The sequence below is a fragment of the Chelmon rostratus genome, chromosome 2 (genome assembly GCF_017976325.1).
Source record: "Chelmon rostratus isolate fCheRos1 chromosome 2, fCheRos1.pri, whole genome shotgun sequence".
NCBI lineage: Eukaryota > Metazoa > Chordata > Actinopteri > Chaetodontiformes > Chaetodontidae > Chelmon > Chelmon rostratus.
The window spans coordinates 16,166,158-16,277,728 of NC_055659.1; the positions used below are offsets into that span (position 1 = coordinate 16,166,158).

Sequence of the window (111,571 nt, forward strand, 5' to 3'; positions counted from 1 at the left end):
CAGTGTGATTAGCATTGCTAGCAACCTGCAGTACTGACCCACAGTCACAATTTATGCACAATTTATACTGGCTTGTCCACAAAATTTTTTACCCAGACCTTTATTACTCTCTATTTTATTATCAGAATTGAATAAATAAATTCCTCTCCTTCAACTTCGGTGAAAACATGTTTAGATTTTTGTCCTTGAGAGGTGAGGACTGTTAAAGTTTTATTTGGGCTCATCTTTGTTGTGTGTTTGTGGTGGCGTGGCGGGTTCTGAATGAGAGCAGTGAGAGTGGAGTAGGGGGGGTGGAGGTGGAGGGGTGTGCATCTTAAAACCCTGCTAATCCTGCTGTCCTCAATCTCTGCCTGTCTGTACCGGAGGAGGAGGCGACGGGAAGGACGCGCTCTGCTCCTCTGCGGTCAAACTTTGTCGGCTGCAGCAGCAGCCTCAGCAGCAGCCACCTCCACGCTGCGAGCTTTCTTTTCTCTATCCACGGCAAAAAGCAAAATACCGTCAGATCAGTTTGCGAAGACGTAGCGTTTAGTCGGAGTTAATCCTATTCGCAGGAGGACTTTAAGTATCTGCTGCCAACGCAATGAGCGCTGCGGAAAACTCCGACACCGACTCCAACAAGCTGGAGTGTGTGATACAGGTGAGCTCCACCGGGCCGTCCTCCATCCCTCCATCGCCTGTTAAACGTACGGTGCTGGTGTGTGATGTGACAAATACAGCTGCTGGCTTATGTGAGCGCTTGTTTTGTGCTGGAGGACAGTATTGTGTTGGACTGGTCTAGCTGCTGTGGCACCTGGTCTTGTGGCACTTTGCAAACACATCATTGTCATCTTTGGCCTTGTTATGCGTTGTTGTCATTGCCTGCCTGTCGAGATTTTCTCTATATTTGTCATTTCTCTCTCAAAAGTGTCTCAGAAGTAAAGCACCAAATCTTTTGTGTTTTGTTCATCAGAGGCTGGAGGAGAGTGTTTTGTCTGAGGAGAAGAGGCTGACCGTCCGGGGTCCTTCACCAGATGACCCCCCTACATGTCTGCCAGCACGAGTACGAGAGATTGTCACAAAGAACCTCAGCGACAGCTGTGAGTTGCCACAATTTGCTCTCTGCTCATATCAAAATTATATTTTGACCCTTTTCTTTGCCTAAGTTTTGTTTGTGTCTCTTAGCAGCCGGAGCCATGTCCTCGGTCATGTCCCTCCAGGAGGAGAACCGAGTGCTGCAGGGAGAGCTGGCGAGGCTGGAGGACCTGCTGGCACACAGCCGAGCGGATCGAGATGAGCTCGCCATCAAGTACGGTGCAATTAGTGAGAGGGTAAGGCAAGACACCGAGACAGCACCAAGCAACAGCTGATGACAAGGTGGAATTGGTGGAGTGGGAAGAGTGAGATGAAGATAAAACTGAGAGAGATATAGATGTGACTGTGCATAAAGTCCCAGTCAAGCATTGTGGTGTCTATACATGAGTGAAAGATGTCCATCGTCTTCACTCTGTGTATAAAAACTTACATACACCTAAAGGGAATGCTGTTGCACCTTCCCCTTTTCCCATTTCGGTATTTTCTTGCTCTTTCTTTGTCTGAGATTTGTTGGTCTCCCAGGTGATGGGGGTTGGAATGAACTGAAGTGGAATGTTGCCATGGCGTCTGTCACCCTGGGTGACTGTAAACAGGGGCTTCAGTGGAGGCCAGAGGAGGTGTAGTGGGTGGGCGCCACATCTCGTTTTGTGTTGAACATAACGAAAGGAAACATGCAGGTCTGCATTCAAAAACAATAGACAACTCAGATGAAATTCTGTTTGCCTTCAAAGAAAAAAGGCCTGTAATAAATCTCTATTAATGACAATAAACCAATATTTTACGGTTCTGGAGCCTGTTGAGACGGCTGCTCTTCATCTTTGTACTACCTATGATGAAGCAATGTTTGTCCCACATTCAGTAACCTGTAAAAGGTTCTCTGACAGGTTTTTCATTAGAAACCTTTTACAGGGTTCCTTCAAAGTCTTGAAAGCTTGGAAAATGCTCAATTTTAACTGTTCAGTTGTCAAGATTAGATTTTCAGGGAATTCATTCATGAATTTGAATATACTCCCTGAAAATTGCTCTTTTTTCAACATAGCCTGGTGTTTCATCTACACAATCACTCCAAACTAAAAATATTATAATATTTAAAATGAAACAACAATTTGTTTGTCATCTCCTAGCAACAAAATTAGCAAGCATTGGTGATGATCAAAACATAAAGTTCTATCAAAGTGAGTAAGAACAGCTGACAGTTTAGATATGATGATAAAGACTTTGAGAGTCTGGAAATTTGTGGTTTAGGTACCTTGAAAGTGGGTGAAAAGTGCTTGAGTTTTACTCTTGAAAAACTGTCTAAACCCTGATTTCAAGAAGAGAGTGGGATTGATTTTCTTGTCAAATCAACTAATTTAATGTAATTAAAGTGAATACTTGATCTCCACACTGCGATGCTGAAACAAGACATTGGCAGGAATCAGAAGTACTTGTTTGCTTAGATGCCGGGCAACTGACGACCACTCACCCGTAGTCACTATTAGTAGTTCAATTTGCATGAAAATCCCAAAAATGTGGGATACAGAGTACCAGAAAGAACAGTTAACTCAACAATACTTCACTCGAGTGTTAAACATTTACAACATTCACAGCATCTCACAGCAGTTTCCAAATGCTTTAGATGCATTAAAAATAAAAGAACTGTGTCAGGGGCTTCTATGTCCTATAGTTAACATGATACTACTGGAAAGTCACAGACAGGTTTGGGAATATGTAAACTCTCCGGGAGGTGGTGTAGAGGATTTTTTTTAAAGAGAGGTTGTACACAATACATTTCTGCATGAAGAACCATGCATTGTCCTCAATATCTATACCACTAAGTTTGATCCTTAAGACCCAGAAAAGCTACTAAATGGACCTTGCGATGAGATGGTTTTCCTAACTGCTCTTTCCGAGGTCAAGACTGAACTTTCATGCTCAAATAATAAGTATGTTGGGATTTACAGTACGTGTAGGTGTTCGGCCAAATTGGCAGCATGTCAGCGCAGAGTCGATGTGTGACCATCTGTGAAATATGTTTGTGTAAAATTAAAAGCCCCCCCGCCTCTTACTTTTAATCAAACCCGCAGCTGGAGCAGGCGCTACGTTTTGAGACGGGAGACGGGGACAACGATTCACCGGAGTCACGCAGCCTGGCGCAGCAGAACGTGGATTTACGGCGGCGGCTGGATGAGGAGCAGGCGGCCTACAAGCGTAAACTCACTGCGTACCAGGAGGGTCAGCAGAGGCAGGCACAACTTGTGCAGAAGTTGCAGGCCAAGGTATGTTTGTTTTATTGTAGCTTTAGCTGAGACTTAGTCATCAGGGTGATTCAAGTCAGCGATTGTTTTCCTGCTACTTCAGGTACTTCAGTACAAAAAGCGGTGTGGGGATCTTGAGCAGATGCTGCAGGAGAGGTCCTCAGAGCTGGAGAAACACCGGTTGAGCGTGAGTGCCTTTTATTGGTTTTGACTTTAGGAAAGCTCATTTTTAGCCACACCTTTTAACACCTTTACTATCAAATCTTCTCATTTAGAGCCACAGTGAAACATCAAATGGTCGCCATCAGGACGAATCAAGCAGCAACCTGGAGGATGCTTTAATCCGTCTGGAGGAAGAACAACAGAGGTGATTACGTGCTTGTGTGCATCAGACACCTCGGAATATCTCAGTGTTATTGCCCGACTCGCTCTGTCAGCGTCATTTGTTTTTCCCTTGTGTGTTTTCAGGAGCAGCAGTTTGTCCGCGGTGAATGCCATGCTGAGAGAGCAGCTGGAGCAGGCCGGTTTGGCCAATGAGGCGCTCAGCCAGGACATCCGCAGGCTCACTGCTGATTGGACAAAAGCCAGGGAGGAACTGGAACAAAAGGAGTCAGACTGGAGGAGAGAAGAAGAGGTGGGGCAGGGATGCTTACAGAGCAGGAAACATTTTAAATGTAGACTGTGAACATTACTTACTTGTTATTTCTGTCTTTGGCTTCCCTCTCAGTCTTTCCACAGTTACTTCAGCAGCGAGCACGGTCGGCTGCTGATGCTGTGGCGGCAAGTGGTCGGGTTTCGGAGACATGTCTGTGAAATGAAGAGCGCCACTGAAAGGTTGGCATCAGCAGTATGAAAACTGAACGATGCTGTTTCCTGTGTTCTGATTTAAATCTTACGTAAACTGGCACACATCTTGCTCTCTCCTCTCTCTCCGTCCACCTCCTTCCAATCTCAGGGACTTGTCGGATATGCGTAACGAGCTGGCTCGGGCGTCCCACTCCGCTCAGGTGTCCTGCTCAGGTCTGTCCGCGACGCTGCATAGCCGGGAGGGAGGAGCAGCGCTGGCCCTGGAGCGGGAGAAGGCCCTGCGGGTTCAGCTGGAGCAGCAGCTGAGAGACCGAGTGGCAGAGATGATGAGTTTTCAGACCAGGACAGACGCAGAGAGAAGTGAGCTCAACGTCAGGTCAGCGACTGTGCTCAGCTCTCTTATTGGAATAGTTGTTACTGATTAAACAACATTTTTATGATGTTGATGGTTCCTATCGCGTCCACTTTCAGGTTGTCAGACTCTGTGCGAGAAGGTGAGAGACTAAAAGGCCAAATTGAAGAGAAAGAGAGAGAAATTGTCGTTCTGATGAGGAGGCTTGAGGTGAGATGCATTTTTTCTTATTATCAAAAATTAAAAACACATCAATGAGCCACACTGTTGGACTGGCTGGCATGTTCCTTCATTATTATGAACACACACACTGTTGTTCATTTTGAGTTCATTCCCCAACACTGTCCTGCTGTTGTAAAATACTCACTATTTCTCCAAATATGTATCAATCCACAGCTGAAAATAGTTCCCAACAAATACACTATTTACTCCAGTTTAGTAACATTTAATGTAAACTACAGTGCCCAACTGTTTAAGGATTATTTAGCCTTATTTAAAAAATAAACTATATAATCTTAACCTATGGATTTATGCATGTTTTCATTAGGTGCCAGAGAGCCATAGACAGTTTAGGGATGTTAGAAAGTGCTGAGAGAAGGACGAATGCATTGTTGTTGTTTTTTGTTGGCATTGAGAAAAATAAAGAAAAATACCAGACTTATCCTTTCAGGCTGTAGTGGGTTTTTTTGTGGTCATTAATCGTCCTTCTCCAGGTGTCTGTGCTTCATTTTACTTGTTTTCTTTCAGGAGCAGAGTGGTAATGATGAGACTGACATGCAGGTGTTGAGAAGTCACACTGAGACTCTGTTAGACACCCTGCGAGACATCGCTCAGGTAAACAATGACACACGCACTCAGTTTGATGGCCTTAAGGTGCCAGTGTCTCATTTTTATTTTCTTTTACTAGACGGTTGTGTCAGATGGAGAGTCGTCATCAGAGGCAGACCAGGACAACTCTGGGGCTCCACTGCTGGCGTTGATCCGTGGCTCCTCCCCTCGCCGCTCTTCCTCTCCTCGCAGGTCGACCTCCCCTTCTCGGCCCTTGGCGCTGGCTCCTCTCACTGACTCGGCGCTGTCTGCGCTGCGCTCTGCGGTCACAAACAAGACGCTGCAGCTGCAGGTGACATGTCAATTTTTAAACCCTCTACGTGATGAAGAATCACACACTGCTCATGTGGCGCGCTGTTCCAACTGTTTGCATTTAATTACAGTAATTGTTTCAGGAAGATAGCAGATTGGTGATGTTGTGCAAAACACATGGACAACAAAAAATGAAGCAGATTTTCTAAGAACTGTGTGTTTTCATACTAATACTGATGCATTTAGACAATAATAACAAAGAGATAGTACTGTGGGGTTTTTTTTGCTTCTGCAGCCAAAGTGAGAGCAGCTGTCTACTCATTAGTGGAGTTTAAAGGGTAACCAAAAAAATGTATTTCCTCACCTAGTGGTATCATGCTGTCAGGCTAATAGTTTCAGTGTGTTTTTCCCAGGTGTTAGTCTGTTTAGCTCCATCTAAAAACAGAGGCTGTTCATAGAATTGACTTTTCCCGAGATATATTTTTTGGCCATTTTCACCTTTGTTGGACCACATGACACTGAAGAGGCAGACAGGAAGTGTTGGAAGGAGAGAGAGACTTTTATCAAAGACATAATCCCAAACACTCTGCACGGATAGATACCAGTAGCAAGTGACTCCGCTTGTGTTTGCAGGATGTCCGAGGGCGTCTGCTCTCTGCACAGTCCTCGATACAACAGTTGCGCAAGCAGCTTTCCGAAACTGATTTGGCTAAAAAAGATGCAGAACAGCGAAACCAAGCTCTGCAAAGAGAGAGGGATGCTGCTCAGAGAGAGCGGGAGACCACACAGAGAGAAAAGGACCGTCTGAAGCAGGAGAGAGACACGCTGGCCAGGTTTACACACAGTTTTATCATCTTTTACAATCTGCATCTAATCCTCGAATCTTGTAGTGTATGTGGCTATAACTCTACAAATACACTGTTCAGCTTCACGTGTGATTATGAACATTGCAGTGAGAAGATGAGCTTGGAAAAGACTGCGCAGGCAGCGCAGAGCAGCAGCCAGATCCTGCAGATGGACTGTGAGAAGCTTCAGCTGGCTGTGGCGTCCACTCAGCGGGAGCGAGATCACGAGAGGGAGGAGAAGGAGGCCGCCATTCAGGAGAGAGACCGGGCGAGGGCAGAGACTCAGAGGATGTAAGTAGGCTAATTGATAGTGATTAAGTGAATGTGATGTGGACACTAATCCACAGGGTGAATATGCTTACAGGAAGCCATTCAAAAGATCTGTATTAGCTTCCCATACAGTGACTTACTCCTTCTACCACTTAAGTCCTCTTACCTCTTAACCAACACAACCCCAAACATCGGTAAATAGATCTAATATAAAACTTTGGGTAAAAGTTTGGCTCCCAAAGCACCATAGCAGGGCTGCTCAGTTGCCTTTACACCATGAAATTCATTCCCTACATATCAAGCAAAATCCTGCTGACTGTCTTTACCAGACTTTAGGACACCTGTGAAGGGAAAATCTAAATGAAATACTGGAAAAATAGAATGTAACAGTAGAAAATCAGTGTGCCACAGTGTTTCTGTGTATGTATATGCCCAACAGTAGGACTTAGTGCCTACCATGACACCCCTGCACATGACAATAAGCCTAATAAGCCTGACTATCTCGTTAGTAGCCTTTAAAACAGATGTTATAGCACCATATGCGTATTGTTTTTTGATGCAGACAAAAGCAGTGGGATCAGAGTGAGAATCGGGCCTCCGCTCAGCGTGGAGCGTTGTCTGCAGCAAGGGAGACTCACCAGCAGGGGGAGGTTGAGAGGCAGCTGCTGGAGGGAGAGCGAGCCCAACTCTCTGAAGCGCTGGCTCGGGTAATTTAAAGACAACTTGTGCTCCTCTAGCTTTAGCACATTTAATATTCTGTGTTTTCATGTTTTGCATGGCCCTTGTGTAACGGTCATGTTCCTGCCAGGTTGAGAGCAGTAAAGCAGAGCTCTCTCTGCTGCTGAACAAGCTGCAGATTGAGGATGCAGCTCTCAGGGACTCTCTTGCCAAGATGGGAAGCATGAATGAGAGTCTGGCCCAGGACAAAGCTGACCTTAACACGTATATTCTCCAGGTGAGGTCATTTCAGGAAGGTATTTGAACTCTAAGAGTTGTCAATGCTTGAAGCGAGCTAGTTCATAAGACGTATCTCTCCATCTATGTCTCTTTCGCATGTCTTATAGTCTCGATGCAACAAACTGTACAAATGGTGATAAGGGTGCACGCTTGGACAGGCCCTTGCTTACACACACAAAAGTGACTAAAGCAATTTTGTGAAGAATGAAAAAAGATTGCACAATGATTGCACAATGAAATGCAGTTGTAGCCCCCTCCACACTACTAGTAATAACAAACATTCAAACATTTCAAATTAGAAGACAACAAAAAAATGTGTAAATATATGCAAGTGCAAAGGTAACGGTATGCAACGGTGCAAAAGGACCAGATCAACAGAGCAGTTGAACGTAATTTGTTCTAATTAAATTTGTCCTTGTTAAAGTTAACTCTTCACTATGTCTCTCAGCTGGAGGAAGAGAAGGCCGTCCTGCAGGCTCAGAAACGGGAGGCAGAGCAGGAGAAGTTGACCATCAGAGATGAGCTGGTCCGGCTGGAGCAGGACCGGCTGGAGCTGGACTCAGCCCGTATGGCACTGCACCATTCACTGCAGGACGTGGAGCTAAGCCGGGTGGGGATGGAGGCAGAGCTCCAGAGTCTCAGGGCTGACAGACTTAAGCTGCAGGAGAAAGTCACCCAGGTACATAGCAGATTATATTACATCATCATTTAAAGGTTAAATCCAACCTAAAAACTAAGTGGGTGATTGACCGCATTTTGAGTCACTTCTTTTGCAGCTTCAATTGTGTTTGTGTGTTTATTTGGCTAAAACAGCAATGGAAACTGTCAGCAAAATAAGCATCATACCAACTTCTCAATACCATGACAAAAAGGTGAATTACGCAAACATTTTTCCTGGAAACATGACATGAGAAGGAGTTTTCCAGTTTACATGTGGTTTGTCATTCCTCTATTTAAGTTTGTTTTCACTCACGTTGTTTTCTTCTTTGGCTTTTGTTGACAGCTTTGTGGCGAGGTGACCTCTCTGGGATCAGAGTTGAGTCTTGCCAGAGGAGAGGGCCAGAGGAACGAGGTGGCCTTAGAGGAAGCCGGCCGCAGTCGGTCAGAACTGGCTCGTGACAAAGCAGCGCTGGTGGTCCAGCTGACGGCGTCTGAGAGAGAGAACACCGTGCTGTCGGAGGAACTAACTGCCTTCAGGTGTTTACCTGTTTGTCAATGACACATGTTTCTCATGTGAACCTGTGTGCATAAATTGTGTTTGTGGCCCTGCAGGTCAGAGCGGGAGTCCCTGGAAACCAGTCTGTTTGAGGTGCAGCAGCAGCTCGTTCAGGTGGAGTCTCGTAGAGAGCAGCTAGAGGCAGAGAACCAAAACCTTCGAGTCCGCAGTGAGACCGTGGCAGGTGAGTGACAAAGAGGCGGTTTGTAGAAGAAAACATAGAAATCAAAAAGCAAATAGGATTTTGCAGAGAGAATTAGATGAAAGAAGCAGAAGAGAAGAACAGATGAAAGCTATGATACAGATGTGCCTCTTTACGAGTCAAACTTAAGATGTATGGTATCGTGGGAATGACTATGATATGACAAAAGAAGAACCTAATAGTTGATTTCTGTGTTTCCGTCTCCTGGATGTTTCTGGATGGGATTTCCAGCTGAACTCAGGCGTGTTCGATCAGATGGGGAGAATGTGTTGGCCCAGGCTGAGAGGGAGAAACAGGCTCTGACTCAGACTCTAAATTCTGCACAGCTGGAGGCTCAGCAGGCTTTACGCAAGGCCATCTCTGAACATCAGGAGGAGGTGGAGAGACTGGTCTCAGAAAAGGTCAGAAGGTTCAGCGGTTCAGTGTTACTTATAGCGCTGCCTGTAGAACTATTTTTATTTGTCAGATAATGTGCTGATGACTGCTGTAATCCACTTGTGCTTTGTTTCACAGGAAGTTGTGCGGCACAGCCTTCTGATGGAGCATGAGGGCGCTCTGAGGAAGCTCAGGCAGGAGGCGGAGGATCAACTCCTCAGAGCAGAGAGAGAGAGAGAGGAGCTGCAGGATGAACTGAGGAGTCTCCAGCATGACAGAGATCATAGTCTGCTGCAGGCTGAGACTGAGAAACAACAGGTCTGGTCTGGGAAAGGTTGATCTTGTTTCAACCTCTGGGAAACTGGTGCTGTAGAGTGAGGGTCATTAAGCATCAGATGAAAACATGCTAATTTTATTTTAAAAGATGATACAGTAATTATTCAACATGATTTTGCAAGCACTGCTTCATCAGACCCCATAAAGGGTAAAAAAAAAACAAACACGTACGACAATGTTGTCCAGCCTTTCTTGGTATTTCATTAGATACAGAACAGAGACAGTGTGACTCAACTTTGGTAGATCTTTAGTGAGCTCCTTCTTTTTGTTAATGAGACCTTTTCTCTCTTCCCAGGCCCTTTCTCTGAAGGAGGCAGAGAAAACAGTGCTGTCTGACAGGGTGTCCTGCCTGCAGGCTGAGCTGTCAGCTGCAGCTCTGGAGGCTGAGCGGATGTCAAGAGAAGCAGCCCTTTATAAAGAACAGGAGCAGGTGAAGTGACTTCCTGTTTGAGTTCTTTTCTGCTGTTGTAAATTATCTTCTAGTCTTACCTAACACAAATTCATAAGAAAGATTTACTGAACGGACTTTCTGTTTTGCTTTTCCACAGATCAGAGTTGGGGCTCTGACCAGCGAGCTGCTGGAGCTTCGCTCTCAGCTCGAGGATGCAGCTTCTGTTCATGAAAGGGAACTCCAGAGTCTACGAGAGACTTGTACTGATCTTCAATCACGCACTGACGTTGCTCTCAAAGAGGTAGATGATGCTGTCCAAGTGAGAATATGACGCAGTACAAATCAGAGAGCACACACCTCCACCTAGGTTGCACGCTCCTCTTAGTTTGAAAACTCAGTTTTTGCATGCCTTTCTATCCAGATCTGCTTCAACATGCATGTAGTGACAATCATGGGATCCGTGTGCAGTGAGTTATTTTCATCAAAGTAGGTGCAGTAGATCGTGACAAAACTAGAAAAGGTTAAAGTTTCTGAAGAAACTGTACGTTTTCTCTCTGCTGAAAATTTTCCATTGAAACATTTGAGATCGAAATACAAATACTGAAAGAAGCTGAAATAGTGTTAAAATGGAAGTGCTAAAGGAAGTGCTAAAGGAAGTTGAAGTGTCAGTCAAAATGGTATTAGCACAGATTCAGACCAAAAACAGCCTGACAACAAAGCAGGGGGCTTTGTTGGTGAAGTCCTGTTGTTTGAGATACAAGTGAGATATGAAATTTGATCCAGAAAGTCCAGTTTGAGTAATGAATTGACGCATTTAAAGGATTAATAGATGGCAAAACACTGCACAATGACGTCATTTTAATCATGACGATCACGAGTTAAACAGTAGAAATGATGGCATTCACATTACAAAGTAATCTAACATCAAGCATGTGTTTGATTGGCCAACGCAGCACCTGCTAGATGGTGTCAGGTTTGCAGTAAAAGTTGAGTCTGATTAAACTTTTTAGCCGGAGAGCTCTGCATCGACTAACTCCACTCAGGTGAATAAGAGCGCAGTGTTTTTTTCTTGCAGGGCTCAGGTCGGTCTGGTCACAGACATAGTTGAAGTTCAAACACTTAAAGCAGTTGAAATGTCAGACAAAGTGTATGCAACAGTTTGACGTGGAACGGTCTGTGTTGAAAGAAAAAAACAGTTCCTGTGTATAAACTTCTAGATGATGTGAGCTGAAGTGTTGGCTGAGTTGTTAGCGCAGAAAGCAGTTGAAATAAATTGTGTCTGAACAGTGGAAGTTGTGAGAGTTCGAGAGAGTTTATCTAGTTATTCCAAAGTGAGACCTGAGACCTGAACGGACTTGGATGTAGCTGAGTTGAGGTTCCTACAAACAAGGAATTTGCCCTGACATTTCATTGCACAGTTGTCTCAATAAACAAAGAGAGAGAAAAGAAAAGAGTACTGTAAAAGCTGACTGAAAAACCTTTCCTAAAGTGTGTTTTTTCAGTAAAAAACAAAAATTCAATCTGCATCTGTATGTGGCTCTACATCAACAAACATGTAGAGAAAGACAATCATGAAAGACCTGTGTCCTATTAATAGTACATTAGAAAATGTTTTTTTTTTAAGTCAAATTACTTAGACTTTCTTGTCTTTGCACATAATTCAAGTGGTGAGAGCATGAAATGCACTTAAGCATCCAACCAGAAGTGCAGTAAAGTTCAGAGTAATGTACATATCTATTGTGGTCAAATATAGAAGTAGAAGGGCACTCAGAGAGCGCAGACCCCCACCAAGGCCAATAGTCCACTCTTCTATGAAATCCAAATTTATGTTTCCATAGACACACCTTAATTTGAGAATAAAAAATGGTTACAACTGTGGCAATGTTATAGTTGTACCAGTTCTTCCATGAAACCACTGTCCCCGAGTGCTCCATATTGACTGCTCTCTGCATGACGATTGAACAGCCACGTGTGTCAGCTGCCCCAGAGGAATACTGTTGTATGGAGTCATCGTATTTCTATAGTTGGCTATGTTTTGTCACTATTGAACTAAACAACCATCTAAAGGAATTTAAGATGTATGACATCGAGTTTCATGAAAATCAGGCCAATAGTTTTTCCATATTCCTGCTGACAAGCAAAAAAAACCAAACAAACTGAACCAAAGACATAACCTCCTTGGCGGATGTAAGAAGCAGTAAGGGGCGGATATGAATATGCCAAGATATATATAGCATGAACAGAATGAACATGTGCAGCAGTTACAAGCATGCCCTATCTTGCATGGTTGATAAAATTTGGATAATAAAGTTCCTGGATGTTCATCAAAACTTGGTCCACTGGCAAGAACGCAGAACCTGCCACCACATTTCAGTGGAAAATGATGAGGTATCCTGTAAACGAGCAAATGGGAAACAGACTTTCGTGCTGGGAGTTATGAGATAATCCACCACGTTTTGATTCTGCTCGTTGACATCACCTTGTACCACACATGACTTTTCCCCTCCAGCTGGACCAGTGCAGAGCTTCTCTCTCAGCTAACGAGGAGAGCCGAGACCAGCTGAGGCGGGACTTGTTGGACGTTGAGCGACGTCACAGCCAAACTCAGGAAGCAGCAGAAAGCTGCAGAAGAGAGGTGACAGAGCTGCGACGCAGCCTCGGTGACGTGACCAAGGAGAGGGACACCTTCAGCCTGTCAAATAGTCAGCTGAGAGAAACTCTACGAAGTGCAGAAACAGAGAGAATCAGGTAAAAACCTCATTGCAGTGTGTAAATGTCTGTTGACAGATTTGAGAGAAATGTAATGTTCAGAGTAAGATGTTTTCATAGTCTCTGAGTGTGTGTGTATGTTTGTGTATATGTGTGTGTGTTGGGTTTTTCAGTGTGAAACGACAGTGTGAGGAGAAGGAGCAGAGGCTGGCTGTGCTGGAGGAGAACTTTTCATCTACTCAAAAGGAGGTGACGGAGCTGCGCAGCTGCCTCAGGGAAGTTGAAAGGTCACGACTCGAAGCCAGACGAGAACTCCAGGAGCTCCGCAGACAGGTGAGACATGCTCCTCCACACCTCCTTGACGCTCAGAAAGACGCCTCGTTTGCAGTCTGGACTCAGGTCTCTCCACGTAGAGCGACTGTGTTCTGATGCTGTGCTTTTCTTGGCTCCAGCTGAAGGTTCTGGATGGAGAGAAGGAGCAGAAAGGGAGGGAGGTGGCAGAGCTGCAGACTCGTCTGTCGCTGGAGGAGCAAAGAGAGGAGGAGAGAGGGAAGGAGGTTTTCACCCTCAAACAGAAGTTAACTGAAGCTGAAACAGCTCGAAACTCCCTCAAGAAAGAGGTGAGAATGGAGGAGAGTGAGAACACATTTCCAAACGTGTGATTTTGCTTTCTTGTTTTCCGCTGTCACAACGTTTAATTCTTTTTATGTTTCAATACAGCTTTCTATGACTCAGAAGCGCCTGGTGGAGTCTGAGTCGGGCTGGCGGGGATGCGAGAGAGAGCTGACCGCTCAGCTGCAGGAGGCACGTGGCTGCGAGAAGAAGCTGCAGGATGAAGCCAAGAACCTGTCCCTGCGCGCTCAGGCCGCTCAGGACGCTGCCGCTCAGTCCAGCCTGCAGCTGAGCGAGGCCCAGGGCCGCCTGGCCGCCACAGAGGCCGAGCTGACCCGGGCCGAAGCCGGGAGGAGGGACCTGGAGTTTCGCCTGAGCAGCATTCAGTCTGCGCTGACGCGAACGCTGGGTATCGGAGCAGGAGGCAGAGGAGGCCGAGGGAGGAGCCCGGGGGGGAACTCCACATCACCAGGCAGTATGTCACGCCACCACAGCATCTCACCCCTGCGATCCTCGCTGTCGCCTCCTAAAGGTAAGAATGGAACATGCAGCTTTCTCTGTGCAGGTTTTACACATTTGTTCACACAAAACTCAGGATCCAGAAAAAAACAACCACAAGTGTTTGTGGTGGACACCACACACTCAACCTTTTGCTAAGTGTTTATGTGGCTGGTGAAAATTTGTAGTGGCCCAGAAAGAAAAACTGGCATTAATATTAAACAAAATGAGAAAAAGGCAATGGAAAATGAAGGTGTGAAATTAAATCAAATTATAGAAAGAAATAAATTAGAAAAATGAATAATTAATTATAAATATATCTATACCAACTATATCAACAACCCAAAAATATATATAATAATGAAAAAAGGACAAAAGAAAAACAAAAAATTTAACATTTAGAATACAAGAATTAATTGGGGAAAGTACAAATTAATAAATTGAATCCTGCATAGAAAAAACACAGGGCCAATCAAAATGCTGGTTATTAATATAAGTGCAAGAGCATCAGTAGCATTAGTATCAGCATTAGGACTCTCTTCTTCATTGCATTATTCTTTGGTTTGATAGTATAACGTGATCCCACCTCCCCTCCTTTACATGCCCCAGCATAAAAAAGTATTTATTTGTACAAGGGGCTTGCAACAATTTCTATTTCATTTTAACAGAATTTCGAGTAAGCACCCCTGACAATACTTTAGGCTCAGGGGCTGTGTCTCCTGAGAGAGGGGATACGCCGCTGCCTCTCCCTCAGCCAGAGCTGGACCCCGACACACTGCGAAGTGATCTGAGAGACTTCCTCCAGGAGCTCCGTGAGGCGCAGAGAGAGCGGGTAAAAGAAAAAAAAAATCACAACGCAAATATTCGTAATAATTCAAGGATATTTTTGTGTTTGCATGGTTCAAGTCTTTGTTTATTGCTGCTTTTGAAGGATGATGCCAGATGCCGGCTGGGGGCCCTGCAGCGGGAGCTGGAGGAGCTGAAGGGGGAACGAGACTCTGCTCAGAGTCGTCTCACTCAGCAACAACACACCTTACAGGAATACCAAGAAGGCAATTCTCGTTTTTTGTCCATCTAGTTTTAGAAGAAGAAACACAACCAAAGCACAAAATGACCTCAGTCTTTTAATGTGTGTGATCGTAGGGAAGCGTGGACTGGACGAGCGTCTGACCACCACTCAGATTTTGCTCCAGCAACAGGAGGAGGCGGTGAGGAGAGGAGACAGAGAGAGGAGGGCTCTCACCGACAGGGTGAAGGATTTAGAGCGGGCACTGCAGGCCTCTGAGATGGATAAAAAACACACACAGGTACACACACAGTGTACTATACACACACCATGTATTTGTATTGTCACTTGCACAGCAGTGAGCACTGAGTTGCCAGGGTCACCATATGGCAGCAGTCAACAGTAGAGCCGTGCAGAACCTTAGGCTGTCAGGGAATGTAATAACAACAGATGCCACACACACACACACTGTTACAGCTCTTGTGGTGTCCCATGTCAGCTCTCCATATGTCTGTTTTTAATGCCAGCACCTTTCCAAGTAATTCACTTTGGGTCTTTGTGGACAACAGGAGGAGCAGGGGCACAATGTGAAAGGGTGGAAAAAACATTTGAGATGAATTTATTTTTAATATATTTTTAGAACATTTTTTGAAAAGTCTCAGGAGGATATGTAAAGAGATGAGTAAAGTTGGAGTTTACATGCATCTTTCTGTCATCTGTTTTTGGACTGTCTGTGTTCGCATCTCTGATCTGTGTCAAAAACCCAGGTCTTCATTATGCAACGAAGAATTCTGCTCTGTGGCAGTGTTCACCAAGTGGTCTTGAAAATGATCTCTATCCTCCCTCCTTTGCTGCAGGACCAGTTAAATAAGCAGCGTGCTGCTGAGATGCGTCTGGAGGCGGAGAGGAGGCGTCTGCGAGAGGCGCTGGAGGCAGCTGAAGCCCGGGCCACCAGGGTGGAGCTGGGGAGGCGCAGTCTGGAGGGGGAGCTGCAGAGACTCAAACTGAGTCTGGGAGACCGGGACACTGAGAGCCAGACCTCCCAGGAGCGCCATGACTCTCTGCTGAAGCAGGTACAGCAGGCTGATGCAGAGTCGTTTTATATTCATATCACTGAACACTTACATGTGATTGTTCACTTTGCTTTAAATGCACAGTTTCCATTTGTGACTTCAAATATTTGTGACAGGCCATTAGTTGCATTGATTAATTTGATAATACTTTATTTTAGGTCTGTAATTGCCATAATTTCCCCAACATTGGCGACATTGTTCAGTTGGTACTCTTCCATTTAATTAATTCCAATGAATTGCTAGTGTAATGAGTCATCCAATACCTGTTGAGACATTTCACTAAAATCCACAAATGTCAACCTCAATGTGGCGCGAGATGAAAAGTCAGAGGATCATCAAAACCAGTAGACTTCATCCTCTCTGGAACAAGAATATACTTTTCATGACATTGAAAAGTTGTTGAGATATTTCAGTCTGGACTAAAGTGTTAGATCGACTGATTGACCAGCTGATATCGCTGACTAATCACACTCTGTACAGTCAAGAAACGTCTTTCTTTTTGTTAGTTTGCTGACTGAGTTACACATAAATCTGATCTCTACAAACTGCAGGTGGCAGAAGGAGAGGCCCGTGTGTCTCTGCTCCAGAGAGAGGTGGAGAGGCTGAGCCAGGCTCTGCTCAAAGCGCAGGAAGGTGAATCTGTACTCAAAGAGAAGACGTCTTCCCTCAAAAAGAGCCTCCAGGAGGCAACAGCTTCTCATGGCAGCACACAGAGTCGTCTGGCTGCGCTGCAGAAGACGCTGAGTGTGGCCGAACAGGACAAAAGGCTTCTGCAGGTGAGTGAGGCCGAAGGAAAAAAAAAACAGTGGACAATGTGGACGAAAACTGGGCAATGATGTAATGATTCCTCTGTACCAATAAGGAACGAATGGATGAGGCCCGGGCATCGTTAGTGGAGGGGAAGAGGAACATGGCCACCCTCACTGAGCGTGTGCAAAGGTTGCAGGGCGAGCTGAGCGAGAGTGAGCTGGGACGAGAGCAACTGGAGGCTGAGCTCAACAACACTCAAGAGGTGAGGGTGATAGATAATCTGTGTGTGGACAAACATCTGCCCCAGTGAAGCCTTCAGCTGAAGACAGTACACCTTCTGCAGAGCTGCTGATCTGCAGCTGTACTTGTGTTGTGACTCACCAGAAGAAAAAGTATTCGAATACATAACATTTTATACATTAACATCCTCAGCGTGGCTGCTTTTAAAGTGAAGCCAGTCTCTAGAGTCATATCTCTGCATGTGATATTTGTCTTCAGGCTCTGCGTCAGCGCTTGGCCAGTCTTGTAGAGGCTCAGCACAGCGCCCAGTCAGCTCAGACAGACCGGGCCGCCGCAGAGGAGCGACTGCGTGGGCTGCAACGAGCGGTCGCCATGCTGGAGACTGAGAAAAAAGATGCTGAGAGGCAGGCTGTGAGGCTGGAGAAGGACAAGAATGCACTGAGGAATACACTGGACAAGGTCAGCACTGTATGCCGAGCACAACAAACATGAACTTGTTTCATTCAGTCATTCCTTTACAAAGAGCCATTTGTGAATTCAAAAGATCAGAGTTCATGGGCTTCATGGACACATGTTTGGCTTTGCCAAAGTTGTTTAAAACTTCTTTATGGGTCGGTACAAAAAACTTAGAACAAACCTAAAATATGACTGACTGAGATTAAAACTGTTTCCAAAAAACACGTGTTGCTCAGAGCTTAACACACTGCAAATACATAGATGACAATAGAGGCTGTTTCCAGGGGACAATAAACAACGCTTGGACACGCTTGTTGTCCCAGCAAAAACACAAATACTTTCACTCAATTTCAACACCACTTGCAGATAGCTGACAAACCAAGGCAACAACAAGCGTGCCCCAGCCGCGTTCGTCAGTTTCTGTGGTCGTCTGTTGTTGTGCTACTTGCAGCGAGTTTCTGTATTTGTTCGTGTTTTCTCACTTTTCAGCATTTTTCTACATGCTGTATGTATTGTCAAATTGGTGAAGATGTTTTTTGAAGTTGCAGTGCTTTGAGCTCTCAGGATTAAAATCTCAGTCAAGTTTTGTTATTAGACTTTTTTTTGCATGCTTTCTATTGGTTACATATCTATAAATGCACCTTTCATTAGGTTGAACGTCAGAAGTTGAAGACGGAGGAAGGCAGCATGCGACTGTCTGCAGAGAAAGGCCGCTTGGATCGCTCTCTAAACACTGCTGAGCAGGAGCTGCAGGAAGCACAGCAACAGATACTGATGCTGCAGGTGAGCAGCAGCCACTGATCACACCTACACTAATGCATCACAAATCAACCTGCCTTCATTAAGGCATACTGTGTGTAACAAAGGCAAAAACCTCTGAGAAGATACAGCTAACTGCTGTTAACAGGGTGAATGCTGGCGACCCGACATGCCACAGGGTTTGTTTTCTTAGCTGCTTCACACCTCCATCATGTTTCACTGAAGGAAAAAGCTAAACACAAGCTTTAACAGGCCGTTCACACCTTTTACATGAGACACAATATTCTTTAACATGACAAAGAGATTATGTAGTTTGGGCTTTGTATGTTTTTGTGATCTATGAATTATTCTTCTTTCACTTATTATTAAATAAGACAACCTCCAGTGTTTGAAGTTTGTAAAACTCTGTCTTGTCACTGACTTGAGTAACAAGGGATTGTATTTGCACTTGAAAGTGGTTTCATGAGAAAAATGTGACATTTTCTTTGGTGAATGTTGCAGTCATGAGCAGTTAATAATTCACAGGACAGTCAGGCTAGACTCTGTCACTGCACGAGCCAACCACCACCTCTGCATCACTCATTCTACTGTAGAAAAAAGGTGGAACCAAACACTTTCGATTGTTCTTGGGAAGCTTCAATTTGCTGTTATGATACTAAACAGCAACCTAAACTATGTTTCTTTATTTACCACAAACATGCTTTAAAGAAACATATAAAAACAAAGCTGTGTGGGTTTCATAAGAATCCTTAAAGAGTAATTAAAGTTGTTTATTTCAGCCTGGTTTTACATCTCAGACCACTGTTCATTTCTCCCAGTTTAGTCAAACTGTTCCCAGGCTGCAGAGGTGCTCATCAACTAAAGCAGCAACTCCCAACTGCTCCAGCATTTGCTACAGAGTCTTTAGGCTGCATAATTATATATACATAGAGGACTTTTATTATCACCTTGAAAATTGTGCTACATCTCTCTTCATTGCTCCCTGCCACACAAAGGGAAACAGATGCATCATGAGTATACAATAAAGTGTTGAAACCTCTGACCTAGGGCTGAAGGTGAGTAGAAAGACTGTGCACGTTGCGAACCTATGAGCATGTTGGAGGTTTCTCTACAAGGGACCATCAACCATTTGTCAGAGGACCTCCTCCAGACCAATAAAAATCACAGATGTTTGTTGGCTCAGACATGTGAACAACAACAGATTTATGATGTTTACTCATCTGTAAATGCTGTGACTAACTATCTGATCATTAAATGTTTATTAGTGTGGACATAATGTAGACCTTCGTTGTATTAGTTTGTTCTCTCTTTGCTTTTTCTGTTCTTATTTCCAGTTAGTCCACATTTAACCAGTTATTTGTTCAGCATCTCGTTTCATGTCGACAATCCTCGTTTCCCAATATTAGTAAAGCTCTGTATAAATGTGTTCCATTTACCATTATGTATTTTATGGTTGCATTTACATTGTTTTCAGAAAGGTTTTAGGTAACTGTAACTCCAGAAAACTTGAGTGTGATTTACCTTCAGGTCACCACAGAGCCTCCAATTTGGTTACTGGGTGGTTAGATCTCTGCTTTTGACCTGAGGTGTTATGTTTCTTTTGGTTAACATTTTGGAGTCTACGCCTTCTGTGTGTGTGTTTTGAGTAGACTCAGCTGGCTGAGATGGAGCCGTCACACAGTCTGTGTGAGAGTCTGGCGAGGCAGCGTGACGAGGCCCAGCGGGAGTCGGAGCGACTGAGGACCAGCTTCAGGGATGTGGAGCGAACGCTGGGAACCAGAGAGCGAGCTCACCGACACAGAGTCAAAGGCCTGGAGGAGCAGGTACACACTGCTACAGTATGCTGAATATGATCTCCAAATGAACAGTATTTAACATAGGCTGCTTAAACTGTAAAGATGGATAGCCCTCATACACTGACAACACCTTGAAATCATGAAGATATCAACACTGTTTTGAATAAAAATCAGGGAATGGAAGAATTACACTTTGTTTTTAAAGCTTCACTCAGCCTGAATCAGTTAGCTGTACTGTTTTATTTATTTTGCTACAGCCCATATCAATTGCAATAAAAGGCTACACCATGTTTCAAATTATACCAAACAATATAAATCACCAGAAAATACCTTTGCCAACAAAGCAACAATGAGACCACTGAGATGTTAACGCGTCACAGTCACCTGTTTAGAGTAAGAGAGACGTCAGGGTGTTTAAATGTGTACCATGTGTCCTTGTCTTCCTTTCAAACCTGCTCCCTGTGCACATGCACATCTGTAAATTCTGCAAAAAAAGACAGTATTTCAAGCACAAAGCCTGGCCCTCATCCGTCTGGTATCTGCACCTGCAGAACAATCTTATACACAGCCTAATGGCTTCAATCTGTAATCATGTGATCTGAATAAGATTACTTTTAAACATTTGTTTTGCCACCCACTGTATTCCGGCAGGTGTCCACCCTGAAGGAGCAGCTGCAACAGGAGATGAAACGGCGGCAGCCTTCTCTTCCATCCTCCTTATTGTCAGCGGGAAACTGAGCAGCGTCTTAATACCAGAAGCACCAGCACACCACACATTTTAGTCCAGGGAAAATCCACTCAAAGCAATACTCACAGGAGCATCACTAAAAGTCTTCACAGTCAAATTCTGCTGTTTAAAATACGATGTGTTTTACTTTGTGACACTGAAAAGAACACTGGCTTCATGTTGATGGTGTTTTATTGATGTTCTGTACTGTGAGGACCGCTTCACTCGACCCGCAGCACAGTGACAGGCGATGTGATTCAGCAGCTGCTCTGAAAACGCCAGCAGCCTGCTGATTACTGGCAGCCATCTGTACTCGATCCTTGCTCAACATCTCCCCAAACTTCCTGCTCTTATTTAAGAAGAAACCCAAATCACCGCAGGATTCCCCTCCAGACAGAATCTGGATGCAGTGCAGGAACCAAAATCTGCCAGTTGTTTGGCGTCGATTCCTCCACATTCACATTAACAGTCGAAGACACTAAGAGAAGGAAATGAAGGTCGAATTGAGCATAATGAAGGAGCTGCACTGTATTGTCTCTCAGAAACAGCCGCAGATTTTACTGATTATGTGACTCAGAGACAGTTTTACAACAGTGAAGTACTGCAGTATGATGGTTGGTATACTTACAATATGTGTTTTTTAATAGCTAATATGAGTTTTAGTAGGTGTACATACTTTTTACTTACTGTATAAATGCTGACAGACTGATGATTAATAGCAGCAATATGACTTGTATAGACAAAACACATGGAAGCCACATGTTTGCAGGAGAATAAACTCACTGTGTGCACCATATTTCATGTCTTTCATAAATACCTTTCAGCACGCTGGGCTGCAGCCTTAGATTACATTACAGCGATGACTCATGTTGACTCAATCACACACTGAACAGCTGTAGTAAAAAAAAAGTTTATTTTTTTTTCTCAGTCTTTATAGTGACAGTTTAACAAAGCAGTAGTACAGAGGTCGTTTGTAAGATGCCTTTTTAAAGCACTTGTTGCCACTGGAATATATTTATATAAGCTCGCTGCTTGGTTGCTAAGCACAGATCCAGGTGGCAGTAGTACAAAATCTGAGGTCACTCACCACCTGTTTCTTCACACATCTCATGATCTTCAACAATGAGACTGCTGGCGGCTGGATAGCGATTAGTTTTGTCTGATGTCAGTGCACAGTGGCCACAATCGATGAGCTGATCATCGTGACAATGACTGCTTTTCAACACAAGTACAGTAACATATCAACAAACACAAAGCATGAGATTAATACGGTACAATATGCAAAAAAAAAAGAAAAAAAGATGTTCCGCAGTTTTATGTGCATCTCTAATACTTTTTATAGCACCAGTGTGATGATTTTATAGCACCAGTGATTTATACAATCATCAACATTCTTTGGAGTATATTTTTCCATACACACAGCATCTACTGGGCAGACATACATGTGAAAAGACAAAGATAGACAGAACAAAGAACTTCAAATGCAGAAGTGCTTTTGGCACAGGAGCAATGAGTTGTACAGGAAGAGAAGAAACTGGGAGGGAGGAGGGAGACAAAGTAAGAAGATGTGGATGAGTGGTGGAAAAAGCGGCAGTATCTGGGCAGGTAGCGTCCCTGATCTCTGTACTCAATCAGCAGCTACCACAGCTCTTCCCACAGCTTCCTCCTAGTGATGAACACTGGCCGCTCAGTGCTGCCACGCCGCAGCGAGAGAACTGATCGCGACACAGGTCCGCTGAACACACAGACACAGAGGAGTTCAGATATCAAGTCTCAATGTACCAACACACCCACACACACACACACACACACACAAACAAACACACAACAGAGTACAGTGAACCCACCTCTGAGCAGCTCTTCATGTGCACACACAGTCCTCACGCAAACCTCCTTGTTGATGACGTACACCCGTCGCAAACTTAATGAAAAGCACATGTAGAAGTCACAAGTGAGGCTGAAATGCTAAGGTGCCAGTTAAAGGGGTAGTTCACCAAAAAAACAGAAAAAAATGCAGACAGTCATCTTCTATCAGTCCAAAATCTACTTAAAGAATACATCTGGCAATATTCTGTATTTGTCTTGCTGTCAACAAATCCAATGAAAAGATCAACAATTGTGTAGCCAAAGCCTGGTGCAGCTTATTCCACTGCGCCATAGAGCTCACTGTTGTCCAAAAACTATTAAAAACATAAATAATCCACACAGCTGGGCTGACTGACATGCTCCTTTATTACCATAAACACGTGCACCCTCAGTCAGTCCCACATACACAGTGTATACTGCTGTAAAAACTCACCAGTGTGTATTACTCCGCTGCAGAAAATAGTCCCCAACAAATGCAATGTTTGTTCTTGTTTGAGTAACGTTTTCCAAAGACTACAGTGCCCAGCTGTTTGAGGGAATAGCTGGGCCTTTTTTCAAAAAAATATAACTGTATGTTGATGACCTGTTTTTAAAGATTTGCATCCTCAGTATGAACCATCAGACTCGGGGCTCAGAGCCACAAACAGGATAGAGAAGTTGAAAGTACTGATAAGCAGAGCATAACATTAGTTTGAATATTTTGGGGGATTTGTTGACAGTAAGAAATATGCTTATTCATACTTACTCTTTTGCAGGACAACCAAGCATTCTTACATCTACACTGTGGACTTTCCACCCAGCTGTAGCTAAACTGACTTCAGTAGTAACATAAATACTTCTATGTTTAACTCAGTGACATTTGCACTAGAAGAGACCTCAAGTCATGCAATGTCCATGAAGAAATTCATAAACCAAAACAATTTAGGAAATACAGATAGCAAGGAGCTCGCCATTTGTCTGTCCTTTAAACGTCAGAGAGGTTTTGACTTTGAGATAATAGCTGGATTTTCATTGCGGGGTCCTCATTTGAAATTCTTTCGAGGTGTCAGGTACACACCTGTAGAAGCAGAGGCTGTTCAGGCACTGCTTGCATGGCTTGTGAACAGAGTAGAGTCTGGTGCAGGGATACTGCTCTTCTCTGCAATCTGGAAATCAAACACACAGCAAAATAATTTCTCCGTTCAAACTAAACAACTGATTATCTGTCCTACTCTCTCCAAAGATTTCTTACCAAGAGGGCCGGGCTCTGTGGGCTCCGTCTCCAAATCAGACTCTGACATCCACATGGAATACAGATTTACAAATCAGTCGTAGACACAATGCAAACTACTCGTAAACATCCTGACTCAGACAGGAGGAGAATTCAGCAGATATACCTGATTTTTCTGGACGGACCACCGGCTCGAGCCGAACCTGCTGCTGGTAGGTTCCAGGAAGAGACTCAGGATTTTCAGATTCTGGATTCTCTAAAGAAGAAAGAGAGGAGTCGCTTTAATAAAAGACACTGATGTTTACATATGAAGCATCAAGGAATATTCCTACAAAGCTGAAAATGCTTTACCTGGGAAATAATCCGGCCCATAGTCCTCTGTGAAGCCATAAAAGAAGCAGGAGAGAAAAACGTTACGTCATGACATCAACATTGTGAAACCAATTACAGTCAGTTTCTCCCCAAACACACACACACACACACACACATAGCACTGCAACATATAAAATGAACCACCTGCACGCCAAAACCGAACAAAATGAGCAGTTTGAGTGGGTGTAATGCATGACTTCATATGCAAGATGTTTACAAATAATAACATGCAGAGTGGTCAGAGTGCTATTTACACTGTGACACAGTTGCTTTGCGGGTGGTGAAAAACAATCGGAGGAGGAGAGAGATCTCCTCGAGGCTAGGTGACACATCAGAGGACAAGGAGAAATCGGGAACAGATGTGCGGAGCTCTGATATAAACCGATGCTGAGCTGGAACAATCAAGGCCAATATTCTCTTAATGAACTCACCCAAAAAGGGAAACGGTTCCTGGTACTGGGCCTGGGCAAGCAGCAGAACTGTTGACATTTCAGAAGAATACAGTAATCACAAAGATGGAGTGATGAGTGAAAAGCAAGGAGGGGAAAAGTACTCTGAATACTCTAAAAGAGTACCTTTATCGTGCACTGGAGCTTTTTTCAGGTGTTTTCTGCAGTCTGTAACTCTACTCTCTTCCATTCTTCAAGGCTTGCTTGGTCTAGTATGACTAGTCATGGTGGCTACTGTTAGCTCAAGTTAGCATTACGGAGTCAGTTCACTGACGTTAGGTGCTATTGTTGAACTACTCTTTAGCATTTAACATTGTCGTGTAACTGCTACCTGTGGCCACAGTCAGCAAAAGCTACGTGAAGGCACATTAATGCAAAACCATCAAAATTAAAACATGTCACACTTCAGTGCTATTGTCTGTCTCGCCTTCGTCCTGAGGTTGTTTCCTTACATACAGTTCATCAATCAGTCATGTGACGAATAGATCCCCATATATACTAAATATAAAAAATTCTCCATTAGCATCATCTGCTTTAGAATACAGTGATTTTTTAATATGATATTTTACAAGAGAAATAACTACAAATCAATAAATAGGCTACATTATATTTTAGCCAGCAGTTGTTAAAGGCAGACTTTTGCTGAACCACTGTGGCCACCAGTAACAATTAGCATAATTATGGTAAAGTGCAAGCAGAGGAAACTCAGGAAACTGAACAGAAAATTAATTATATAATTTCATCTTTGAAAGCCTACATACAGTAGCCTTGCTTTCAGCAGCTTTTGCTGAATGGAGACAACTGTTCAGCAGCTCCTGGCACTGGGCCTGGTACTGGATAATGGAAAAATGCTAAAATGTGCTGCTACAGTAGCCTAGCACATGTGTAGCCATAATGCCAGTGAACTGCCTCAGTAATGTCACTATCACAACAATATTAAGCTTAAACTTGCTAACACATAACAAAATCTTCCTGGAGTCTCCACCGGTTGCCTGGCAACCTCACTGTGGCGACAAGACACATGGAAGGTGGTGCGCCTAACCAAGAAACAGTCCCCCATAAAACTACAATGTGTCGTTTTTGACACTTTGATTATTGTACAGCTGAAATAAATTAAGTACAACATGTTAATTAGTGAGCTTTACATGTGCTGGTCGGCAGATGTTGTTTCCTTTAGGCAGAGCCAGGCTAGCTGTTTCCTACTGTTTCCAGTCTTTATGCTAAGCTAAGCTAACTGGCTGTAGCTTCATATTTACCGTACAGGCACGAGAGCAGCATCAATCTTCTAAACTAAAAAACATCTCCCAAAACATCTCCTTTAACCTCGACTGTTGCAGTGAATATGTGATATTGTGGAGAAATGTAAGATTTGAAACCACTGTTCCAGGGGCTTCGCCGGACTCTCTGTGCTCATCGAGGGATGTGGTGCAGTTACCTGGCATGCAGATTAGTAGGAGGACTCTCATGGTCACTCTGGGAGGTAGACTGACTTGAACACTGGAGGGGAGATGAGGATCAGCAATCAAAACACAACGACATGAGGGGGGATAAAGTGCTTAGTGGTGGATATTCCTTTAGTCTCCTGAACTCTCTTCTCCTCTCCTTACCCCTGCCCTCTGTCACCTTTCCAACCCCCCACTGCTCTCCCCTCTCTCACTGCCCCCCACCCCCTCCACTGGCCCCAAACAGCAAGAATGTGGCGGGTCTGTCTTCCTAAGAACAATCTCTCTGTTTTCCTACTTTTCCGCGCTGCAGCAGACAGTCTCGGGGCTGCATTCCAGGAAAAGAAACAGAGGACCCCTCGACCCCACCCCTCTCTCTGAGTTTTTTTCATCCCTCCCTCCCTCTCGCCGTCTGTCTCCACATCCTTCATTTCCCTTCTGTCGCCCTCGCTGGTCATTTCCTCGAACCCCCCCCCCCCCTTTTTTCTTCTCCACTCCACCAAGCAAAAGAGCCTCTCAGGCTGAGTGATAGTGACATGTGGACAGAAAAACATGAACAGTGACAGCATCACCGGGCAGCCAAGCGGACGACTGCTTTTTGTTAAGCTGTCAATGAAATTCTGCACGTCACGGTGTGAAAGTGTTACATACAGTAAAATCCATTACCATTACATTAGCTTCCTGTAACACTGACTAGACTGCTTTTCCACTTAGTGGAAAGTATGAATGCTCCTCCTTCGCTGCTGCACTGCAGGCCACTTCATGCACACGACATGAAGCGGTTCATTTGGCCTTTTTACACATGCCACACTGTGACTGCTGACATGTCCTCGACACTGCTAAGCTCTGTGTGTGTGACTGCATGCAGATTTTAGTGAGGCAACACTGGATGCTGAAAAACCTGATAGAAACAGTGTTTGTACAAGTTCTGCATGTGTATCAATAAATCTCTGAGTGTGTGTGTGTCTGTGTGTAAATGTGTACCAGCATAACACACACACACACACACACACACACACACACACATTCTTCTTGTGCATCACAGTGGCTTGTGGCATCGGAAACCATATGTTTTCACAGTACACATCTGGGAGCGATTAGCCCCCCTCTCCCCAATTGAGTCCTTCTCTTCCCAGCTAGAGACCCCATCCCCCCCACCCCCCCACCTACACACACACACACACACACACTGATTGGTAAGAGTTTCTGAGGACAGCAACAGAAGATGCACTATGTCATCTATTTTACGCCTTTTGTTTTTATGCAGCTATGACAAAGGAATAAAAAAAGGGCTCAGAATCATCTTTCCATGTGCCCTCATCGACCCCCATCCTTTTTTTCTGCCTGTGTGTGTGTTTCGTTTTCCCTCTTGGCACCCTCTCTCCATTGTAGTGCCATTACTGCAGGCTGTGCTGTTGAGTCCCACCTCCTTCTTCTCTCCAGTGAAAACACAGGACCACATGTCAGCTCTCAGCAGCCATTAACATACACGCAAATTATCCGCAATTATTCGGTCTACGTTAAGCAGACTGATAAACGCTCGGGGTGCGTCGGAGCCCTGAAAACACGGGCCGGGCTGCATGCAGTCTGCGCACAATCCCCACATATCTCCTCTGTTGTCAGTACAAATGCAATTCAAGTTAAGTCTTCTGAAAAGTCTGAGGCGACACGTGTGTAAAATCAAAACAAACATAAAAAAGGAGACACCAGAAACTAAACAATGCAAAGAAAGCATGTTTCCAGAGCTTCTTACCCAGCTTTGATTCAGTTTGCTCCGGCTGTCCTCAGCTCTCATGCGTCCTCTGAGTGCAGGAGGACCTCGCAGCGCCACATTGTACCACCCCGCATCTGTAGTCTCCTCCCCGTCCAGTCCCAGCCTCCAGCCCCCGGCCCCAGCACCGAGACCCCTCCAGGGTGATCCCGGCCTTGCTCCCCCGACAGACCCCGTGACGCCGCGCGAGGAAAAGTATCGATGAGCTGATCAAACATCGCTGCCGAATCACTGCTGTCACCGTTGCCTTCACCAAGTGAAAGTAGTGAAAAGTATCTCAGTACATTTACTCAAGTACTTTGTGCTTTACTCTGTACTACTTCTCTACATGTATTGAACAGCTATATAGTTGCTTTTCAAATGAAGATTTTACATACACACATAATCATATGATCATCATTGTTAAAGATTTGACCACAAAAGTATATGAAGTAGTATATGAGTATTGATCCAATAATTTTACATACACTGACTGTAGCAGCTCTGCATTGTGAGAACTTTGTTGTTAATACTTCTTTACTTTTACATGAGTGAAATCTTAAATGCTGCACTTTTACTTTCGATGCGGTGTTATTACACTGTGGTGCTGCTACTTTCAGTCAAGTAATGATGTGAGTACTTCTTATACAAATGACTATTGTCTTGAGAGCTGAAATGTGCTCCAAATACTATGGAGTCAGTTTAGTACTTATAACAGTTAACAGATTTTCTTCTGATAAATTCAGTAATTCATATAATGCAACACATGAAAATCATTTGTGTCCTTTAAAATTTCCACCACAATTTTCTAGCAGATCAGTATCATCATATTGCAACACAGTCCTGCTCTTTCAAAAACTTTGATTGCAGGACTAAAGTTTATTTGATGAGCCAGACTGCTTGAATTGTTCATACTGTGGCCTCCCCTCCATGCCATGCCTGTCAGCCACAAACTATGGCTGCACACTATCTTACGTTCATTTCATTGTCATTACATATAATTACAGGGTATTTTTTCTCTGTTATGTGAATGTGTTTTATAATTATTATCATTACGTCTTGTGTCTTCTTGATGACATATAATTTTGTTATATTTTAGTCATTTTTTTGGGTGACATGTCTTTATAAGTCAGTTAGCTTTTTTCTCAATCTCACCAGGAATAACCTTTTAAAACTCCATCAGTGTGTTATGTTTATAATATTTTGTTAGTTTTGCAGTTCTGTAAACATTAATGAAGCAGAGATACATAGAGGCACTAGACAGAGGAAGATGAGTATAAGGGTCCTGAATTTTCTCAGTTATAGTTCCATAAAGTCCGACAGATCCTGTTAAAATAGACTTTAACCTGTTTTTTAAAGTTTCTGACAGTGTGAATATTGTTATATGTTATTTAGACTGAAGCAATACCATGGCCTTTTGAGGCTCACCTTAACTGCTATTTTTTTTTTATTATTTATCATTTGTATGATTTTAACTTTTGCAAATAAAAAAACCTCAAACAAGTCACAGAGTACAGCAGCACAAGAACATCAAATCAGACTGTGAACTGTCTGAACTGGACTCCAGTTAAACAACATTTATACAGGATACACGTCACTGATAATCTACAAATGACATACACCGTCTGCTGTTTACCCATGATTGCAGCTTGTTGTATTGGAACGGAGTCAAAAAACAACCTGCCACACTTTATATGTTGCATGATTGAACACCTCTTTGAGACTAATACTACATATATGGTATTGTATAGATTGTTTAGGTGTTACAGCAACATCTATCTGCCTTGTGATCTTTACATTAACCCAGCAACACTATGATGAAGCTGCTGAAAGTTTAATTCATTCACAGCTCAGACTCTGTAGAACAGTGACATCTACAGGACACTCGCTGCTAATCACTGGATGTGCACTAAAGGAGAAGGTGTGTGAGCAAAAGAGCAATAGTGACAGCAAATAATCAATGAAATCAGCTGCAGGCATTTCAACTATTTATTCTTCATCAAAACAAAGACTGCTGTTGGTGTGTTGGAAGATCTGAGGGGACATATAGACTGTATGTGAAGCTGCTAAACTAAAAAGCAACATGCTATAAAAATGTTTACACAGAAGAAAACGCCTCCTTTCTTAGTTTACACAGAAGAAAACGCCTCCTTTCTTACTTTAATATGCAGCATCGTGTTTCAAAAGTGCACAAACATAAACACAGATGAGCTGGAGTTAAACATCTCTGTTATGTTACATGTAAGACACAGACATATATTCTCTCTCCTGCATTCATACTGTACATGTGCGTTTCTGTAACACCAAGTCCTCCAACCACACACACACACACACACACACCCATTTCCATTACAGTTGACTATACAGTCTGCAGCGAGTGGAGGTGTGAGTGGAGCTGACAGGTGTATCGGCCCTTCAGACCTAAATAAGCAAGTTTTAATCAATATATAATTTAATCATGGAGGGAAAAGTTGTACAAGAGGACAACTGAGGTTTCAGACAGCAGCGGCCTTCTTCTCCTTGTACGTGGCCATCATCTTCTTGATCTCTGCTATCGCTTTTCCTGGGTTCAGTCCCTAAGAGGAGGACGAGACAGATGGGGAGAGAGCAGTGAGTTTTTAAATATTTAAAAGGATGGAGAGAAGATGCCCTCCTGCAACGAATGAGCTTTGGTGTGCATGTGGCTGCAGGTGTGTGCCGACAGGTCACCTTGGGGCAGGTCTTGGTGCAGTTCATGATAGTGTGGCAGCGGTAGAGGGAGAAAGGATCCTGCAGCTTGGACAGACGCTCCTCTGTGAACTCGTCTCGCGAGTCAATCATCCAACGATATGCCTGAGAGACAACAGGATGCAAACCCATAAACTCTTCACCTGTATTGTTATTTTTTCTGCAAATTCAGGATTTAATCAGTCATCCCTAAATGTTTACATGCTCAGACACACACCTGCATCAGCACGGCAGGCCCGAGGTATTTGTCTCCATTCCACCAGTAGCTGGGACAGCTCGTACTGCAGCAGGCGCACAGGATACACTCATACAGCCCGTCCTGCAGGAGAAAAGCAAGAGATGATATTTATTTTCATGTGACTCTGAGCACTGGAAAACTTCACTGTTGAACCAAAATAAAAACAGTGCTGTACCAGTTTCTGTCTGTCCTGCACAGACTGCAGGTACTGCTCCTTCCCTTCCTTTGACTCATCCTTCTTCTTCAGGTACGGTTCAATAGACTTGTACTGTGCGTAGAAGTTGCTCATGTCCTGCAAACATAATTGCACATTCAAGGATCCAGTAAACATACAAAAGTCAGAATAAAACCTCATTAAAAAGAAAAACTGGACTTTGGTGTCATCAGAACTTCATCTGTGTGTTTGGACTAACTTAACTTGTGAACTTTGTTCACAAAAGACAAGGAATAAATCAATAGAGAAGAAGTGGAAAGTCGTGTGTGTTAATCTGTCTGAGACATTTTACCTATGAGTCCATCAAAACAGGCTGAAATTACTATTTTAAATTTTAGCAGCTACATTAACACTTAAATCTGTTGCTTCATTGATTAATGTTAGACTGAAGAACAGTTGAGAGTGTGGTGGATATTTACTCACAGGCACAAGGTCCTTCACCACGTACATATGTGGCAGAGGGTAAATCTTAGTTGGTTTGCTAACATTAGTGTCAATCTTGTTGAGACAGGCAAGAGTGTTTCCTCCGTTAATGTTCATTGCACAGGATCCACAAATACCTGTATTTAAACACACACAATAAAAGCTTTGATATCATTTCTGAGACAAGACGATCTGAAAACATTTCCTACCACAATAGTGGATCCAGTGATTATTGTAGTGTAATTAATCTGGTAACACACTCCAACCTCCATGTTACTGACCTTCTCTGCAGGAGCGGCGGAAGGTCAGGGTGGAGTCAATCTCATTTTTGATCTTGATCAGGGCATCTAGAACCATCGGACCACAACTACATGAAGAGGAACAAAACCAGATGGTGAATCCAGAATGTCAAGACGTGAAAGCATAAAAAGGAACATTTCTGATGTGTTTGATTTCCCCCAAAAAATCCTGACAGGTTTTATGGCTAAAGGGCATTTTTAAGTTGTGACTCTTTTAGCTGCAGTGTCCTGTTTTTGTTTTTTTTAAAAACATCATTATTATTTATATTACTTTTTTTTTTTATTGGTGGAGATTTTGTCCACCTGGTACTCTGTCTTGCTACTTTTATTTTTGTCTTTTTGGAATATAAATATGTGCAGTGTCATGTTCACAGAAGTGAGTTGAGATTGTCCCAAAGCTGATTAGAGGATCAGATGAAGGACGAGGACTGGCAATATGCCAGGCTGTCAGATCCCCTGAGTTAAATCTACCTGCAGGCTGTTCTCAGTTCATTAATAATGCCTTCTGTTTACATGTGCTTGGGTACTGCTTTGAACTTCACTAAGCAATAAGCCTCCACCAGTGCAAGAGAGCATGACCAAGTAACTACAGTGCTATTAAAAAAGGGCAAGACATAGACATCCTCACTGAACCTCTTCCAATTATAAGCTAAAATCTATATAGAATGACCACAGATGATGGTTGTTTCTGCCTGGATGCCACACATCAATTTTAAATTCAACCTCCCTCCTTGTAGAATAAGTGAAATAAAAACGATAATACACTCCAAAGTGCCTTGATATAGAAAATAATGGATTCAGCTTCACCTCACCCATCACTTTTGTTCATTGTCACTTATGTCTTGAATAGACATGGATATAATTGATAAGCATCTTACCAAAGCTATTATCAACATCCTGATCAGTTTTTGCCATGCAGGCTGTAGCCAGCTGTCTGTAGTAACTTTTTGGGCCGTTACTTTCTCTCCACTGTGACTCCTTTTTGTTGCAAGTTTGCAGCAACACAGACACATGGGTTTGGCATGTTTTTCAATGCACAACTGTCAGAAAAACATGCCGGCATGATTCCGATAGACTAGACTATTCCCATCGTTAGTACTTCAGTATTTCTCATGAGAACAGAGAGCGACCCATTGCAGCACACACTGGGCTTTCTCATGGCAGAGGAAAAAGCTGGAACACTTACGTGTTGAGGTCGATGTCGTAGGTCTGCATGCGGGGCTTGTCCCCTGGAGTGTCCGGGTCCCATCTGTAAACCTGGAACTTCTTTATTCTGGGTTGTGCTGCTGGAGCTGCTGCTGTCTGGGCATACCGTACTGCCTGACAGCAGGGGCAAAAGGAGTAAAGACATGATTATTTTGGCACTCTGCTGCTTTTATTACACATTGGTAGTGACACTAAGAAAAGTACTGTATGTCTGTTAAATGTTGACCTGACATTAAGAATAATAACATTTCTTTCAATCTTTGTTTGCTTTTTGCCACATTTTGTTTTGCTGACTGGTACAGCTTTTATTATTCTTCTAATATTACTTGATGTGCTCACACTCATAAAAATCCCTAACAAGGCACATTGAAGAGTAGAGTTTGAGCATTTTAGTGAGTTAAAGTACAAAGATTATTATAATTATTATTATTATTATAATTATCGAGAGCCATCAATCACACTCTTATGCAACCCTGCAGTCACATGATTTGGTAAGTTAAATATGGCTTTACCATTACACAGAATTAAGTTATAAATTCATCACTGTTATCTGGTTGTTTGTTTTGACTGAAGTTCGTTATATTACATAAAGTTGGCAGACAGCTTCAATAAGCTACAATGAACATTAGCACAACGATGTTTACAGGTTTCTCTAACTTGTTCCCTGCCACATTGGGTGTTTAGATGGGTTTATTTTTTAATCGTCTGAACATGAAGCTTAACACAACAGATAAACGAGAAACTAACCTGCCAAAAAGATCATTGTTGAGTCAGTCTAACTACAGTGGACAGTGACGGCTAACTCAGCTAGTAAGTCGCTAGTAGCTGGACGTCAACTAGACAGGGCAGAGTATAGACGGAGCCCTGCGCTGTCAACAGGGACTGTTCTGACCGGAGACGTTACTCTGAGAAAACCGATAGACAGAAACTGTAGCTAACAACAACACCTGTTGTAACTCCTTATTCTAATGGCTTTCAACATACCACCAGTCCTGCAGGTGAGCGGAATGCCAAAACACCACAGCGGCTCAAGGACGTCAGACCAGCCACCGACATTTTGGAGTTTCTCTGACCTCCACCGCCTGCTATCCCAGCATCCACCGTGGCTGCGTCATAGTTGTGGTGGGAGCGCGCGGTCGATTAGCCGACGTCTCCCGAACTACAATCTGTAGAAAAGCGTGATTTTCATGCTTTGTTTCACCAGATTCTGACACTTTTGTTTCGTATTTTGTCATTTTTTGCCAACAGCCCTTCATGATAATAAGTGTATTAATTTCTTTCAGAAAGGCGCGGGCTCTTGCTTGGCTTTTTCACGTCAGCAAACCCGGGCGGAGCAGAGGGTACACGTGCACCAGATGTCCGCGTTTCTAAATCGAACAAACCCAGCGCGCCTCTGTCAGTCGTGGTCCAGCGTGTGGAACTGAGCTTTGGTAACATCGAGTCTTCACAGGTGGAGCTGAGTTGAGGTCATTTTATCCAGTATTGTCGTCTTCACTCTGTTATAAAGGAGACTGCGGTGCAGTACTTAAGAAAACAGACATGGTGTTCCTGACGTTATCTTGTTGGATCAGAAACCGTGGACCCGACAGATACTGGAAAGTGCAAGAAGTTCTTAAACATGCACGGGTAAGGCCGCGACTATTTCCTGGGGGGGAAGTGGGAACATGATGTGATATTTTTCATGTTGTAGTCAGTGTGACAATTAAAAGTGAGCTCTTTTAACTAGAAGTCAGTGAGTCATTTGCTAATTTTTCCTGCTGTATGGAGGTGAGCCGTGCTGCTTGACACAGTTAGAAAGATGCCTCATCTTGCTAATCTAATATTAACAGCAATAATGATGGTCGTTTTGTCTAAGTCGTCCTTCTTGTCGCTTCCTCCGACAGCACTTCAGAGGCAGAAAGAACCGCTGCTACAGTCTGGCTGTGCGGGCCGTCAGGAGAGCTTTCGTTTACGCCACTAAAGCTCGGAGGCTCAAGAAACGTAACATGAGAACGGTAAGACACAAATACTCGTCAAATACACATGTCCTCCACAACAACAAGCAAATGGCTGGTGCGGGACTACAGTCTGAGATTTGATGTGTAATGTCAGATAAATAGCTTCTAACTGCTGTGAAATCCAGACCATGTTTCTCAGCAACACGAGAACAAGTGTGCCACTCTTGAAAGGTCAGGGACTTTGGGAATGATAGGGGGGTCGTATTTACCAGACCTATTCAGTTTCCTGTATTTCAGCAGGATAATCCACTCAGGAGCAATACTAAGTCCTGGGTACATCTACATGAAAAGTGCATGCTAATACATGAGAGAGTAATGAAGGAGCAGTGACAGTCTGTTGATCAGGTGTACCAATGTCTTTGAAGGGGCACGAGATTATTAAAGGGGAGCTAAAGGAAACCATATATACTGGATATTTCCACCTCTTCTGGGCCCTAAAAATGCTGCAAACCGAATGGTAAAAGACAAAAAAGGACTCTTTGGTTGAACTGCTCACCAATCATGCCCACACTAAATGATTAGCTATCAGGAGAGGTCATTGGCTCATTTCAGGGCGTGATAAGTCCAAAAGGTAGGCCCAAAAGGTGTGTAGCTAAAGTTGAGCTGTCCTTGAAAATGCCAGTTTCAGATGGGTGTACTAATCATTTATATTGTGGGAATGTCGACTTCTTGCAAAAATTGTTTGGCGTATCAGTGTAATATTTAATTGCGAATCAGTGCTCGAGTAAGGTAATCAATGTAATTTATCATATTTCTGGTGCTCTTATTTCATCAGCTCTGGATCACGCGCATTGCAGCAGCATCACGAGAGCACAACATGAAGTATCCCGCCCTTGTACACAACCTCACCAAGGTCAGTTGTGTTGAATGTGACAGTGTTATGCCACTGCTCTCTACATTCTTTATGCTGTTGGATCAGTCTACCTGTATGTGACACATTTCCTCTCTCTATCCACACAGACCAGCGTTCAGCTCAACCGACGTGTTATTAGTGACCTGGCCATCACAGAACCTCGGTCATTCCTCTCACTTGCAAAGCTGGCACAGGCTCGGCAACAGGAAGGCTTCCGGGCAGCGCTCGGTGACGGCAAAGAGCCCACTGGTGTCTTCTCCCGTGTTGTTTTGCTACAGTGAAGGACTTATTACAGATTTCCAGTTGTTATGTGGTTTAAAGAACAGTGGTCTTGGATTGTGGAGATGTTCACGAAACACACGCACCTCCTTGCTTTACAGTTGTTGCTCCATCCGAGTATTTTTCATATATTCATACAAGATTAATTAAATAATATAGTTAATATTTGTGATACTTTATTGATCACTATACCAGGGTTGCCTAATGTTTAACGACCCACATACATTATCCATCTTGTTGCCAGGGTCTGGTCACAACATATAATGTGGGTCAAATAGTGAAAATGTGTCGACTCATTGCGAGAAATTCACTGGACTGCTGGACGTGCACTTCTTGCCTTCACCATGTATACACAAATGGACATGAGTACAAATTGGAGTCTCACGTGGTTTAGTCACACACTGGTGTTTGGTGTAAAAGTGGTATTTTCCTTTTTAGGCACTTTTTAAACTGAGCAATGTCCCTGATGAAGAAAGGGGTGTAATATCCTGCTCAAGGAAACTCCAGCAGGACAGATGATTTCTGTTGCAGCGCCTTGATTACTGAACTGAAAGGACTGTATTTCCACTCAATATGCTGCCCTTCAACCATGCTGTGATCTTGTTATCCAAAAGCAGCGCAACTATGAAAAGAGTTCGTGAATTTCTATGACTTTTCCCACTATTAAGGCCCTTGCATACAATACTGGCGATAGGCAGCTCTAAAATGCTGTTATAAATTCTATGAGGTGACCAATGTGAAGGCAAGAATATTTGTCATCACAGGGACATAATCACGATCCAAGCTGTAGTAGCTGACATCAAACACTGTAGCAATAGTTAATCCACACACCTGCTTCTGCTCCATTCACTGATTTCATTCTGACGTCTCTTGTTGTGTGTGCCAGAGATTTCTGGCTGCAGTGTTGCCTGCAGAGTCCTCCACAGCAGCCCTCCTGATTACCTCCAGTGTCGTGATAGAGGATGTGATCATCAATTTCCAGAAACCTCCCTGTGTATAATGTATGCAACCGTTTGTTAAGTTATGATTTCATGCTGTTGGGTGTGAGGTTTTTGGAGTTTGTGAAGAAGAGTGCCCTCAAGCTTTATCAAGTAATTACTTTTGTCACTGTAAATGTACATTTTACCATTTGTTGTGAGGTTGTCCTCTGAATGTTTAGTTCAATAAACATTTTGATAAATATTCTGTCGCCCTGTTGTGATTCTCTTTATTGAAAAAAAATTGCATTGTAGGGGATATGATTTCATTCTAGACTTGTCATGTATAACTTTCATGATGGCTGCTGTGTTTCTAAATGTTTACTTCTTTTATAGCTATGATAGCACACACTATGCACAACATCACAATACAAGTGAACGCGAGGACAAAATTATCTTAATATAATAGATCAGTGGTAGTTGACACAGGCCAACATTTATTTCTGAAGAATGCTCCTTGGTAGAAACTGAGATACAAAGGACATATCCCAGCAATGTCACTGACCTGTGACTTACAAAACCAGAAACAGCCTGACGCAACCAACAGAAAACCATGTCCTTTCATGTATGTTGTATGCATTATGACCCTCTGCGGCTACCTTATCGATTTTGGGTGGGACTACATGAAATGACCTCTGCTGAAAACGTCTGTCGCGCAGCCAATGAAAAGAAGAAGTGCTCGTCAACAGCCAATTGTCGTTTCTGTTATTCAGACTCTCTGTTGCGCATGCGCAGACGGTAGCGGCGTGACACGCGTGTGGAGGAAGTGCAGTGACAGGTCTGGAGCAGCTGCTGTCTCTCGGTCCACACAGAACCGACTAAACTCTACTTTATTTCTTCTTTTTAAAAATGTCGTGGCTGTTCGGCCTGAACAAGGGGCAGCCTGAAGTGCCTCCCGGTCTCCCGGTTCAGCCTCCACCACCACCACCGCCGCCGGCTGGAGGCAGCGGCGGTGGAGATAAACCCAAGGACAAATGGAGCAACTTCGATCCCACCGGGCTAGAGCGGGCTGCTCAGGCAGCCAAGGAGCTCGACAAGTCCCGTAAGTGTTTGAGAGGGTTTGTCAGCTCAGTGGCTGAAGCAGGGTAGTTTTCTCCAGATTATAACAACACTACTGCACACCGAGAGTCATGCTGCACCAGCACACAGCTCCCTTCTGGTTCATGGTGGTGGTCGCTACAGTGATGCAGCAGCTGAGATAATGAGGTTCACCCTCACAGCCAGCACGTGAACATACATGTTTAGTATCATTTTTGTCTAATTGTTGGTCGCTTTAGGAGAACAACGCCGTACTGCTCTCACCTCCATTCAAACTAGTAGACAGGGTTCAAAGGTCACCGCCAAGCAACCTGGCTTGCAAAACCCAAATTCCGCTGGCTCCACATACATGTAATGGTTCACCAATTGCTTTTGTCTTTTTTTTTTGTAAATAGATTTCTCTTCCACAACGGTTTAAATAAGTGGAGGTAGAAAGAGTGTTGGTGACCTATCTGACAGAGGCAGACCTTCATGCTACACTGATGACTAAATCTGAAGGCATCGCACCTTTCAGTTTCTGTGGTTTTACCTCTCTCCTCCATCCAGGACATGCCAAAGAAGCTCTGGATTTGGCTCGGATGCAGGAGCAGACCACTCAGATGGAGCATCAGAGCAAAATGAAGGTGGAGTGGAAACACGCATCCTAAGCTGCTGCTTCTCTCTTGATCGGCTGCAGGACCCCAGTAGTTTTTCAGAGAAATTTGTTTATTTTGCTGGTGCTAATTTACTCAATTTTAAGAATATGCTTATAATCTTGTGAGTTACTGGATGGGTAATGACACTGAGAGATGTAGTGTGGATAAGTGTTGTGTTTTGGGCTTTTTCGCTACAGTTTACAATATAACAGCTAAACACTGGAGTAACTACAGAATAAAGTAAATATTGGACATTATTTACTGGATCAAATTAGCATCTGGTAAAGCTTTCTTTGTTTTGCATCTGGATTGAATGCACAAGTTAAAAATTACTGTAATGGAATTGTTGAAGTTTTTTTTCTCCATGTATATGAAGTATTTCTATGTTTGAGCAGGGGCAGAGTTGCATATTTGTAGTTTGTCAAAAATAGAAGTCATTTATAAATTCTGTTTATTTCCTGATATTCTAAATGTATCCCTTGTGTGTTTCTACTTCTGTGTCTCTTTGAGGACTTTCATGGTACAACCCAGTTGATCATGCAGTTGCAATGGCTGTAAATACTCATCAATGTGTTGCTTGGGTTTGATAGATCTTTTTTTGTTTTGTGTCTAAACAGGAGTACGAAGCAGCAGTTGAGCAGCTGAAAGGCGACCAGATGCGAATCCAGGCAGAGGAGAGGAGGAAAACTCTGAATGAGGAGACTAAGCAGCATCAAGCGGTGAGAACAGAAATGATTTGTCCGTTTTTTTTTTACTATTTTAAAGTAAAGATAAGTGTATTGCAGCAGTGAACGAGACCAATTTGAGTCACATGGTTACAATTAGTTGTTTTTTGTCCCACTACAGAGAGCTCAGTATCAAGATAAACTGGCCAGACAGCGATATGAGGATCAACTACGGCAACAGGTAAGGTCATCTACTACATATTTAGTTTAGAAGATTTTCAAAATGATCATAGAACCAAAATGATGACTGTTTTTTTAAAAAATTATTTTTAAAACAGCAAGCCCTGAATGAGGAGAACCTTCGCAAACAGGAGGAGTCTGTACAGAAACAGGAGGCCATGAGGAAAGGTATACACGTCACCACGGTAACACTAATGACAGGATCTTGTGGAAGCTTTTGTCAGGGTTGAATGGTAGTTTATGTACTTGTCATGCGTTTCTATAGCGACGATAGAGCACGAGATGGAACTGAGGCACAAGAATGAACTTCTGCGCATTGAGGCCGAGTCTAAAGCACGAGCCCGCGTGGAGAGAGAGAACGCTGATATCATCCGTGAGCAGATCCGTCTGAAGGCTGCAGAACACAGACAGACCGTCCTGGAGTCCATAAAGTAAGAGATTACACCATAGTCTTTGTGATGGTGGAGGATTAGATGCAGTGTATTGATGGTTCTTGGTGTCCTGAATTATGTAAATTGAAATTGAACATGTTAAGGAAGTATTTAAAAAGAATGCAGTGTAAACAGGAATGGTCAGTTTTGTATGTTAAGTAACTGGTTAAGCAACAGTTGCATCTTGTAAACACCCAAAGGGCATGCTTGACAGTGAACTGGTATTTGCTTTTAGGACTGCAGGTGCTGTGTTTGGAGAAGGATTCAGGGCCTTTGTGTCAGACTGGGACAAAGTCACAGCCACGGTGAGACATGGGTTCCTTTCCACAATCTGTTGAGTGAATGATTATACTAAAAATACACAAAAGATAAAATCTCTAAAATACAATCTCTCCTACACAATGAAGGTTAGTTGGGTGTAAAAGTATCAACAAATAAATGCATTTACAGATAATTTTGGCTTCTATGAAGAGATACCTGCATATGGATGCAGATAGATTAAAAACAAGCCAACATAAAGCTAAATCATTAGGTGATAGCTGATGGGTTCCGAGATTGCATTTTGGCCAATGTGTTCCACCTATTTTGCATGCAACCAAAGTCAACTCAAACATGATTGGTCAATACTTCTCAAACTACAACAGACTACAAATGGAAACCAGAGTGCTCCCTTGTCTACAGATTCTGTATTCACATGCAGATATCTGTTCATAGAGATTAGACTATTGATGGCATCTAATAGACAACAGTAACCATAAATGTCCATGTAAATGTTTAGACTGTCAGTGTGGGGAAACCTGAACTGGGTCTGAATTGAGTGGTTTTCCCGATCCTTGCAGTGGACAGTGTTTGAATGTTGTAACTGTTCCATCACCAGGTGGCAGGTCTGACCCTTTTAGCTGTGGGAGTTTATTCGGCCCGAAACGCAACAGCGGTGGCGGGACGTTACATCGAGGCCAGGCTCGGGAAGCCGTCACTGGTGCGGGAAACGTCCCGATTCACCGTGGGAGAGGCAATCAAGCATCCAATCAAGGTCGCTAATTGGCAACTGGCCGTTTGCTCATTTTGCTAACTGCAGATTATAATACACTAACTATCCTTTTTCTGTCCCTCCGTCTTCACTATTCAGACTGCCAAACGGCTGAAGAGCAAACCGCAGGATGCTCTCGAGGGAGTTGTGCTCAGTGTAAGTAGACACAGAGATATTTATAAAAGATCTAACCAACATTTTTTAAGTTTTGTAATCACTTGACATAATTGCATTTTTCTATCTCTCAGCCTTCCCTGGAAGAGCGTGTGCGTGACGTTGCCATAGCAACAAGAAACACAAGGCAGAACAACGGCCTGTACAGGAACATCCTCATGTACGGCCCTCCAGGCACGGGCAAAACTCTCTTTGCAAAGGTATAGCTGAGGAGTGAATGGTGACTGTTGTAAACATTTATATACATGGAAGGCCATGCTGTGTCCAACTGTGAGGAATTCCTCTCTGTATTGAGTAGAAGCTGGCAGTGCATTCTGGGATGGACTATGCGATCATGACTGGTGGTGACGTGGCACCCATGGGCCGTGACGGTGTGACAGCCATGCACAAAGTGTTTGACTGGGCTAACACGAGTCGACGCGGGTAGGTTACTTGATAATATATTAAATGAAGCTAATATACAAACAGCAAGCAAATTCAACATACCCAGGATATGCTGATTAGTCAGTAGGTGGTGCTTTTATACGCGTTAATCTGTTATCTGCAGCATAAGTTACAATGGTGATGTACCCCAGTAAGAAGTGAACCACCGTAACCCTGAAAACTCAGGAATAAACCTGATGTTAGTTCTGCTCCGTAGAACAAGCCTCAGCTGTAAGAGGTGATGAAGATTATCATGTGTTTTTATCCCGTTACAGACTTCTGCTTTTTGTTGATGAGGCTGATGCATTCCTCCGCAAGAGATCCACTGTAAGTCTGCATGCATTTCATCCCCAGAAACCTTGGATGTTTGTGTAACAACAGCCATTTTCTGACCATTACAATTCTCCTTATCTTTAACTATATAACGTGAAATCTTGTTCTCTTGTTCTTTGCAGGAGAAGATCAGTGAAGACCTCAGAGCCACTTTGAATGCATTTCTGTATCGGACTGGAGAACAGAGCAACAAGTAAACATTCATTTATGTTCTGTGCAAAATTTGTGCTCTAACCGAAACGTTAAATGTGTTGTACTCTTGACTTCTTTTTGTCTATGCTAACAGCGTCTCTAAGCTGCTTGATTCGTGAGTTTTGTTGTTTTTCTTCCCTGCAGGTTCATGCTGGTGTTGGCCAGTAACCAACCAGAGCAGTTTGACTGGGCCATTAATGACCGTATAGATGAAATAGTGAATTTTGCTCTGCCGGGTCCTGAGGAGAGGGAGAGGCTGGTGCGGTTGTACTTTGACAGATATGTGCTGGAGCCCGCCACTGGAGGGAGGCAGTGAGTACAATCCCCACACAGCAACACAGCTGTGAAACCAGGGCAGGAACCCAAACCACTGCACACCAGGGATGCTAACTGAAACAGCAATTAGGCTCTGTCCATCATGTCTACTCACTCACATCTGCATGCGCTAATAGAGTGGTTTTAAGGAGTCATATAATATTTGACAGAGTGATCCTTGACTGAAAGGCTGTGCCAAGATCAGGATTAGATTCAGACTCTTTTGAGATGAAGGCAAAGAAAACAGCCTGCTGGGTATCTGGAGCGTGGCCAGCCATGCTGAGGCATTAATTATAAACAGATCAGATGTGTGAGTTAGGCTGAAAGATGGGGTTGATCCACACACAAGTCAGGAGGCAATGAACTGAGCGTCAAAGACACAACAAAGTAAAAGAAACTGTGTCCAGTTGAGCAAAACAGTGGAGAAATATTTTATTTTGTCCCCATCTGATCCGTTTGTTTGTGTGTGGCTTTGTGCAGGAGGATGAAGCTGGCACAGTTTGACTATGGTAAAAAGTGCTCTGAGATAGCGAAGCGGACAGAGGGCATGTCTGGAAGAGAGATCTCTAAGCTGGGTGTGGCCTGGCAGGTACGTTCCCTGTGGTAGTCGTGAATCTTAACCTCACAATCCTCGACTTCAAAATGCTACAAGATTTTCATTTTTGTGAAGTCAATGAATGTGTCTCATGTTCTCTTGCAGGCGGCAGCATATTCCTCTGAAGATGGCGTCCTGACAGAGGCTATGATTGATGCTCGGGTTGACGACGCTGTCAAGCAACACCTTCAGAAGATGGACTGGCTGCATGGAGAGGAGGAGGCTCAGTCCAAGACTCTTACACCTCCCCCAGCTGGGGCGACAGGCAGTGGTGGCAAAATGGGCTTTACTCTGCCCCTCGGTGAGGCACCTCAGGCTGAGGACGTGATTGCTCCAGTTCTTGAGACAAATACGAAACCAGAAGGTGAAAGTGCATCACTTCCCTCAGACATCAACCAATTTGCCGAAGGCAAAGGTGTCACCCCAGCTGGACAGGACTGTGAAGATGCTGTCAAAGCAGAAGCTGCAACAACAGCGGAGAGTCTAGCTGAGCCTGTAGCTTCCAGTGACAGCGAGGGTAAGGTCCAAAAGGAAGATAAACCTGGGTCCTCTCCTCCAAAGGATGGAACTCCAGTTTGAGTTGTAGATTTGTTTAGCGGGGCGGTCTGGATTATACACACAAGTGTCACGCCCCTTTAGGTAGTCTGTCAGTGTATGTCTCAGTCTCCTGGACTGTCTTTGACAGAAGAGGAATTCAGTGCGTTGGGGAAGATAATCGATTAACATTTCAAAACACAACCTACGCCTGAGACTCTTTCAGTCTAATATATAATGTGTAAATCATGGAAGTGTACTTTACATGGAAACCAGACTGTCTGTAATAACAGTATATAAGTGTTGTGCACAGTGGAGTGTCTCTTGAAATGATTAAATGGATCTGTTTTTTTTATAAACAGTTAAAGTTCTGGCGTTTCTTACAAATCTTTCGGTGTACAGTTTCTGTATGATCTTACATAACCTGTTGTTTGGATTAGAGACACTTGAATAATTGAGACAGTTGATTTGAGATTTCTTTCACAGAGCCATATTTTGAACTGCCAGTAATGCAACATATATTGGTGTACCATTTGGAGAGATCAGACCTTGCCATGACATTGTCAAGCATCATAAATATATGGTTTTGAAAGTCAGGGTACAGCAACATAGCACATAAGAGGACAGGTTAATATTGGATGAGACAGCAATACTGTCCTATAGGAATCACATGGGATTTCAATATTTCACAGTAATGGCTGAGGGCTGGAGGAGGCTCCTGCAAAGTCAAGGGCGTGAAGGCGTCCTTGGTTTGGAATAGGCTGCATGATAAAATTCCCTGTCAGACATTACTGGAAGCCTTCATGTACTATGATGTAGGGTGTCGCATAAATGACTGAACAACCTGTTAATTACGATTAGGAAAGTGAAGGGTTTTATTTATGATGGGGAACTATTCAACTCAGCTTGATTAAATAAAATACTGAATCAATTAACTGCAAGATATCAGAACATAACTGTTCTGAACAAGATATGGACTCAAGTTCCTATGACCATTTCAGACGGCCAGTCCCCAGGTGAACCTGCAAAGGGTTTTCACAGTACTGTTTCATGATCTTTAGAGTTTGCTGAGTAAAAGGGGAACTCCACCGACCTAAAACATCAAAGTATTTTTTGTCAGTCTTGGAGAACATGTGACAATATTTGATAAAGCCTTTTATGGCTCCAGTCAGAGCAGCACCAAATCTGATAAACTGCCTCAAGTGATGTCGCCTAGCCGTTAATCACACATATTCACACATACCATGCTGGTCGCAGCAGAGGTATTTTTCCATATTGGAATAGGAAGAAGTGCCTCCTATTGCATGTATGTCCCAAATTAAAATCATAACTCAATTAATTTTTCACTAATTTCCAAGACAGTTTGGTTTGTTACAAAAGCCAGACATGTATTTACGATACAGGTCACGTAGTTACATTAAAAACACAGTTTCATACTGATATACTTAATCATGTAGATAATAACACTACTATTTGTATAATATTTAAGAAAAACATACCCTATATTATTAATAATAGCATTCCTGTTTTTCACTGCACTGTAAAACAGCTGATGTAATATATACAAATATTGTTTAGAATTTTGCAAATAAGACTTGATTAAATAGACATAATTACAACAAACACTACTGAAAAGATCAATGACATTTCTGGCAGGCTTATTTACATTTAAAAATTATACACAGTATACACAGTGTGTGGATGTTCGTTGGAGGAACAGCAGGCAGGTGCTTGTGCACTGATTGGCTCCTGACATACAGACACATGCCCCTCGGAGCCTGCTGATGTTGACTAAATAACATCCACACAGTCCTTCAATACGTCAGTGCCTCTGCCATGGTGGAGCAAAGATTAAACTACCCAACAGTATATCAAATAGTTAAAATTAGCTTAACCATAAACATCTACAACATAAAATGCAACATCCACATTGATGCAGCAGTGATATTAATTTCAAAACATATATAGTAAAACACTGGCATGGGCCATTTTACTGCACAGTGAGTACTTTGACTTTTCATACTTAAAAGTGCATTTTGCTGCTAAAACTCACAAACTTTCACTTAAAGTTTTGAATGCAAATTTTTACTTGTAGTGGAGTATTTTCACATTGTGGTATTAGTGCTTTACTTCAGAAAAGGATCTGAATACTCCTTCAGTGAGTGTTGCAGTCCAACAGCAATAAACACATGGGCTTCATTTGCCACACTGTCTCATCAATGCCATCTCAAGCATCTATGAAGCCTGTCACTGGTTGTGTACGAGGGTCATCCTGAACCTGCCTCCTGATGGCCATGGCATCTACCATAAAACACCAGTGACCAAAATCTTGCCACATTTTAATGTTCTTGCTCTTCTAGCAAGTGAAGTGTTTAATCCAGGTTTGCCATCCGCTGTCTGCAGCTTCCTGTTGCAGGTAAAGCAACAGATTGTATTCAAGCAGCACAACACATACTTACATTTTGAAGAGTGTGAGGATGTGGGAGTGATATCATGTTTGTTTCTCTCAAGAGGCTTTAGGTCCATGTAAATTAGTGTTAAAGCAAATTCCTTCCGAGGAGTGAAGGCACTGTGCTACTGTTAATCTGGAAGATCTGAAAGTTGGGGAAAAAAAACATACATTAATGACAATACCAGCACAAAACATGGACTGAGATGACATATGTGTGCATTGTTACATATTTGGTATGACAGAAATTCTACAGTAAATATTTTCAGAAATCATTTGGTGAGTCTAAAATTATGTGATAAGACTCAATTCACACCACAAACTGTTAAATATTACACATGCATCATCTGTGAAAGAAAGGAGCAATTCAACTAACCAGAGTAGAGGTCAAGCTCCTGCTGCAGCTCCTTTGTCAGCATATTTTTGTGTTTTAAATCCTTTAGCAGGGATTTCACGACCTTCTTACGCCTTCTTTCCCGGTCCTTAGCATTTCTTAAGATCCGCTGCAATTCCTCCACCCTCTCCTGAGCCTCAGTTAACTTCTTTTTTACTTTAACTGGGTCAAGGGCATACTGATGGTCCTGAAAAATATTCATTTCAACTTAAAATGACTCTTACTTTATGATAAAAACCACCCTGCAAAGGTGTTTAAAAGAACAATTCTTTCACTCACTGAAGCTGACACTTCATGGTCCTCTGGCAGCTGAACGCGAACATCCGGACCTTGTGCTGCAGCTTTTTGGGACGTCTTAGTTGACCCGGATGTGTTGGGCACCTGGAGATTACAATTTCAAACTTTTTTTTCGGCGATAGGTTTTGTGGGCATTAGTGAGAGATTAAGATTATATGGAACATTTGTCCTTATTTATCCAGAAACAATTTGCCAACGACACTAACTTTGCTCAGATGGTCAGAAAATATAAAAACAGACGGGATCACTCCTTCCTTTATGCGAGTTGTCTGTCCAGTCATGTCAAAGTCTTCTGGCTTGAAGTGACAGCTACAGATGACCGAGCGGTCATTTGGCTCGAACTCCTTTCTCCTCAGTGCTGCTTTCCACGCCTGTCTTTTTACTTTATCTTTTGGGAACCTAAACATAAAAGGAAGCTCATTTGAAAAATACAATGCAATTCTGCATGCCTTATAGCTACAGTCAAGACTCATGCTACTGTATGTCACCTCGGCACCTTGCAACGGTCATAAACAAACACTTTACAGTCGATCATTTGGAGTTACTGAACACAATAACACATAGAATGACATAACTGACAGAAAAATATCAACTTCATTTTTTCAGCTCAGATTAACTAATCTGATTAGTTTCAAAGAATACTTGCTTTCCTTACAGTATTGTGAACTGGCTGCCAAGATATAATTTTGTTTCTTACTTTGGAACAGAAGACTTCATTAATAAAACAGACAGTTATAACTAACATTTAAGTTTAAAGATCAAGCAAATTTATTGCAGGCTTCACAATTATATTCTTAATTAAATTTTTCGTGAAATATTCACATTTTTAAGTTACATGTTAAGACACACTGTATGAGCAGGTTTGTGCATAGTTGCAGAGCGACAGTTACACATTTTGAGGAACCAGTCTTACAGTTTTATGAAAGTGAAACCGAAATGGCTGCATGTTTATACAAGAGAGATGAACAACACAAAGTGAACTCTGATCATGTATAAAAAGTCTGATGATGATCGATGTATCATTTATATATGAGATATATATATATATGTTTATATAGTATGTATGTATATATAGATAGATATATAGATATAAAAGCGGCATGTAACAGATGTATACATTTTAAAATAATTTTGAACATAGAGCAATATAGCTAATTGCTAAACTGAATGTTTGAATATCACTGATCTATTGACTAACTTCTTCAGCTTTTAATTTCTTTATCTGATATAGTTTCTTAATTCAGCATCAGGACAGTCACTTAATCTTCTGTTATCTTAAAATAAAGAAAACTTATTGTGATGTATCAAAGTCAACAAGTTGGTAACAGTAATGAAAAACAACTTCCCACTTACTGTTCCTTGGTTTTGGCACTTATTTCACCGCAACATCCAACTGCAGCACAAAAGTGTAGCATTTTCTAACTAGCATAACGTTATGTAAGGTTACTGTTTGAATGGGCCAGAACCCCGCCGCAAGATGGCGGCGCCAGAGACGCATCTCACAGGCCGGATGCAGCATCTTCTGGATATAACTGTGATGTCGTTCTGTTAGCTTGAAAGAAGGATCATTAATTTTGATACATCACATTCAACACGTTCCTAAAGGTAACGTGTAGTCACATAATTTCTCACCTGTGAAATGTTATTCCCTGTTCCTTTGTTTTGACACTTCTTTCATTGGAACATCCAACCGCAGCACAGAAGTCTGGCATTTTCGAAAATTTGATCGAATCAGAACCACGTCGCAATATGGCGGCGGCAGGGACGTATTTTACAAGTGTAACACCGCCCCCTCCGGATCCGCGTTCAGCGAAAACCCGCCCCTACTCCACCTTTCATTGGCTATAACCCTGACATTTTTTCCTAACTGTAACCATCTAACCAACCATGTAACCCTAACCAGAAACAAGCAACGAACACTAGCCAATCAGAGACAGAGTAGGGCGGTTTTCACGGAATGCGGATGCTGAAATACATACATACATACATACATAAACCAGTTAAGATATCTACGTGTGGAATAACACATCCAGAACTTTTTAATATGCTTAATGTACCTGTTAACCCTTGGTATGTGTCAATTATTGTGTGTTATTGTAGTTTTACAAACAAAGCAAAACAAAAAACAAGCAAACAAATGAGCATCCTTTATCTGACATTACTATAAGAGCACAATGCTGAATAGATGGAGTACATTTTCAATTTAAAAACTTTCTGCAGAACCTGTCCCATCTTTGGGACATTTGCATTCTTTGTAAGTGGAAATGAGTGAGTGCAACCTCACGTCCATATAGGAACCCCCTAATTGTTCTTCTATCACAGAGAAATAAAAATGCAATCACACCTGCTGGGGCTATTGGGTTATTAAAGGAAACACAGCGCACACAAAGTAACTATTAAATGTAATCCACGTATTTATCTGTATGTGTCAAATGCTTCCATTAACATTATGGTACACATCCTGCTTGATGTGCACCATGTTCCCGCTAGAGTCCTCTGTGTGTTTTGGAAGTAACCATCTGAAGAAGTCCTTTGTGTTGCTGAATTTGGGCATCTGCGACCAGAAACCCACATCTGGAAAAAAAACAAACAAACAAGGAAATAAAGGCAATAAAAAAAAAAACAAAATAAGAAGTTGACTATATACAGTATATGTACATTTTACACAAAAGACAATAAAACATATATTGCCAATTGAAAAATGTAGAAAAAATATTGAAGATTTGCACATTAATTTGAAAAAACTGCACATGGTTGATATGGATAAGTACAGTGTTTGCTCTAATGCACTGTAGATAAATAAATAAATAAATAAATAAATAAATGTGTGTGTGTGTGTGTGTGTGTGTGTGTGCGTGTGTGTGTGCGTGTGTCACAGTAGAACAGTTACTCACCATGCATTTGGTTTGCCCTCCAGTAGTTGAGCCCTGAGAACCAAACTCTGTCAAGGAGCAGCAAGAACCAGCTGATGCAGAGGCCCAAGAGCAGTCCCACTATCAGGCCCATCTCCTGCTGGGTCATGATGTCACTTAAAACGTTGTTTTCTCTGGAAGCCATCTTGGACTGGGCCTCATTATATGGGATGACATAATAGACTTGATGCCTGCAGAACACAGAGTTGTAGCCATTGGTGAGAGATTTGCACGCACAAATATAGACAATGGTGCCAGTGGACAAAAATGAGCCCATGAAGCTAAAAGATGATAACAATATGGATATTTCTTGGCTGATCCCAAAATCTGATGTCTGTCCTGCCCTTTTGAACAATACCAGGATACTAAATATATCACATGATGTTATTTTTTCTGGATTTAAGACACACGGCAATCAGAAAATGCTGTAGATTTTGAATCAATACCTTTTACATGTGTTTTCTTGAGCCCAAGAGAAGAATTGTCTTGACCCATGAAAATGTGTACAATCTTTCATTTTAGCAGGTATCCCATAAGAAACTGATTAGCAGAGATGGGAAACTACCCAGATCCTGACAACTCTTGTCTTGTGATTGATTAAATTAGGACGTGACAGCCTACAATAAGTGAAAACATGACCTTTGCTGAGTGCAAGAAAGCTTCTCTACTCCTCTCCTGTTAGCTGGTCTTTATTTCAACCTCTAGTATAAAGCACCGAGTGAAACCCTGTTACTTGAAAATAAACAATCATGGAATTTTGAAATACAGGGCTGTGAAAACCATTTGGATTCTGTCAATAATTTAACAGTTGAATTAACTAACTTTATACACACACACACATATATATATATATACATACACACACATACATATGTCTCTCTCTCTCTCTATATATATATATATTTTTTTTTTTTTTTTTTTTTTTTTTTCAAGCTGACAGTTGCTAATGACATTGCTATGTTGGTGCGTCTCTAAATTTAAGTCTCCACTTTGCTACCTTATTGCCACAATGTCCTCTGCGGCTCAACAGGTAAGTGAACAGGTGCGGTGATCCCTCCGCATCAGCAGCACGCAGTCTGAACGCAGAGTAAGTAACTTACTGAAAACTGATACTCTGAGCTGAAAGCAAAGAGGTGAATACCCTGGAATGCGCTAGCCTACAAGGCTTGTCCACTCAAAGTAAGTTCAGACGTACGGCTAAGCTTTGACTTTGTCTCGCGCACTACAAAATAAACGAAGGTCTCACGGACACTTCGGCTGTGTCTTACCTTCCGCAGGTGCAGGCACACACGCGCTCCTTCCCCCGCACCAACGGCAAGATGAAGTTGTGAAAGCGATGAAAAAGCGCGTTCATGTCCACCAGAAAAGTCACAATCTGAAACAAAACAGTACCTGAGGTAAGATGAGATACTCACCACAGCATGGTAATATTACAAACACAGCGGAGAGAGAAAAAAACAGCAGGTTTCTAATGCTGAACAACTACCTTCACTAACTGATATCGGCGGACAGTTCTATTACCGTTACCGCAGAACAGCATAACATTAGAAATGATGGTAGCTTCACATCTACACTGCTCTGTTATAACAGAGGACCGTACAGGGGGCTCCTGTCCTGGGTGTCCGCCCGGCAGCTGTCCGCGCCGCTACATCCACGGTGCTGTCTTCTCTGTCCGACGTGCTCGCATACAACAACACCGCCTGGCGAAGGGTGGGTGATGAATTTTCATAGTCACAGGTTGTTTGACAAGTCAGTTCCTGGCTCATAGTGAACGAAATAAGTTATCATGCTAACTTTTATTAGCCACCATTACGATGTCAACGGTCACGCAGACAGTAATTGATTTCCTTCGTGTTTAAGCTAGTTGCGTCTTTTTTTGGATTTATGGACGCTGATAATGTTAATGAAGTTGTTCAGGACAGTTTGTCATAGTAAGTTAAATCTTACAACACGTCGACTAGTTTTTAAGTACATTTTATTTAAATAACGAAACTTAAGATATTATTATGCAAGCTAGCTATTTAGCTCTAATATTAATTACTGAGTAACGAAAAACTACATCCAGACAGTAACAGATTGAATCGTGTCTAGATATAACGTTGTTATATAAACAGATACTACACCAATAACCCTACTTTTCCCATACACAGTTACTGTCATTATGCTTCGCCCCGTTTTACAGCTTCACTTTGGCACACTTAAGTAATTTACCCAAGATTTCTCTCAGTGAACCACATGATGGAGGAGGGACAAAGCCAGACAGAGGACATCACAGACAGAGCCTCATCCTATTGTTGACATGTTTTAAAATGATCAAAGTTTGCCCTTGCTTGTTCTAAAAAAGGTCTGTAACACATAAATCAAATGTGAAAATGACCATGTACTTCTGACAGCTCTATCTTTGATTGTGATCATTAACTGCTAATAGTGAAGTGTAATACATATGTTGAATCTTAAACAGATGCCCTTTAAGGAAACCAACATAAACTGTCACAAAGAAAAGAGTCATTCCATGTTTCTTAGAGATGTTTCTCTCTTTAGTGAATTCATATGTACATACAGAAAAATCAGGCACTCTGAGCTGAGCTCGCAGTTTGCAAATAATTACAATACTTCAATTCTTTAACATTTACAAAAGAAAAAATACTATGCCCTGAAAAATAGCATATCCAAGTTTAAATATGAATCAACACATTATATTGGAAACAGATTGGAGGAGATCCTCAGAGAGGTTAGGTTTGGTTATTCATTACCTAGCCCACCCACTTTAACTTAATCCTAGACTACAACACATGATCACACAAAAACACACATTCAGTTCAATTAACTCTCCTCCACATTTACACTGTCCCAGATCAGAAATAAAATCTGACACATATGCTTAAATGAATTACAACTATATATCATCTAGAGGGGGAAAAAAATCAGCATCAATATGCTGTACTTAACAAAATCGGAGGGACTTGTAAAGGAGTTGTTGAATCAGGGGTGTGGGTGTTATGGCTCTCCCTGAGGAGACATGGTTGAGTGATTTCACTGGACTGGGATGGAGGGAGGACCTTGGCCTGACCTTGATCCGGAGAAATAAAGGCAGAGCAAGAGCAGCGAGTCTGTCCTCTGCATAGAGGAAAAACCCATCATCACCAATATGTCCAACAGCAGCCATTTGTTAGGTCCTGACCTAAAGCTGTGTGTGTGTGTGTGTGTATGTGTGCGTGTATGGCTGTGTAGGCACACAATGTGTATCTACTGTGTTGTAGATGACTGAGGAGTATGAAGTGCGTGCGTGTGTGTGTGTGTGTGTGTGTGTGTGTGTGTGTGTGTGTGTGTGTCCATATACTATCGTCTGATTGCTTGTGATCTGGGTCTGTGTTTATTGCAAATTTCCATTGTGTATCAGTAGAAACAGACAGTGTGAAGAAAAGGCCTGTTGCTCTTCTCCTCGAACTCTTGTAGGAGCTCATCAATTTCATTCTCCATGTCGTCAGTGTGCTGGATCTGCAGGGGTGGAGGAGGAAGCACATTAAACATTGTCTGTGCACACAGTTCATTTGCACAAATAAACTCAAACAAATCTCTGTACACCATTCATGATTCTTAAGGACCCTTGTATAGCACTGGCAGCATTTTCACGAGGCACCACTGAATATCATTTTTAAGCAATATATTTGATGGTAGATTATGTACATTTAAAGACCATTTCATTCACATTAGGTATATAGGTTTACTGCATAATGCATGATCATAATCCAGATGTGACTATTAAACCACAATGTCATTAATGGTTTAACAGAGTGCTTGTTGCACTGTTCCATCAGTATGCCCATACAACAGCATTTCTTTGGTCAGGACACTCACACATTGACACAGCTCACAGATAAGGAAGGCGCCCAGCGTGGCTTCCTCGTGGTTATCCTGAATGTCTACATTGATGACGTGCACAGGCTGTAGAGTCTCCTGTTCTCTTGAATTCAGATCTAGGGAACAACAACAGATAAGAGAGAGTGTGCCACACAATCAGATGTAGTAAAAACTTGGTCTGCAAGCAAATCATTGCGGTGTAAAAATGTGATTACAATGCAGTGTTCTTGCAAGAGGCTCTGTATTACCAACTGCATCCCTTCAGTGATAAGACATTTCTAATGACAAGCCTCACCCTCCAGCACTTGGTCATAGACTCTCTCTTCACAGGTGATGACCAGGTCAAACTTATCCTTGCAGTTTTGAAAGCGTTCCGGCTTTGATTTGATGCGCTTGTTGCGGTCCAGCATGTGCAGGATGCCATTCTGTGTGTATCTGAAGAGTGGGGAGGTCAAGGAACACAGCAGGAACAAGAGACATATTTCAAGGTAATATGGCACACTAACCAAACAATCAGAGGCAGGACTGCAACAGGACACTGAAAAATGGCTGCCAGCACCCAGTAAACCTGTGTGAAACCGTCAAGTTCATGTGCCTGAATGAGACTATTTTGTTTTGCATGTGGTACACACTTGCATGGTGTCAGTTAAGTCTTTGTATTAGACGAACTGCAGCACCCCCTAGTGGTGTCTCAAAAAGCCTACCATCCATTCGTGGGCTGTAGAACAAAGCCCACACGGTAAACAGAAGAATAGCATTTCAGAGCAATTTTAGTAAAATATTAAACTTTTGACTGTAATTAACCCATTCAACAAAATTTAAATAATAATGTTATCAACAAGACATTCTAATGCTGACAGGCTGACATGTTGAGCTGAATGTTACAAATCTAATACCCCATGTTTCTGAAAAACATAGCCTAAGTCTGCCTATGTTGCCACTGTCACTACATTGCCAAAAAACATAATAAAAAAAGACAAACCACTACGGTGAATTGTCTATAATAGGGGACTATATTTTCAAGAAACCCATGCAAAGTTGCAAGCATACAGCAAAGAGTTGAGTTTTATAAGAGGCAGTATGTACATGTTCTACTCATAATACATTGGGATTCATGGGACAGCTACACTACAACTTTATAACACAGCACCTCTAATATGCAGGAATACAAATCTGACCTCTCAAACTACTGTGGGTTGGCAAAATGTACACATGCAACACAGTAATATCATCAGTAACAGTACAATAGTAAATAAAAATTTGGTGAAGCACATCTCTCCTTCTTAGCCTAGATTTAACCAGAATAACTCAAGATGTCTTTCTTAGACAAGGCACAGGAGGAGTCGATATTTAACCTAGTCTCCAAACATTAAAGATGTCTCAGGAATTAAAGCAGCCCAAGGGAACAGGTTTAAAATGAGACTGCTGATACTGGAGATATGGATTATTTGAACTGTATCAGTGAAGACCAAACAGTACCACCAGTCAGTAGAGGAGAAATAAGTGCAACAATCTTGATTAAATTGAATTGAATGAAGTGCCTGAGACAGTTCTCATATGTACAATACATCAAGACAGTATGGTGATCACTCACATTTGCTGTTCTTACTCAGAGGCTTTTGTAATGTGGTCCAAGGTTTTTAAGTACCCTTAGTTTGGTGGCATGTACATATATACCCTCACTAATGAGGAATAATGCAAGTTCTAATTGGTCTCTTTCAATTAAAAACGTAAGATGTGTCTGAGTTTTTTTTTTTTTACATAACAGTTCTAGTCCTAGTTCAATGTATGTCCTATGTGGGAAAAAAAAACTCTTTATGGTCTTGATTTACTTTTGTTAAATGTCCTATCTGGTGTTTGTTCACTCAGTGTTTTTTACTTATGAGACCGTTTTCTTTTCTAATAGAATTCTCCTGTGGTTATTTTCTTTATATTGTCCCCTGCACTAAGTTTTCCAGCATTTACTACAGATGTACCAGCAATTCAGTTAACTGCAGCACGACAAAGGACAAGTGTGCCATAATACCAGAAAGCTAAATAAAAATATTTTCTGTCCAACTCAAACTACAAAAATACCTGGGAAAGATGCATGTTGAAAAGTTTCCTCTCTGTTTGCACTAGTGAGGAACAGCAGTGGTAACATGAAGACCCTCACAAATACACTCAATATAAGACAGGGCTTTAGGAGTATAGATTTAAATCTGATGGTCTCAGCAAAAACTTCACCATCTTCACCGAATTGCACTTACTGTTTCACGGCTGCTGTACTGCAAGGGTTTTTTTTCCACCCCCTGTACTTCCTCTGTTTAATAAAGCTTATCTGTAACACACGTTAAAATCCCTGCATGTGATTTACCCGTCAGTCCCCTTCAATCACACTCACATAACCTCCCACAAAGATTAATATCCAAACAAGATACATGGACAGGGGCCATGTTTACTTATCTGGCTTCCAGTATACAGTATATGAGTGTGTGTGGAAATGTGAGTGAGAAGGGGATACAGTTCCTTGTCCTTGCGGACCAAGTCGTTGTACATCTGTACATATGTCGTTTTGAAGTCATACACATTTGGCTTATCCGGAGCAGGACCGGGTAGCTTCACATGAGACCCCGTCCCAAATGAACGCACATCAAATCCACGTTTGCTGCAAAGACGAAAAGGACAAGACAGTAAATTATATACCACTTCTGGCAACAACACTTGATACAATCAAACATCACATACAAGCAGAATCCAGAAATCGTCTTTCCATGCCTCAAGTGCAAAGTCCACTCGCTAAGCTCTCTCCTCACACACCGGATCTTAACTGAATATTTGCGGTCTTTTTACATTTCACAGGCTGAATTAAATCGTCACGCCACGCTGAAAGAGTGTAGGCCCATTTCCAGCTGGTCTCTATTGTGCTGTGTCAGAATGAGTCTAACACATGTTGCCTACGTAAGAGCTGAACAGACTTTAAATAAAATTCTCCAGGGAAAATTGTTTATTTTATTTCACCACACCAGTGACAGTTAAGAGACTATGTTGGTCTGTAAATCCATCTGTTCTAGACAGAGGTGCACCATTTTCCTTTGAGGGAAAAAACAAAACAGCTACAACGAAATGAGCTCAATTGTGAGATGTCAGCATAATCCCAAACCAGCACACACCTTTGGTTTAAAAATTAGAAAATCTAGACAAATGGTGTGTGAATGAGAGGACTGATCAGTGCTGGCAAACCACTCCGTGTTGCTTGGCTGCAGTTGCTCCCTTCCGGAATATTCCCTACTGGGGGGCGCTCTTGTCAACATGTGAGGGGGAAAAACGATCTAACAACTTGGGACGCTATTTTGAAAGCTCTGAATCTGTTTGAAATCAAAGCAGTCTGTGCGGGCGTTTGCTTCAGACAAGCGCAAACCTGAAACCTAGTCAGAAACCAGCGTTTAAAGTACGCCACAGCCTCGGCGCAACACTAAAGAAGAGCGAGTCCATTGTTAACGGCGGTCAGGCCTGACGGACTGTCAGTCACCGTGTCGGCGTGGCTCTGAAGAGGCTCAGAAAACGGCTATCGCACACATTTCGTTCGCTTCATGGTCGTGTCCCCTTTTCTTCTCTTGCCGGCGGCCCATCTTTACCTGAGGATATTGTGCGCTTCCATACTGCGGTTCTGGTTGCTCGAGCACACAACCGCTACCCGCAGCGGGTGGCTCGGCATTGCGACTCCCCGGCTGAAACTAACCGACACAAGCCGTCAGAAACTAACAGAGGTGGTCAGTTCGATTCCTGTGAGAAAAATAAACAAGACAAACCCCTACGTTACGCGGAACAACAAAACGCTTCGAGTACAAATAATGTGCGATTGGCTCGTCTCCTACTGAAGCAGGAAGTTAAAATGGCGGAGCCTCTGTAGTTGAATACGGCTTTAAGGAGTGATGTAATTTGAGGGCGGAGTTTCCTACTTATAGACGTGACGTCAATAAACGATTTTCCTTGAAGGCCATATTTTCACCTCAGTAAAAGTGGCCCTAAGAGCACACAGGGCATTACTAAACAATAAAGGCACACATGTGATTCAAATCTGTTAATGCAAGTAAAAATCTTATATACAAGTAAGTGCTAACAAAGGCAGCTGGACTTGCTTGCTTCAGAACTGCAGAAGCCTCTTGGATGAAAGGCAAAACATCTTCTAGAACCACAAGCAAATCCAGTTGCCTCTGTTTGCACTTAGAAGTACTGTGACCTGGATGAATGACAATCTTCACAGACAAGTAGCTACTGTGTTTACAGTGTTGTAGACATAAACAGACATAGCGTGTACCTGTATGCCACATTTAATGATACACCTTTCCATTTGATTTGTATTCAGTGCCACTGTTTTCATGTTTAAACCACTTAGTGTCCTAATCCGTGAATCAGTTCCAAACAAACAACTCCATGTTTTCACTCACTCTATACATGTTTCTTGTTTCTACCTCTATGTTTTTGATAAGATTGCATACTTTCCCCTTTGTCCATGTGGATGTAACTGCATTTTATTAACCATCAGAGATTTTGTCATACCATTTATACCATGGCAACTCTACTTGTCACATTTCTGGGTGTATCTGGCTATTTTGGGCAGTGTTTGCAACTCAATGAGCAGGCTTGGTGGCAATATTGTATTTTTATATGATTTTTGTATTGATGTGATGAACTGCTTTAATTTGCCAGGTATTTAATGTGTCTAAATACCTCAGTTTCTGTTTTGTGATAGACCTGCATCAGGCACCCAGCAAGGCTTTGTCTTTATACAGATATTTTGAATTCATGTCTCTGTGTGAAAACACATGCACACTCTCTCTCACACGAGGAAAAAAAACAAGGACAGCTGTAAAGTATTACAAATGACCTCATGTTACTTTATTCACTCACAGCAGGACATGAACGCATTCTAACTCAAGATGTTTGGCACAGTATTTAGAGATTGTACACCAGATTGGATTGCCCTTCACAAAATGATACAAATACATACTGTATGCAGACGTCAAAGCCAAACTAGATGGTGGGATGATTTAGTCAAGTGGAAAAACTTTTTTCAGTAAAGTTTTATTTTCCTGTGTCCCTAGCAAAAACAGGACAAGTCTGAACACTTTCATAGGCTGTACATTTAGCAAAAAACTGCTGTTTTTGATGTCCTGAAAGCCATTTTGTTAGTTGTATTGCTGTATAAATGCTGCCGGCATACAGATTGACAGACTCAATCACAGACAACCTTGAACAAAACCATAACACAGTAAACTACTGTATAATAGTAAATGTAGGTTATCAGTACTTTTGGTTTAGTGCATCCTCGCAGAGGTTGACAAGGCATGTTAATTGCAGAGCCACAGTAGATTGTGCTTCAATTCAGTCATAACAGGATGTGTATGGCATATTATGTGGCTGACTGAAAAATAACTATCGCTGACAATGAGTGACTATGAGTGGGAGATTAGATATGGATGTTAAATGCAGGCCATTTTATTAATTTAGCAGTGCATCTCGGATTCAGTTTATCAGTGACGCGAGTGAGTGCGGTAGGAGTATGTGTGCTGCGTCGTGGGGCTCATGATGTTTTCTGTGATATATGCCACCAGCAAGCAGATGATGACCAGCATCACGCAAATAGCACCCCCCACCGTTGTCATGGCAATCACAATGTCCTGCATCCCAGACGGCGGCAGGGTAAACTCTACACAGTCCTGCTGCTCTGCTCTCTGAGCTGGACTGGAGCGGGCCAGGGAGCGCAGGCAGATGCGGTAGGGGATGTTTTCATGCAGCTCGGTCAGGAGAAAGTCCCTGCAGCCAGATCCAAGATGGACTCCAGCACACTCAAACTGAGTATAGCTTCCATTCCACCAGCAGCTCAACTCGTAGCCTCCCCGCCTGTGGCGTCGGCCACTCAAAACAGCGCCTGATCTTGGAGTTTCCTGTCTTGTTAAATTAGTGCCAGGATCCGCACTGCTCTTCTGACCAGCTGCAGTCTCTTTTGCCTTTACATGTTGGCCGGTTGTTGTGGAATCTCCCTCATGGGTCCACTGTAACAGTACGCTGCCATTGTTAAGAATATTTGCCACCAGATTCCCCAAAGACACCACAGTCCTGCAGTCTCCCTTGCGACACTTGTAGTCAGGCAGTGTGTGTCGAAAACACAGCTGCCCCCCAATGCCTCCCTCAATCACTTGGTAGGCACACAGTGGTGACACCCCTTCCTCTAGGCTCCAGCTTGGTGCCCTGCCAGACTTTTCAGATATCACAGTAGAAATATTGCCTCTGCTGGTGTTGAAAGAGAAGCCATTTGCTCGGCCTGTTACCTCTTTAAGCTTTGGTGATGGCCTACTTTCGTAGCTGTGATTGCCATAGTTGGAACTGACGTTAGTCTGTTTTAGCCAGCTTTGGGGCGTCCCCAAATTATGCCTGCCTCTCACCTCTGATGGAGATGATGTTGATGATGCTGAGCTGCTGCGATGAGATCTGCCGGACCCAGCTGTGTGGTGTAATGTGCAGAGCAGGAGTGCCGACAAGGCGAGCAGCGATGGTGCTTGTTGGCTTTTCATCTCACTTTCTCTCGTCGATGTATTTTCTCTCACAGTGGATCAGATGAGCGATGGTAAAAGGCGGACTGGTGTCTGCCATAAGATCAGCTCTGCCTCAGCGCACGCAGGCGAAATCCGCGTGAAACCGGACAACGCGTCCATGGGCGACAGGAGCGGGTATGCATCTGCGACAGAAATAACATTTAATCATGCGGCCATGCGGTCAGTAAGAGATTCGAGTATGACCTTGCATATGATGGGCTTTCAGGACGAAGTTAATAAAGCCTAAACGGCGATACAAGTCACCTCAGTGCAGCTTCCGACTCAGAGGGAATTCTAAAAATCACTTACTTGTTTCGGTGAGACACGGGGACCCGGCTATCGTGCCATCAGATTCGCTTTCTTCTTCCTGTCTGGCTTGACGTAAAGGCTTTGATGCCCGCTGTGTGAGAGTGCACGTGGAGAGGCGCGCGCTGCGGAGTGCTTGGGAGCGTGGGTACGTGCACAAAATATTTGTAGTCATCAGCAGTCGGTTTGTGAGTCATCATCCCACACAGCGCTTCAGGTGTCTGTCAATAACGGAGACAACAACCAGAGTGCTGATAACACTGACGGATGGAGGATTTTATCGGACCTGCATCCTGGTCCCCCGCATGCAGGCACAGTACACCAGATCCGATGGTGTACCTGAGTAAACAACATCCACTGCAACACCCAAAACCTGTTTCCTAAAAATAAAAAACACATCTTTTTCCTAATCTTCCATTAGTATGGCATTAAAGTGGAGTCCCAAAGAGCCAAATGTTTTTGAAATAATGTTAGTAGATTCGATCAGTTGAAAGGTTAGGTTGAAAATGTTAAATCAATGTTAAATAATGCTAAATAAAAAAAGTCAGTTGAAAATGTTAAATCAATATTAATTTGTGATAATCATCAGTTTCGATCAATCTGGTAATTGATTCAAAATGGAGAAATCTGCATAATATGCACTGATTCAGATCACAGTTTAGTAAACATTACCTTTCAATATTTAAAAACTGGCCATAAATAAAAAATGGTACTTGAATACTTGAATGTTTATTCTTGGTGCCATGTCTTTTTCTGATAAGGACTGCTTCAGATTTTATTGTGCTATCTCTAAACTATTTGTCTTGGTGCTTAAAGATGGAGTTCGAATTCAGAAAACACAATTCAGATTCAGCTGGCCAGTGGAAAAGTATGAACCGAAGAACTCCCCTTTTTGTCTCTTTCTGCGTAATTTTCCATTAGTTGCCTCTCTGCACTCACTTTTGGATGCACAGCATTCAGGGAGACTTGTGGGAGGAGATACAGCACTCAGTGTTTGACACTTATATAAAACCTACATTTACAGATTGTAAAACAAGTAGAGAGACAGGATAAGAAATTGGTCCTAGCCAGAACTTATTTTAGTAAATGTGTTGTTTAAAGAAGGAGTGGGATTTAAATTAACACATGAACACAATATGACGAATATGCAAATCCTTGCAGTTATTTGTAGGTTTATTCACATGTTTTGTTTGTGGTGTTTTGTTTTTTGTGACATCTTGGTCTCTTAAATGAAGAAAAATCTTACAATAATAAAGAATCTCACATGCAATGGGAAAAAATGTATGCTCAAGATGCATCGTTGTTCTCCACCTTACTTTTAATTAAAAAGATCTTACTGAAATTATTCTGAGCAATAATTCCCCAGGGAGGAACATGGCAACCAGGTAAACAATTAGTACCATGGGAGAGTATGAATGGCTGACTAATAGGAGAAAAAAAATGCTGCATCAGTGGTACTGACTTAGTGACACCTGTCCCTTAGAGATTGCATAGGATAATTGGTTAAATCTGTTTGATCTGCAGTTAATGATATATCTGTCGGTCTAGCTGACACTAGCCACTAATCTATGGGACATTCACGATAGTTTCTAAAAAAAAATAAATGAACAGATCACTGGTCCTTCACAACATGAATGGACTTAAATTCAAAATTTTGAAATAATTCAAAAGGAGCACAACAAATAGCACTCACACCAGTTGATGTGATTGTTCAGGTCAAGAACCAGCGTGGCAGTTGGTCAGTGACGTGGAAGGAAAACATGGAAAACGCCTGCCGTTGCATGTATACTCAAAGCATCAGCATATTAGATTAAATTGTCCTTGAGCCTGGTCAGCAAACACAAATCTATTTGTTTGCGTGTGTGTGCATCTATAAAAGACCAAGAGGACCAGAAACAGGGATCGTGGTGCAAGTCAGGTATCTCAAAGAAAGAGCAAAGTATGTTGCCATGCAGAGGATGATGCCATGTCAGAGGTCCTCACTGTAGATGCTATTTTGTTTGGGCTCTTGGTCTTCTCTGGCATTCTGGGGAATATCTTGGTCATCCATGTGGTGAGGTGATATGTAAAATATTTTACTGGTGAATTGACCTGAATGTTTTAGGTTGCATTGTTCTCAGTCTGTCTTGCTTATGCTCTCAGGTGTTTCAGTCAGCCATTGAGAGTCCATCTCGGAGACTCCCTGCCTCTGACACTATTCTGGTGCACCTGTCACTGGCCAACCTGCTGACCTCGCTATTCCGCACAGTGCCCATCTTTGTGTCAGACCTGGGCTTGAATGTGTCTCTGTCTCCAGGCTGGTGCAGAGTCTTCATGCTGCTCTGGGTTTGGTGGCGAGCTGTGGGCTGTTGGGTGACTCTAGCGCTTAGTGTCTTCCACTGCACTACCCTGAGGCGACAGCATCTGAGCTTTGGACCTCTTGCACAACAGAGGGAGAGGCGGCGCGTTTGGATGGTTCTGGGGCTGGTGTGGGGGGCAAACCTGGTCTTCTCAGTTCCAGCTCTGGTCTATAGCACCCATGTTCACGGCAACTCCACGGTGGAACTGATGGTGATCAGCTGCACCACCAGGCCTCTGCTGGGCTGTATCTGGGAGTTCCCCTCCAACCAGCAGGGCTCAGCCTTTGCCTCCACCTCGCTGGCACTTAATGAGGTGTTGCCACTGGTGCTGATGGTTTGCACCAACCTGGCCACGCTTCATGCACTCGCAAAACACATCCGAGCTGTTACCTCAGGTGGAGAGTCAGGAACAACCCACGGGGAGCTGGAGAAACACGTTTCCAGTGAACGCAAAGCAGCTCATGTAATCATGTCACTAGTGTCGCTCTTTGTGGTCTGCTGGGCACTACAGGTTGCTGCGGTGACATATTACAACCATGATGGGGGACACCATGCTGAAGGACTGCTGACTGTGGCCCACTTCTCTGCCTCACTCTTTGTAGGATTCAGTCCGATGGTGGTGGCCCTGGGACATGGCAAACTGAGGAGGAGAATCATGAGTATGATACTGGGATGGTCTAAATATCTTAAATGTCATAGTGAGGACCCTGAAGAGGAGGGTAAATCCCCAAAGACTAAAGGAAAGAAGGCCAAACAAACCATTTTTATTGTTCAACAGGACAGGAAGGTCATAATAGTGAAGGAGAAAGTTAAAGCAAAGAAATGATGGAAGCAATGTATGATAGAAAATGAAATACTGAAATTTATAACCATAAATAAGTACGGATGTCATCATCCATTTGGATCCAGATGCTTTGTCTGGACAGAACTGTTGTCAAGTATTATTTTGGCTTTTTTTTTTTTTTTTTTTAAATATATCAAGCCATTTGATGCAAGTCAAACTGAGACACAGTATGTCGGCTCAGTCAGAAATCATTACAGTGTAATCATGCAGGGGATTTTCTTTTAGCATAGAAATAATTTTATTCAGTCCATTGTGTCATTGCTTCTTTGTTGTTTCTCTGGGGCTGAGATGTATTGTAATCTCTTGAGTTTTCTTTTGTTTGCACTGTCTGTGCTAGTTGTTTAAGCCAACATCACACACAATGTCTCAATAGGCTTTACAAGCCCACAATAAAAACATTTCAACAGCTCAAAGGCAGTCCAATCGCTAATACACCAAAGAAAAACTCTCTCCAAAATTGTAGCACATAGGGAAAATAATAGAAAACTTGGGGGAAGCAACACAGTGAAAGCTTGATATTAGGTCCAGCAGTATAAGGTTATCAGAAGTTGTCCATTATGATATCATCACTACATTACTCGTTGTGTCCCTGTGTTTAAGCACTCAAATTGTTTATAAGGATCTGCAAACAGAAACTCTAATATTTCAAAATGTGGGCCAGAGACCACTGCCTTATGCTATTTCTTCCAGAAGTTGAAATATTATTTTATTGTGTTACACATGGGGTGACAAAATATGAAATGTTTAGCCAGAAGCCATCATGGTAACAATAACTATTTAAACTGTAGATTTTGTTGATAACAATTTTTAGGCTTCAGGTGATCCATTAACAACACTGTTTCAGAGGATAACAAACACACACAAAATGTAACACCCAGATACTGATATGCAAACTAATGAAAACATATTGCAGTATCGTCTGTATGAATCAGTTTGGATGGTTTGGTATTGATTTTTATTTTTTCTTTGGACCATTTGTTTTAGACCGTAAAATAAAGACATCACACCATCTATCGGCCCTCCTTCACTGGGTCATGTAGCATAAATCCTTTTATCCTTAATTACTTTTGAACAATTTGCCTTTTCATTGAGAGTCCATCAGTCCAACTCCAGAGAGAGAGAGAGAGATCATATATTCATACCTATACCACCAACTTTCTTTCAGTGTTTTTTGAGGGAAGTTTATGCAGATTGTAATTTATAATCAGCAGTATTGTGTGAGTTGCACCTCCACTGCTTCATTACAGCGTACTGTCAGCAGGGCATCTGTCAGTGAGCGAGCGTAGACTTGATGAAAGAACGCAACCGCCGGTGGCCAACTGCCAGAACAGCAGGTGACATGGCAATGAAGATAATGTTGGCAAAACGAGCAATGACCAGAAGAAACTCAGCAGAGGAACCGCGGTTGTAGTTGAAATAGTTGACAGAGATAATGCTGGTTCCCCAGGATGCAATGAAGAGCATTATGAGAGCGAGAATCACCTGGAGAAGCACACGGTGCAAAGAATTAGGGAAGTGAAACTCTGATCAGATATTGAGATTTGATGAAATATTTTCTCCTTGACTCCAATAAAAATGCTGCTAAAAGAATTTATATACATGATTGTTCCATAAATTAATCTGGAGGAAACACTTTAATTTACACATCTACTACTCATCTACATGAAGCACATGGATTCAGTGCGCTCTTTACAACCGCAAAGCTCCAGTCACCCTCCTCTTCCTCACCTTGGCTGCTCGTCTCTCAGCAGGCACCCGTTTTATCACAGGGGCATCTTGCAATGAACTCCGCTTCCTCCCGTGGGTGTAGAGTGTGTAAAGGGAGCCCATGTTGGTAAAGGCCATTAGGATTATGGGAATTGTTTCATGTATCACCATAGACGTGGTGGCATAGGCCAGGCCACTGTAGATGGAGGGAAAGTTCCACACGCAGCCCAGCAGGGGGCGCGTTGTGCTGCTCACCAGCATCAGGGTCTGAGAGAGGAGGAGCCAGAACAGTGAGGAAAGAGAGCGGAATATTTCACTCAGCAATTAAGAAGAAGGTAGTCTTTCATTAGAAAAGGAGACATCTATTTACAATATTTTAGTGCGAATCTGCTTGAACTGAGTCAAAACTCAAATGCAGGACTCTTACCTCCAGTGAGGTGTATAACACTGTACTGCTAGTTCACATGATTGTAGGACATTCTCTACCACTTGTCACGAGAAGCAATGATGCTGCAAGAAGTTTGAATTTCCTTTGTATTAACAGGAAACTATCCTCAAATGATTTATTTTTTAATTACTTCAAATTCAGCACTTTTGTGAGGTTGGTAGAACATGCAGTATGTGTATATACAATCCAGTATTAAACATTAGATCTTTCTACTTGTAATTTCCCCAACACAGATATTTCTCTAAGCTTTAAAGGATCATGCCTGTGCTTTTGTAAGTTTTACCACATTAAAAACAAATGTAACATTTTTACTGACCATTTTGTGAAAGCATGCTATGCAACAAAAGTATTTTTCCTACTATTCCAGACACCGGTTGGTTTCCATTTATTTTGTGCAATGAGATATTCAATTACCAGACTCTTGAGATTTGCTTGAATTGTTAAATTTTAACATCAGGTTTAGTTTTCTTAGTTTCATTAAAGCTGCTTCTTTTTAAAATCTGTGCTAAATATCTTCCTAGCACAAAGTCATTTCCTTGAGGACATTTAAGGTAATGGAGCCTCCTGTTGCATCATGCCCTCACCTCTGTGCTGTTCTCGTTCCCATTTGTAGAAAACATATGAGCAGGAATGGAGTAAATGAAGTTGAGAAGCCAGATGAGGCCCAGGCTTAGCAGTAGTGTTCTAGGAGCGCCTCGGGGCCCATGAAGGTTCCCGATAGTGGGAGCCACACGCCTCAATGTCTGGAGGTGGAACGCACTGAGGAAGAGTGTTGACCACACGTTGACTGAGCGCAGCCACACCCAGACCCCCATGAGGAACTGACACCACTCTTTGGAAGAGTATAGCTGTAAAAGAAAGACATACTTATCTCCTGGAGATACAAAGAGGCCTCTTTCAGCAGCCTATCTAATTCACCTCATGGCTACTGAAGCTACTGTGGGTTTGTTGTGGCAAACACAAACTTTCCAAACAAAAAAAACCTTTGGTCAAAAATCTACACTTTTGTATAGACAAGCGGTGCAATCAAGTCTAATTAACATACCCTTTGAACTAACTAAAAGTGGACTTATTGGCAATCTTAAAAACGACTGCTCTAACAGACCACATACCTCGAGTCCCGTATCTGAGATGACAAGCAGCGTGTTCCTCACCAGAGACACCAGCAGGTTCGACAGTGCCATGTTAATGATAATGATGTCCGAGTTACGTCCCCCACCACGGTCCTTTAATACACTCTTACCAATCACTCCGACCACAGTGGCATTACCCAGGATGCCCAGCAACACCAGGATGATGTAAAAGGCAGTCTGTGCAGGGGACACGGTGACACGAAGCCCCATCCCCACAAGGTCCGTGTCTCCGGCCTCCTCCATGAAGTTGTTCATTGCAGCCATTGTCTCAAAGACCTCGTCGATGAAGCAATTGTAACAGCTGATATAAAGTCTTAAAGCTTACTCCATTTTCAGTTTAATATGTGTCAGTTTCCATCCTTCAGCATGCTGCCAACATGTCAGGCATCAGTGTAATCACCCTGCTGGTCGTTCAGATGCAGTCAGCTAACCTAAAACGCTCCTTCTTGGGGCCGGTGGAAGAAAAGACGATGCAACCTGTGTCAATGCGATAAAACACTGACAGCAGAGGGGTCATTGTGCTGTACTCTGGTAAGACAATCCCTGTTAAGCCTCCAGAAAGCATAAAAACAGCACTGTGTTTTACGCCTTTGGGAGCTCAAGGTGCAGGTTAATGAAACACAGGAGATTAATCAGCTGCCCTCAATGAAATGTGCTTCCTTTGCAACTTCCATTTGTTAGCCCATCATTATCCTAAGGGAAGGGGAAGCCTTTTTGTTTGTGTGCATCTATGCTCTTGAGAAATCAGTTTACCTTCAAATCACTTTTGTAATAGTAAATCAAGTTGTGCCCCCGCTCTCATTGAGCGTTCACAAACGATAAAGGTCCCAAATGAAAACGGTCAATAACATGGCACACAGATACAGCAATCAATATTGGCCAAATTTCCACTTACACTAGATATGTTGTCATCAAAACTGATAAGGACATATCCAGCCAAAGGTGTGAGTCTTACTTGGGGTGTGAGAGGCCCTGTGGTCATATCCCATACAAGCCCCCCACAATCTGGTTTGGGGATTATTTCAAGGAGGGAGTTCACACAAGCAGTACTGAACAAACATCAAATACTTAAACTAAAATAAAGAAATGGGTGTGGAGCTCAGTAACATCTGCCATATAAGTAATGCATGGATGTGTGGTGTGCAGACACCAATGTCTTTACTAATATTCATACAAATACAACAGATGACATCAGTAGGTACATTAAGTCAAGGTATAAGTAACTTTAGTAAGTTTAACACATTTGTAGTTTATCTAAAACATGATAATACATAATGCATCTTCAAATGATTTCTGTCTGGGAAGGTTAACAGCACTTAAATGTTCCACTTAACATCCTTGTCCTTTTTTAATTGGAAGAATAAATAAATAATAAAATAATAAAAAAAATAAAACGTATGAGCTCTAGCAATCCTATATGTTCCGTTTATGTCACTTTTGAGGAAGAATGAAGCTTATAATAGTCCAGTGCAATAGCTGATTACAGCCTATAGCCACTAGATGGTCCCATAAACAACCAAATACCCTAAAATCAGTGAGGACAATTCAAATTTAATGGTATTTTTTCATTTATTCATTCATATTCATTTTATATATAAAATCAAATGCTTATAGACACAACATCTTTCATAGAAATTTTCTTTCTCTTGTCCTTTAACTCGCCCAGAGGAACACTGTAGCAGACAAGTCTGGCAATAAAATCAGTAGCACATAAATACAAAACAGGGACATTTACATTTATATATTCACAGTACACATTCACTGGAAGAATTGGATACTCATGAGCATTGTACAGAAACCGGAAGCTGATCCAGTGTGGCATTTACTCTGATCTGAAGAGCCAAATAACATAAAATGCAACAATCATCTTCATGATTTATAAGCACCACATGCTCATTGCGTTTTATCACTGACAGCAATGCCGACTGTGATTGTCTGTGATTTTACTGCATCTTGCCAGTGTGGCATCTGACACAACTGTCCATCACTGTGCGAAACCAAGAGAAAGACTGATGGAAATTGTCTGTTAAGGCAAAAAAATAAACCTTTTTCTGACTAATTCATGATCGGCTTCAAAGTCAAAGCAATATAATGAACATTACACAAAGGCCACAAATGGTACAGAACAAGCAGACATACGGTCCTTATAAATAATAAAAATTATTCCACACTATTTGCCAGCATGCATGAATACAGCATTGTTTTTAATTGGTCAGTTAGCTCCACTATGGTTTGTTGCCTGCAGCCGTGAAACAGACTTTGGAAAATAATTTTAAATAATTTTGCACTGTTACTGCTGTGTATAAAACAACTCTGTTATATTTGTACATCTGGAACATTTTCACAGATGATCACTGCTTTTTTAAGTTTCAAAGAAGGAACCAGTGTCAGTCAGAGCAAGAGCTATACTAATCTGAGAAAAACATTAACAGGCAAGGTCATAGTCCTCTAGCTTGGCATTCAAAGCTTCTTTAGCCTCAGGCCCATATTAGACTGGAAAAGGTAGAAGTAATTGATGCTCATGTCAGATCAACTCTTTTTCAGCCTTTTAAATGAATAATGAAGTGAAAAAGAAATGCAATTCAACCTGATTATCAGGCTCCTGTAGCTCACCTACTCAGGTCCCAGTTTATCAGGGCACTTGTATTTCTACTTGCATTGCATCAGCTTTAGCTCCACAATTCATATTGAAGATGCTGCGCGGTTTATGGTACCTCAAAGACTTAAAATAAACAGTTTTCTCAAGCCTATGTTATTTCAGGCATTCAACAAGAAACAAACATTTACTACATATTAAGAACTTTGAATATAATTGGAAGGAGAAGAGAACATTTTCATACAATTTCAAGTAAATACACCTGTATCTATGTAACAGTACAATTAAAGAGTAGGCTGACACAATAGACTGGTAATAATAAATAATGATTGTCGATAACAATAGTTCCTCACACAAACTTACCTGCATACTCTGGCGAACTGAACACTTGTGAGATGCTGTGATCAACAGCCTTCCTGCAATTTTGAAAAACGTTCTGCCAGATTTGTTCAGCCGTTGTGAGGACAGAGGGCTGGGACCATGTGATAAAGCCTTTTTTGTCAATTCAAGATGAAAAGTTTAATTTAAACTAATAATCTCAAAGATTTTCATTGTAAATAACACAATGGTGATTGAGCCCGTGGCTCACTGATGAAAGCCCTTGCATTAACAGTACTATGAGCTGGGCTTCTGTTGCATCATTCTTGGGAAAAATCACAAGTGGCGCACAGTTAGTGACGCATTCTCCATTGCTCAGCAGTGGTTGGTCCACCAGAGAGGGTAGGTGGAGCCAATGCAACAGACTGCTAGAGTTTTCTGGTTTCTGCTAGCGTTGCGAGTAGTTACCATGGCTGAACAAAGGTCAATGACTTCAGATGAAACTTGATGTCAGACGAGTGACAGTGATTGAATCTCTGTGCAGTGACCAAAAACACACCTGCAATTACAGCTTATCGCCATAGGTGCCACCAAAGAGGACGAAATAGAGATCTTCAAGATTGTTAGAAATAATATTCAGTCCTGCACAAGGTATCTAGTGCATACAGCACTTCACATGCTCGATTTCACCCATTTGTTTTGCTCCAGCTGCCTAATTATTGCAGACTCTGGTTGTTAACCCCACTGGCTGGAATCTATCAGAGAGAACAGAGAGAGACGGGACATTATGCTTCCTCTAATGAACCAAACCTGCCATTTATGAACATAATTGCAGAAATTGAGAAACAAAATAGATAATAATATTCAGCTCAGCCAACCTGTGTGTCTCTCTGCAGTGCAGCAAATCCCTTCTCCTCGGCCGGAGCTGTAGACCGGGGACACACACACTCGGCTGCTTGGTGCGATGTGTGTGAGCTGCATTGAATGAGAGGTAGGAGGCAGGTAGACGGAGGAGATGGAGGGCTTCGAGGAGGAACTGAGTGAGTTTTCTCTCTCCCAGCTCAGCCAGTAGCCTTTCAAGCCTTTCTGATGGCCCCGCCACGCTACCCGCACCTCCTGACGCTGCACCGGGGTCAGCTGGAGGTCGGCCAGGGCAGGCAGAGCAGCTGCAGGAAGAAAAACTTTCAGCGTGGTCCAGTGAAACTCATACAGCATCAAATCAATAATTCACGAAATAACTCTAAAGGTCAACTTTCAATAAATAGAAATAAACAGAACAAAGTGAATACTTTAACCAACGACAACTAAATTACCTGGAAGGAGGAACAACTGAAAGACACAAAGTCAAACATATGCACACAGATATAAAAACATGGTGGTCAAACGTCAAACTGAAAGCATACCCTCTTGAGTGCATGCCCTCACAGACATGGCTCTCTCTTTCCCATTCACATGCAGAGCACTGACTGTGACCAGGTACTGAGTGCCCGGCTCCAGGCCGGTCAGTAAGGTGGAGTTCTGCTGGCTGCGTAACGTCACGGTCTGGACACGTCCACTTGGAATAGTGCCGTACTCCACCGTATATCTCTGGACTCGTGCTGGCTGCAGGGGGCCCCAGCTCACACGAACCTGACGAGGGCCAGAGTCTGATACGGAGACCACTGCAGGGCTTAAAACATCTGAGGGGAGTGCAGGCAGAAGGGGGCAAAGATCACAGATGAGATGATGACTACCATTAGCAAATTAAGGTTAATTATAATGAAGTTAGGTCTTAGTCTGGTGTGCCTTACACAGATTGCTGTGCAGCACCTGTTGCATCAGGGGTTGTGTGTATTGTTGCAAATGAAATACACTAAATACAAACTTTAAATATACAGGAAACAGCCTTCACAGTCAAACTCTCAAAACACTCAAAATCTACAATTCCCTGAAAACTGAGATAAGAAGATTGTAAAAAATGAAATCCCCTTTAAATCCCCTCACCAGGAAGCGTGGTGAAGTTAACAGAGAGTGTGTTGAACAGCCTCTGGTTGGATTCTGGACGGAGGAAAGCTGTGTAGGCGGTATCAGGATGCAGGTTGGCCAGCTCTACCCAGCTGGAGTCGCCTGGGAGAGTGCGTCTGGTTTCAGGGTCCAGTTTCCACACAGAATGATACCGGAGTTCATAGTAACCTCTGCCTGCCTTTAGAACAGGACGCCACTGCAGCACAGCACTGTGGGAAGTCAAGTGAACCACACGGAGCCGTTCTGCACCAATGATTTCTATAGATAAGACAAGATGAGAGGAAAGAGAGATGCAAAGCAACATGAAAAATAGAGACTGGAGTGAACAGAGTGCCATAGTTACTTTTTCTTCTTCTACTGTGCAAAACCTCATATTTCAAACACACACACACACACACACACACACACACACACACATACTAATTATGGCCTCCCTCAGGTCCTCTCTGATAATTTCGATGTTATCTATGTCCACAGAGTAGAGGTGGGACTTCAGAGGTGGTGTCACTGCACGTTGTAACACCTGGTAGTTGCCATGTACTGTAGACACGGCTATCACAGAAACTCCTTTCGCCTTCAGCTCAGACATCAGCTTGTCCACGTCTCCAGGCTGTACACCATCTGTCAGCCACAGCAGTATCCTTGGCACGTTCTCCGCCGTCTCGGTGAGAATCCGCTGGGCCACCCTCAGCGCCGCCTCGGTGTTGGTGTCTCCCTGCAGCTGGCTGACAGTCCGGACAGCTTTCTGCAGACTTTCCTGATTTTTGTGGACATCCAGGCTGAACTCCAGGCGAGGGCTTGTGCCCACCTGCAGCAGCCCGACTCGTACATGCCCGCGGCCCAGTGAGAAGGGGCGAAGCAGCTCGGCGGTGAAGAGCAACATGCGCAAGAACTCGTAGTTTGCCACACTTCCCGAAGAGTCCAGTAGGATCAGAATATCCCCTTCACAGCAGTTTAACACTGTGCACAACAGGAGGAAAAACGGGGTCATTTCAGCATGTGAGTGTGAAGCTCATTTCATTCTTGTTTCGATCAACAGGTTGATTAGTTACCATTAATCACATTTATGCCGCCATACAGCGTTCAAACCTGCATGAAATTAATTTTTTAGCCACTGGGGGCAGCTGAAATAGTTCAACACAACATTCACATATTATCACTTCCATGTTGATATGGTGTACTAGTCAGCAAAGTTGCTCATTTAAACATTATTTATACATCCAGGAGATACAGAGCAACATCGGCACTGATTTGAAGTGTGTTTCTGGCCACCCGGTGAATGTAAAGCAAATATTCACCCTCCTTTTAGCTCTTCTGCTGCTAAATGCTGCACTTTGTTCACCAGCTAGTTGCTAAGTTTGTCTGCTATGTGAAGAGCTTTGAGTACAGCTGCTTACTGGGACTGAAAACAACACCACAGTAAAGCTTTGGGCCGGAAAACTAAAACAAGTAGCTAAAGAAAAGCTCCACCAAACCGAGGGAAACTGTTGGAGAGTCAGGCCTCTCTGAGGGCTCCTCACGACAAGTGACTACTTTTGAAATACACTTTCGTGTGTGTGAAAAGTTCATTTGATCCATAAATAAACTGGTAATAGCAGCTTTAAAGTAGAGCTTCAATTTCCCCCTTTTTAGACACTGGATCAAGGCACAGGCAGGCAAGTTTTTAATTAATGGTTAATGTAGAATTTTCATAAAACATGGTGATGAATCATCCTGTCGTGACTACATTAATATCTCAGTCATATAAAAAAGGGACGCTGATTTAAGGCTTCTTTGGCAAGACTGATCTTTTTAATGTCACCGATACCATTACTGTCCTTGGGGAAGCATTAATATAAAGAATGAAAGGCAGTAACAGGTATATGAGGTGTCCTGTTTCCCGCACCACAATGACATCCTGAGAGCAATCTGCTGCGCTGCTCACACTGTATCAAAACATGTCAGAAAATATTGCATTGAGAAAACTTGAGAGCTGCAGCAGAGGATATGTGCGAGCGAGGAATCAGGAGAATTGGTCACAGGAGTTGATTTATCACATGACCCAAGAGTGAGATTTAAATTGGTGATAAAAACAGTGACAGAAAAGAGAGAAGAGAAAGCACATCCCACATCTGGGGAGCTCTCCAACACAATGAACAATCGTGTTTTCTCCATCTTTCATCATTTCTCAGAGGCTCGTCGTCAAAAAGTCGTCTTGGTGGAATAATTTTCAATGGAAAGAATCAATTCTTCTGACGAACACCATCCTGCATGATCAGATATGTGTCCAATACATTTGGGGACTCACTAATCTGTGGTTTTATACCATCACCTATTATACATTAGATTAGATTCGATTAGACTTTATTGATCTCACAATGGAGAAATTCACTATAAATGACTAATACACTGACACTAATTCTTATAATAATTTGGATTGAGATTCAGAATGAATACTAGTATTAGAAGCAATACTAATATTAAATAATAAACAATTTTAGTGGAAATTGTCATTTTTTACATATCAATTTCACTGTGAAAAAAAGAAAATGATGATGATGTGATTATTCTAGCATCTCTACCAAACAAGTCTGGAGAACGTGATTTATATGCCTTAGTATTTCTGCAGCACCACAATGCTCCATTTATAATAGTATGTTCTGACACATTTAACCATTATTTAAAAATTGCAGCTCCTGCGATTTAGATACAGCACTTGGCCATATTGCGATTTCATTAACACTTCGATAAGTGGCTCATCCCTAATGTGTGCGCTATATGAAACTCACAGAATCTTTCCTAATAGTCCCCTACATGATATACACATCTGCTTTATTGTCTCACTTCTTCCATATCGTTCACACTTCTCTGTATTTTCCATTTGCATCTCCTCTGCAGAACACACCCTTTTTTTTCATTGCAGCAATGGTCCATAATCATTAAACTTTTATAGGGAGGCAGAAAATAAAGCAGCAGGAAAATAAACTGGTGGAGAGGAAATGAGGGAGAACAGCGCAATCAGACAAAGAGGTGTCAGCCAACATCTTAATGAAACACAGATAACTTACAAAGATTACAAGAGAAGGGAGGCAACAGAAGCATCAAGAAAGTGAAAACGCTGAGGGAATTTAGATATATTTACAGTATGTGTATACATGGCGGCAAAGGGGAGAAGCTGAAAAGGGGAAAATGAGGCAGAGAACACAGAAATGAGACAGAAAGATGAGGGGAGATAGTTGGATCAGGGTTGCTGATGGAGATGTACAGTAATTGCTCCATCTTTGCATTCCTCACAGGAAAAGTGCATGTGACTATGTATATGCATGTGTGTGTGTGTGAGAGAGAGAAAGATTTGAGCATGTCATCTGTCATTTAACTGGTTTCAAGCAGTGCCAAGGCCATATGTTATACTGCAGAGCTGCACAGATGAATGAAAAATATGTTAATGCTTCCTGTGAAGTTTGCTGAGTGCACTATCAACATCAAACAGACAGATGGTAGACTATCCAGCCTGTGCTGGATCAAAATCATCGCAGCCTACTTCTAAACTCTTGATCATCTGAAACATTTTGCACATAATCTGGATGTGGCTCTGCCGCCTTTTTAAACGTTTGCAGATTTCCAGCAGAAAAGTGAAACCGCAAATTGATTAAAAATTCCACACATTCCACGTGGGCTTCTTTTTGTGTGTGTGTGTGTGTGTGTGTGTGTGTGTGTGTGTGTGTGTGTGTGTAGGGTGTTAACTTAGCCAATAAGTCAAAAATATTTACTTTTAATTAGCTGTGGCCACTTGTATGTGCCACAACTTTCTCTACGCGGAGGAGCATGGAGGACAAAGCTCCTACTGTCCTTAAAAATACAGTGATGGGCTGATCTTCAAAAAGAATGAAACATGAACAATAAACAGTTTACCTGCATTACTGAGCTAATGAGGAGGATTCAGCTTTAGTTTAGCACTGCATGGATCAGCACCAATTTTTGTCTGATCTCTTCAGCCTTCAGTGACATGACTGATTTATCAGTTCTCCGTGCAGTGTGCTTATCATATCCTTGTAAGGTTATCTCTCATTTCTTATTAATCACAGGAAGTACTACATGCTTCTAAACACGGTATAATGTCTTCTGTATATCTGCAGGAGTGCTGTCATGTCTGAGAAAATAACCCTGATTGATGTCAGAGTGATGTCATCAGGGTTATCCCATCTTGAGCTTGGAGACTACAGCATTAAAACAGAAAGCTTGTGTTATTAACTGAGGGCATGGAGAAAGATGTGGGTGTTATCAGGTAGGGGGTTGCAGTTGAATTATGAGGAAATGTCCCACACTATAGCAACTACAGGTTAGGATATGTCAACCTCTGCTGCAACCATTTTGGCCTTTCTGTTTTACTTTCTTGTGAGTCTCTCAACTCCAGTGACCAGAGCTAGTGGACACAATCTTTACTTGCATATGTTTCTGTAAACTATTTGAGTCCAGTTTGGCTGTAATATTTCCAGTGGTGTCGTAATTTGGAACAGATGATGTTTTCCATAGCTTGTTACAGTTAATACACCCTGATAATTTGTTCCATAGGAAGTCACAAAAACAACTTTGGTCCGGTTCAGCCACCTGGCTTCTTTTCCAGTTTAAAGCTATGAAAGAAACCTGCACCTGCAGTGGTAGACAAAGTGTCCCCTAATTAAGTGAAAGTATCACATTTTCTAAGAATAATCCATTACAGATAAAAGTCTTGCTTCAAAGTCCTCGAAAGTACTGAACTATTATTGTACTGAAAAGTGAAAGTACTCATTATGCAGACAAATACCCCTGTGAGTGTTACATATTATACTACAGTTTATTATTATTACTATAATCTTCTTCTTCGTATCTATATTTTAATGTTAACTAGTGGAGTTGAAGCTAATTTTACGTACTTAATATACTGTTGGGAATTTCAATCTGTAAAACTGCATAATACTTTATACAGTGAATGTGTGTTTTGTATGTAAAAACTGTAATCTGACAAGTAGTGAGTGACTATAGCTGGCATATAAATGTAGTGGAGAGGAAGCAGAGCAGCATTATACTTAAATGTTCACGTAAAGTACAAGTACTTCAAAACCTGTCCTCAAGTATGGTGCTTGAGTAAATGTACTGTGATCCAATAAAGAAATATAAAACAATCTGTTCATGTTGCAGCCTGTGAAAGTGACTATTTACACCCATTTGAGATTATTACAGACCATTTTATTGATTAGATCATAAGCATATAAGAAGACACACTCATTGCATTTTCTTTATTAAAAATAAAGAAACACTGTTATGCAATGCACCAGCACACAATAACACTGTCCAAGTGACAACTTGTTGAAACCAGTCTGTGTGCGGAAATGATCCTGGCCTGTTGCTTCATATTAAAAATGTCAGTGATCGTTAACCCGCATTGCTTTATGCCACCCTGTGGCGTGCTGTGCTTCAATTCAGCAAACATGTATTGAGAGCAAACTTTTACATACTTATACTCACTACAAGGGAACAGTTGTGTGAGTGTATTTGCATAAACCGTAAAGTTTACCTTGAAAGAGAAGCACGTTTTTTTCTGAAGATTTAACTCTTATCCCAGACTCCATGTACAGAAAGTCTAATTTTTCTCATCTCACCCCTTAGAAAAAGCATAGTGCAACCTGCCAACTTTGTGTTTGTGTATTTGGTCTGTATATGGTTCACGTTTCATTCGGCGCTACACCTGTACCTGTTCTGTTCATATCTGTAGTGTAGTTTATGCTGTCAACTCACCTGTGGCAGGTACAGACATTTGCATGTTGCTCCGCTGCAACATCGCCCAGAGAAGAACACAGCGAAGTAAAAACCTCTTCATCTTTTCTGAGCAGCTTTACAGAAGAAATGAATTTGATCAGAAACAGCACAGGCAGGTGGCATAACCAACAGCAGGTCTTCCGCCACCGGCTCCCATCGCACAGATCACTGACACAAAAGGTCCGGGCTGCACCTCTGTCGCCTCCTCAGCGGAGTTTCGCCGCTGTACGGATCATCCAGACTTTTCTTCAGCGAACACCTGCGTCATACCTGCTCCTCACTCAGTACAGCATTGTTTGCGCGGTGCACTTATTTCCTTTAATGTAAGACTACTACTCTCCCAGTCCGTAAAAGGGTCTCACTTTCAAGTCCAGAGTACTCCTCCTCCTCCTCTAGCCAGGAAATAAAGTCATTCTCAACTTTTGCCTAGTTTGATCTTAGTTGGGACTTTTAAGGACAGATGCTCTCTTGATGCTGACTGCTTCTCTGCTTCCTCCTGTACTGTAATTCCCCAGTCCAGGAGTCCGAGGGTCACCACACCGACTCATAGAGACCAAGTGGACACCCATGAGAAAGGCTTTGTGTCCCAGAGTAACCAAGAAATCTCATCATAATTGTGCCAGAAATATACGTCTGCTGTGGCTGCTAGAAGAATGATCTCATCAGTTTTCCCCACACATTATCCTGTGCTGGAGGGATTACAGTGAAAATGATATGACCTTCATTTTCTCTGGGGACACCCTTGAAGCCGCTCAGGCCGACCACAAAACTGGACCCCACTTTGGGAAACAGTAACAGGGCAAGACACCCATTTGGATCACGCAGCGGCAATGGAAAACCATTCAGCCGGTCCATTAGACAGGATTACAGTAAATACCACAGCTGCCACTTATCAGAAAGATAACTTGGATTAAGTGCAGGCTATTCACATGCATTTATTGTGGTTGATTACAATAGAACCCATGTCTCTGCCTCCCCTCAGTGTGCGTGTGTGTCTCACCAGATAAAGATAAAAGGCTTAATAAATGGAGGACACTGACTAAACGTGCCCTCTTCATATGAGAGAGTCCTGCATGTGTCTTCACTTCACTGGAAATAATGTGGCTAATCTGTCTGCTTGTACTGTTTATGACTGTGGGTTTTCAGACAGGCTGTAGTGCAGCGTGGGACAGAGGTGGGATGGTGAGGCAGATACTGGAAAGATAATGTTTTAAAATGGACATATCTTGATTCTGTCTTTTGATAGATGATACAAAATACGTTTTCTTACCTGGCAGGTGTCCCTGCAGACGTTCAGTATGTTCCGAAGAGTCTGTCTGCAGGTTCATGAATCCTGAAGACCTCTTGATGGTCTTCTAATTTTGATTGAAGGTGAATTAATGACGAAAACACGTCTGCTTAAGACCACTGTAATATGTGTAAATATGAAGCTACTGCTAGCAGAGGGTTAGTTTTGCCTAGCATAAGGACAAGGGGCTAGCCTAGCCCAGCCAAGACATAGCCTGACACACAACCCCTTGTAAAACCACAAAACACAAACATGATTTAATGTGAATGAGTGAGCTGTAGACATGCTTTTAGGTTGATTTTGTTACCTTTGGAAAGAGCCAGGCTAGCTGTTTCACCTTGTTTCCAGTCTTCATACTGAGCTAAGCTAACTGGCTGCTGGCTCCAACTTCATATTTACCACACAGACATGAGAGTGGTATCCATCCAACTCTCGCAAGAAATGTCAAACAATTTGTTTTGAGTTTGAGTTCATATGTATTGCATGTAAGAGCCCAGACACCGAAAATATTGTTGCAGTGGAGAAACATTTGTCTCTTACATTACATTGCAAACAAACAACAATTGCCTGACATATCAAATCTGCCAAAAAAATGTTGTCCTCCTCAAACACAGCTCAAGTTTTGCTTTTTTGTTTTTTATTAAGCTCTGTCTCGTGAGCAGCTCTTCAGGAATATTCACGTCGAATCATATCACCACTGATGGCTGAAACTGGTGTAAACTTTGTAATATGTTGCTGCCTCTGGCTTTCCTCTTCAGATAGTTAATGCTCAATATCTGAGTCCACAGCCTATGAAGCTATACATCCAACCTGACTCAGTGCTATTGAACTCACCAGACACGCCATAATTACACTGAAAAATAAGTACACGCACACACAAAGTACAATTACACACAATCAGAGATGAACACAATACAATCAAATATGCCATTTGGCAACAAATGTGACATTCTGGTAACCTTGATCAATTCCTCATATTAAAACTCTTATTAAAAGTCAGCATATGTTTTTCAGTGTGTTGTCATCAGTATTTATATTTAAACTTGACCTTTTCACTTAGCAATCACAGATGTCAGAAACATTCATAGACCTGATATCAGATCATTTCAGATTTTTATTATAAGGTCTGCACAGTTTTTTTTTTTCAGTTCTATACTCAAATGAATTTTAATGCTTATAGTGAACCAGATATGGTTGGTTCTGCTTCTCATTTGTAGCCCCTCTAATGGCATAGCTCTGTTGGACAGTCGATCAGTTTGTAGGTCAGTCAACCACTTTAGTCCAGACTGAAATATCTCAACAGCTGTCGGATGGATTTTAATTATATTTTGTGCAGCTATTCATGTTCCCCAGAGGTTAAGACCTACTGACTTTGGTGAGCCCCTGACTTTTTATCATGTGTGGCTCAGACTGAAATATCTCAAAAACTATTAGATGGATTGTTGTGAAATTTGGTTCAGAGATTCATGCACCCCTCTGGATGAACTGAAATACATTTGGTGATAATGTTTTATCTAGTGCCACCATCATGACAAATTTTAAATTTGTTCAATGCTTTCTACATTGACTACTACAACTAATGACCATGAGCTGTGCTTTGTGTTTAGCACTCATTGGCAAAAGTTAGCGTGCAAACTTTATAGGCTAACATGGACAACATCACTGCTAAAAATCAGCATATTAACATAGTCACTGTGAGCATTTTAGCATGATTCCTTTAGCATTTTACTCAAAAGCGATCAGAAAGTATGCATGCTAAATGCAGTTGATTTTTGAGCTGCGCTGTTAGACACTATTCTCCCACAATGCAATGCAATGCAAGAAAGAAATGGAGGAGCTGCTCATGGCTTAAAAAAAGGGAAACATTGGAAAAACCTTTTTGATGATCGTTTGAGTGTAACTGACAGTTGCTTAGCTCATTATTATAAAGTCTTCACATCATTTTCTTCTTCCTTTTTTCCAGCTCCATCCTCACTTACAGTAAATCCTAAATTCTAACACTTCTGATAAAACAGATTCAGTCACATTCAGCTTCACATTTTTTTTTCCAAAGTGTAAGTATGCCATGTGTTCTCCATCAGCTGCAGCTTGCTCTTATAACTCTCACTGTGGTTCTTTGAAAGCATGTGTGTTGTTGTTGTTGTTTTTTTTACTTCCAGTTCAAACAGATTTATTTTTATTTTTATAGTTATGAGAATAATGAACAAGACATTAACACACACAGCTTATATGTGAGTGCTCATGTTTTCATGCTCCTACCCAATTAATCTAAAGAAGACTGTGTAAGCAGTATTATAAATTCCATCTGTGAATGCAGTATGTACATAATTAACAAAGTGCCAGCACTTTATTCTTCACAGTGTAAAAAAGCACGGCCTGGTTGCGCACACAGAAGGGAGATGTGCTATTAAAAAAACATTTTATTCACACCATGGTGATGAACTCCGCCTCTGCTGAGGAGTCCTGCTGATTAACTTTCAGATTAATATGCTCTCAGCTCTCTGCCTGTGCTGCATGAATTAACAGGATTTGTTATCACAACAGCACAGTGATACAGTAATATTGACCACACAGGACAGGAATTAAGTGGTAGCCCATTTCCCTTTCAGGCTGAATGCTTTCATATTTAACGCGCTCTTTAAAAAGTGGAGTGAGCATTTGAGCTTTTGAAGTTGAACGCTGGTGGCAGAGAAGCCCTCAAGGATGGCTTTGAACCAAAAAGCCTCCCTTGTAAAGCCAGGGAAAACATAGTATACAGAGCACTTACAGGTATTGATTAGAGGCATTGGCACAAAGGACAAATAAATAAGGATTGAGCCTTCCTTCCGTCTCCGAATCATCCGCTGTCTGGTGCATGTCCGGGCCTGTGGTATCACCAGCTCTGCTTGTATGATGGAAAACTGGAATTTCCCATGAAGAAAGCATGGCAAGAGCAGCTCTCTCTTTATGTTTGCATGGACGAACATATGCATGAGCATAATATGTATGTTTGTGAGCCGTGCCATGTGTGAATGTGTGGGTGAGTTTGCATGTGAGTGTTTTATAGCAGTTCCGCAGGCCGCAACATGCATGCAATTCACAGCATATATGCCTGTAATCATGAGGATGTTAAACAAGCATCCCTTTCGCATCACATTCCTGATTGTTGTTGACAGATTTAAAATGCACCTGATTCGCCAGACTCAGAATTTGGGAAAATGTGAAAAAAACACTCCATGTAATATACATATATATTTCTTTTACATTTTGTACCACATGCTAATCATCAAAATATGCTGTTTGAGCAGTTAGTATACAAAAATATCAACATACTTTTCTATTTTATAGGCACAAGAATGTATACAATATGTGGCCTGCATTGTCAGTCAAACTGTGGAAAGCTTAGAGAAGTGTTGAATATAATTTATTTAATCACTTTTTCAGATTAAAAAGCTGCTTAGAATCATATGTAGTATGGAATTGGCATGGTATAATGCATCATACAGTTATCCTAATTACAAGTTTCTGACTAATAAATAGCATTCACGTCAACTTCCAGAGTGTAATTACAAGTGGGAAGCCCAAATATACAGTATAGATGTACAACTTAGTAATACAGCAGTGCCTGGGACGCCTCAGCCTCCACACATAGTATTTTGCTCATAAACCAAAGTACTGGACAAATTAAAATGTTGAGCTGATGGTGGCACTAGATCATGTTAAGAGATCACTGAAGTTACTGTATTTAAATTCATTTTGAGGTGACAGTGAAGGTGTGAATATTGACCTGTTAATCCTGTGGGGTGACCGACTGACTGACTACGGCCACGCTGCTGGCATGGCTAAAAAATTATAAGGAAGAATTGATCTTGGATGGTAAGGAGCTGAGGAGAAAAAGAAAAAAAGGAAAGAACACCAGAAAGAGAGATGTTATTTTATAATTTCCGCAACTTTCTCCCACTTTTACCCAGTTGATGTAAAGTGGTTATCAAATTATGATTGATGCACATATCCAGTGTTGTAGATTCTGAGGCAAAAGAGGAAGCCCCACAGCACACAAACGAAATCATCTCCAATTTAAATGTCCAACGTGTGAAATGACTTCACTCTGTGCTGTGTGTTTGTGTGTTTTCTGTGTGCGTTAGAAAGCTGGCACAGAGTAAAATCTAATCACCAGTTTCAGAGCTCAGTCTGAAGATGAGTCCACTGGAATAAATAAAACTCTTTAGTGTTAGTCTAGAGAGCACTAACCTTCAGCTGCCTCATAAAACATGGAGAATCACTTCATGAAAGCCGCTTTGGCTGCACGCGAAGGCTGCAGGCGCTTCGTCAAATAGTTACTCTGACAGTGTACTCTCGAAGCATACTCGAATTTCATTCATCCTTTCATCTGCAGGCCGATTTGGTTGACTGGAGAGACAGATGAATGCAGATTTCACATTCTAACGCCACGTAGCTAATTGAGCAGCTGAAGTTGTATAATTGACTTTAATGTCTGCCAGTCACATTTCTAATCCGATAAAAGTATTACAACAGTCGTTATGAAGAAAGATGCCGGACTTTTGGGAAATGATACAGGAAATAGAGTGATGGAGGCTGAGAGGGAGAGACAGTTTACTGTCACAGAGTCAACTGGGAGAGAAAACAGAGACATAGAGTCAAAACTGAAGCAAAGCCAGCACTAAGTACCTCTCCTCTGATGCAAAACCTGATAAATGAGCCTGGAAAAGAGCAGCAGAGTTAACACGGCAGAGAGAAACGCATCTGGATAGTAAAATGTGTCTCAGCATGCTACACAACGTTTGCCATGACCTTTGCTGAAAGCCACAATGGGAGTATGGTGGTAATACAGTAATGTTAAATGTCATTCATTTGTTTTCTTTTTTTTTGGCCTTTTGCCTTTATTTGATGGGGGAGCTGAAGAGAGACGGGAACAGGGGGAGAGAGGGGATTACAAGCTGCAAAGAAAAGGCTCCAGGTTGGAATCAAACCTGTGCTGCTGCAGTAAGCTCCCAGTCTTGGTACATGAGACCACACTCTACCAGATGAGCTATCATAGAGCCCTGTTTGTCTGTTTCTGGTTTCATCTTAAGGCTCAGATGGAATTTCAAAGTATGTTTAGGACCACATTAGCAAATAGTCTGTGACACATTGAACATCAACCTTTTGTCACCTGCACTGCTTTCATTTGCATGTTGGAGATGCAGGAAGTGTGCACCGTGGTTTGGGTCCAGAGTCACAAACGCTGTTATGGAATACTGAAACACACATTCTTCAGTAATGGGGCAGTGCAGCAACAGGAGCCCAGTTTCCAGTGAAAGTAATGCTCAGTTTTAGATGACTCCAACTGGTTGTTTTTGTACCAACAGTGATATTCTAGTTTCTAAAGACAAGTGTTCATAATGTTTTAAGTGAGCCTTTTATCTAAGTTACAAGTTTATGGATCCCAAAAAATTTCTAAAAATATCACTTAAAACTACCAGAAGACCAGAACAATATATTCACATATTTTAATGACCAATCACATTTCAGTTGTAACAGAGTCAACCATTGTCAAAGGCTTACCATTATGTTTTATGTCAGTGGTTCCCTACCCAAATGTCTTACGTTTCAGACTACAGAATATTTTTGTCTGTTAATGTTAGAAATCCTGTTCAGTTAAGATGGTCCATGTGTCAGATTAGGGAAATATAGAGTCATAAATTCTAGCCTTGACTTGGCTGAGAGACACGATAGACAAGTCGTATCTTGTTGTCTTTCATGACTTGCATGAGGTCATTGGTAAGGAGGTGCTAGGGATGGACTTCTGGGAACAGGAATGTAAACAAACAATGGCGTCTAAAGTGATGTGTATTAATCTGGCTGTATTGGGTTTGGAAAAGCCTTAAAAAACAAAGAAAAAAAACACTGTGATCTCTTCCTCTGTTTCATATTTCCACCGCAAGCACCAGCTACATCCTTCCTCTTTCGCTTCGCCATGTTTACAGTTGTATGTGGAAGAGTGCTCAGTGCTCCTAGTGGCCAATGTCACGGTGCCTGTTGTGGAATTGTCATACCAGAGAGCCTGTTTGTGTATCACCGTTTGTGTGCATGTGAAAAAAATTGTATGCATGTATCTCAGGCATCTCAAACCGGTTCCATAAAGGGCCGCGTGGCTGCAGGTTTTCATTCCAACCCAGGAGGAGAACATCAGGCCGACCAATCAACATCAAGGGATCACTTAGTTATCAGCTGAAGACTGAGATCAGCTGATTAATTGATTCCAGCCTGATGTGCTCCTCCTTGGTTGGAATGAAAACTTGCAGCCACGCGGCCCTTTATAATATAAAATGTAAAATAATGTCTTCTTGGAATAGAAGATCTCATGAAGATTAACAGTAAAACAGAACAGAACGCTTTTGAAAATGGTGGGTTGTAATATTGATATATAGATATGGTTGAAAATATGGTAAAACACACAAAAAACTCTTTTTATCATTCATAAAACACAGAAACTGGACCTTGTGTTGTTGTCAAAACACTTCATGTTGCAGCAGTTTTCCCTCCAGGCATCATGAGGCTTTCAATCTGCTCAGACTCTAAATTTCTCTTCAGCTGTTTTGCAGATTGAAGCACAAAGTCCTCTAAATGATGTACTGACTCTTTGCTGGGTTTTACTATCAATACCATTCCATTAAAATCTCCAGCAGACTGACCACAAAGGGAGTTCCCTAGCTGCAGGCGTAGCAGCACATCACAGATATTTTCATTGTGGTGAGCGTTGTAAAAAGCAGCAGCTCATATCAAAGTGTTCCACTGATGGCCACGTTTGTGCCCTGCAAGCACACAAAATATTTCCTTATCGATTTGTGGCAGACCGCAGAGAATAAATCTGATTTAACCATTAAAACAGCAGTAAGGTCAATATTATGGCCACAGATGCGTTCACTGATTTCCTTTGTTTGCAGCATTGAGCAGGGATTGGCAGAAAAGTAATATGATGTAACAGCAGCAGCTTGTGTGAACTGCTGACCAGGGATGGATCAATGAGTCAGAGTGTTTCAGAGCAGTTAACGATCACTCGACCTCAGCTTCTGTATACTGGACATGCTAATCACTGCTCTGTGCAGAGAGCGCTCAGGGGGGCTGGCTGGTCAGCACTCTGAGGCCTCAGGTGTGTTTTACCTCTGTTGATTCATTTGGTCCTGTTAGTTCATCTGTTATTTCATAGGGAAAAGCCTGGTCACACATTTTGATGACATTTAGTAGAAAGGTAGGAACAGGCCAAGCAACAAGTGATTATTGTTGTCATATATCTACGAATAGATTTGTTGAAATTGTGAGAATAATGTTAACATTTAAGTACACACATGCTTAACTAATTGTCAGCTGCATCTCTAGTGAATTTCTCCATTGTGAGATCAATAAAGTCTAATCTAATCTAATCTAATCTCAGTTTATACATTTTAGTATACATTCAGCGGTTGTTGGTATATTTTATTGTTTTAGTATATCTTTATTGTCTTAGTATATTTTTTTTCTGGTATTTTTTTATTGCATTTATGCATATTTTAGTGCATGTCAGTTTATTTTATTCTCTTATCTTTATTTTATTTTATTATCTTTCTTAGCTTTCTTATTATCTACACGGGGGTTGCAATGCAAATTTCGTTAACATGCTCAATGACAATAAAGGCAATCTTGAATCTTGAATCTTAGTACAAACTAATGAATGCTTACATGCTAAAATAATGTGGTGAACATGGTTAATATTATACCATCTTAACACCAGCATCTTGTCATTATGAGCATCATGTTTGCACGCTGATGTTAACATTTACAACAAAGCACTAACACATCTGCAGACTTACTTCTTGCTATTTTCTCATGCACTACTTCTCTTATTCAAATAACAAGAAGCAGGCACACACATCCCAAAGTTGTTTAGAACTAATTTCATAACATTACTTCTCTATGGAAATCAGAGAACTGATGATGGTGATATAATTAGTCACTGACTTTAAAGGATAACTTTAGTTTTTTACAACCTGGACTTTATTTGTAGCATTAATTACGACCAGTTAGACACCCAGACAACTTTGGTGGCATTTGAAGTCGTTTTGAAGAAATTAGCCCCAGAGGAGCGGCGCGTATATCCGTATAATGCGAGTTATTGGGGCACCCGTGCGCAGCCTCTATAAACGCATAATCTGCGGCGAAACTCGTTCATATTCCAATATTTTGTTATGATATGCTGGTGCTATTCCCCTCTGAGCCCGTGATGGCATACTATCAACATCCAGCGTCTCTAGACAACTACCTCTGACGTGGATGATGTAATTTTCGGGCGCCGCGCGCTGCGAGCAACCAGCCACAACACGGCTAACTCTGCGGCGGTCGGCTAGTTTAGCTGTAGTTCGCGACTGTTATTTTTCACAAAATGGATGAATATTTTTCCGACTCTGAGGTGGTGGACGATGACTTTGTTTATGATGGACGTCCTTACCGTATTGAGCTAGAGTACACGGATGAGGAGCTCGTTGAAAGGAGGACAAGGAGGCAGAGAGAGGAACAGCTCGCCAAACAACAACAAACGGCTGCGCGTCCACGAGTAGACGGTAACTGGTGGTGTTACTGTGGACAATGTTAATCGATGACATATAATCGATGGCATATATTAACAAAATATTGGAATATGAACGACTTTCGCCGCAGATTATGCGTTTATAGAGGCTACGCACGGGTGCCCTGATAACTCGCATTATACGGATATACGCGCCGCTCCTCTGGGGCTAATTTCTTCAAAACAACTCCAAATGCCACCAAAGTTGTTGGGGTGTCTAACTGGTCGTAATTAATGCTACAGATAAAGTCCAGGTTGTAAAAAACGAAAGTTATCCTTTAAGGGCTCATTGACATTTTGTTGGAAACTTCACATCCGAATGATTGTGTCTGAATGTGGGGCTTCCAGCTGTGGAAGTATATAAATGTCCCCACATCCTGTAAAGCCGCCTGGCTGCTGTGATTTGGCAGTGAGTGAAATCGGTTTGTCCCTGTGATGTTCAGACTGGTTCTATCTCACAAACTAAATGGAGGCTGAGAGGTCTGAGAAGAGACTCAAGCATAAGAATGTGTGTGATTTGCTCTTAATTTTATGGTAGCAGCCTCATTTGCTGCTGTTTATTTCTGGCTGATGAGTTGCAGGTAAACATGAGCAGCGGATCTACGGACTGAGGTTATATCTACACACCAGTGACGCTGCCAGTGAAATACTTAGATCGCCTCATGTCAAAAAACCTGAACTATCCCTTTAAAATAGTCTGTGTCCTGGTTTAGTACGAAGTGATTAAACTATTGACTGATATTTTGCCAGCCAATCAGAATAAGCATGTTAGAAATGGTACAATACAGTGTAAATACAACACATCCTCAAGCCTAAATTACTGAATAGGTCAGGCCAGTGACTCCCAAAATGACTTACATCACCACTGGAGAGTACCAGCTACAGACAGACAGCAGCTAACTGGTGAAGTTAGTGTTTAGAAGCTAAAGAGTCAGAAATTTCTCTCAGGAATCGGTAGAGACCCAAAACAAAGCTAAAATGAAGTGGATATTTAACTTCATCAGATTTACACAAGCACGACCTGTATGACAAGTAGCTCTGTGTTAATGTCTGCAGGTCAGTGTGGACGAGTCATGAAGGTCATCAGGATTCATAGTCCCTCATCACAAAGCTCAACTATTTTTGAAGTGCTGGTGCTGAATTTTAGTGTCAAGCATCTGCTCAGTTTGGAGTTTATAGTGAGCCTCCAGGGTCCTCCATGCATTCTTCTCAATTACTGTAGTCATTTCGCTAGCTGAGGAGGGGGCTTGAAATATTTTCACACAATTTTCGGTGCCATTTTATGTTGGTGCTCGTAAAGCCGTATTCCTTCCAGTATTTATAATGACCTGAATAACTGAGAAAGAAAAGAAGGAAATGTTTCTGTTTGTTTTGATGACTTTTATTTTGCTCAAGGAACCACATAAAAGTAATGCCTTCGTCCAGAATAACCCAGATTGCTTTCATCAAAGACAGTAGTCAAAATTGTTTGCAATTACTTAAAACCACCAGCAAGGCTCTTAAGGTTTATGCACCTAAATCCAGATGACCTTAAAACAATCCTGATGATGATTCACGCAAATGTATGGAGTTTAATTAACAATAGACGGAATTTGTCTGTGGGAAAAGATGATTGACAGTAAACCAGGAGGCTGAGTGGCTAAAGCAGCCTTGAACTGTTCCTGTGTGATATTGATCAGAAACTCAAAGTGTCTGTAATTAAGCTGCTTCTTCCCAGTGGTGCTGATCTTACAGTAGCACAATGCTACTGCCCACCATCGACGTCACACCAAGCTTTCAGGAGTATGTTGTATTGGGAGATTTAAAGGCGGACTGGCTCTCAACATCCTCTGAAAAAAAAAAATCTGCTGCAATTAATTAACTCTCCAACAAACTCTTGCCAGAAGAGAAGTTTCGAAGAGTCAGTGACAGCGACTGCACCGATCAATCAGGCATCACCAGTGGACTTATGGGGGCCTTCCAGGTATCATTCACACCATCATATCCCACGGGGGCTATGTGTGAGTTGGTGTCACGTGAGAGCTGTCAGAGTCAAGTGAATCACGGCGTGAATTGGTGCGAGACTCCCTCAAAGGATGTGAAGAAAGCGCTGTTAGTAGCTGGTGTCTCAGCTTTTCCTCCTCTGCTCAGGGATGCTGATCCACTTTATTTGTATTGTAATGTAGCTGTGTAGGTTATTTATCCGTTAACTCTTTTGTATTTTACTGTCAACGTTTGCTTTTCAGTAAATCAATTCAAGTTCCCATCCATCTAGAATCCAAACTTATGAGTAATTAAACCATCTTTCACCAACATGTATTTCACTGCCTTTGGCAAATCTGCGCTGCAATGAAGTGTTTTAAATCAACCACATAGCTTATTTCTTTGCTTGTTTTTGCAGGTGTGTGTGTGTTAGATGTGTGAATCTCTGCACATGCCTTTAGCTCTACCCTGTGTGTGCCCTGCCTTATACACACACACAGGTACACGTTAGGTTTCCATCACTTCTAGGGTCATTACATAGACTTAGATTCATTTACTGGAGACTTACCCTGATCCTAACCTTAACACACTAACCCTAACACTGACCCTGACCCTAAGATTAACAAAGTGTTCTCTCAAAAATTCAATGGGGACGTGCATTCTGTCTCCAAAAGGAACCAAGTCCCCACAATGTGACCGTGTAAACAGAGTTACAGTTTGTTCCCACAACATGAATAATGCATGTCCAAACACACACACACACCCTCTTGCGCACATACAATTGACTCTCTCTGGTGCTGACTGAAGCAATAAAGGGACAGGTGGAGGACTGAGGGAGCATGGGAGGTGCTTAGCAGTATTTTTGCCTCGTATTCCTGTCTGAGGCAGAAACACACAGAAGCCTGAGGAAAGTTTAGTTTAGAGGGATTAGGAAAAGTCTAAATCATCATCTGTGCCTGCAGACTGAAATCTGTTACCTTTCTAATACTGTGTTTCACTTAGCACTTACTTTCCAAAGATGGGTTAGGGTTAGGGTTAGTTTGAAGGATTATGTGCTTTTTATACTTATAATAATGTGCTTTTTATGTCAGTGCAGTGCTATGACTCTGCTTTGCATGTCTCAATAGTGTCTGATAATGCAATGACGTCTTACTTAGTGCATGTTTCTATTAACATTAATATTCCCCATCTTGTTGCTTTGCATGTTTTCTATAATGCGCTTCTGTGCTGCATGTTTTAATTAGCACCTGACAATGTTGTATGATTGTGCTTATAATTTGCATGCTTGATGATTTCAGTAACTTTGTAATTTTTAAGTTTAAGTTTAAATTTTAAGTTTTTATCTGTTTAATGATAGTTCATTGAATACAGTGGGGGAAGAAGCACTCAGATCTTTCACTTAAGTAAAAGTAGCAATACAGTGTGAAAATACTCTTTTAGAAGTAAAAGTCCTGCATTTAAAACACAAGTAAAAGTATGAAAGTATTAGCATCAAATAAATAAATGAATACAATCAAAATTAAACAGCTGATTTATATTTTATAGGAATAATCTGAATCTGCAAGTAACTGGTAGCTAAAGCTATCAAATAAATGTAGTGGAGTAAAAGAATAAAGTGACAGAAAATGGAAATACTAAAGTAAAGTACAAGTACCTCAAAATTGTATTCAAGTTGTAAGTATACTACTTGAGTAAATGGACTTTGTTACCGCTGAGTAAATATCTTTGGGTTTTGGACTGTTGGTCGACAAAACAAGATATTTCAAAGACTGTGATGCTGTGACATTTTTCACTGATTTCTCACCTTTTAGAGTCCAAACAACGAATCATTTAATCTGGGAAATAATCTGCGAATCTAATGAAGTGGACCTGAGCTGGGACTGTTTTGTCGTTTGTGTGAACTAGATGTGAGAAGGCGTGCACAGACTCAATATAAACCCTCTTTTCACAACAGAATGTGCATGCTCTGTTTTGTGGTCCAATTTAAAGCAGCTTGTGTAATGATTTTTGGTAGAAAGTCCGGCCATTATTCACTAACTGCAAACCACAGCAATCCCGTGTGTTGTTTTTCTACACATTTATGTATATACTGCCCGTACACCACAATGACTTCCAGAAGCCTTTTAAAGTGCTTCTCAAGACCGTTGAGCCTCAAAATGCTACCAAAAAATACAAATTTGTAACTCAAATGCTCCAGGATCTGGATATTTGAGACGTTTTCTTTCATCTTAGTCTGAAGACTTTTGTGTCACTCAAGTCATGTGGCAGATGTGTTGTTTTCTCCAGATGTTTCGCGTCTCAGAGGACTGAACAGGTTACAGGATGTCAGCGGCCCCCTGCTGCTTTTGATTAATACTCTGCAGTTCTTCCCTCTCATCTGACCTTTCACTCCTCACGATTTCATTCTTAATTTCCAGCTTCACCTGTCTGGCGTCCATCAGCTGCTTCCTCTTCATCAGTATTTCTCTTTCATCTGCCCCTGGGGACAAACTGAGGAGTCTCATTCTGCTCCCAGCGCAGTGCATTGAGAGGGAAATGGCAGAGATGGAGCAGGTTTATTTATGGGTGCTGTCTGTTTGCCTCGCATTACAGGAGATTTCTTCAAGGCTTATATGTGTGTGTGTGTGTGTGTGTGTGTGTGGCAAGGATGGCAGATACACTGCCAGAAAAAAAAAATACGTCAAAACACCATTACTGCTGAGAATGTACACACAGGAGTAGAAGGACCCTCTGCGCTCGAGTCGAGTGAAAACTCTGCAGACGGGTGACATAAATAGATTCAGAGTGTGTCTTGAGTTTAAAATGTTGACACATCAAACAGGTTGGAAGTATTATCCTCAGGAGGGTAAAAAACACCACTGTGCTGAAGGTGTGGTTTGTTACACCTTTCATTTTAGTGTGTAAATACAATTTCTGGTACAGCTTCAAATATTATTACACTGTCAAAGTTCATAAACAGCAGTCTACTTACCATCTTAGCATCCATGCTTCATCCTGGAGTCTAAGTCATTAGTGAGTGTGAGCTATCTCGTGCATATTTATGATGTTACATTTAAACCCTGATTCCAGAAAACGTGGGACACCGTGAAAAACATGAATAAAACAGAATGTGTTATTCTGATCATCTTTTTTTGACATCATGTCAGGACAAAGACGAGATATTTAATGTTTTATCAACTTCTTCTTTGGGTATGAAAGGAGCATCCTGGAAAGGCTCAGTCATTTATATACAAGGATGGAGCGAGGTTCGCTACTTTGTGAACACATGACTGTATAGAGGATATTACTACATGGGCTCAGGAACACTTTTTTGTTTTTTTGGTTTGGATGGCACTTGCGAGAAACAGATTAAAGCTGCACTAATCAACATTTATTGGATCAAATTACCTTTGTAATGTGAAAAGTGTCATTTATAGTGATAGATCCGTTCATCCTTTCAGGTCTATAGAGCGTTTCAGCATCTTTCAACTCCTTGTTTTTGGCTTCATGGCTCAGAGCTTTACTCTTTGCGTTCCCTCTCACAGTGTTTGGCCTCAGCATGGAGACCAAACAGCAGGCGGATGCAGTTTGAAGCTGGGACTAAAATGGAGCTAAAAAGGAGAGTGACTATGGGACAGGTCGGCTGGATGTATAAGTATGCATAGGTAACTGCTTGCTTCTCGATCCTTATAAGGTGACAGAACGTCAGTGCCAAACCCAGCTTCCCTCCTGAACTCTACAGCCCTAATTGTTAATCTGCTCCACCATTGCTGTGTCCATGAGGAATACTTGACTACACAAGGCACTCATGATTCTGCAGCTCTCTTCATACTTATCCCTGAACGCGTCATGCTGTCAGTCCTCTACAGGAAGCAGAGCTGTGCTGCTGTTCACTGCCACCGTCCAGTCAGAATTAATGCTACACCCGAGCCACCAGCTGACTCTGCTCAGTTGTGATTAATGCGGTGACACTGGCACCAGAGTACAGAGGAGAACAGCTGATCAACGATGAATCCAGTAACCATCTTATTGGCACCAGTTTCAGATAAAGAGCTCTTTATAAAGGGTCTATAATTTATGGCACCATTAATGGTAAACACATCCATTGCTTATGCTTTACATATCAGTTATAAGCCTTTATTAAGAATGACTTTTATGTTGCCAGGCTGTAAAAAATCTCCTATTTGAGACTTAGAAACATTAAGAAGTCATTAATAAAGAGCTCTTCCAATAGTTCAAGTATGTAATTGTAAAATTGAATAAGTAGTTCATAAATAGATTGTGCTCCAGTTCCTCAACAGCTCTTTTCCAGAGGGTGTTGAAAGCAGCTGAATGGTCCACTGAAGTGGTCTTTTCAGCCTGACAATTAGACTGAATGGGCTTTTCTGCATATTTAAATCGTTGTGAAAGTTGTAGATGTGGGCGATGATTCAGAAGTCAGGGAAGTGAGGATATGTTCTTCTTGAAAAATGAAGGAGCTAAAAAGTCAAGCTGAGGTTAAATGACAGCCAACATTTCGTTCTAGATTCTACAACATTCATGAACATTCCCTTTTAGAATGTGCGCGAACATTCCGCTCCAGAACATTCGGGAACATTCCGTTGTAGAATGTTCTAGAAGCAGGAGTAAAAAAACATACTAACAAGAAGAAAGCCATTTATTACAACTTAAAAACCATTTACAAAAAAAAAAAAAAAACCCAATCCAAATTATACTTTGAAGTGTGCTTTAGGTTTAAAACACATATCAGTGACAGAGCCGCATGTGTTTCTGCAGCATACTCAAACCTGGACTAGTGTTTACTCTCCTCTTGTCTTCTCATCTTTTTCTTATCTCACTCTCTCATTGTTTATGTGTGTTTTTATGTTGATTTACGATCGAGTGCGTGTGCACTGATAGCACAAGGGCGATATTTGCCAAACTCATCCCTTTATGGACACACACACAAACACACAGTGTATGCTGCACAGCTGACAGAAGCACTGTGGAGGCAGGTAAACTGAAGAGGACGATAAAAGATGTTCAGTCACTTGGACTCCTGAAATATCGACCCGAGGGGTGAAGGCGCACTGAGGAGAGTGGAGGCGGCTTCTTATGCTTTGGTTTCTGCAGAGCCTTTTTCTGTGTATGTGCCTGTGGGAGATCAAATCAAATATGTTTTGGGATCAGGGCATGTGTCTGCATGTTTATGTGTTCCTGGTTTAAATGGATCGCACAGTCAGTAACCAGATGACTAACTAATCATGGGCCTCGCCAAAGGTGTAATTACCCCATGACTAAAAATGTTTTTCCACACCCCCACACATACTTTTACAGTTTTAAAGCTGCTCTCTGCCAATTGCCGTGCCCTCACGCTGCGATCAGCTGCTGTTGGAGCGATCGGGAAAAGGTCAGGAAAGGTTGGTAGTGAAATCAGTCCCTCTCTTATCAGCAGTGAGTGAAGTCATTGGTGTCAAAATCAGAGTCGAGTTCATAAACCAAATTAATTGGCATATTGGAAATTGAATAATGGAATTACAGTTAAAGTTAAGGGATCACCAAAGTTTTGCAATTCATCCTGAGGGGAACATGAATGTTTCCACAAGATTTCAAGGTAATCCATCCAATAGTTGTCAAGACACTTTACTCACCTGGAAATAAGAATCATGTTTTCATTAACTTTAACTTAGAATGAGCTCTTTATATCTCTCTATATCCTCTTCCACTGAGTTGTTATTTTTGTGGAAATCAAAGATGGCAGTCTCATCATTATGTAGCTAAACTGAGAAGCAAATAAATTCACACAGCTTCTTTTTTTGATTTTTTTTTTAAGCTGAAGAACACCTGACTTCATTCATGATTCTGCTCGTTTGGACTAATTATGTTACACAGCCGTGTGTGGTGATTTTATCGCCCTGAGGGAAAATAAACACTTGGACTCTGTGTTTGTCTCAGACTTCAGACAACAGCTGACCACACACCAGCACGGGCCAAAGGATGCTTCGTTATTCACTTCCCTCCTCCTGGTGTAAACAGAGGAGTTTTCATTGTCTTCTAGAAAACAGAAGACAGTTTCCTGGAAGACAACAGTGATTCACAGCCATTATCACTGCTGATCGCTTTGATTTTGTAAACAATTAATTTATAGTAATACAACTAAAAAGGGTTTTTAGTGTGATTGGCTTTCTTCATTAATTTTTTAATAAGTGAAAATTTGCATGTACCATTTCTTCTCATCAGTTAAGCACAGTCCTGTCACTGCAATCCATTTTCCATTATTAGCTCATTACTAACCCTTCCTGTGCAGCGGCAGACAGGAAAATGGCGGGATCCCAGAGGTACCTAATCTCACAGCAGCAGCTCTGCTCCTCTATCAGTGCAGGAATGTTCAGGCATGTCTCGATGTGAAACTACACAAAGAAGCCAGGGCCTCCGAGCCTCGAGATTATCATCCGCTGTCAATCACGCCGTTTCCTGTGCATCTGAATGGAAAGGCTTTGCTTACCCAGTGAGGACGTGGCCATTGAACCGGTGATGAAACACCGATGCAGTGACACCCCAGCGTCTCTCATCCTCTTTGAATCAAATTAGAGAGGAAACAAGAGAGGAAAATTTCAGGAAAACTCAATTTGCTTTTCACCTCCCCTAACCTCTTTCCGTACACAAACACCAGAACAAAACTTTATCAAAACATAAAAACAACAAAACATATACGCTGTCATTTATTTGACCTTTATTTATAGCCTGAGACACAAAATTATTTCAACAGATTACTGATGACTTATTGATATAAAGATAGACAAACTAATCATCACAGCCATTGCTTCATGATTTCAAAGCATACTCAGTGCGAAGGAGAGGAGACTTCACAGCAGCTACACTGCTGCCATTCAGTGAAAATCTGTCTATTTCTGATCACACTGTTTGCACAGTTATAATTTCCCACCTCTGTGATAGGTGTGTTCTGGCCTGAGTGACCCCACGTGGTGCTGTGAAATCCCCTCCTGACTGCTGCAGGTCTCTTGCACAGGATAGAATTATTGTTAATGAAAAATTGGCGTTGATTCCTCTTTTCATCCATTCAGCCACAGGAGGTGGAGAATAAGCTGTAATGAGACAAGGGCGGAACAATGGAAAATGGATTTAAATTTTCTGAAAAAAGGAAGAGGACGAGAGCGGACAGCAGTGCTCGGTAAAGACTGAAAGTATTAAGCCATGAACTGAAAGGAGATGAGAGGTAATAAGGGAACAGCTGGAGGAGAGGGGAAATATAATGTGTAATAGTGGGAGTTCTCCTCTTCTCCCGGGTGGGGGTAATGAGAGCTGGAGCATGGCTGTCAGGAGGGCAGAGACGATTGCGTTTGCAGGTTGATTCGGGAAAAAACTCAGAAGAAGACAGTGGCTCTCTGGTTGTCATGGTGGAACTTTAAGACTCAAGGACAATAACAGAGTGAGCAAAGTAAAAACCTGCCGACATTATGAGTCTTTGACATAGCAGCACGTCTTGGCATAGCAGGGCTTTGAGCTAAATGCTAACATCCGTATGCTAACATGCTGAACATGCTGATACTCGGTTAGCAGGTATAATGTCATATCATGTTCACTATTTTATCTCAGTGCATTGGCATGTTAAAATTCGCTAATTAGCTCTAAACACAAACTACAGCTGAGCCTGAAGGGAATGTCATTAGTTAACACCCTAGTTTATTTGGTCATTAACCTGATAACGATGGTGCCCGAGGAAAAGTCAGGATCACCAATGTTATTACACGGTAGCCTGAAAGGAACATGAATGGAAAGGAAACGAAGAGTTTTCAGGAAAATGAGTGAAAGACACACATTTATTTTTTCTTTAAGGTGCCAAAGTACGTATATGAAACAAAGGCAGACAGTATGTGGAGGACAGAGGGGTATAGAAAGAGAGACTATAGAAATGGTGGATGGGGTGGTAAATGCTAGAAGCCCTGTCATTTTCTGTTGCAGGAAAGTGAAAGCAAAGAGGCTGAGTGTGTGTGTGCGTGTGTGTGTGTGATTGTGTGCGTGTGTGTGTGAGAGAGAGAGACGGGGAGGAGTAGAAGAGTGGAAAATGGGCCGAGAGAGCCTGATTTAAATGGCTCGTATTCATTTCCACAAGAGTGCTTCAGAACGAAGCAGAGAAAGAGCAAGAGAGAGAGGACAAACGAGGAATGGAAATCACATTTGTCTTTATTTTTATCACCTTTGATTGTGTTATCCTGTGATACTAGTGATTTAAAATGCTAAAACGTCTTTCTTTTCTAACAGCCGCGTCCGTATTTCGAGCCTCGCGCAGCAGACCAAGCTCCACGGGAGTGTTACACCAACCGACGCTGTGAAAACCTGCTCGTGATTGCCTGTGATTGTGAGCACAATTTGGGATACAGAATACACTGATTCTAAGCACTGAGCGTGATTAGCAGTGATTACACCTATAACCTAAAAATGGGTGATACGGCTCTGCCATTATGACCAGCAGGAAGAGAACGCCTTGTATTCGTCAAACCAGCTGCAAAAAAAATAATCACACAGGCTCAGGGACGTCTACAGAGGATGTTTGACAGAAGTTCTGCTGATATACATAAAGATTTTACACGTAATCACCACAGCACATCAGGAATTCAGACCCTTCAGTCCAAAACTAAGAGCCTAAATTAGTAAACCTGCGTCAATATTTCATTGAAATAAATTTGTATGTTGTCATAGAGGAAAAAGAGTCTACATCAGCCATGCTAGCAGCTCTACATCCATGTTTTATATCTATGAGTTTATCTCCTCGTGCTAACATGCTGATGTTTAGCAGGTATTTTGTTGACCATGTTCACCATCTAAGCTTATTTTATCATGTTTATGTGCTAACATTTGCTAATTAGCACGAAACACAAGCAGCTGACACTGATGACTTTATTCATTAGTGTTGCATAAACCAAACAAGGCTATTTGCCACCCATAGCTGGATTAACTTGCTTGAGGGCCTGGGCCATGCAGTGAGGTGTGGGCCCCTATCAAGCCCCTCGTGTTCCACAGCTTAGCTTGGTCAGAAGTTGATTCGGTGTCAGCATATTGATGAATATGCACCGTGAAAATCAACAATCAAGAGAAAGATTAAGTTTTAAAAAGCAGGGTCACCTGCTTTGCTTCAATTTCAAAATCAGAATCAGCTTTATTAGCCAAGTACATGTGCACATGCAAGGAATTTGGCGCAGGACAAGTAAAAAAAGAGCCCCAAAGACTGAGTAATGAGTTAAGTGATTTCAGAATGTATTAATCAATAAAATCAATTTGCCACAAACTAGCTGCTACACAGTGAACCTGGGGGCTCTTTGGCACCCATGAGAGCCTGGTAATCCAGTCTTGTGCTAACGCCAACTGATAGACGCATTTTGGTTACCTTTGGACACAGCCAGGCTAGCTGATTCCCCCTGTTTCATGTCTTTGTGCTAAGCTAAGCTAACCTGCATTTGACTGTTGCTTTATATTTAGCGTAAGGATATCGAGGTGCTGTCAGCCCTCTCATCTAACGCTCAGCAATAATGCAAATAAGCAGATTTCTGAAAAAGTATTCCTTTAAATCCCTCCCTGTATACATAATGAAAAGCTATGAAAGCTTGCTCTTGAAATTATATTATTATTATTATCGGACAAGGTATATTGTTTTACTATTGTTTTATTCTTCCTATTGTTTTCATCCAGTTACTTGTTTATTTGTTTACTACCTCCAGCATATAAATCCTCCATACTATCCAGTACCTATTAGACCAGCTGCTAGAAACTTTGCATCTTCCGAGCACTGAGCGCTTCGATTCATCTCCAGCTCTTGACTCATCCTCCTACTTGTCCTCCAGAGCCCCAGAGGACCTCCATACCTCCTACATGTCAGCGGCTAATTGGATGAGTGCGTGTAAATGAACCCTCTATGACAAAAGTTTCATTACGCCAATTAACAGCCTTCACCCCTCCACGCCCCAGCCCCGCCCTGGAAGCGTTGTCAGCTCTGACAGCCTGCTGCGGGCGGCGCGCCTCACTGCCTGCTGGTAATTATCCGTCTGTATTCCTGTGCTTTATCACCAACAGTTGGCCGCCACAGGATATGCAGAGAGTCTGAAGTTGTTTGCTCGTTTGTGCCGGCGAACATCTGTGCACTAACACGGTGGTTATTTGCTTGGCCACTCATGCCCATCACAGAGGCGCACAGTGGGTGCAGTTCCAACACACACGTAATCCTGGTGTAATGCAAACATACACAGCCTAGGCACAAAAACAAACACCACACACATACATCACACTGATGCACTCAGTGAAAAACCTCTTTGAAAAAGGACTCCACTTATTAACAGGCATTAAACACACACACAACAAATACTTGCTGCCATAGAGACAGGTTAAATGAGATGTCCATTCTGCAGCCATCTGCAATAATATTATAACCTTCAGAGGCTTAGCCGAGAAAAACAGCAAGCATTTTCTGTCGGTCTTCTTTAAATAGAGGTGGTGATAGCTTAGTGAGAAGCAGCAGTGGTCGAATTAATAATTGAGAATAAAATTGCAGGACCAGGGGATGAAGAGGGAGGTAGGTCACAAACAAACTCACCTGCAGCATCCACCTAAACACATCCACGGCTGCAGCCTGCACCACCGCAAACACACAATCCTGCTGTGTGTTCTTGTCTGAGGTGGAGCTAATGTTTAGTCCATACAAGATCGCTGTTTTGACTGTTCTAATCCCACGGATTAATTTGTTGACAGTGTGTAATTGTCTGCGTTCCTTTGCTTGCTTTGGACTGAACTCAGAAAGCCAATTTTCCATCTGATATTTTCAGTAATGAAGTGGTTTTGATAAAACAGCCCAGAGGAATCTCATCTGGTTACATTAATCTGTGTGTTGAAACAAAGAGGACGCTGCAGTCAGGTCGTATTAGGACAATGATGGGTTTTTTATTGTTTGGGCTTCACACTCATCACAATGGAGCTGAAATGAATCAATGACTATGAGGCCATAGCACTGACTGAAAGCAATAGTTTGACATTTTGGGAAATACACTTCTTAAAACTAACTTACTGAGAGTTAGAAGAGAAGATACTGTAGATACCACTCTCATGCTTGTTTATTAACTATGGAGCTAGACCGGGGGTGAATCAGCTTTGCTACACATAAAGACTGTCAGTCAGGTTTGTGATTACACCAACAGTTTTTTATTCTTAGGCCCAGACACTGTATATATAATATATCTGAACAGCTTTCTATACAGTCTATAGATAAAGCTAAAAAAAAACTCCTGGGTTCTTTTGTCTGTATGTTTATGATTATTTTTCATCTACATTCTCCTAAAATTGCAGGACTATATATGAAAAATACACTCCATACATTCATACCAACAATCCTTTCATACAAGTAGCTCTGTTATTTAATTCTTGATTTCATAGAAATAAACAGCACTAGGAAAAAAAAAAGGAAAAGAAAGGTATAAACAAAAAGCAAAACTCTTCGCTCACGCGATAACTCAACTAATCAGAAAAGCTCACATCAGCGGTGAGAGGAACAACAGTTCCTTCAAGGTATCCCATATGTAAATAAGTACATTTTTAACCTTTTTTTAAAGCAGCTCCTATTACTACTTGAAATTAAAAAACTTGGTAATAAGTTCCATGCCCGCATTGCCCTATAGTGCACCGTTCCTTTTATCAAATTTGTTCTGCATTGAGGCAGCCTAAATCTCCCCTCTAATACCTGCCTAGTACAATACTGATGTCAGTCAGAAAAGAATGTCAATTTATTATAGAGTACCTCAGGGATTTTATAAACAATAACATTCTTTATGAAAGATACAAGCAAATAGTGTAATTTACTTTTGACATTTAACCAAATTAGTTGATTATGTATTGTTGTGCTACTAGTTCTATATGGACAATTCAGAGCTATACGAGCAGCTTTATTTTGCGCCACTTGTAATTTGTGCAGATTACTTTGTGTTGTATTTGACCAGATGACAGCACCATACTCTAAATGTGATAGAACTAGTGTCTGAATTAGTTGTTTGATCAAGTAGTTTGGTATAAATTTCTTACAATGTTTTACTACTGCCATGCCTCTGCCCATCTTTGTCACCTTCTGATTAATGTAACTGTTCCACAACATTTTATCATCAATAATTATCCCAGTAACTTTACCTCTGTCTTTTGCTCTATATGTTTATCTCCTAGCCTTAGGCTCAGTATGGGTGCAAATTTCAACCTATATCCTGAGCCCAAAACAATAGATATAGTTTTTTCAATATTAAGAGCTAATTTATTTCCTGTAACCCATTCCTTAATAAGGATTAGTTCTTTATTTAACACCTCATTTAACTCCTCTACTGTACTTGCTGAAGCATACATTGTGGAATCATCAGCGTACATCGCCATTGTGGCAGAATTCAATACCAGAGGCATGTCATTGGTAAGTATGGAAAATAAAAGTGGCCCCAGACAACTCCCCTGTGGCACTCCACAACCTGCCTCTCTCATTTCAGAATAGCTGCCGTTAAAATAAACTGAGAATTTTCTGTTTGTTAGATAACTCCTCACCCATTTATTTGCAGAGTCTTCAGATCCATAACACCTTAACTTATTCAACAGGAGGGAATGATCCAACACATCAAAGGCTGCACTAAAATCTAGTAATACAGTGCCGATTATTTTTTGCATCTCTATCTCTCTCAACCAGTCATCCGTCATTTGTGTTAGTGCTGTCGTTGTAGAGTGCCCCTTTTTGTATGCATGCTGAAATATCGTGTTTAAGTTGTTATTGCAGAAATACTCTTGGATTTGTTCATATACAATCCTCTCCATGATTTTACTCAAGGTAGGCAGTAAGCTTATTGGTCGACTGTCCATCCAATGTGAACAAGAGCATCCTCAAATGCCCTCAAAGCTGGAGTCATTGTTTCTTTTCATATCCACTGTGCTGGAGTACAGAGCCACAACAATGACATACACTCCACTGTCACACTGTAATACTTCACATGTCTGCACAGTGCGGGCAAAACATCAGGAATATTAACTGATAATACTGTTGCCACTGTGTGGTGTTATGTTTGTTTTTTATTTCTCGGTAAACATGTATATACGCACACACACTTGCACACACATTAGCTACATAGTATATTGATTTATATGGGATTCATATATAACTGGCTCAAAAATATTTTTAATTGTATATAAATGGAAAACAAATTCACTGACTGAATGACTCTTAAAATGTTTTTAACAGTGTGATGGGAACCAATGAATAATGATTAACTGGCAGCATTGATGAAAAGTACATTTGGAGCATTTTAAGGGGGTCATACAGGGCTTTTATAATCTATAATTATAGTTTAAAGAGCCGTTATTACAGTGTGTGTTTGAAGGGCATGAATACCAATGACCCAGTGCTCACTCTGCCACATGCTGAAGTCTCTCTCTGGCTCTCACAGCTAATTGTCTGGTCCATCCTTCTGCAATTTCCTCCCCCATACTCTGTATGTAATTGTCAACCACTTAACAACAGAGAACTCCAGCGATTGGCCCACATTATAAGACAATTTTCCTTTTTAACTTACAAAAATCCAATTTGGTTTAACTCTCTCTGTCTCAGGGCAGAACACCAAAAGCTCAGGCACATTTTAACTCACTTTGGAATAAACAGTATACATGCAGAGGATGATTTCAAAGCCTTCTGGTACATAGGTGTGTGTTTCTTTCAAACAATTGCATGGACTGCCATGAAATTTAGTACAGACGTGTGCTCCACAGGATGAAGTGTAAAAACTTTGATGATTCCTTTGAGTACCCGATTTAGGTGGATCAATTGGCTGAATATGGCAGAAATGTAACATAATATTCATAAATATGTTTTCTCTAGTCCATTCACAGAATTTCATGTTTTTTGTAAGTTTCGCAGCCGCCATATGTTCTCTGACACGCTCGGAAAAGAAGGGTGAGGTGAGGGATATACAATTGGATGCAATCTGCAACCTTGCGACTAGATGCCACTAAGTCCTATACAGGTCCTTTAACTTTTCATCTAGCAACATCATCATCCAAATGTTAATTTGACCAACTTTTTGGTTTATGACCAAAGACCAGCAAATCTAATGGCATAACCATTGGCCTCAGCCTCGGTCCATCAGCAAATGTTAGCAGCCATGCTAACACACTAAGCTAAAATGGTGAACATGTTAAACATTGCCTTCAAAAATCTGCGTGTTAGCTTTCTCACTGTGAGCATGTTTGCATACTAACATTAGCATTTAGTTCAAAGCACCACTGTAGCTTAGTACAACCTCACAGAGCTGCTGGCATGGCTATAGACTCTTACAATAAAAAAGAAGCCAAACATGTCATGTGGTAAATGTTGTCCGATCTCGAACAGCCATACAAGAACTTTGCCTCAATGAAATAGTCTAAAAAGCAGGATTAAAACCCTTCATTTCCTGGTTGAAGAAAAAGTAAACCACATTTGAGCAGGCATTCAATGCCAGTTTTCTGATAACAAAAAGGTACTGTGGTTTGATACCCAGCCCTTTGCTTTTGTCAGGCAGGCAGAAACACATGCTTTCAGTAAGCAGACATTGTGAAGGACTTAAACAAATTACCAGGTAAACAAAGCCATCCCCCTGTGGGCTGATACTGAGAGCTGTCACATGTCAACACACGCAGGCTCTTTGAACAAGAGCAGGATGATGCATCTGTCAATATGTACACTGCTGAACTGGTTTAATGGACCACATACATCATCAGGACAGACTGGACAACCGCAACATTTCACTTTAATTTGCTTATTTACTCACTTGGACTGCACAAATGTGACCAGAGTAACAGAAGGGTGAGAAGGGTCAACATCTGTGTCATATTGTTTTGTTTTGAAATTGAGGTCTTCATGCCATTTCAGTGTGTTTTTTTTGTGCGTGTTGTGTGTATATGTTTGAGAGTTCAATGTTAAGCTATCACTCACCGAACTGTAAACTGTAAAACCTTTCTGAACCTGTCACACATCAAAAAAGAGACAGTCTGGAGGGGAAAAGCCCTCTTTTTCTTTTTATTGATGAAGGCCTGAATATGCAATTTTGCAATCTTTAGAGTTCCGTAAAATACTGGAACTAATAGGGCTTCATTATTGTAAACAACCAATTCACATACAATGAAGGTCAATAAAAGGACTTACATACACAGATACAGACAAAACACAATAATAAATATGTCTGAACAGAAAATAAATACATTTCAGTACGATAACATTATCATAGGACAGGTAATAACTGCTCCTCATAAAATATGATTTGAAGCTTTCTTCTGAGATATAAATCCTCCAAATCTGAACGCCTGATTACGGAGTGTCATTGATGAATTTAAAATACCAGAATGCAAAGAGGCAGCAGAATGAGCTCCTGATCAGATGATTCAAACTCTCTTTAACATCTAGCCCCCACTGAACAGACATTGCTTTGTTGTCCTGTCAACTTCTGTGGTTTTTATAATGAAGGGCGTGTTTTTTTTATGCCACTTGAATGAAGCATGTTTTATTTACTGCCCTCCCTCCCACCAGACATGACTGCTAATGATGCTACATCAGATAAACTTGTTCAAGCACAAACATCATTGTCCTTTTAGCTCACCTCACAGACAGTATTTAGGTCCTGGTATGCCACTTTTATCATACATTTTACACTATTTTTTTCAGGGCCCCAGAGAACATACTGGACCAGCTCAAAGTAGATCATCAAATCTAATGTTAGCAGTATGTGTTGATTTTTTGCTGGACTTCTAATGTGCAACCACACATAACTTCACAGTAATATGTTTCTGAGAAAGTCCCACATGTAACCATGTAAACATGTAACAGGCAATACAAAATCGCAAAAATATTAGTATTATTAATACTTCCATAATAAACTGGTTTGTGATGTGTATCTCTTCAAACTGCCACCTTGTCAAAAGAAATTTGCAATACCTTTGCCTTTGCTTGCAAAGGAAACGCCTACATTTATCCTTCATTTTACAAAAATGATTCGGATAGCATTTTTTTCTGGCCCATACCAAGATGCATTTAGTTCTTGCAGATTAAGTGTGTGCAGAATATCTTTTGTGATTTTTGTATGTGAGGTTGGAGTACAAAGACGTCACTCAACGAATTAACTGAAAATGATTCAGTTTCTAAAATAAAGATAAATACGACTGAGGTGGAAATTGCTACAATGAAATTCAGTACAATCTCAACTTCTCGTTCTCAGCAAATCACAAAATGACCTTAAATATAGAAAAATAATGGAGACACCTTTCAACAACAAACCCAGCCTTGAATGAATAGTTTGATATTTTAGGAAATACGTTTCTTTCTTTCTTTCTTTCTGAGGGTTCATTGAGATAAGTAACACAATTCTTCTATCTGCCCATTAAATATAAGGATAAAACCAGGAAGTGATTAGCTTAGCATAGCATAAAGACTGGAAACAGAGGGAAATAGCTAGCCTAGCTCTATCCAAAGGTTAAAAAAAAAAAGCCTAATAGCACCTCTGAAGCTCCATAATTAGCAAGTTATATCTCTTTTGTTTAATCTAAAAAAACAACACATTGAAGGCATCCATGAGTAAAACCCATGAAGGAATAAGAGAGCTGGGTAAGGTGCTCCCACTCAGCTCTGCTGCCAATTTGTCCCAGTGGCCACTCTTGGTATTACAATGGGAGCATCCTCTAGCCAAAAAATTTTTTTCGCCACAGACCACCATAAAAGAGACATCTATTGACAGGACTACAAACAGTTTGTTCTATTGTGAATTTTAATCCATGATGGTTGCACATATGTGAAACTTTCACAGAGCTTATAAAAGCATTTTTTATTTGTGTGACGTCGCTCCAGTGTTGTCTGGAGCAGCAGCAGAGACACTAATGTGCATATGCAGTGGACCAATCAACGCAGAAGCAAACCTGGCCAGCTTTGAGTCCAGGATCTAGCTCCTATATTGCATCCACAGCAAAATGACTTGTTCTTTTCACACTTTGGTTTTTGTACAAATTAAACAAACAGGATATAAGGTGTTAATTAGTAAGCTTTAGAGGTGCTCATAGGCAGATCTCTGAACTTTGGACAGCTGCTTCCCGTCTTTGTGCTAAGCTACGCTAGCCGGCTGCTGGTTGTAGCTTCATTTTATCATACAGACATGACAGTGTTATCGATTCTCATCTAACTTCCACCAAGAATGTGAATAAATGTATTTCTGTCAAATGTCAAACCATTTCTTTAAAACATGGAATCTCTTTGAGTCAACATCTCACTATAAGAAAAGGTAAGATTTATCATAGCACTGTTGTATTGATTACACTGTGAGGTGTTTCTTTTATTATGTCAATCCCCTGTATCTCTCTGATTGATTTTACACTGATCTAACTTTCGGATCCCTCCTGACTGTCAGCATAGTGGACCCTTTGCGTCCCCTGTGTTGTCTCGATCAGACCCAGGCGTGGATATCGCCCACCCAGTCCAGCAGCTGCCCTCTGTACCAGGCTCGCGTGATTGGCTGAATGAGAAGCAGGAGTCGAAACCTTCGGAGCAGGCCACAGAAGACGGCGGCCGCCACGACCACGAGCGGCGACATCATCACGAAGCCCAGGATGATGAGGGCGGAGCAGCTGTTATCGTCAAGGTAACGGCAGATGGCAGAGGGGGCGTCAAGGACCTACAAAGACAAATACAGAGGGGATCATAAGAGTAGACAGAAGGGCTCCAGAGGATGTGATGAACATTTTGGCAACAGCAGCTTCTCTTCTGTCAAACAGCAAATAAGTAGGATTCGTCATTGGCTAGGTATGATGGGTGTGTGCGTGTGTGTGTTTGCATATGCTCAGGGTGCAGAAGTGGGATTGCGTGGGTAGTGGACTGTGACAGTTTCTCCCAGCCTCCCTCTGCAGTTCAGATAAGAAGTGGCTCAGTAGCTGTCAGTAAGCCTCTGAGCTGTCCATCACCTGCGACAGAGGCCAGAGAGAGGAAGACGGAAACAAAAACAAGATGTGAAGGAGGCGGGAAGAGAACCAATCAATGAATGGATAAAGAGACAAAGAGCAAAGGGTGAGATCAGAGTGCACGTGAGGCAAAGACACACACTGACATCCTTCGCAGAGACACAAAGTACAAGCACAACGCCGCCTTTTCTTTGCTGGACACACTCAAAATGGTTTGGTTACGTCTGAAGCTCTAAACGATTTCCCATTGTGCGCTTTGTCAAAAGGAACTTTGCCTCCTACAAATGTACCCTAGCAACAGCAGTGTTTAACACGAGCACACACAGAGACACACCTCTGTCAAGTGCACACTGTGTTTTCACCGAGTACATTTTCCTCCTTGTCGTGCTGTCAGTGCACAGCTGGTGCTGGCACCAAATCAGACAGTCTTCTCAGTGGGTCTCCTCTCTCCACGCTCAGTCTGCTGCCAGCACTCTCTGACTGACACTGTCTGTAATTGTTTGCTCTGAGCTGACATTCGCTCTGGCCCAATCACGACTCTAATTTCTTAGCCTACGTGAACTTTGCATGATCTTAATTTATCTGCTCTGTCATACGCGGCTGCACCATCAAAGACCAAATCATTCACGGCCGAGGCAGCCGTGGTCTCTGGCAAAAGGACCGACTGATTCAAAGGTGGGATGTAGTGTTATGACCCGCCGAGTGAGCCAAGGACAGAGCTGTGGATCTTCACAGCATGGTTTGGCTTGATGCCCAGACCCACCATATTTTACTGATGATCCGTCTGCCCCTCAAGTGACTCACAAAAAACGAGCCGCACCCTTCCCCTCACCTCACTACGAGAAACACTCACAGGCTCCAACCACCGACTTTAGTCCTGATCTTTTTTTAGCTTGTACTTCATAATAAAAACCAATAAGCACAAACATGAAGAACAAGCCTGTGCACCCTTGTGGAGAAGGTGTCAGGGGTATGCATACAACTTATGCTGCCAAAAAGACTTTGCTTTAAGGCTGTGATTGTCTGTTCCTCTTTCAGACTCCAGGTGCCAGTCTTCATGAGAGATAATCCTCCCACTTTTTGGAAATGACATGGGCTTACCTGCCTAAATTTACAGTTAAGTTAAAGGAGACGGGGTGGGCGGGAGCAGATTTGTCATTGGAAATGATCTGTAAACACACTGTGAGGTTGGCACAGATCATTACTTTTTTTGGCTACTTTGAGGCAACAGAAACACACTGTGCAAATTTCCCTGCTCTGAATCAAAATTCCAGTGGTGGGAGGAAAAAATATGTATATTCTCTCCCTGATGGGTTTGTCATGACACTCTCCAACTATCTTCAAGTCAAGAATCATCTATGTAGTGTTTATTATATTATATTGATATTTGCTGAGTTATGTAGTGCCGGAAAATGTTGCAGGAAAAGGACGCGCCACGTTGGGGCCATAAATGTTGGCGAGGGTAAACTGGTTTGGTTAATAGATGTATTAATTATCATCAACCCTTCGTCTGGATCAGTAATTCATGTGTTATCAGTTAAACTGAAAAACCATTTTGTTTACTGCTGAACCTTGAGGAAAATACTTTGAATGATGTTGCTTTGAGTTCGTTAGTCATTTTCCTTTAGTTCTATAGGATGACTGATGATTTTAACCCTTTGCGGATGCCATGTACAGTCCATGCTACCAAGGTGAGTGTTTGCGAAGTTTGTCTTGATGATGTGATTGACGTTTTGATGGTAATTTCAAGTGAGTCGTCATGACGTCTTTGATGAATGATTCTGGGTCGGCTGGTGATCTTTCAGAGATGCCTGAGAAGATGGCGTTATCGTGCATGGGATGGATTTGTAGGTCGAGAGTAGTTTATTTCAACTGTTTGTTGTCTTTAGTGACAGCCTCCATTTGTTTGCTGAGTGATTTAACAGAGGTTTCTATCTCCTGGTTTGATTTTTGCAGTTACGATGTTATTATGGGCAAATTTCAGGCTGCTGCAGATGTCTTTCACTTTCTTGTGCAGTGATACCAGAAGATCCAGCTTTTTCTTCATGCCAGCCAGCAGACTAATATCAATTTCTGTGGTCAGTAGATCATCAGTGTCTGGTGAAGAGTCTCTCTTCCTCCTATTGGAGGGCTTTGCTGAATCTGGGTCCATGTTGATTTGCAATCCTGCACTGTGAGGTTTTAGCACGTTTCGGGTTCGTAGCAGCAGATGGATGTGATTTGATCCGATATGTCGTTTTATAGGTTTGTTTAAGTGTTTCTGTGCTCTCAGCAACAGCACCACTGTGTTGAATCTCACATCAGATGTCCGACTGTCACGCTGCACTGAGGAACGGCTTCTAAACAGCTGCTTGATGTGGCTGGAAACAACGTTGATAAGAGCAGTGAGAATGAACCAAAACACCAGTCTTATTGTTTTCAGGAACACGGCTGAGCTGCTTTTGTCCAGTGCACTAATAATGTATTTAATATTCAACAAGTTTGTGAGACAAGTAATTTTTTGGTCATCTTCTAACTGTAAACAAGCTGCTTTCATTCAGAACACAGCAGATTTTCCCTAAAATGATATTAGGTCTTGTTTTAAAAACCCACTTTTCATTTTCCCAGGACATGCGACGAAGGTTCCCTCCAGGAGCATATTACATGGTACTTGTCGTAGACCACTATCTGGACTATCATAAGGACACGTCCAGCATGGTGATTTGTTGTTTGTATGGTTGCCATGGAAAACCAAATGTGAACTTGTGAAGATTACTGATCAATAAACAGTAGGGATGGTGTCAAAAAATAGATGCAGGACAGTATTGTTATATTTTGCAAGAAAAAATTTTACAGCTGCGAGGAAGCAAAGAATCATTTGTTTTCCAGTGTAACACTCATTAAATCTTGTTTCGACCACCTGCAGCAGTGCAATTCTGTGTTTGCTTCCAACGTATCAGGACATTATAGAGATCTATACAAGGATGGTTGTTCCAGTGTGTTCAGTTTGTGTACAAAATGTATTGTGATTTAATGTGCGATGACATGTTGCAGTCACATTTGCAGCAAAGTAAGTAAAAGAAAATCAGAGTGGATAAAACAAACAAAAATGAACGATCTATTGGAAAATTATTTGTGGCAAAAAAAAAAAAATATATATATATATATAATTGCACAAGTCAGTTCAGATGTTCAAATACTGTAATCTGGGGCCCAATATGATTCAGTAAATAAAGTCCTGTGTCGGATATTATAGTCTGTGCCAGTGAATCCCTGTCCACTTCAGCCCAGCATCCTCCGATTCATCATCCACAGGCAGGATTAGCTCAGATGCAGCTTTACAACTGAATTTCTGAGCTCAAATTACACCACTTGTCGACTAGAATAACTTTTCCACTCAGCTCGTCCTTGCTGCAAAGGGAATAAACAACAGATTGACCCGAGAGCACAGCGTTGCGGTCAACTCACCCTGGAGTGGCAGAGGAAACCGACGTACAGAAGCAGCATTGCAGGCAGCAGCACCACAGAGAAGACCACCGCCAGGAGCAGAGCGCTGGCTAAGACGACACACAGGTTCCAGAGGATGAGCGCTGCCCCGCAGGCCACGCAGCCGCACCTGCCTCTGCGGCTGCCCCACGCGCTGCCCCCGCTGTGGGCCACGGGAGGGGGGAGCATCTTCACTCCCTCCCCGATCCAGAACTCCTCCTCTTTCTCCTCCTCGCCTGAACCGCCATCGTCCAGGTCCACGTCCATACCACACATCCTGAGACGGGCAGGGAGGGCAGACTCTTTTAAGAGCAGAATTGTCCTGATTCAGACGGTTTTGATTTAATGGATGCAAAAGAGATGTAAAAAATGTACAGGGATGATGTGCTATTGAGGAGTCACTGTGTGTCTTTAGCAACATTGTCTATTTAAATTGTGTGTCTGTATCAAATTAATGGAAAATAACATTATTCCTAAAGTTTGCGTGCTGAAGGAGCCCATTTCTCAGCTTGTCTTCATTTTCATGTTGCATCACACACCCAAAGTGTCCAGTATGGACCCTGTCCAGGCTGGATGCTGGATTTCATTTTTGCATGCATGCTAAATTGTAAAACCTTAAATAAGAGTAGTGAGATACAGAAGGAGCCCTGACCTCTCACTGCTTCTTTTCTCCATTCAGGCAGCCAATAACTC

The 111,571-nt window shown here is 41.9% G+C and overlaps 13 protein-coding genes across 16 annotated transcripts; 4 read left to right on the plus strand and 9 right to left on the minus strand.

The window, feature by feature from the left end:
• Positions 1-499: 499 nt before the first annotated feature.
• On the plus strand, positions 500-21,559 carry LOC121615108 (rootletin-like). Of its 3 annotated transcripts, none has more exons than XM_041949293.1 (37): positions 500-637; positions 950-1,076; positions 1,162-1,307; positions 3,138-3,329; positions 3,412-3,495; positions 3,584-3,675; positions 3,777-3,942; positions 4,036-4,142; positions 4,264-4,491; positions 4,587-4,677; positions 5,215-5,301; positions 5,375-5,587; positions 6,181-6,380; positions 6,501-6,683; positions 7,225-7,369; positions 7,471-7,617; positions 8,068-8,298; positions 8,623-8,816; positions 8,892-9,019; positions 9,269-9,438; positions 9,551-9,730; positions 10,044-10,178; positions 10,297-10,440; positions 12,649-12,887; positions 13,022-13,181; positions 13,301-13,468; positions 13,569-13,992; positions 14,627-14,790; positions 14,890-15,010; positions 15,102-15,265; positions 15,822-16,037; positions 16,589-16,813; positions 16,900-17,049; positions 17,286-17,486; positions 18,135-18,266; positions 19,892-20,065; positions 20,690-21,559. In XM_041949293.1, exons 1-37 carry the CDS (start codon positions 581-583, stop codon positions 20,774-20,776), a joined length of 6,072 nt encoding a protein of 2,023 aa, XP_041805227.1. In that variant the 5' UTR covers positions 500-580; the 3' UTR covers positions 20,777-21,559. The 3 variants fall into 3 exon arrangements, with proteins under 3 accessions (XP_041805227.1, XP_041805244.1, XP_041805236.1); XM_041949310.1 differs by having other exon boundaries at positions 14,660-14,790; XM_041949302.1 differs by having other exon boundaries at positions 1,165-1,307.
• A 116-nt stretch (positions 21,560-21,675) lies between these two features.
• On the minus strand, positions 21,676-27,935 carry mfap2 (microfibril associated protein 2). The gene is made up of 9 exons (XM_041949732.1): positions 27,858-27,935; positions 26,098-26,159; positions 24,645-24,692; positions 24,193-24,219; positions 24,008-24,097; positions 23,863-23,904; positions 23,689-23,776; positions 22,613-22,686; positions 21,676-22,500 (listed from the first exon to the last, which is right to left on the minus strand). Exons 2-9 carry the CDS (start codon positions 26,126-26,128, stop codon positions 22,397-22,399), a joined length of 504 nt encoding a protein of 167 aa, XP_041805666.1. The 5' UTR covers positions 26,129-26,159; positions 27,858-27,935; the 3' UTR covers positions 21,676-22,396.
• A 1,894-nt stretch (positions 27,936-29,829) lies between these two features.
• Positions 29,830-34,059, minus strand: sdhb (succinate dehydrogenase complex, subunit B, iron sulfur (Ip)). Its single transcript, XM_041949606.1, has 8 exons — positions 33,946-34,059; positions 32,942-33,075; positions 31,738-31,823; positions 31,457-31,593; positions 30,995-31,111; positions 30,799-30,900; positions 30,564-30,686; positions 29,830-30,430 (listed from the first exon to the last, which is right to left on the minus strand). Exons 1-8 carry the CDS (start codon positions 34,015-34,017, stop codon positions 30,350-30,352), a joined length of 852 nt encoding a protein of 283 aa, XP_041805540.1. The 5' UTR covers positions 34,018-34,059; the 3' UTR covers positions 29,830-30,349.
• Positions 34,060-34,351: 292 nt separating this feature from the next.
• On the plus strand, positions 34,352-37,266 carry mrpl20 (mitochondrial ribosomal protein L20). The gene is made up of 4 exons (XM_041949768.1): positions 34,352-34,587; positions 34,845-34,955; positions 35,734-35,811; positions 35,919-37,266. The coding sequence occupies exons 1-4, from the start codon at positions 34,501-34,503 to the stop codon at positions 36,090-36,092; spliced, it is 450 nt and encodes a 149-aa protein (XP_041805702.1). The 5' UTR covers positions 34,352-34,500; the 3' UTR covers positions 36,093-37,266.
• Positions 37,267-37,832: 566 nt separating this feature from the next.
• Positions 37,833-44,169, plus strand: atad3 (ATPase family AAA domain containing 3). Its single transcript, XM_041949387.1, has 16 exons — positions 37,833-38,109; positions 38,652-38,728; positions 39,358-39,459; positions 39,587-39,646; positions 39,744-39,813; positions 39,911-40,076; positions 40,312-40,381; positions 40,954-41,109; positions 41,206-41,262; positions 41,355-41,480; positions 41,579-41,703; positions 41,979-42,030; positions 42,159-42,229; positions 42,373-42,540; positions 43,024-43,132; positions 43,244-44,169. Exons 1-16 carry the CDS (start codon positions 37,917-37,919, stop codon positions 43,715-43,717), a joined length of 2,076 nt encoding a protein of 691 aa, XP_041805321.1. The 5' UTR covers positions 37,833-37,916; the 3' UTR covers positions 43,718-44,169.
• A 324-nt stretch (positions 44,170-44,493) lies between these two features.
• On the minus strand, positions 44,494-48,562 carry LOC121615335 (THAP domain-containing protein 2-like). 2 transcript variants are annotated; one of them, XM_041949665.1, is made up of 5 exons: positions 48,166-48,402; positions 47,019-47,211; positions 46,795-46,896; positions 46,498-46,702; positions 44,494-46,266 (listed from the first exon to the last, which is right to left on the minus strand). In XM_041949665.1, the coding sequence occupies exons 1-5, from the start codon at positions 48,225-48,227 to the stop codon at positions 46,253-46,255; spliced, it is 576 nt and encodes a 191-aa protein (XP_041805599.1). In that variant the 5' UTR covers positions 48,228-48,402; the 3' UTR covers positions 44,494-46,252. The 2 variants fall into 2 exon arrangements, with proteins under 2 accessions (XP_041805599.1, XP_041805591.1); XM_041949657.1 differs by lacking the exon at positions 48,166-48,402 and adding an exon at positions 48,445-48,562 and having other exon boundaries at positions 44,496-46,266.
• Positions 48,563-49,240: 678 nt separating this feature from the next.
• On the minus strand, positions 49,241-51,078 carry LOC121612623 (transmembrane protein 240-like). Its single transcript, XM_041945646.1, has 3 exons — positions 50,993-51,078; positions 49,707-49,915; positions 49,241-49,386 (listed from the first exon to the last, which is right to left on the minus strand). The coding sequence occupies exons 1-3, from the start codon at positions 51,076-51,078 to the stop codon at positions 49,241-49,243; spliced, it is 441 nt and encodes a 146-aa protein (XP_041801580.1).
• A 1,163-nt stretch (positions 51,079-52,241) lies between these two features.
• ssu72 (SSU72 homolog, RNA polymerase II CTD phosphatase) lies at positions 52,242-57,468 on the minus strand. The gene is made up of 5 exons (XM_041949677.1): positions 57,203-57,468; positions 56,089-56,232; positions 53,881-54,020; positions 53,583-53,701; positions 52,242-53,222 (listed from the first exon to the last, which is right to left on the minus strand). The coding sequence occupies exons 1-5, from the start codon at positions 57,280-57,282 to the stop codon at positions 53,121-53,123; spliced, it is 585 nt and encodes a 194-aa protein (XP_041805611.1). The 5' UTR covers positions 57,283-57,468; the 3' UTR covers positions 52,242-53,120.
• Positions 57,469-58,519: 1,051 nt separating this feature from the next.
• Positions 58,520-60,603, minus strand: fndc10 (fibronectin type III domain containing 10). The gene is made up of 2 exons (XM_041949555.1): positions 60,473-60,603; positions 58,520-60,306 (listed from the first exon to the last, which is right to left on the minus strand). Exon 2 carries the CDS (start codon positions 60,140-60,142, stop codon positions 59,102-59,104), a length of 1,041 nt encoding a protein of 346 aa, XP_041805489.1. The 5' UTR covers positions 60,143-60,306; positions 60,473-60,603; the 3' UTR covers positions 58,520-59,101.
• A 1,832-nt stretch (positions 60,604-62,435) lies between these two features.
• LOC121615255 (olfactory receptor class A-like protein 4) lies at positions 62,436-63,634 on the plus strand. The gene is made up of 2 exons (XM_041949531.1): positions 62,436-62,522; positions 62,612-63,634. Exons 1-2 carry the CDS (start codon positions 62,436-62,438, stop codon positions 63,632-63,634), a joined length of 1,110 nt encoding a protein of 369 aa, XP_041805465.1.
• A 1,287-nt stretch (positions 63,635-64,921) lies between these two features.
• LOC121615285 (olfactory receptor class A-like protein 4) lies at positions 64,922-67,195 on the minus strand. Its single transcript, XM_041949580.1, has 4 exons — positions 66,920-67,195; positions 66,392-66,655; positions 65,381-65,626; positions 64,922-65,134 (listed from the first exon to the last, which is right to left on the minus strand). Exons 1-4 carry the CDS (start codon positions 67,193-67,195, stop codon positions 64,922-64,924), a joined length of 999 nt encoding a protein of 332 aa, XP_041805514.1.
• A 1,095-nt stretch (positions 67,196-68,290) lies between these two features.
• Positions 68,291-78,012, minus strand: LOC121615194 (von Willebrand factor A domain-containing protein 1-like). The gene is made up of 6 exons (XM_041949444.1): positions 77,613-78,012; positions 72,279-72,818; positions 71,838-72,116; positions 71,258-71,533; positions 70,733-71,020; positions 68,291-70,609 (listed from the first exon to the last, which is right to left on the minus strand). Exons 1-6 carry the CDS (start codon positions 77,692-77,694, stop codon positions 70,590-70,592), a joined length of 1,485 nt encoding a protein of 494 aa, XP_041805378.1. The 5' UTR covers positions 77,695-78,012; the 3' UTR covers positions 68,291-70,589.
• Positions 78,013-106,902: 28,890 nt separating this feature from the next.
• Positions 106,903-111,154, minus strand: LOC121615396 (transmembrane protein 88). The gene is made up of 2 exons (XM_041949743.1): positions 110,861-111,154; positions 106,903-107,130 (listed from the first exon to the last, which is right to left on the minus strand). Exons 1-2 carry the CDS (start codon positions 111,152-111,154, stop codon positions 106,903-106,905), a joined length of 522 nt encoding a protein of 173 aa, XP_041805677.1.
• Positions 111,155-111,571: the final 417 nt, after the last annotated feature.

Bases quoted from the DNA above. Each gene is read 5' to 3' on its own strand.
- LOC121615108 (XM_041949293.1), top strand. From the start codon at position 581: ATGAGCGCTGCGGAAAACTCCGACACCGACTCCAACAAGCTGGAGTGT. The intron at 6,684-7,224 runs GTAAGTAGGCTA...TTTTTGATGCAG, and splicing joins AGGGCAGAGACTCAGAGGAT to ACAAAAGCAGTGGGATCAGA. The intron at 9,731-10,043 runs GTCTGGTCTGGG...CTCTCTTCCCAG, and splicing joins CTGAGACTGAGAAACAACAG to GCCCTTTCTCTGAAGGAGGC.
- mfap2 (XM_041949732.1), bottom strand. From the start codon at position 26,128: ATGAGAGTCCTCCTACTAATCTGCATGCCAG. The intron at 24,693-26,097 runs GTAACTGCACCA...AAATGTCAACAG, and splicing joins CCTACTAATCTGCATGCCAG to TTCTGCTGCTTGCCCAGGCC. The intron at 23,777-23,862 runs GTAAGAAATCTT...TTTGATTTCCAG, and splicing joins CACAGAGCCCGGCCCTCTTG to ATTGCAGAGAAGAGCAGTAT.
- sdhb (XM_041949606.1), bottom strand. From the start codon at position 34,017: ATGTCGGTGGCTGGTCTGACGTCCTTGAGCCGCTGTGGTGTTTTGGCA. The intron at 33,076-33,945 runs GTATGTTGAAAG...CCCTGCTGTCAG, and splicing joins GCTCACCTGCAGGACTGGTG to GCAGTACGGTATGCCCAGAC. The intron at 30,901-30,994 runs GTACAGCACTGT...TTTCTCCTGCAG, and splicing joins TGCAGGACAGACAGAAACTG to GACGGGCTGTATGAGTGTAT.
- mrpl20 (XM_041949768.1), top strand. From the start codon at position 34,501: ATGGTGTTCCTGACGTTATCTTGTTGGATCAGAAACCGTGGACCCGAC. The intron at 34,588-34,844 runs GTAAGGCCGCGA...TTCCTCCGACAG, and splicing joins AAGTTCTTAAACATGCACGG to CACTTCAGAGGCAGAAAGAA. The intron at 35,812-35,918 runs GTCAGTTGTGTT...CTATCCACACAG, and splicing joins TTGTACACAACCTCACCAAG to ACCAGCGTTCAGCTCAACCG.
- atad3 (XM_041949387.1), top strand. From the start codon at position 37,917: ATGTCGTGGCTGTTCGGCCTGAACAAGGGGCAGCCTGAAGTGCCTCCC. The intron at 40,077-40,311 runs GTAAGAGATTAC...ATTTGCTTTTAG, and splicing joins ACCGTCCTGGAGTCCATAAA to GACTGCAGGTGCTGTGTTTG. The intron at 41,263-41,354 runs GTAAGTAGACAC...TCTATCTCTCAG, and splicing joins TCGAGGGAGTTGTGCTCAGT to CCTTCCCTGGAAGAGCGTGT.
- LOC121615335 (XM_041949657.1), bottom strand. From the start codon at position 48,524: ATGCCAGACTTCTGTGCTGCGGTTGGATGTTCCAATGAAAGAAGTGTC. The intron at 47,212-48,444 runs GTGAGAAATTAT...TTTTATGTTTAG, and splicing joins CAGGGAATAACATTTCACAG to GTTCCCAAAAGATAAAGTAA. The intron at 46,703-46,794 runs GTGAGTGAAAGA...AATATTTTTCAG, and splicing joins ACCATGAAGTGTCAGCTTCA to GACCATCAGTATGCCCTTGA.
- LOC121612623 (XM_041945646.1), bottom strand. From the start codon at position 51,078: ATGAACGCGCTTTTTCATCGCTTTCACAACTTCATCTTGCCGTTGGTG. The intron at 49,916-50,992 runs GTAAGACACAGC...TGTGTTCTGCAG, and splicing joins TGTGCCTGCACCTGCGGAAG to GCATCAAGTCTATTATGTCA. The intron at 49,387-49,706 runs GTGAGTAACTGT...TTTTTTTTCCAG, and splicing joins GAGGGCAAACCAAATGCATG to ATGTGGGTTTCTGGTCGCAG.
- ssu72 (XM_041949677.1), bottom strand. From the start codon at position 57,282: ATGCCGAGCCACCCGCTGCGGGTAGCGGTTGTGTGCTCGAGCAACCAG. The intron at 54,021-56,088 runs GTATCCCCTTCT...CCCACTCTTCAG, and splicing joins GTCCGCAAGGACAAGGAACT to ATACACACAGAATGGCATCC. The intron at 53,702-53,880 runs GTGAGGCTTGTC...GTTGTTCCCTAG, and splicing joins CTATGACCAAGTGCTGGAGG to ATCTGAATTCAAGAGAACAG.
- fndc10 (XM_041949555.1), bottom strand. From the start codon at position 60,142: ATGAAAAGCCAACAAGCACCATCGCTGCTCGCCTTGTCGGCACTCCTG.
- LOC121615255 (XM_041949531.1), top strand. From the start codon at position 62,436: ATGTCAGAGGTCCTCACTGTAGATGCTATTTTGTTTGGGCTCTTGGTC. The intron at 62,523-62,611 runs GTGAGGTGATAT...TTATGCTCTCAG, and splicing joins ATATCTTGGTCATCCATGTG to GTGTTTCAGTCAGCCATTGA.
- LOC121615285 (XM_041949580.1), bottom strand. From the start codon at position 67,195: ATGAACAACTTCATGGAGGAGGCCGGAGACACGGACCTTGTGGGGATG. The intron at 65,627-66,391 runs GTGAGGGCATGA...CTCCTCTCTCAG, and splicing joins GGAACGAGAACAGCACAGAG to ACCCTGATGCTGGTGAGCAG. The intron at 65,135-65,380 runs GTGAGGAAGAGG...GTGCTTCTCCAG, and splicing joins CTGAGAGACGAGCAGCCAAG to GTGATTCTCGCTCTCATAAT.
- LOC121615194 (XM_041949444.1), bottom strand. From the start codon at position 77,694: ATGAAGAGGTTTTTACTTCGCTGTGTTCTTCTCTGGGCGATGTTGCAG. The intron at 72,819-77,612 runs GTGAGTTGACAG...TGTTGTGCACAG, and splicing joins AATGTCTGTACCTGCCACAG to TGTTAAACTGCTGTGAAGGG. The intron at 71,021-71,257 runs GTATGCTTTCAG...TTCTTCCTGCAG, and splicing joins GAGGGCATGCACTCAAGAGG to CTGCTCTGCCTGCCCTGGCC.
- LOC121615396 (XM_041949743.1), bottom strand. From the start codon at position 111,154: ATGTGTGGTATGGACGTGGACCTGGACGATGGCGGTTCAGGCGAGGAG. The intron at 107,131-110,860 runs GTGAGTTGACCG...TTGTCTTTGTAG, and splicing joins GTTTCCTCTGCCACTCCAGG to GTCCTTGACGCCCCCTCTGC.